This window comes from Dendropsophus ebraccatus, chromosome 5 (genome assembly GCF_027789765.1).
Source record: "Dendropsophus ebraccatus isolate aDenEbr1 chromosome 5, aDenEbr1.pat, whole genome shotgun sequence".
Taxonomy (NCBI): Eukaryota; Metazoa; Chordata; class Amphibia; order Anura; family Hylidae; genus Dendropsophus; species Dendropsophus ebraccatus.
In genome coordinates, this window is record NC_091458.1 from 19,385,335 (window position 1) to 19,505,579 (window position 120,245).

At 44.3% G+C, this 120,245-nt stretch overlaps 2 protein-coding genes and 1 long non-coding RNA gene across 4 annotated transcripts in view; 2 read left to right on the forward strand and 1 right to left on the reverse strand.

The window, feature by feature from the left end:
* CCDC82 (coiled-coil domain containing 82) overlaps positions 1-1,824 on the forward strand; it is a 10,045-nt gene extending 8,221 nt beyond the window's left edge. Inside the window, exon 8 of the mRNA XM_069971972.1 lies at positions 1,517-1,824. Within this exon, the coding sequence (XP_069828073.1) occupies positions 1,517-1,594 (78 nt within the window). The 3' untranslated portion in view covers positions 1,595-1,824. The remainder of the gene's footprint in view (positions 1-1,516) is intronic.
* A 6,024-nt stretch (positions 1,825-7,848) lies between these two features.
* Positions 7,849-117,071, forward strand: MAML2 (mastermind like transcriptional coactivator 2). The gene is made up of 6 exons (XM_069969617.1): positions 7,849-8,152; positions 9,794-10,345; positions 71,515-72,855; positions 107,867-108,028; positions 109,984-110,095; positions 113,580-117,071. Exons 2-6 carry the CDS (start codon positions 9,923-9,925, stop codon positions 114,458-114,460), a joined length of 2,919 nt encoding a protein of 972 aa, XP_069825718.1. The 5' UTR covers positions 7,849-8,152; positions 9,794-9,922; the 3' UTR covers positions 114,461-117,071.
* LOC138792329 (uncharacterized) lies at positions 29,053-54,460 on the reverse strand. 2 transcript variants are annotated; one of them, XR_011363121.1, is made up of 3 exons: positions 54,386-54,460; positions 33,087-33,212; positions 29,053-29,259 (listed from the first exon to the last, which is right to left on the reverse strand). It is a non-coding gene; the product is annotated as an uncharacterized lncRNA (long non-coding RNA). The 2 variants fall into 2 exon arrangements; XR_011363120.1 differs by lacking the exon at positions 54,386-54,460 and adding an exon at positions 34,792-34,834.
* Positions 117,072-120,245: the final 3,174 nt, after the last annotated feature.

The following is a 120,245-nucleotide window of genomic DNA, read 5'->3' on the forward strand; positions in this document are numbered from 1 at the left end:
CTAACCTGCTGATAGTTCCCCTTTAAAGTAATAGTCCGACACTGGGGGAATCATCTAACCTGCTGATAGTTCCCTTTCAAATCGTGCCTAATGTTTTAAAATATTTTTAAGAACCTGCACGGTTAAATTAACCCTTGCCAACAAGGTGATGTTAGTGCACTGAACTGAACAGACTGGCAAAACAGTGCAGTTATAGCTGGTGTGTGGGGGAGAAGGGGTTACTGATGCACTGGCTTTGCTAGATGCTATGTGAGCAGAAATGAAAGAAGCAGCAGCTCAGCTAGGAAAGGGTTACACTAAACACTAAATTGTTGCTACTGGGTTGCCAAATTAGACAGCTTGGACATACAGCAGTAGGTACCCTGGTATTTACACAAGGGGCAGCTGCCCAGAGCCGTTTCGGTGATGAGATGGAAGTTTTGATTTACCTTTGAGGAACGTCATGGATGCTCTTTAGCAACACACTTGCTCACTTAGCAGGTACATAGCCAAGACTCTCTCAGTTTCTCTGTCTCTCTGCTAATAGAGACAGATTTCCCCTGACAATGGGCAGTTGCCAGCAGATTACCGGAAAGGGACACCCCTTTTTCTTGAGTTTTGGTTAATGAGTCAACTTACGAATATTTTGGGAATCACTTGAAGGAAGTTGTATGACAGTGACCATTTCAGTATATTTCAATGTTTTATTTCTTTTATTTTGAACAATTTATATAGGGTGAATACTGTTTGCCCCATATATACCGTATTTTCCAGCGTATAAGACGACTCTTTAACCCCATAAAAACCTTCTTAGAAGTCGGGGGTCGTCTTATACGCCGGGTATGGTCGCCCCATACGGTGGGGGAGCTCAAAAATGGCCGCATCCCCAACGGATGGGGCGACCACTATAAAAAAAAAAAAAAAAAAAACAGTTAACTCACCTGGGGCCCGTTCCCGACTTCCGCGCGTCTACCTGTCTCGATCCCCGCGCAGGCAGTGTGATGTACACTGACTACGCCTGGGATCCCCGAAGCTCTCCCGAGCAGCCGAGCGTCTCATCGGGAAAGCTCAGAGGCGCACGGCTGCTCGGGAGAGCTTCGGGGATCCCCAGCGCAGGTAGTGTACGTCACACTGCCTGCGCCTGGAACAGGACAGGAGACGTGCGAAGGCCAGGAACAGGCCCCAGGTAAGTTAACTGTTTGGGTTTTTTTAATTTAGCTGCAGTTAACCCCTGCCTGACCGCAGCAGGGCTGCAGTCAGGCAGGGGTTAACATTTTCCTGGTGTATAAGGCGAACCCCTGACAATCTTCTTAAAAGTCAGGGGTGGTCCTATACGCCCAGTCGCTTATACACCGGAAAATATGGTAATTACAGTAACCTCTTTTCCCTTCTCTGGCCAATCACTGCAGCGCACATACTCCTCTCTGCTATACCATGACATTTATATAGGGAATAGACAAATATCATGAAAGCTGCTCTGAAAATCACGTTCTGAGCCGTTCTTTACAATTTTTTATACGTATTTTTTTTCCCCTAGGAAATTGCCTTTCTTGAAGGTTACTTGAATGAAGCCGATTACTTCCAGGAGGAGAAGACGGATTCGCTGTACGGTTAAATCCTGTAAATACGCGTCTCCTACAGCTGGAATGTATATAGATTGGGGATGTATTTTGTATAGGATTCTGTACATTTCAATCAGCCTTCGACTTCACGAAAAGAAAGGTTTTAATGAAAGGCTTCCTCCCTGATCAGCACATTCATGTCCAGCACACCCGGCGCGTCCTGAGCGCTCAATGTTTTACTTCTTAACTACATTTTAAAGGGACCAGAGTGCAAGATTAGAGAAAAAAAAATCAGCTTTTTCTTTTTCCATAAACAGCGCCACCCTTGTCTGTGGCCATGTTTGGAACTGCAACTTATTCCTATTGAAGTGAATAGGACTGAGCTGTAATACAAGGTATAAGCTATAGATGAAGATTAGCGCTGTTTCTAGGGGGGGCAGAAACAGACACTTTTTTTCCCATCTTGGACTCCAAAGTTTTATGCTTTGTGTGGGTGTGTTCACACAACGGAATCCGCGTAGAGAAGTTCTGGCAGATTCAGTCGCTTGTACCCGCTCGCAGTGGAGCGCTTCTCCACCCTTGCCATAGACAACATAGACATGTCAATGCTCTCGGCGGACGTCTGAATTCGCCCGCCCATAGAATGGTGTCAATGGGACGGGCAGAGAGCAGGTACGAGAGACGGAATCTGGCACTTCTCTGCGCGGTTTCTGTAGTGTGATCCCACCCTTTTTACGTAGCAGAATTTCTGCAATCAACAATATTGATGACATATTCTTAAAGGGGTATGCCACTCAAACATAATTTTAATATGTTGCTGCCCATGGTGAGACTAACAATTCCTTCCATACTTGTTATCATCTATTCAGTCTTCTTCCCCCAGTTCTGAGCTGTTCCTTTCTGCTGAAGACACAAAAATCTCTGTGTGAGCTTTTCTCTCTGTCTCCCCCTCCTCCCCCCTCCCTTCTGAGACGGCTGATGTAAACAAGTCCCTGGCAGGCTTTATCTGCAACATTGTAGCTTCTTTGTGATACTGGGAGGATTAATCTCAGTTAATCAGCTACTTGACCTTAGAATAACCCTCCTAGCATTACAAAGAAGCAATGTTGCAGATAAGGCCTGCCAAGGACTTGTTTACATCAGCCGTCTCAGAAGGGAGGGGGGAGGAGGGAGAGACAGAGAGATAAGCTCATACACAGATTTTTGTGTTTTCAGCAGCTTCACTCATCACCCCAGCCGCTCTTATAGCAACACTTCTCTGGTGTCTGCACCTCTCCAGCAATGACATTATCACATGCAACAACTGCAGCCAATCTTACAGCTGCAAGCTTTGCCATAGGAGCGCCAGTTTTTTTTTTTAAAGTTTTACAGTTTATTATAAAATTTGCCCCAAACGCAGCATGATTGTTTTTTGGGGGATTATGCAAAACCTACCCGTAGGCCGAGGTCACCCATATTTCTGTATCTCAATCAGTGTTTGTTGCCAAATCCAGGAGGGAAACCGACACAGAAAAAAATATATATAATGGAAAGATTTGCACATTTTTCTGTGTTTTTTGCACTCGCTCCTGGATACGGATGACAATAGGGACCAACTACTATCCGGCATAGCAGGCGGGATCCCGGCCTGAGACCTCAGTGTTTCATCTGTTATATTCCTATTATGCTTTAAAAATAAAACCATAAAGCTTCCAATGTAAAGTCTGGTGCAGTGTTTTTATTGTATGTATGTATGTGTGTGTATATATATATATATGAGTACATAGAATTTAGTTCTATATGCTTTTTATGTTAGGGACCCACTTAATTCTATGTCCTATGGGTATTAACTCTTTAACCCCTTAGACCCCAGTTTGCATCCAGTAGCAGTCTTCGGCACCAAGCACCCCAAGCGATCGCTTCGGCACACAGGCAGTCGATATACTACTGGGGGAACATACAGGGGGTCTATATACTACTGGTGAGACACACAGGGGGTCTATATATAACTGGGGGAGCACACGGGTCTGTATACTACTGGGAGAGCACACAGGGGTCTATATACTACTGCTGGGGCACACAGGGGGTCTATATACTACTGGGGGAACATACAGGAGGTCTATACTACTGGTGAGGCACACAGGGGGTCTATATACTACTGGGGGCAGCACACAGGGGGTCTATATATAACTGGGGGAGCACATAGGGGTCTGTATACTAGGGGCAGCACACAAGGGGTCTATATACTGCTGTAGGAGCACACAGGAGTCTATATACTACTGGAGGACTACACAGGGGTCTATATCCAAGTGGGGGAGCACACAGGAGGTCTATATCCAAGTGGGGGAGCACACAGGGGGGCTAAATACTAGTGGGGGAGCACACAGGGGGTATATACAACTGGGGGCAGCGCACAGTGGTTAGTACGACTGGGGGCAGCACACAGGGGGTCTATATACAACTGGGGCAGCACTCAGGAGGTCTATATACTTCTGGGGGAGCACACGGGGGCTGTATATAACTGGGGGAGCACACAGGGGTCTACACTACTGGGGGAAGCACACAAGGGGTATATACTACTGGGGCGGGACACAAGGGGTATATACTATTGGGGGCAGCACACAAAGGGTATTTACTACTGGCGGTAGCGCACAAGGGGTATATACTATTGGGGGCAGCACACAGCGGTCTACTGTTGTGGAGTGCATGTAGAGGGGGGGGGGGCCCCAGACATAACTTTGCTTGGGGCCCCAGAAATGCCAAGACCGCCCCTGTTTGCATCCTACTCCATGGTCCAGACTCTTACTTGGTGCCTTCTCATAGGACACTCACTTGGTTTACATCAGGTCCATACAGGCTACGGATACAAAAGCAAATAAGCCAACATGGTATAGATGATGTAAACATAACCTTAAAGGGATTGTTCACCAAAATTCTTTTTCTTTCAAATCAGTTGGTGTTGGAAAGTGCCAGAGATTTGTAATTTACCTCTATTAAAAAAAAATCTCAAGGTTTCCAGTACTTATCAGCTGATGTATGTCCTGCAGGAAGTGGTTTATTCTTTCCAGTGTGACACAGTGCTCTCTGCTGCCTCCTCTGTCCATGTCAGGATTGGGATTTGCTACTGCTCTGGGCAGTTCCTGCCCAGGGGCGGTCTTGGCATTTCTGGGGCCCCAAGCGAAGTTATGTCTGGGGCCCCCCCCTCGAAATGCGTTCCAAAACAATAGACCGCTGTGTGTGCGCTACCGCCAGTAATATATACTCCTTGTGTGCTGCCCCAATAGTATATACCCCTTGTGTCCTGTCCCCAGTAGTATATACCCCTTGTTTGCTTCCCCCAGTAGTATATAGACCCCGTGTGTTCCCCCAGTTATATATAGCCCCCCTGTGTGCTCCCCCAAAAGTATATAGACCTCCTGTGTGCTGCCCCAGTTGTATATAGACCCCCTGTGTGCTGCCCCCAGTTGTATATACCCCCTGTGTGCTCCCCCACTTGGATATAGACCTCCTGTGTGCTCCCCCACTTGGATATAGACCCCTGTGTGCTCCTCCAGTAGTATATAAACCCCCTGTGTGGTTCCCCCAGTAGTATATAGACCCCCTGTGTGCTCCACCAGTATTATATAGACCCCTTGTGGGCTGCCCCAGTAGTATACAGACCCCTGTGTGCTCCCCCAGTTATATATAGACCACCTGTGTGCCTCACAAGTAGTATATAGACCCCCTGTATGTTCCCCCAGTAGTATATAGACCCCCCTGTGTGCCCCACCAGTAGTATACAGACCCCTGTGTGCTCCCCCAGTAGTATATAGCCCCCCTGTGTGCTCCCCCACTTGGATATAGACCTCCTGTGTGCTCTCCAAGTTGTATATAGACCCCATTCTGCTGCCCCAAGTAGTATATAGACCCACTGTGTGCTGCCCCAGTAGTATATAGACCCATCTGTGAAGCCCCAGTAGTCTATAGCCCCCCTGTGTGCTCCCCCCATTTATATAGACCCCCGATGTGCGCTCCCCCAGTTAAACAGACCCCTGTGCGCTCCCCCTCCCATATAGTATATAACACAATAAAACAAACACTTATACTCACCTGGGTCCGGGCGTCTCCTCTTCTCTTCACTCTTGTGGCCGCAGGAAGGGTTTTCCCTGCAATCACAAGAGGCCGCACTCCCCTTGTCCTGGTGCCGATGCTCCAGTGATGTCACTGGAGCGCCAGCACCACAAGGATAAAGCTGCCACTTGTGACCGCAGGGAAAACCCTTCCTGCGGCCACAAGAGTGACTGACAGGAAGGGAGCCAATGTCTCCCGCCCTGTCAGTGCTGCTGCATGTAACTATGAGCGCTCATTACGAGTGCTCATAGTTACAGTTCAGATGGCAGCAGCGAGCGGGGCAGCGGCCCTGTCCAGCGGTCTTGAGCACAAGAGCGGGGCGTGGGGGCCCCCCTGGATGTTGGGGGCCCCAAGCGATCGCTTGGGATGCTTGGTGCCAAAGACCGCCACTGTTCCTGCCATGGACAGAGGTGGCAGCAGAGAGCACTGTGTCAGACTCGAAAAAAAAATACACCACTTCCTGCAGGACATACAGCAGCTGATAAGTACTGAAGGAATGTTGATTATTTTTTTTTAATAGAAGTAAATTACAAATCTCTGGAACTTTCAGATACCAGGTGATCTGAAAAAAAAACCTTGAACAACTTAACGTGGCTACCATTACATTATAACATTGTTATCCAGCTTTCCTACACTCCTGAACGGTATACATGCAGTGGCAGTTCAGGAGTACTAAGAAGAATGACAACCCAAATAAAAGGCGCATAGTTGTGTTTTGTGTTGGGGTGGGTGGGGTCCCCCAATAGGTACATAGATGCTCCCAATAGGTAGGTAGGTCAACCCAGTTAGGTAAGTGGTCCCTGTGGATAGACAAGTCTCAAAGTAGGTTGGTAGTTTCCTCTGTTAGGTAGGTGTCCCAGAAGGTAGACAGGTCCTCTCTCACCAACAGGCTCAGGCCTTCTCCTAAAGGTCGTACAGTCTCTTGTAGGCCACACGGTTAAAACAGCCTGCAAGTGATGCAGCAATGGAGGAAGGCACCTGATGGATCACGTTACATGATGGCCGGGTACAAGTGCATCACTTACCTGGGGCACCAGGATGCACTATGGGAAGAAGACAAGATGGTGGGGGCAGTGTGATGGGCAATGTTCTGCTGGAGACCTTGTGTCCTGGCATCATGTGGATGTTACTGTGACACCGACCACCTACCTGACCATTGTACACACCAAGTCCCCCCCTTCATGGAAGCGGATTATACCCCAGGGGTCACACTGCGGACATTGTACAGGACAAAGAGATCAAGGTGACGATTCCCCAGATCTCAATCCATCTGATCATCCATGGGCAGGTGGTTTTAACCCTTTCCTGATCCAAGACATGCCATTACATTACAGGTCAGTTGCTACCTCAAGTGATAGGGATCTCAATTTTGCTGATCATCATTTGGTGAGCAGAAGTGGTACAGATCACTGGTAATACCATTCACCACGTACAACTTCATACGCACATAAAGAAAAGGTTATCATGGTCAGAACATGGTGCATGGCTGCATCCATCTTCTCCACCCACCAGGAGTCAAAGGCCGACCATTCGGGTTTGTGCAAACCCGAACTCACAATAACTTCACTTATTAGTGGAAACCTTTATTTATTTTAATTTAATTTAATTTAATTTACATTTATTTATTTTTTTATTTTTTTTGAGGCATGACACCACCTAACACTTTTACGGTAATAATACATGAAAAAATACTTAGACAGTCCTGCAGTTCCCTACACAAACGTTGGTGGCAGCAGGGGCCTGTGTCTGCGCCTCTTACTGCTTACAATCCCCCTTCCCAATACCCCCTATGTCTTCCCAATACCCCCTAAGTTATATTACAGAGTAATCAAAGTTTTTTAAAGCTAAGTATTAGCAAAAAAAAAAAAGGAACTTTTTAAACCAGAAAATCCCAAGCAAGGCCCTAAGTTGCATACAAAGCTCAGAAAATACCCGTACGACATAAAGCAAAAAAAAAAAAAAAAAAAAAAACATACAAATGCTGCAAAAGGCTTGAAAATCTTATTTCACTTATAAAACAAGCATAGTTTTCAACCTCAAAATACAGACTGCATTCTCACAAATATCCACCAGAGGTCTCTCTTACACATTTCTGATTTCATCGCAAGTTTCCCAGCAGCTGCAATGACGCAATTCATCCACTAGATGTCGCCCTAGAGAATGTGTGAACATACCAGGCTTTCCCAGTCTCACACACACAATGAAAGTCTCTGTACTGGGGAAAGTGCAGGCTACAGTGTAGTGTGAACAGTCTGGGCTGCCAACAAGCAATAAGAAAAGTTACAAAATTACAAGTTACATCCCCAGGTCCATGCTTGTGCCTACAGGAGGTCACTGTGCACCTACAGCAGTGCTGGGATCACTTCACTTGGGACTTGGAGAAACTTAGAGAAGAGAACAAGCTGAAGAACAAGATTGTGAGTGAAGTCTCCAAGAGCCTGGGAAAATCTCCTGCCCAGTTCATCCCAGTTACTGAAGAATGTATTTCTCCCATCGGAGGGAGCAGGCTGGAGTTTCATAAGGTAAGGCTGGTTACAGATGTAGCAGAGCTGAGTGAGTTCACTGTTTCTTTACATTGCATTATAAGATCCTGCAGCAGGTTGAGCTGCAGTCCCATGTAAAATCATATACACCACATTGCGATATATCATTGTTGTGACTGTGCCGAATTGCAAACTCAGCTCTACGTCTTTAGATCAGCTCAGCTCTGCTACATTGGTTACTTTCAATTGCAGAAACTTTTTGAACAGTTCTTAGTTTAGCTCCTGGGTTATTGTAGAACTATAACTCTCAGCATGGACTGAGGATGTTGCAGGTTTCAGTAGCAATAGAATGAGACATTTTCATTCTATCCGATTCTGGGAAAGCTGAGTGATAACTAATAAAGCCTCAATCACAGCTCCGACCAGGGGCCACTCAGCTTTTCCAGACCTCTGAATGGTAAACTTTTCATTCAGAGGTCTGAGAAGGCTGGGTGATAACTGATAAAGCCTGTGTTCCAGCTCCGACCATGGTTGGCACTCAGCTTTTCCAGACCCCCGAATGGTACATTTGTAGCTCAGAGCTCTGGGAAAGCTGGGTGATATCCCTGGTTGGATGTTTCCATTGAAAATGATATAATATTTTCACTTTTTCTTAAATGTGATGTTATTTAGATTTATCCGCACCTGGGAAAGCCTGGTGACAACCAATGTGGCCGCCATTACAGCTCCTACTTGGGTTGTCACTTAGCTTTCTCTCTCTCCTGAATGTATGCACACCTGCCTCTGTCACACCGCAGGCGTGTTATTTAGGAAAAGAATGCAGAGTGACGGAAAACATTCAGATCACATAGTTACTGAGTCCTGAATTATACATTTGCATTGTTAAAGGGGTATTCCACTTAAACATAACTCTTTATATGTTGCTGACCATGGTAAGACTAATAATTCCTTTCATACTTGTAATTATATTTTCAGTCTTCTTCCCCCATGTGATCTGTAGCAATAACCAATAGTAAATCACTTCATTCTTACCCCAGAAGAAAGTAACTCTTGTCCACTAGGTGTTCCCCTTCTCTGCAATCTGCCATCCACTGTCTTGTCAGGGGAAATCTGTCTTTAGTAACGGCTAGATCAGGACAAGTTACAGGAAGTGGGGGCGGAGTTTAGAGGAGTTTAGAGGAGTTTAGAATGTGTAAAAAAAAGAGCTGTGTATCAGTAAGCGGAGCCATCCTTATGCTAAAGGGGATACACACTGTCCCTCAAAGGTAAATCAAGGCTAGTGAGAGCGCCAAGATCACATTAGCACCATATTGAATTTTTTTTTACTGGATTTAGTAGTGCTATTAGTGTTGAGTGGATATGCCGAACTGTTTGGGTTCCGCGATGTTCTCTGAACCCAAACACTCGGCATCTGACTCCCACTGCCTGGAGAGGTTGGGTGGCGCCCCAGGGCTGCAATAAAACATGGATACAACCTTTGGCCTATGGCTGTATCCAATTTTTTCAGGACTTCCTAGGGCTGCATCCAACTTCTTCAGCCACCAGGAGTCAAATGCAGAGCGTTCAAGTCTGGAGAACGTTGCCAAACCCGAACAGTTCGGCAGGTGCGCTGAACACTATGCGCTACACGTGGGGGTTGTATGCTCTCTTGTGATACATTGTATATGTTTTCCCTTCTAGAACCGGATCACTTCGGGACTCAATCGATTCCACCGTTTCCGAGAACATCGCCATCCTCCATTTATGTTGCAGTAAGGATAAAATAATCTCCATCTGTTACTGAGTGAAGGAAACCGTGCCTCCAGAATTATGGGGGAAACAGCCCCCCCTCAAGCCCCGGCGGGGAGTCTTGCCATTGGAGTATCTAACATGGGTCTGCTCGGAGGTGGGACAGTGGCTCCCAGGCTGCACAGCGCCATAGTTGAGCGGTTACGGGCTCGGATAGCGGTTTGTCGTCAGCATCACTTGAACTGCGAGGGGCGCTACGAGCGCAGCCGGGCGGAGAGTTCTGATAGAGAGCGGGAGAACACCCTGCAGCTGCTGACCCTCGTCCAGCACGGCCAGGGGTCTAGGAAAAGCAGTAAGCATAGCAAGAACTCGTGTGCTGCCCCCCCTGACTACCGCCACCATCAGCCGCAGCAGCCGCCACTCCACAACGACCAGGGCAGTGACATCAATGGAGGCCAGCAAGCGTCCAATGGACTGGGCCAGAGAAACTCGGCTCTTATTGCAGTAAGTAACCCCCATCTTATCCACGTTACATATCCATGTCACAGAATGAGGCCAGCGCCCCCCTGTGCTGCTTCATGGCATCTCACCCTCTAAGCATTGTGTTCCTGGCAGCGCCCTGCATAGGGAGGGTCCTACCACCCTGTCAGCCATTTAGTTTGGAATACATTAATTTAGTTTAAAAAAATATTAAAATTTTAGCAAATCTGAAATTTTTTGGATTATTTTTGAGCAAATTACTCAAAATGGCAGCCACCATAAGGATTAGAGGTTAGGGTTAGGGCCCGTTCACACTGAGCAATTCTCTCAGAATTTCAAGCGGAGCCCGGGCCCATGGATACAGTCCAATCACAGATATTTGTTTCCGGATCAATATGGTTGAATTGGCCACCGAATTGGTTGAGCGGGGGAGATTTATGGTGCTGTCTTATAGTAAGATTCTCCTTGTTGCCCATAGCAACCAATCACAGCTGAGCTTTCAAGTCTCACGTTGCTCTGCGAAAATGAAAGTTGAGCTGTGATTGGTTGCTATGGGCAACAGGGCGAATCTCACAATAAGACAGCGCCAAAAATCTCCCCCATTCAACCATATTGGACCTTAAAATAATTTCTTAAAGGGGGTTATCCAGAAAAACATGGCCTCTTTCTTCCGTCTCCAGTAGGCTCCATTCATTTTAATGGAACTGAGTTAAAAAACCGCATCCAAACTGGAGAAAAAGAGCCGTGCTGTCTCTGGAAGAGAGCGGCCATGTTTTTTCTAACTGTGGATAATCCCTTTAAATTCAGCTTATTTCTAGTATGGAGTAAGGTCTCCTCTCCATAGTAGTTACATGGGCTTCCAATAAGATATTTATGGCCTTGTGTACATTGACTCAAAAAATGGACTCCGAGGGTCCTAGGATTGCATTGAGTGCCGTCTTGGGTGCTTTTATGGTGCGGCAGATGAACAGGGTTCGGCCATTGGAGCAACAGGTGTACCAATGGATATAGTGCTGAGGGGCCCCATACTTGAATCTGGGAAATAAATTCATCATGCCGTAACAGTGAGCTTATTTCTAAGACTGGCGTACCCTCCGCCATCTTGTACCTTTTCTCCTACATACTCAGTATTGCACCATGCTCCCCACTTTTCCAGGCACTGCCATCTTGCTTCATCTGATAGATCTTAAAGGGGTTGTCCAGGCTTAGAAACATGACCTCCAAAAACAGCGCCACTTTTGTCCTCAGTTTGAATGTGGATTATGCAGCTCATTTCCATTGAAGTGAACGGCGTTAAATTGAAATACCACATACAACCTGAGGACAGGGGTGGTGCTTTCCCCCCCCCCCATCGGTAACGATGTCCATGCAGCCCTTGTTAAACAATTATTGGGCCGTGTAATAGGCCCAGTAAGTGAGCACCGATCTAGCAGATCGGCGCTCGCTTACAGTTATTATCGGGCCCCCATCGGCCCGTGTAATAGGACCCTTAGACACAGTACACTATATACCTAGTAAAACCTAGCTCCTCTATGCACACTTATAATGAATTCCTTTAGCTTTGGGGCCCTATAGGAGTGACTAAGCCTGCCACTCCTAATGTTATGCCCCCTGATTACCAGTAATCATCAGCTACCTATAGGTGGCAGTCAAGAGACAGTTTTCCTCTATGTGGAGGAGAGCTAATTTGCATATTTTTTCCCATGGAGCATTGCCTGTAAGATATACATAGCTGGATCTCCTCAATCAGAACCAGAAAGAGGATTAAAAACAGCACATAGTAATGCAACCTAAAAAAAAACAATGTATATGTGTATGCCTTGAAGTGCAGATAGGGGGCATGTGTCTCATGTTTGGCTAGTCCTATATACAGTAGGATACCGCCATAATTGCTATAGGAGGCTTTGGCCGGAGCGTATAACTCAATATCTGCTTTCCAAGAATCTGTCTATTTGCCATTATAGGGTTGTATATTATATTCCATCTAATTATTCCTGGTAATTCCTAAAAGTACCCCATTAGTCACTCGTCGTAGCAGTAGGTAGAGGTATTACAAAGAAACTATGTGGCGGTATTATGTGAGCTCATTAAAACATCCTTTAATGGGATTGTTTTTTCCTTTCAAACCAACTGGTGCCAGAAAGTGCCAGAGATTTGGAATTTACTTATATAAAAAAAAAAATAAAAGTCTTCCAATACTTATCATCTGCTGTACGTCATGCAGGAAGTGCTATTCTTTCCAGTTTGGAGAGCAGGAGAGGTTTTCTATGGGGTTTTGCTATTGCTCTGGACAGTTCTCGACATGGACAGAGGTGGCAGCAGAGAGCACTGTGTCAGAATGGAAAATGAACCACTTCCTGCAAGACGTACAGCAACTGATAAGTACTGGAAGACAGGAGATTTTTTTTTTTTTTTTTATCAAAAGTAATTTACAGATCTCTGGAACTTTCTGGCACCAGTTGATTTAAAAGAAAAACATTTTTGGCGAACAACCCCTTTAAGAAGTAGTATCTGGATGTTGCCTATTATGTGGAAACTATATGGCGGTATTATGTGGTCCCTTTAAGGGTATAGTATTTGAATATTACATATTATATGAGAACCAGGGGCGGGCTGGGCAGGGGGGCAGGGTGGCATATGCCCCCCGGGCCGGTCCCTCCACTACACCTAAGGGCCGCGGCGTCCGGATGTTGCTAGGGCCGCTCTGCCACTTTAATTCTTTCCTCAGTAAGTGCGGCCGCTGCACTCACTCTCTAGCAGTCAGCAGCGGTGACAGAACGCAGCGCTGACTCTGCCTCACACTTCACTTTGCTCATTGGTGGAGCAGGCAGCCTGTTCCATCACTGAGCAAAGAGAAGTGCACAGCCCATGGAGGAGGACGCCTGCCGGGAGAAGAGCCGCCCACCGCCCGACTGGTATCTGGGGAGGAAGCCTGGGTTGTGGGGAGCGGGTCTGGGGGGGTTACTGTATAGTACTGGGGTCTATAAGACACCAATACAATACAGTAGCCTAGGGCTGGCTGGAGCAGGGGACACTCACCTCCCTGTCTGGGCAGCCAGTGTCTCCTCCGTGATTCTGCAGTGTGATTAGCACTGCCTGCTCCTCTCTGCTCTGGTCAGACCTAACCAGAAGAGGCCAGAGCAGCAGAGAAGCACGGACCAGCTTGTGAAGTAAGTATATGGGGGGGGGGGGGGGCATTGTGCATTGTGCTTTGTCCTATCTACAACATTTGACTCTCCAGTTATTGCATAACTACAGCTCCCATTATATCCTGGTGGCAGGACATGATAGGGGTTGTAGTTTGGCAACAGCTGAGGAGTCACTGGTTAGGAAGCAATAATTTAGGTAGAGTTTAGGTAGTGTTCTCCAACCTGTGACTGCTCAGTTAGTGAAACACTACAACTCCCATCATGCCCTTCTAGCAGGAGATAATGGGGATGGTAGTTTAGGAACAGCAGGAGGGTCACATGTTGGAGAACACCACACAAAATAAACTGTACCCCTAAATCATTGCTTCCTAACAGTGGCTCCTCAGTTGTTACAAAACTACAACCCCTATCATGCCCTGCTGGCAGGATATAATGGGGGTTGTAGTTTAATAACTGCAGAAGGGTCAGATGTTGGAGAAATCACACTAAATAAACTGTACCCATAAATCATTGCTTCCTATCCAGGCGCTCCTCAAGTGTTACCAAACTACAACTATTATCATGTCCTGCTTGCATAATGGAAGTTGTAGTTTACAAACATCTGAGGAGCCACTGGTTGGGAAACAATGATTTAGGGGGCTCAGTGGTACGTTCAATGGCGGATTATAATGTGGGCGGTTTGGGCGGCCGCCCGGGGCCCAAGGCTCCGGGGGGGCCCGCGCCGCCCACATTAAGATCTTGCATAGCAGCGCCAGCAGCACATCACTTTCGGGGCCCAATGGGCCCCCGAGTGATGTTCTGCTGTGGCGTGCTGTCGTCGGAGTCCGCCGCGGCACCGCCCCCTCTCTCCTTGCCGTCTTTGCGGTGCCCGTACTTCTCTCCTGGCGGCGTGATGACGTCACATCCTGCGCGCCGCCAAGCAGAGAAGTTCGGGCACCGCGGGGCTGCACTGTGAGCTTCCGGCCTGCTCTCTCTGCCGGAAGCTCACCCTGGCTCCCTGCCGCCCGAATATACCCCCTGCCACCCGGCTGTACCCCTTGCCCCTTAGCTGCTCTCCATGCCGCCCCATCTTCTCCCCCTGCTGCTACCCCCATCATCTTCTCCCCCTGCTGCTACCCCCATCATCTTCTCCCCCTGCTGATACCCCCATCATCTTCTCCCCCTGCTGATACCCCCATCATCTTCTCCCCCTGCTGCTACCCCATCATCTTCTCTCCCTGCTGATACCCCCATCATCTTCTTCCCCTGCTGCCACCCCCATCATCTTCTCCCCTGCTGCCACCCCCATCATCTTCTCCCCCTTCTGCTACCCCCATCATCTTCTCCTCCTGCTGATACCCCCATCATCTTCTCCCCCTTCTGCTACCCCCATCATCTTCTCCCCCTGCTGATACCCCCATCATCTTCTCCCCCTGCTGATACCCCCATCATCTTCTCCCCCTGCTGCTACCCCATCATCTTCTCCCCCTGCTGATACCCCCATCATCTTCTCCCTCTGCTGCTACCCCCATCATCTTCTCCCCCTGCTGCCACCCCCATCATCTTCTCCCTCTGCTGCTACCCCCATCATCTTCTCCCCCTGCTGCCACCCCCATCATCTTCTCCCCCTGCTGCTACCCCCATCATCTTCTCCCCCTGCTGATACCCCCATTATCTCCCCCTGTTGCCACCCCCATCATCTTCTCCCCCTGCTGCTACCCCCATCATCTCCCCCTGCTGCCACCCCCATCATCTTCTCCCCCTGCTGCTACCCCCATCATCTTCTCCCCCTGCTGATACCCCCATCATCTTCTCCCCCTGCTGCTACCCCCATCATCTTCTCCCCTGCTGCCACCCACATCATCTTCTCCCCCTGCTGATACCCCCATCATCTTCTCCCCCTGCTGCTACCCCCATCATCTCCCCCTGCTGCCACCCCCATCATCTTCTCCCCCTGCTGCTACCCCCATCATCTTCTCCCCCTGCTGCCACCCCCATCATCTTCTCCCCCTGCTGCTACCCCCATCATCTTCTCCCCCTGCTGCCACCCCCATCATCTTCTCCCCTGCTGCCACCCCCATCATCTTCTCCCCCTGCTGCTACCCCCATCATCTTCTCCCCCTGCTGCTACCCCCATCATCTTCTCCCCCTGCTGCTACCCCCATCATCTTCTCCCCCTGCTGCTACCCCCATCATCTTCTCCCCCTGCTGCTAACCCCATCATCTTCTCCCCCTGCTGCCACCCCCATCATCTTCTCCCCCTGCTGCCACCCCCATCATCTTCTCCCCCTGCTGCCACCCCCATCATCTTCTACTCCTGCTGCTACCCCCATCATCTTCTCCCCCTGCTGCCACCCCCATCATCTTCTCCCCCTGCTGCCACCCCCATCATCTTCTCCCCCTGCTGCTACCCTTCATCATCTGCTGCCACCCCCATCATCTTCTCCCCCTGCTGCTACCCCCATCATCTTCTCCCCCTGCTGCTACCCCCATCATCTTTTCCCCCTGCTGCTACCCTTCATCATCTTCTCCTCCCGCTGCTACCCTTCATCATCTTCTCCTCCCGCTGCCACCCCCATCATCTTTTCCCCCTGCTGCTACCCCCATCATCTTCTCCCCCTGCTGCTACCCCCATCATGTTCACCCCCTGCTGCTTCCCTGCCTTCCCAGCTTCCCCCCCCCCTCCCCGGCCTCATTTGCCCCAGCTTCTCCCCCTGTCGCCCCAGCTGCCTCCCTTCCCCAGTCACCCCCAGCTCCCCGCCTGCAGTTGAGTTGGGGCCGGAGAAGTCTTCATGATGCTGCGCCAAATAGAGAGGAAAGGAAAAAGTGAGCGACGGCAATCGGAGAAGACGTCACCTGTGAGTCATTAGTAACTGCACTGTAATCACTTATAGGCTGGGCTCACACACAGTATATTTCAGTCAGTATTGTGGTCCTCATAGCAACCAAAACCAGGAGTGGATAGAAAACACAGAAAGGCTCTGTTCACACAATGTTGTAATTGAGTGGATGGCCGCCATTTAATGGCAAATATTTGCTGTTATTTTAAAACAATGGCTGTTATATTGAAATAACGGACGTTATTTACTGTTATATGACGGCCATCCACTCAATTACAACATTGTGTCAACAGATCCTTTCTGTGTTTTCCATCCACTCCTGGTTTTGGTTGCTATGAGGACCTGACATGAGGACCAAATACTGCCTGAAATATACATAGTGTGAACCCAGCCCTATAGTGTGCAGAGCCTGTGTACCATTGGGGTCTAAATGGGTCAGTGTTTTGTTTGCGGTAGTGTACTGACACAGCCCCGGGGTCACTACAGTACACTAGCGAAAACTTTTAAACTAGAACCCAACTACAACTGCAGGCACTACAACTCCCAGCATATTATGAGGGCTGCAGACTGTCAGTACATGCTGGGAGTTGTAGTGCATGTAGCTGTTGTAGTTTGGTCCTAGGTGCATCATACACTGGATTCTTTGTGGCATATAAGAATACATAGATCTGTGGGGGCTCAGTGCAGGGAAGTGACCCCAGAACATCACTAATAGGGGATAGAACAAAAACACCCCCCCTATCCCCTATTAGTGATGTTCTGGGGTCACTTCTATATACTGATCCCCCTCAGACCTATGTATTCTTATATACCCCACACAGCCTGCTGGGGTGGCTGGGGGGGGGGGGCCCAGGTTGGGTGGACAGCCCGGGGCCCAGGGTACATTTAATCCGCCACTGGGTACGTTACATTAGAGAGGACAGTGGTATAGTGCATTAGAGGGGACAGTGGTACAGTACATAGAGGACAGTGGTATAGTGCATTAGAGGGGACAGTGGTATAGTACATTAGAGAGGACAGTGGTACAGTACATTAGAGGACAGTGGTACAGTACATTAGAGGACAGTGGTACAGTACATTAGAGGGGACAGTGGTACAGTACATTAGAGGGGACAGTGGTACAGTACATTAGAGGGAACAGTGGTACAGTACATTAGAGGGGTCAGTGGTACAGTACATTAGAGAGGACAGTGGTACAGTACATTAGAGAGGACAGTGGTACAGTGCATTAGAGGGGACAGTGGTTCAGTACATTAGAGAAGACAGTGGTACAGAACATTACAGGGACAGTGGTACAGTACATTAGAGGGAACAGTGGTACAGTACATAGAGGACAGTGGTATAGTGCATTAGAGGGGACAGTGGTACAGTACATTAGAGAGGACAGTGGTATAGTACATTAGAGGGAACAGTGGTACAGTACATAGAGGACAGTGGTACAGTACATTAGAGGGGACAGTGGTACAGTACATTAGAGGGGTCAGTGGTACAGTACATTAGAGAGGACAGTGGTACAGTACATTAGAGAGGACAGTGGTACAGTGCATTAGAGGGGACAGTGGTTCAGTACATTAGAGAGGACAGTGGTACAGAACATTACAGGGACAGTGGTACAGTACATTAGAGGGAACAGTGGTACAGTACATAGAGGACAGTGGTATAGTGCATTAGAGGGGACAGTGGTACAGTACATTAGAGAGGACAGTGGTACAGTGCATTAGAGGGGACGGTGGTTCAGTACATTAGAGAGGACAGTGGTACAGAACATTACAGGGACAGTGGTACAGTACATTAGAGGGAACAGTGGTACAGTACATTAGAGAGGACAGTGGTACAGTACATTAGAGGGAACAGTGGTACAGTACATAGAGGACAGTGGTATAGTACATTAGAGAGGACAGTGGTACAGTACATTAGAGAGGACAGTGGTACAGTGCATTAGAGGGAACAGTGGTACAGTACATTAGAGAGGACAGTGGTACAGTACATTAGAGAGGACAGTGGTACAGTGCATTAGAGGGGACAGTGGTACAGTACATTAGAGGACAGTGGTATAGTGCATTAAAGGGGACAGTGGTACAGTACATTAGAGAGGAGAGTGGTACAGTACATTAGGGGGTGATTGGGACAGTACATTAAAGAGGACAGTGGCACAGTACATTAGAGGGGACAGTGGTACAGTACATTAGGACCGACATTGGTACAGTACATTAGAGGACAGTGGTACAGTACATTAGAGGGGGCAGTGGTACAGTACATTAGAGGGGACATTGGTACAGTACATAAGAGGGGACAGTGGTACAGTACATTAGAGGACAGTGGCACAGTACATTAGAGAGGACAGCGGTACAGTACATTAGAGGGGACAGTGGCACAGTACATTAGAGAGGACAGTGGTACAGTACATTAGAGGACAGGGGTACAGTACATTAGAGAGGACAGTGGTACAGTACATTAGAGGACAGTGGTACAGTACATTAGAGGACAGTGGTACAGTACATTAGAGAGGACAGTAGTACAGTACATTAGAGGACCGTGGTACAGTGCATTATAGGGGACAGTGGTATAGTGCATTAGAGAGGACAGTGGTACAGTACATTAGAGGCGACAGTAGTACAATACATTAGGGGGGTCAGTGGTACAGTACATTAGAGAGGACAGTGGTACAGTACATTAGAGGATAGTTGGGGGGGGCAGTGGTACAGTACATTAGAGGTGACAGTGGTACAGTACATTAGGGGGGGTCAGTGGTACAGTACATTAGAGAGGACAGCGGTACAGTACATTAGAGGACAGTGTTGTGGGGGGCAGTGGTACTATTTATTATAGACAGTTCATAAGAGGCACAGTTTATCTAGGGGACAGTAGTACAGTTCATTAGGACAAATGGGTGCTATTCACTTAGCACAAGGAGAGGGTGGGGCTAACTGCAGATGGGGACACAAAGGGGGGCCTAACTAAAGATGAGGGCAAAGACAGGGGGCACAATTACAGATGGGGAACAAATAGGGGGTCTCATTACAGATACAGGCATGAAGAAGGGACCTAACTTTAAAAAGAGGCACAGAAAAGGGAAGTGACTACAGATTGGTCTTTAAAGAAGTTCCTGTTACTGTTTAGGGGCACTATGATGGAGAGTTTGTATAAAAGTGGGTAAAGGTGCTGTAAAAGTAAGGTGCTGAAGATGTTTGTCTGGCAGATACTGCTGAGATGATTTGTGGTTGGAAGAATTATTCATGATCAAAAAGAAAAGGAAACCTGACCGACTCAGAAAACGTCATCTGTGAGTCACTGGATGTGTTTGCACTGTACTTATATGGTATACAGAGCTTGTGTACAGCTGGTATCTACCACTATTTGGTCACCGTATGGGGTAATATTGGCCCCTGTGTGGTGGAGTGTAGTACCAGTATAGTAGTAATGCTCGTGGTGTGACGGTATTAGGTAACCTTTTATAATGTAGTTACTATGTGATTGTAGTATGTGGTCATGGTATGGCGGTATTATTTGCCCCTTGTATACTGATATTATTGGTTATATAAGTATACAGCATTTGGTCAGTAATAGTATGATGTCCATGTCCATACAAGGTATAATCCAAGCCAGAGCAGATTAAACTCTGGCCTTACATAAAAATCCTGGGGCGGCAGAGGTTGGAGGAACATAAAAAAGAATATACTTACCCGTCCCTGTGCCCCTGCAGTACAGGTTCACCACCTCTCTCACAGCTACTGTTATCCTGCTCCTCCCATTCCTGGATTGTCAAATCCGGCAGGAAGTACCCGTTCGCCCCAGTGTGTGACGTTGCAGGACCAGGAGCTGCAGGAACCGGTCTGTGAGCAGTGACGCTGCACTGCAGAGGCATTGGGACAAGTATGGATTCTTTATTATGTTCCCCTCACCCCCGGCCGGCTTGGGATGTTTAGGTTCGGCCCTGGCGAATATCCGCTACTCATGGGCCACTGCTGTGTACTTGCCCCCCAGGCTAAAGTTTGCCAGCCAGCCCCTGACTATATGCCAGTATCATGTAGGCTGTATATGTTCTTAGGTGACAATAGTATATGGGGACATCAAATATCTGGTGCCCCCATTTCTTGGGGCCCACTAAATTCATCAACTCCAGAAACAAACTGAAACCACTCAGCATTACTTGGCAGTGTGAAAACTATGTTATGTGAAAACTATATGACGATATTATATGGGCTTTATTATTTGGATACTCTGTATTACATGGGGGCTGTATGAGGGGTATGTAGGCAATACTTACTAGGCAATATGAAACTATATGGCGGTACTTCCTTGGCATTATGTGGCGGTATTATGTTGGATAAAAATAAAAGAAACATAAAGAATGCCATGTGATGGTGTCTTATTTTGCTTGTCAACCATGGCCTGATGAGGGTTATCCAAAGATTAAAAGTTATCCCCTAGTCACATGATAAGGGATTATTGGCGGATCATGGGGGTCCGACTGATGGGACCCCCCACCAATCACCAGAATAGAGGTTGATTGTTCCGGAGTGAATGGAGAGGCAACAAGCATGCCCAGCCACCACTCCCTTCATTCTCCATGGAATGTCCATACATTGCCAAGTGCAATGTCCCATAGACAGCAAATGACCGAGCATGTGCACTGCTTTACTCGAGGGATATTTTTCCTCCTTCATGATCGCTTGGGGTCCCAGCAGTCGACCTACCACCAACCTTTTTAGTTTTCCCCTATCTTAACCTTTAATCTTGGTGTCCATCAAGTTTTCACATTTCATACAGGCCATTCTTGCTACATCTGGATGAATCACTATGATACAGAATGCAGCATCAATGTTAACAAAGCTAATTCGTAGTCGTAGTCAGATTTCTCCTCCTTCAACTTTTTTTTGGCAGCTTCTACCAAATGCAGGTGGTGACAGTGAACACAGGAGAAAGCTTCTCCCTGTGGAAGCTGCAATAGCACACACACCCTGAGGACAGGTGTGGCGCTGTTTCTGAAGAAAAGAAGCCATGTTTTTCCCATCTTTTAGTCAGGGCTTAAATTTCTCTTTTAATTCGTCTGTTTTGCTTTTTCTGGTAAACATTACGTGTTGGGGACAATATTTCGAGTGTTTCTCTGTGATTCATTTAATGATGTAAAAATGGATTAATGCAAAGTGATGCAGCGATGACTGATTCTCGGCATCAGTTTCCCTATGAGCTCACAGGGGACGGAGCTGTCGCGTCCATGATAGACATATTGCCGACACAGTCGCGCTTGTGAGCAGAAAGCTGATCTCCAGAAATGTATTCATGTATCGTGACTCATCATTTGCAAGGAATTTTAGGAGTTGTTTTTTTTTTCACAGCGCTTAGAGTGCAGCTCAGCTTTGTAAGCAAAGTCCTTCAAGTGTTTCTAAGGAAGCAAATGAATACGGTTTAAAGTGGTGTCTGGTTTAGAAAGTTGATTATTAAATACTTTGTTAAGGATTCTGAGAAAATATACGGTGGGGAGGGGTATCATCTGTTTGAAAGAGTGGGGAGCTGCTACAAAGAGTGCCTCTGTCTATGGAGAAACCAACATGTCAATGCAATACATGACAGTTCATTGATTTTTAAAGGACAATGTGTAATACCTAATTTCTCCTGTGGTAGCGCTGTTAGGGAATAGAATACTTAGCATTCCTTAACCCTCTAAACACAAAGGCATTTACTTAAACAGACATCATTGTGTGTAATATGTATGTGCATGTACCCTTATATATATATATATATACTGTATATATACATTTCTGTATATGAATGTAGACATTATCATGTTCATGTGTTTTAAGTCAAGATTATCATCAGATTCCTCATAAGCAACAGTTGACTTCTTAGACCAGGGCTGCTTTTGTGATATAACTACTTCCTTGCTGTAACCCCTTTATGACGTCAAAAATGCATCACATTCTCTCCATTTTAGGATGTGACCAGAGCTCGATTGTTTGCTAGTAGTATGCACGTTCCTTTCCCTTACTTCTCTGGCCATTCACAAGACAGCACCTACTTTGTGCTGCTATGTCATGGGATAGTAATGGAAACAGTGCCCAGGACTAAGCAGGTTGGCAATGGGCTTGGGGTTAATTTATAGTACACTACTATAGATGAAATGTAGGGGAGAAGAGGTTATTGATGCTCTGACTAAATTAGCATAAGGGAAACAAACAACAGCAATCAGAGTAAAGATGGGGCTTATGCTATGAAGCAGCCCTGGTCTAAGCATTGAACTGCTTATAAAGGAGATGATGACAAGCTAAATGGAGAAGGGGTTACAGAAAAGAAGTATTTATATCACAAATGCAGATCTGGTCTAAGCAGCAAACTGCCTCTGGGGATAATGAGGACAAGCTAAATGGAGAAGGGGTTACAGCAAGGAAGTAGTTACATCACAAACGCAGCCCTAGTCTAAGCAGTGAGCTGCTTATAAAGGAGATGATGACAAGCTAAATGGAGAAGGGGTCACAGCAAGGAAGTAGTTACATCACAAACGCAGCCCTAGTCTAAGCAGTGAGCTGCTTATAAAGGAGATGATGACAAGCTAAATGGAGAAGGGGTTACAGCAAGGAAGTAGTTACATCACAAACGCAGCCCTAGTCTAAGCAGTGAGCTGCTTATAAAGGAGATGATGACAAGCTAAATGGAGAAGGGGTTACAGCAAGGAAGTAGTTACACCACAAACGCAGCCCTAGTCTCAGTAGTGAACTTCTTATAAGGAAGAAAATGACAAGCTGAATGGGGAGGAGCCTACAGCAAGGAAGGGGTTATATCACAAAAGCAGCCCTGGTCTAAGCAGTGAACTACATAGGCTATGAAACGAAGGGATGTTGTTTGAATTGACGATGGCCTTCTTACACTCGTGCTTGGTAGCAAATTAGTTCAAAGGGTTTTCTATCACTTGCTTAGTGAATGAGGTCTAAAGTATTACCATGCTTTCTGAATATAGCCATGCATAGCGCCACCTATGTGCAAGTGCAGGTACTGCATCCTAATGCTATTAACCTGCATAGGGCTGAAATGCAGTTCTCTCTGCATGACCCAGACCGCAGCGGCACTAAGCTAAATACATACTAGGGAGGGGTGGGGTACTTCGTAGTGCTGTGGTCGGACCCCCACTGATCAGTTATGGAGACTGGTCATACCCCCTTAAGTTAAATTTCATTACTGAGATGCTTGCCGGAGTCTGTGTAAACAATAAGAAATGGGAACCAGTTATAGGATAATACCTGATACTAAATCATATTGGGAGCTTAGCTGCCTTTCTAAAGCTGTCAATATAGGATTATTGAGTCATTCTAGTGTCGGTATTATATTGTTATCAGAAATGTTTGCTTTAGGATTAGTGACACTGCTCAGCACAGAATGTTTCTTCTTCTCAATTCTTTTTAGTTATTAATAATTCCAGCACCCCCGCCTGGGCAATAAACCAATAGGAACCTAAGGAAAGGCTTTGGGCATGACCAGGGGCCACAACAAGGCATTTTAGTGCCCTAGGCACTTGAGGGAAATAGCGCCCCCCCCCCCCCCCCCCCAATCTGTTGGACCAACACCTATCTAACGCCTTATCCCCACCAAAAGTGCTCTAAATAGTAATAATGCCTCCCCTGGTAGGAAAGTGCCTTGTTTAGGTATTTCCCCCCAGTGGATAGATGGTGGATTTCCCCCCAGTGTCCCCACCAATAGATAGTTACCCCTTCAGTATGTAGATAGGTGCCCCCTGTAGGTATATGTCAACCAGTAGGTAGGTAGGGGCTACCTCCCCCAGTATGCAGTTTCTCCCCTGTAAGTTGAAGCCAGATTTCCATCACTAGGTAGCTGCCTCAGTAGGTATTTGCCCTAGTAGGTACTTATCCCTATAGCTGGATAAGTGCCCCCCAGTAGGTGGATAAATGCCCCGAGCATGTAGAAAAAGCAACCTTAAGCCCACAAAAAGAACTACTTGCATACTTACCTCCTCTCCGTTCCCTCTCCTGCTGCTGACTTGTGAAGTCATCTCAGGTGTGTCCTCACTCAGTCAGCCTTCACCTTCTAGCACCAGGGGTCCTAGGCAAGTTCCCAGGATTCCTTGTGCTAGCAATTACAGGCAATTCGGAAATGGAAATGCTTAAAGGGGTTGTTCACCAAAAATCTTAAGTCTTCCAGTACTTATCAGCTGCCGTATGTTCTGCAGAAAGTGGTAATCTTTCCAGTCTCGAGAGCAGGAAAGGTTTTCTATGGGGATTTGCATACTGCTCTGGACAGTTCCTGACATGGACAGAGGTGGCAGCAGACAGCACTGTGTCAGACTAAAAGGAATACACCACCTCCTTCAGCAGCTGATAAGTATTGGAAGCCTGGAGATTTTTGTAAAAGAAGTAAATTCTGGCACCAGTTGATTTGAAAGAAAAACATTTTTGGTGAAAAACCCTTTAATTTTTTTTTTTTTAAATCATTTATTGGCCCCATTTGAGATTAAAGTGACTGTACCATCAGGCCCAGGCTGAAGCACTGAAGGCGGGCCGACCCACCCTTAGTGGGAGGAAACCCTAGCCCCTCTATGATAGGGTTCCATTGATTTTAATGGAGCCAGGTCATGGAGGGGCTGGGGTTTCTTCCCACTGGGTGGGTCGGCCCGCCTTCAGTGCTTCAGCCTGGGCCTGGTGGTACAGTCATTTTAAGGAGAGGATGATGATTGTGTTTTCCAATTAAGGGGGAGGGGTCTGTCTATATTAACTGATCAACTCATTTGAATGGGGACCATGTAATACCACAGTCCTCCAGTAGTGGCCGCTGCATGACTATCATAACCGATCGCTGGAGATTGCAGCTACCGATCCTTCAATAATTAAGTATATATAATATTTAAGTATATGCGTCCAGGATCTATAGCCTGTCACCCTCTGCTTAATATTAGGCATGATGGACGCTCTCTCCTTGTCTACAGGGTGGAGGTTTTATCCTGCCAGGAGCCAAGTGTGACTCACCACCACCGCTATATTTCACCTAAACTTGAGAACTGCTTAATAGTATTCATTTTGTTTAAATAGTGTTGGACCTTAATGGTGGAGAAAAGTCCTTCGCACATGGTCCAGGAGGCCTCTCCTATTTACACAACACCTCTTCCTACAATTAGCCGAGGTGTGAGGCGTCCCACCCATATCATATTATAGCACCTCTCCATTAGGCCATGGGGTAACATATATCCGAACGCCATAAAATGAAGCATGGTTTTTATTAATAAATGACCTACCTGCCAAATATTCATAGGAGTCACGTCTTCTCCTGTAGGAAGTGATAAGGCAATAATAAAGCCTAATAATCCTTTAAAATACCAGTATAGAAAGTTTCACCTGATGAAGAAAAAGATATTTGCAATGGCATATCCACTTTATAGGTCGTCACAGGTGGTTCCCAACCCTGGGATCTGCATCTTTCACAAGATAGAGATCCCACCAGCTCCCTCTTGTGGCTGCTGGAGGTAGTCGACATTAGTGTTAAAGGGGTACTCCAGCAATTTTTTTTTTCTTTAAAATCAACTGGTGACAGAAAGTCATATAGATTTTGTACTTTAAAATCTCCAGTCTTTCAGTACTTATCAGTTGCTGTATGTCCTGCAGGAAGTGGTATATTCTTCCTCGCTGCTGCCACCTCTGTCCATGTCAGGAACTGCCAGGGTAAGTAGAAAATCCCTATAAAAAAAAAAACAACTCTTCTGCTCTGGACAGTTCCTGACATGGACAGAGGTGGCAGCAGAGAGCACTGTGTCAGACTGGAAAGAATACACCGCTTCCTGCAGGACATACAGCAGCTGATAGGTACTGGATATTTTTAAATAGAAGTGAATTAAAAATCTGTATAACTTTCTGACACCAGTTGATTTGAAAGAAGAAAACGTTTAGCAGGAGTTCCCCTTTAATCGGAGCTGTGTAAACTGATTAGTCCTAGGTTACATAAGCTCATAGTGTTAGGCTGTTTACATAGCTAAGAGTTATATAAACTGTATAAAAAGCCTATTGATGGTTTTTAGCTTCCTGACCTCCTCTTATGGCCAGAGGAGGCCGGGGGTCTTGATCCAAAGAGTTAGAACTAGACAAACTGGTGACAGGACTAGACAAACCTTTTAATACACACTCATAAGATTGATAGTGGACTTGTGACTTTCCCATTCAGCAGTAGTAGAAGACTCACAAACAATACACATCTCACACAGTCGCCACCATCTACAGGAATGAGTCGTGGATAAGGATCATCGAACAGGAGTTTTATCCAGTATTGCACATATCAACGTGTTTCGACCTCTAAATGACTTCTTCATCAGGGAACTGTACTTTAAAACTCACCATCACTAATGCAATGAATGTAATTCACAGAGACTCCTATAGGAACCTGAGAAGCTGTAACAAAGCGGCTTCTATCACATAACCAGAAAAGTCTGCGCCATAGGAGGAGCAGCCGAAATATGGAAGTAACCGAAAACTCCATCTATACCTGAATTGTTCACCTCTTCCCCTGGCTACCTTGTGGTTATTGTAGCAATAGAATTGTGTGGGAAAATGCATTTCCTAAACGGCATGCCTGGGATTCCTGAAACGTGTTGTTACATCTGCATTCCATTTCATTTCATTGCCGGCTGCTTAACCCACGCAGTGCCAGGGTGCCCGCACATCCTGCCGCGCTCAGCCATGGGGCAGACTCTATGATTAGAGGCAGAGACTAGGAGGATCCGCCATACTCGGATGGAAACCGTAACGGGATCATTAATGCTAGCGGATCCCTCCATAGACACTAAGATAAGTCAGAGGGTCACTACTCATACATCATCAGAAGTGCTGTATTCAGCCCAAGGCTGTCCAGGCATGATGGGAATTGTAGTTTTGCAACAGCTGGAGGGCCGAAGGTTCCACATCTCTGTGTTATATTAACCCCCTAACGACCAAGGGCATACATTTACTCCCCCGCAGGCTGTGCCCTAACGCAGGAGGGCGTAAGTGTACGCCCTGCCAGGAGGGGGGGTGGCGCGTTATGATGCGAGCTCAGGAGCTGAGCTCGCTTCATAGAGGTTGAGGACCGAATGCTATCAGCAGCTGGGCCCTCACCCTCAATGGCGGGGTGCCGCGATCGCACGGCAGCCCACCATTAACCTCTTAAAAAACACAATCGCCACCGTTTAAGTGTAAGTGGCACGAGCGTCTCCTGTCACTTACCGATCGGAACCCCTTCAGCGTGTCTGTGGGGGTCCGGATCGCACTGCCTGACTGCCGGAGGTATACTCCTTAAGGCCAGGTTCACACTATGTAAAAAACACGGCTGTATTTCATAACAACGGACGTGTTTGAGCAATTTTACATAGTGTGAACATAGCCTAATTCTGTGAAGTCTGATCTTCTGTCTTCTGAGTCTGCCACAGGCGGGCTCTATGAGAAGATTGCCAATAACACTGATGGCATAGCAGTGATCAGTGTATGTAAAAGTGTAAAAAAAAAATAAAAAAATAGTTTTTAAAAATGTCCCAAAGCCCCTCCCCCAATAAAAGTGAAAATCACCCCCCCCTTACCATTTTATACATAAAACACATAAAAGTAATAAAGTTAATTAACATATAATATACCGTAGTTCGTGTAATCGTCTGATCTATTAAAATAAAACAATATTGTTACCGCACGGTGAACGGCGTGAACAAAAAGCGGTAAAAAAACGCAGAGATTGCTTTTTTTAAATTACATTTTATATATAAAAAAAAAATTACTAAAAAGCGATCAATACGTCTGATCTAGAAAAAATCCGATCTAAACAAATATGGTACTAATAAAAACTAGAGATCCAGATGCAAAAATGACGCCCTATACAGCCCTGTACATGAAAAAAATAAAAGCGCTATAGGAGTTACGATGGGGCCATTTTAAAAACACCTATTTGCAAAAAAAAAAAGTTTTACTGTAATAACAATAATAAAACTTTAGAGAAGCTATATAAACTGCATATCGCTGTGTTCAGACTGACCTATAGAATAAAGATAAAATGCCAGTTTTACTGTTAAGTGCATTACGTACACATGGACTCCCCCAAACTTTGCGTAATCGCATTATTTCTCCCAAATTCACCCCATAAATTATATTTTAGGGTTCCGTCATTACTTTTATGGTAGATTTAAAGGCGCCATTACAAAGTACACCTGCTCCTGAAAAAAAAAAGAGTTATGGTTCTTAGAAGGCGAGGAGGAGAAAACGAAAACGCAAAAATGTAAATTGTCGCGGTCCTTAAGGTCATTTTGTGCTTTGTCCTTAAGGGGTTAAAGGGATTGATCATCAAAACAATCATGTGCTGTGTTCTTTCCAGTCTGACACAGTGCTCTCTGCTGCCACCTCTGTCCATGTCAGGAACTGTCCAGAGCAGCAGCAAATCCCCATAGAAAACCTCTCCGGCTCTGGACAGTTCCTGACATGGACAGAGGTGGCAGCAGAGAGCACTGGAAAGAATACACCACTTCCTCCAAGACATACAGCAGATGATAAGTACTGGAAGACTGGAAATTTTTAAATAGAAGTAATTTACAAATCTGTGTAACTTTTTGAAACCAGTTGATTTAAAAAAATAAACAAATAAATAAAAATACATATATATATATATATATATATATATATAAAGTACTCCTTTAAAACATGCAGCAAATGACTACCCTTTGTGGATGACTTCACAAATCACCTATTCTATCAACAGATCATTTTTTTAAAAAAATCTTGGGAAATCCCCTCTAATTGGATATGGTGTCCTCAGTTGACTGAACCCCTTTAAGTAAAAATAATAATGTAAAAACTTTCCAAACTCCCCATACCCGTGGATCTATTGGATCAGAGCTCCTTTGCCGTGCACACATTGATGACTTATGGGACATCTCCGTCCATTATAGCTTTATGCGATAGCCTTGAGGTCTCTCGTTTTTTTTAATCTCGGATTATTCGGAGCCATTTACCGCTTAGTATACCTAAAAAAAAAAAAGAAAGAATAAAGCTCATTATGGCCGCCCGCCTTTCATCTCCCTTAAGTAAATGGTAATGCGATCTAACTTTTCTTCTTCTTTCCCTCTGGCTGGCAGAGAATAGCTGCAATAATATCTATAGCTGTCCTTAGGAGCCGAATGGATTGGAACAATTGTTGTCTGTGCTGATGAGTTCAATGTTGTCATGGAGAAGCCCAAGACGTGAGGGGAGTTTATGTTTTGTTTGGCCGGGGCCCAAGCGGCGGAGGAGAGCGAGCTCGGCAGAACTGGCCGCCTCTTAGTAATGCAGGAGGCGAGAGGGAAAAGTTTTTGTTTCCTTATAAACTTACCCTATGGTTATACTGTGGGGTCATGTATATGGGGATTACTTATATGGGAATTTACCAAAGACTACACCGAGGTCTTTCCAAAGAAATCAAGGTTTCCTCATCCCGTCTACCATACCGGTAGATGGATGTCGGACTCGGCTACCGGCTCGTATGTTGGACTATACTGTGTGAGCAGGACTAGGTAGGATGTAATGGTTGAGCGGTTCCATTCGCTGACAACAAAGGAGGCAGTATAGTAGTAGAAGGCCGCTCCTGTTCGTATTCCACATCAAAGATGGAGACCCCTCGCATAGAGGTATCACATAGAGTCGTATCTCTGTCATATACTATACAGTGCACAAGGAGGCCATCTATTACAAGAAGCTAGGCCCGTGCAAACCTGCCCTTTACCTCTAATGCACAAGCTACCTGCAAGGGTCAGAGATCTATGGCCTCACTTCATCATAGCCTATCCTTTTTCTGGGGTCTTTCTGGGTCACCAAGGAGCCATAAAAGTGTCACTGTCGTTTTTTTTGTTTTTTTTTTGCAGAAATCAATAGTCCAGGCGATTTTATGAAACTTTGTTATTGAGTTTTATAGACAAATATGCCATTATCTGCATTCAAAAAGACTTTCCCCCAGGTCCCCCCGCCCTCTCTCATTCACTGCTTATTATTAGGAAATCTTATCAGACGAGCCCTGTGTAACCTATGGAGAGGGGAGGGGGGAGGAGGGAGATTAGTCGGCAGCAGAGAGCAGAGAACAAAGGATTACACAGCGGGACCGGTGTGAAAGCCTGTATTCAGAAGTCAGAGAGGTCAGTGCTGGCAGAGCAGATAGCCTGGTGATGTAGCTGTAAATTTACTGATTTTTCATGATAAAAATGTATTTTTTGTCTAATAAACCCAATTAAAAAGTTTCTTAAAATCTCCTGTACTATTGATTTCTGCAAAAAAAAAAGAAAAAGAAAAAAAAGAATTAAACTACAGTGACACTTTAAGGTTGGTTCACCCTAAACCTGAAGCTGCAAGAAGGTGAGGAAAGTACCCAGCATGCAATGCCTATTGGATTCCTAACATCATTGTAAATGACTTAATTTACCAAAAATGACTCCAAAAAACCTGCTCTAAAGCCTTGGCCACTTCATGCCTTCCACTGCGGGTTGTTAGGGGAAATCTGTCTTTAGCAACAGCTGGATAGAAGAGGGGGGGGGGAGTTAGAGAGTATAGGGTGGTGCTTAACATGTGCTCTGTGCTGGAGAAAGGAGAGAGAAAGACAGTGAACCTGCATCTGTCCATGCAAGGTAAATCAGGGCTTCCCTCTCATGGCAGCAGCAGGGCTTAGTGTAACCCTTTCCGTGCTTTGCTGCTGCTGTTTATCCTCCCCCTTCCCCCCCCCCCTCCCATACACACACACACACATTTTATTTGTTGTGCTACATAAATCAACCCTATCACCCTGTTCAGTGCTGTGTATGGTGTATTCTTTCCAGTCTGACACGGTGCTCTCTGCTGCCACCTCTATCCATGTCAGGAACTGTCCAGAGCAGCAGTAAATCCCCATAGAAAACCTCTCCTGCTCTGGACAGTTCCTGACATGGACAGAGGTGGCAGCAGAGAGCACCGTGTCAGACTGGAAAGAATACACCACTTCCTCCAGGACATACAGCAGATAAGTGCTGGAAGACTTAAGATTTATAAATTGAAGTAATTTACAAACCTGTATAACTTTCTGACACCAGTTGCTTTAAAACTGTTCTCCATCTATGAAAGTATGTCCCAAGGAGACCCTATCAGGACCTCAAATTCCACCTTGGCCAATGGCCTCCGACCCAAAACCGAGGTGTAAGGAAATTCATCAGAATACAGTAGCGGTACAGATACAACCCTCCCATTATACGGCTGTTTACCCACAGTGTGCCGCACATTTTATGAACTTTCCAGTACACCAGTTGCATATAAAGTCTTTATGGGTTTTGCTGCAGGAGCTCTTGGCCTATAGAACAGGCTCTTAGCCGCCACCATGCCAACATAATCACAGCTTGGCAAGACACAGACATATGTTTGATCTGATGTGTCGCGTCTGCTATACTTTTATAATGTATAATGTTAAGTCCATGCCAGAAACTCAGAAAAGCTGCCGTCTACTCCTGGACGCTACTGTATGGGCTAAGCTGGTTAAGAGGTTAATGTAAAGTCCCAGTCCTAGACTCTGGAGACAAAAGTAAATATTCTAGATATTTCTGGAACACGTCCATCTGGTCCGATCCCACAGAAGAGCTACCATAGCGCAAACTGCTGAAAAAGGCCCCACTGGCTGTGATAGAAAGGAGTCAGGAAGGAGGACATGTATGGGGCCCCGCAGACTGGTCATGTGACCCACGTCCACCCATGAAAGTGTCTACAGTGGTCATCAGACCTGGTGTATGGAGCAATGGAGGAAGAGGTCTGGTGTGATGGGTCATGTTACATCTGTGGTATCCCACCACAGGTGTTGCTATTAGTTACACCCTTTGCAAAAGCCTGTATTTTTTGAATGTAAGTGGTGATGTAGTAGTGTTAAAGTTTCACCACAAGATGTCGCTGTTGTAAGTATATGTACTTAGTTGTTGCACAGCTGCAGTATTGAAAGGGTTATCTTTTATCTGTATGTCATGTGGATGCGTAGACCAATGAGAGTACTTTCTTATACATTTCTATCTTTACTTCTCACATATGCACTCTTCACAGCACACCTTACAGGGGTCTAAATGAAACCCCTGAAGATGACAGCATATGGCAGTACTGTTGATAGGGGTACTCCGGCGAAAATATTTTTCTCTCAAATCCACTGGTTTCAGATGGTTATAAAGATTTGTAATTTACTTCTACTTAAAATTCTCAAGTCTTCCAGTACTCATCAGCTGCTGTATGCCCTGCAGGAAATGTTGTTTTCTCTTCAATCTGACTCAGTGCTCTCTGCTGCCACCTCTGTCCATGTCAGGAACTGTACAGATCAGTAACAAATCACACTAGAAAACCTTTCCTGCTCTGGACAGTTCCTGACATGGACAGAGGTGGCAGCAGAGAGCCCTGTGTCAGACTGGAAAGAATACACCACTTCCTGCAGGACATATAGCAGCTGATAAGTACTGGAAGACTGGAGATTTTTAAGTAGAAGTAAATTACAAATCTGTATAACCGAAACCAATTCTCTTAAAAGAAAAGTTTTTTTGCCGGAGTACCCCTGTAAGCTGGGAGAAACATAGCAGCAGCCTGTCCTCTTCTTCCTCCTATCTCAAAATGCGACATAAAACAATAAACAGTCCAAAAAAATGTATGTAGTAAAGTAAATCAGCCAGACGCTGCGAGTATCCTGGGGACATGTGACACGAGATGTGAGATGAAGGAAACTTTATTACTATGCGGTTATATCCAGTGTTGTGGGAAACTGTCTGCACTGTAACACTCCACAACCCACTTCAGTAAAAAAAAAAAAAATCACCATTTTATTAGCGTTACCAACCTCTCTAAGGACAAAAGAGGCTCCCGGGGTGATCTGAATCCGGACGGGGCCCTCCATTGTCTTCAGTGGGACATTATGGCTGGAGGCGAGGTCATGTCCTGGGTGCCAGAGGATCGTTCCTATAGCCTGCGGGTATAAAACCAACAATGGCGCTCTCTGAGACTCTCATAGTTCCAGAAATGTAGCAGTCACCGCCGCCTTCTAAAAATATGGCAACAAAAATAATCCCTGTATACTTCTGTGGCATCGGCTTCTGATGCGGAGGAGGTCATGGTGGCGTGGGCGCTAGTACCGCCAAGGAGGCCTCGTTTCCCTACTGATGTTTTTTTTTTTCCCCACCGGAACTGATATACTCTGCCAATAAAGGGATAAAATATACTCCCCCAAAAAATCTAAAATAAAAAATACCCAAAACATTATAAATTTTTTTTTTATTTTTTTTTTTATTTTAAAGGGGGTTATATAAATAAAATAATCCTAACTATATTGGTTTGGGCCTGACTACTGGGACCCCCACTAATCACAAAAACAGAGGTCCCTTGTTTACCAGTTGAATGGAGGAGCAGTGCACATTTATTTTGTGACAATAGCCAAGTGCAGCACTTACAAGCCCCATAAAGAGGGATGTGCGTTGACACTTTATAACCTTAAAGGGGTACTCCGGTGAACTTATTTTCGTTTATTGAAATTTATAAAGATTTGTTATTTACGTATGTTTAAAAAATCTCCAGTCTTCCAGTACTTATCAGCTGCTGTACGTCCTGCATGAAGTGGCGTATTCTTTCCAGTCTGACACAGCGCTCTCTGCTGCCACCTCTGTCCATGTCAGGAACTGTCCAGAGCAGTAACAAATCCTCATAGAAAATCTCTACTGCTCTGGACAGACAGAGGGGGCGCAGAGAGCACTGTGTCAGATTTTTGTAGGTCTAGTGGCCGGCTTAGATTCCAAGTGTCTGGCGTAAGTTATAGTAAGTTTGATGGACACTAGTAGCCACACCCTCTTTTTTACCAAGCCCCACCCACTTGGGATCAGACCAAAGTCACTAATTTGCAACTTAGAGGCTACATAAAGTTGTCCCCCCCCCCCCCATTGTGCCCTCCCTAAAGCCCTACTGCCCTAAAGAGGCATTTACGCCTCCATACACATTAGAGAAAAGGCAGTGGATCTGGTTACCACAGGTACAGGGTAGCATACTCTGCTGATCCTACACTATAGAGCTGATCTGGTGCACTTATTACCGCCCCATCCCCCCCAACCATAGGTTTTTTAGAGGGACTTAGGGGCCGTGATTCCACATGTTTGAACCCAGGGTTATACATCTCTGCGGTGAACTCCAAGTTTACATATAGAGGAAAAAGTCACATTCCATTCACACTCCGAGCTCCTTCCACTTCCTTCCGATAGCTTATTTTAGAGCCCAGTGAGTTTTTCTCACGTCCTGAGGAGAAGGATGTTTTCTCTGTAGCTGATAAGTACAGAAAGTCTTTCATATTAGGTGTAGGAGCAGGAGGGTAGCTATATGGGGTCCATCAGAAGGCCCAAGACCCCTCTACTACATAAAGGGACAACAGTACTGAGGTTCCTTAACATATCAGATAGAAGTGTATATTGGCTTCCCAACAGATAATGTCAGGGGGGTGAAGGATCAGGCATGGTGGACTTCAAGTGTCTGATCCTTTTATTTTTGGAGCGATAAGCACTAACCAGAGGAGTCTGGCCGCGGCCTATTCCTTCATGCGTATGTGTAGACATGTGGGGAGACATACTTAAACTGTATTAAAGGGTATAGTCCATATAGGTATAGGGAGAGATTTATGAAACATGGTGTAGAGTGAAACTGGCTCAGTTGCCCCTAGCAACCAATCAGATTCCACCTCTCATTCCTCACAGACTCTTTGGAAAATGAAAGGTGGAATCTGATTGGTTGCTAGGGGCAACTGAGCCAATTTCACTTTACACCATGTTCCATAAATCTCCCACATAGGGTCACTGTTTTCCCATGAAATTGACCAGAGTGTTTGATATATACAGTAGGAACCCCCCTTGTGGATTAGCCGCATTGTTCTTCCTGCCACATGTGAATACAGTATATAATATCTCATAGCTGTGGAATGTCGGTGGATTTGGTGCAGAACCCACCTCTAATGCCCCCTTCATATGACCGCGGCCATATATACGGTCAGGAAACCTGATCACGAAGCCTTCAGGAGGCTTCAGAAAACCATCAGTGTTTCCTAATCGTAAAAATGTTGAAAAAAAAAAAATACTCACCTGCTGCATGGCTCCTGGCCAGCTTCTCCCTATGTCTTTTGGCACGAGTGGGGAGAAGAGAGCGACCTCTTGTGGCCAAAGGCATATTGCTGCTTTCAGCCAGAAGAGTAATTGACAGGGCCTAGAGCCAATTACATCCGGCCCTGTCAAACACAGCGTCAGCACCTGATGGCACTTGTCCTGATGCTAGCACTGGAAAATGCTGCCACGCAGTGCATCGGGAATTCCAGACATTTTCCAGTTGCGCATCCAGAGCTGTGAGGATATCTGGATGTCCCCATAGGGTTCTATGGGGCATCTGTACCCAAATTCTAAATAATTCTAAGACATGTCCTATAATTTCTGGACCTGTTTTCCAGCATGGACACCATTCAGGGAAAGTCCTAAAGGGTATCTGTACCCAATAGAACCCTGTGGATCCGGTAATCTATCTGGATATTCTAATAAGACGTCATGGATTTTTCCTGAATTGTAAAGGGGGGCTTAATCTTGACAGAATCCTGAAAGTGTGAACATAGCTTTACCGTATTGACCTTGTCAGGATTAGCGGGGTGTAATGTCATTATTACAGGGCTTCTTTTACCAATAATTACACAGTCCTAATAGGATTTTCCCCATTAATGTTACACCCGGCTGTTAGTATCTTCCTACATTTTTAGGCTATGTTCACACAGCATTTGTGACCAGCCGTTCCGTGACTGAATCTTTCCGGCCACGGAGCTCTGATGCGGGCGCATCAGCGCGCGCCTGATTTAGAGCTTCCCACAGCACACAGTGAAGCGAGCGGCCGGAGCCGCTTGCTTCACTGTGTGAACTGACAGGGTTTTCTGCGGCCGGAATTCACTAAATTCCGGTCACAAAAAACTGACATGTCAGTTTTTTCCGGCGCCGCATGGGATCCCGGCCGGAGCGCATACGATGTGTGTACGCTCTGGCCGGGATCCCATTGAAAATAAGGCTATGTTCCACCCCTCAAAACTATGGCCGTAGTTCTGCGTCGAGAACTACGGCCGTAATTTTACGTAGTGTGAACATAGCCTTAAGAAGTACAATAGAGGAGCATCAAAAGCAAAGTTTACTGTATAGACTGGGACAGAATTTTTGGAAATCCCTATAGCAGATTCAATGTATTTTTCCTTTTTTTTTTTTTTAAGAGTCTTCAGTAGAAAACTGAAACAAAAATCCTGACGGAATCCTGAACGTATGAACATGGCTTCACTGTATAGACTGGGCCAGAATGTTGGAATTGCCTCTAGTAAATCCACTGTGGTTTTTTTAAGAAAAGATGATTCAACATTTTAATGTTATTAGCACAACCAAAGGTCTGTAGGGTAACAGTATCTCTATGAAATTGTCCGCTGTGTTTGGGATTATGAGCTGAGTGTAGACTGTGAGAGAATCCGGAGCTTTGTAAATTCTGGGAAAGAAAAAGTCCTTGACCTGGAACAGTTTCTTTCCTTCTCACACGCATCGCCATCTCCGAATTTTTGGGGTAGTCTGAGTAAATCTTCAGGACACAGGAGTTTCTTATTTGCAGCACTTGCTACAAATCGGAGAGACTTTATTACTGCGCCAATTATACGCGTCCAAGACGTCCTCCGTCTCCACTAGATCATTACAGAAAGCACAAAAACACCCTTGAAATGCGGCTAAATATAGTCCCCGCCGAGCACACCGAAAAACATTTCATTTGCATAAAAACATTTAAGTAAACAGGAGGTGTTGATTTGGCGTAACCACCGAGCACGTAGACCTAAAGGTGTCCATAGGCCGGGCCTTGTGTCATTCCAATTAATAAGAGCAGCCAGGATTTACTGCGAGGAGTTACTTTCACGGATAAATATAGCCTGAGTGTTAAATTTAGCCTATTGCTGATTTATGGGCCCCATACATTTCTATGCCCCATGAACACGTCAGAATATTATGCTGGGCTTAAAACGACAGAATCTAAATTAATTTCATTTACTTATTTTATTATTATTATTATTATTATTATTAGTTATTATTATTATCAATATTATTATTATTTTTTTATGTATTTATTTATGTTATTATCTATGAAGATAAAATATTGCAGTTCTAATATTGCCCACTAGGGTTCACACAATAGGCTGGCAATTCATGTTATGTGTAAGTTCTAGGCTAGGTTCACACCTGCTAGAATCAACAATCTACTGAATATGTAAAAAATAATCTTAGAGTATATAATATCTCATTTATTTGTAATGTCACCAGATTCTTTCAGGATTTAGGTGCAGAATCTGCATGTAAATCCTGACAGGATCCTAAATGTGTAAACATGGCTTTAACATATAGACTGGGTCAGATGCTGAAATTAGCTATAATATTTTTCTACTGTGTATTTTCCAAAAAATATTCAACAGAAATTAAGATTTTTGCTTCGGATGTGCCAGCAGATGAGCTAGCCACATTGTCATTTAAGCATAGCTTTACTGTATAGACTGGGACAGAATGTTGGAATTCCCTTGAGCAGATTCAATGTGTATTTTTTTTTAAGGGTACGTTCACACATACCGGATCCGCAGTGGATTTCTCGCTGTGAATTCGCAGCGAGACCCGCTGCTGATCCCTGCCCAGTAAACTCTATGGGCAGACAAACTCGCAGCAGGATGCACATCCTGCTGTGAGTTTGTCCGCAGCCCGCCCCGTTAACTCCTCACCGCCGGAGCCTATACTCCTCCTGGTCCACGATCCGGCTTGCTTTGGGGGTTCTCGGCACGTCCCGATCGGCCAATCGGTGCACTGCCCTGCAGCAGCGCACTGATTGGCTGAACGGGACATAAAGACACTGGGAGCCCTGAAGCAAGCCGGACATACTCACAGCGGACATACTCACAGCGGGATGTGCATCCTGCTGCAAGTTTGTCTGCTCATAGGGTTTACTGGGCAGGGATTGGCAGCGGATCTCGCTGCGAATACACAGCGAGAAATCCGCTGCTGATCTGGTAAGTGTGAACGTACCCTAAGAGTCTTCAGTAGAAAGCTGAAGCAAAAATACTGCCAGAATCCTGAACATATGAACATGGCTTCACTGTTTAGACTGAGCCAGAATGTTGGAATTGCCTCTAGTAAATCCTTTGTGTATTTGTTGAAGAGTCTCCAGCAGAAAAATGAAACAGAAATTCATAGAAATTCACATTCATAGCTTTTTCCACTATGTGTGGAGTATTTAATTTACTATCTGACCCTTGTTGGTAGATATGGCAAATGAATATCGTATCTGTTTAGGTGTCACTTCACATCTAAATCTTCAGAAAAATTATGAATATATAAATATGGCTTTACTGTGTAGACTGGGCCAGAATGTTAAAATTGCCAATAGCAGTTACACTGTATTTTTCAATGAATCTTCAGTAAAAAATCCTAAGCAGATATCTAGATTTCTGCTCGGATGCCAGACCTAAATGCTGAAAGAATCCTGACTGTATTAACATGGCTTTACTGTGTAGACTGGGCCAGATTGTTTGAATTTCCTATAGCAAATCCACTGTGTATGTTTTAAATAATGAACAGAACTGCAGGAGTGCCACCATATCTGCTCATGGAACAGAGACATTATCATGTGTAGCACAGCCACTGCATGTGAATATAATCAGACATCATAACAGCCAGAGGATAGATAATTGGCTGTGCTTGATGCCAGCCAGGGCCTACCTCATGTTAAGAAGTTTTTCCTGTTTTTAATATACCATTTGCATGTAGAAGGGAGCATATTCCATCAGGATTTAGAAGTGGAATCAGACAAGTGAATATGGCTTTACTGTATAGACTGGGTAAGAATGAAATCAGTTTCATCTCATTATAAGATATAATAGAGGAAATAAAATAGATTTGTCCAGAGAATACCTTTTAGGGTAAAACCAAAAAAGTTTACTCACCTGCCCTGATCCCCCACCCCTTCCGTTCCAGCAGAGCCTGGTCCTGCAGTGTAGAGCTTCTTGTTCTTAAAACCAATAGTGGCTGAGGCGGATCACTACTACAGCCAATGGTGGCGACTTTTATGTGTAGAGATAACATCCAAGAAGTGTTGCACAGTGGGACAGAGCTTTATAGGGATGGCGGCAGGGGATCAGGGTAGGTGAGTATACATTTTTTTTTGTTTGTTTTAAACCCAACTAGGGCCATTTCATGGTAAAAAGACAACCTCATTAATTTGATGATACCCACACTATGGCTGAAACTACAATTCCCAGCATGCCTCCAGCTGCAGAGCCACAGGGTTGGATGGATGAGTCACTCAATCGGTGGAAACTGAAGCTAGCTCAGTTTATAGGATTTTGAGTAAAAATGGTAAAAAGTAAAAGTCTGATTCATATAAGATGAAACTAGTAAATAAGAACAAAGCTGAACAAACCTGTAAAACGCAGCTACGTGGTCAGAGCAGCTGTGTCCTCTGTACTGGACAATAAAATAATGACATCACTCTCTCTCAGGGACGGATCCTGGGAGAGGTGACAGCCACCGGGCATTAGGGAAAAAATGGTGGATTCCAGTATTTTTAACTTTTTTATAGGGGGGCTATAAAATCCCTGGAAATGCATGAGTAAACTGCGGGGTTAGGGAATCGGGGGAAAATACAAATCTATATTCCACATGTTTCCCCTATGATAACTAATATTGAAGCATAAACAATAGCAAACTGAACATATGAACAATCCGACAGAATAGTGAGTGCAGCTCTGGAGTATAATACAAGATGTAACTCAGGATCAGTAATGTATGTACACAGTGACCCTACCAGCAGAATAGTGAATATAGCTCTGGGGTACAATACAGGATATAACTCAGGATCAGTAATGTAATGTATGTACACAGTGACCCCACCAGCAGAATAGTGAATGCAGCTCTGGGGTACAATACAGGATATAACTCAGGATCAGTAATGTAATGTATGTACACAGTGACCCCACCAGCAGAATAGTGAATGCAGGTCTGGAGTATAATACAAGCTGTAACTCAGGATCAGTAACATACTGTACACAGTGACCCCACCAGCAGAATAGTGAGTGCAACTCTGCAGTATAATACAGGATGTAACTCAAGATCAGTACAGGATAAGTAATGTAATGTATGTACACAGTGACCCTACCAGCAGAATAGTGAGTGCAGCTCTGGAGTATAATACAGGATGTAACTCAGGATCAGTACAGGATAAGTAATGTAATATATGTACAAAGCTACTCAAATTTATTACATAGTATATATCTACACTTAAAAATTAAAAGCAACTCCAATAACACTTGGTCTATCTAGTCAAGTAACAATAGGGAGCAGAATTTTAACTTGGCCCATATGCTTTAGTAGATACTTGGCAATATAGGAGGTCAACATTGCTACACATGGGCCATATGGACGGCATATGCTGCTACTTGTACAATGATATAATCCGTCTATATTGTGTTATCCCATCATAGACACAAGTACTTCATTACCATTGTATATATGGATCCTATACGGACAGAAAACATTATAGATAGTGATGACATAAGTGTAGGCTATATAAGATTGGGTGTCTTTACTGACAGGAACCAGGAAGCTCAGGATGAACAGATAGCCTTCCTATTGACCTTTTTTTTTGCATTGTATACATATGTTTCCAGGTAGTTTGTGTTGTATCCAAGGATAAAGATGACACACTGATATGTTATAGAGGAAAGCACAGGAGGTGGCCTGAAATAACAGAGAGTCCTGACTGTTCTTCATACACAGTGTAATTGGTTAATACTTTCCCAAACCCGGTTGTGACGGGGAGCAGCAGATGTTGGGAGACGGGCAGGAAGTGGCTATGACAAATAAAAAGGATATAAGCTTGAAATCATGAGCTTTACTTCCTGCCAGGAATTCTCACAACTCGGCAGAAAACAAATGGAGTTCAGCTACTACTACAACTCTGCTACTCCATCCCAAGGTCAGAGGGTGTTCTATGACACAGCGACTGGGATGGGGAGAAGACTGGGGAGGAGAGACATGAATAGGGACTAAACATAGGAGGACACGTATGAAAAGGCGTAAATGTCCTTTTTAGTCGCAGATGGGGCAGATCATTGTAAAAATATTCGCAAATGGTATTTTAGCGAATATTTTTTTCACATCTGTGCCACCTTCACCAGTGGGGCGGAGAGGGGGCATTACAGGGAGTGCGGCAGCACGCAGAGGGGGTGCGGCCTTTGCGTGCGCCGCATTTATCATTTTTCCGGTGGAAAAATGATACTGAAACCTACGCCCGCTCTGAGCTGGCGAAGGTTTCAAAATTTTCGCATGGACGGGCTTTGCACGATCGGGATTTATGTAGAGGAAATGCGCCTCTACATAAATCCCCTGAGCTTCGGAGCGTAAAAAACACCAGACTTCATAATGCTACGTTTACACGGAGCGATAATTCGCCCAATCATACGATTAACGATTTCGAAGTAACGATTTTTTTTTATAACGATCAGCGTTACAGAAAATTTGTTTTGCGATCGTTTTGCGATCGCTTAAGCCTATCTCGCACATAGGTAAAATCAGTGAACGACTGTTTACACGGAACGATCTTTGATTTTTGCGAACGATCAACAACTATTTATTAACATGTTCAAAGATCAAAATGAACGATTTTTAGCTAATCGCTTGATCGTTTGCTGAGTTTACACGGAACAATTATCGCTCAATGCGATCGTTATCGCGAAAATTCGCCCGATAATCGTTCCATGTAATTAATGTCCCCCATAGTGCACATTGGGGGAGATTTATCAAACTGGTGTAAAGTAGAACTGGCTCAGTTGCCCCTAGCAACCAATCAGATTCCACTTTCCATTTCTCACAGCTTTTTCGGAAAATGAAAGGTGGAATCAGATTGGTTGCTAGGGGCAACTAAGACAATTCTACTCTACACCAGTTTGATAAATCTCCCCACCTTACAGACTTAGGGCAGGTTCAGTAGTGGATTATAATAGGGGCGTTTCGGGCGGCAGCCCGGGGCCCTGAGCGCCTGGGGGGCCCATGACCACCCAAAAAGACTTATTCTTTCAGTGGTGTACTGTCTCCTGGCTACACTTCCGCCATGATTTGCAAAAAATCACAGTTTTTTTATGGCAATTTTGCACAAATCAGGACATCATGACATTATCTGTTCTGTACTGTGAACGCAAGGCTAGTGCTGCCATAGTTACAGTGGGGGGGGGGGGGGCAGGCTTGGTGAACAGCCCGGGGCCTATGGTAAAGTTAATCCGCCCCTGGGCAGGTTCACACTACGGAATTCTCGCGGACAATGTCCGCGGAATTCCGTCAGCTGTCCGCCCGCATGGGCACGCGCTTTTCCGATGGCTCCATAGACACCATTCTATGGGCCGGCGTATTCCGCGATCCGCTAAAAGAAGTGACATGACACTTCTTTCAGCGTATAGCGGAATACGCCGCCCCATAGAATGGTGTCTATGGGGCCGGCGGAAAGGCGCCCAGATGTGCGGGCGGACAGCTGACGGAATTCTGCGGACATTGTCCGCGAGAACTCCGTAGTGTGAACCCGCCTTTATTTAGGGATATTTATCAAACATGAGGTAAAGTGAAACTGGCTCAGTCGCCCCTAGCAACCAATCAGATTCCACTTTTTATTCCTCACAGACTCTTTGGAAAATGAAAGGTGGAATCTGATTGGTTGCTAGGGGCAACTGAGCCAGTTTCACTTTACACCATGTTTGATAAATCTCCCCCATTGGGCTAAATTAGGGGCCCTCCAGCTGTTGCAAAACTACAACTCCCATCATGCCCACTAGACTCTTAAGGCCAGAATAAGCAGGGATTTCAACAAAATACAATTATTTTCCCCCTTGATTAAACCAGGGCCGTCTTAACAAAACGATGGGCCCCTGGGCACAGCTGTGGACTGGGCCCCCCCACCCAAGATCAAGTCCCCGCATCCCCCCTAACCTTGTGCTGTGCAGCCCCATGTGGGGAAAAAGAAATAGAATACCCCCTGCATACCCCCATATAGAATACCCCCCTGCATCCCCCATATAGAATAGCCCCCCCTGCATTCCCCCATATAGAATAGCCCCCCTGTGCACCCCCCATATAGAATAGCCCCCCTGCATCCCCCATATAGAATAGCCCCCCTGTGCACCCCCCATATAGAATAGCCCCCCTGCATCCCCCATATAGAATAGCCCCCCCTGCATCCCCCATATAGAATAGCCCCCCTGTGCATCCCCCCATATAGAATACCCCCCTGCATCCCCCATATAGAATAGCCCCCTTGCACCCCCATATAGAATAATCTCCACTGTGCAATCCCCCATATAGAATAGCCCCCCTGTGCATCCCCCCATATAGAATACCCCCCTGCATCCCCCATATAGAATAGCCCCCTTGCACCCCCATATAGAATAATCTCCACTGTGCAATCCCCCATATAGAATAGCCCCCCTGTGCATCCCCCCATATAGAATACCCCCCCCTGTGCAACCCCCCCATATAGAATACCTCCCTGCATCCCCCATATAGAATAGCCCCCCCTGCATCCCCCATATAGAATAGCCCCCCTGTGCATCCCCCCATATAGAATAGCCCCCTTGCACCCCCATATAGAATAATCTCCACTGTGCAATCCCCCATATAGAATAGCCCCCCTGTGCATTCCCCCATATAGAATAGCCCCCGTGTATCCCCCCATATAGAATGCCCCCCTGTATATCTCCCCTTATAGAATAGCCCCCCCTATGCATCCCCCTATGTAGAATAGTCCCCCCTGTGCATCCCCCCTTATAGAATAGCCCCCCTGTGCATCCTCCCACAAAGAATATCGACCCCTTGCATTCTCCCATCTAAAATAGCCCCCCTGTGCATCCCCCTTATAAAATAGCCCCCCGTGCATCCCCCCATATAGAATACGCCCCTATAGAATAGCCCCACCATGCACCCCCCTATGTAGAATAGCCCCCTGTAAATCTCCCCTTATAGAATAGCCCCCCCCGTGCATCCACCCACAAAGAATAGCCCCCCCCCCCCTGCATCCTCCCATCTAAAATAGCCCCACTGTGCATCTCAACCCCCCCCCCCCCTCCCCCCCCCCGTGTGGCCACATGTGAGGGGGTTTAAAAAAAAATAAAAAAATACAACTCACCTCTCCTCGGCCCGGATCTTCAGTCTGCAGCAGCCTCTCCCTGCTGCTGCAGCACGGCGCTCCTCTCTCCGCTCTCAGGTCCTCAGCGGCGCGTCAGGGAAGTGACGTCACCGCTGGGGACCTGATGTAGGTGCCTGCAGACGTGCCTGCACGCGGCACGTCTGCGGCTCCTGGGCGATCGCTGAGGCCCGGAAAAGACTGAGGGAATAGCGCGGCGGCCGGCCGCGCTATTCTCTCAGTCTCAACTACTACAGAGGGTTGGCCGCGGGTCGCGGCCCACTCAATGGTGGGGAGGTCTTTCTGCAGGGTAGGCGACTGCCACTGGGGCCCCCCATGAGTCATAGGCCCCCGGGCAGCCGCCTACCCTGCCCAATGGGAAAGACGGCCCTGGATTAAACTATATATCAATCTGTTCAGCTTTTATCGCTCTATAACAAGATGCCAATAGATTAAACCGCATTTTTATGCTGACAGGTTCCCTTTAAGGGTATACACTTAAAAGATTGATAACAAGAATTTCTATGGCTGTCTTATTTATTTTCATAGTGGGGAATAGGGTGGCAAAACAACATTTAGATTAGGGATAGGAAACCCTTGGCTATCCAGCTGTTGCAAAACTACAATCCCCATCATGCCTGTATGTCCTGCAGGAAGTAGTGTATTCTCTCTGCTGCCACCTCAGTTCATGCCAGGAACTGTTCAGACCAGGAGAGGTTTTCAGTGGGGATTTACTGTTCTTGACATGGACAGAGGTGGCAGCAGAGAGCATTGTGTCAGTCTGGAAAGAATACACCACTTCCTGCAGGACATACAGCAGCTGATAAGTACTGGAAAACTGGAGATTTTTTTAATAGAAGTAATTTACAGATCTGTAAACCATAGAAAAAATAGAAATGGCCTATGGTGTATCCATGTTCTCCAGCCTTAGTACTGCATCCAACCTCTTCATCCACTGGTAATCAAATGCTGCATGCTTAGGTTCGCTCATCTCTAATAGTAAACCAATGGTAGAATCAATACCAATAATAATGGTTGTGGTGGTCATATAAAAATATTAATAAGTAGTAATAATAATAGATATTATTACTATAGAAGTAATAATAAAACCATAATAATAGTAACGGTACAATCATATAAAAATAGAAGTAATAATTATAGGAGAAAGTATACCAACAGTATTGGTTTGTATAAGGCCTTGGATCTAGGAGAACGTCCATCTCCATCTCTCCTGTGCGGGGAGAGGATGGCCAGCTCTTGTGGTTACCACACACTGGCACCACGAATCAGCTGGAGAGACGAAGTAATAGCCATAGAATACAGGCGGCATTAAGCTTTCCTACCTAGCGTTCCTGGTTCCCGTCTCCCCCACCTCGGCAGCCGCTCGCAGACACATTTTTCACATATTTGAGAATGTTTTTAGTGTTGCAGCCTGTGTGGCACTAGACGTCGCGGTTCCTAATAGCCTAATAATATAGAATACAAAGCACAGATGAGGCCTTTACATGGAGCCAGTGTGTCCGCTGTATGTATAGAGGATCTGTGTGAGCTGGAGACATTGGGGAGCAGCACACCAGAAGTCTTCATATAGGAAATCCAAAGGTTCGGTATGATGGAGCCTGGCACCACACACTCATAGAGAATGAGTGAAGCGCTAGTAGCATATACTCTACCCATTTTGCAGGTTATAAAAAGAAAATGTATTGCCTAGTTTTTTTTTTTCTGTTTCTATTTTCTCATTGTAAATTTTATTTTATTCTATTTTTTATACGATATTACGGGCCTAGCCAGCATTTAGGGATTTGCTTTACTGTAGGATATGGAAGTAGTTTACCCCTCTTTTTTCACTCCAAACACACTTAGTGTTCATGTGTATAGGAGATTGGGAGAGATAGCTGTGTACAACTACTATTACAGTAGTACTGCTATTCCAGCACAGCACAGCACTTCATGGTCTCGACACAATGGAGTGCCTGCTTAGCCAATCAATGGCAGCAATGGTGACCCATCTCAGCCTCTAATTGGTTGAGCAGGCTCTTCCTTGTGTCAAGTCCAAGACCAGGAGGGGCTATGCAACAGAACTGGTCTTCAGTGGCAATGGCGGGGGATCAGGGCAGGTGAGTACACATTTTTTAATGTTTTTACCCCCTTGACAACTCCACAAGGTACAGTAACCATACACTTACGGGTATCTCTCTCAATGACAGATACACATTAGTATTGAGGTAAGCAGGAGATCAGGGAAGGTGAGTACTCATTTTATATTGTTTTTACCCCATGTACAACCCCTCAAGGTACAGTAGCCATACACTTACGTGTATCTCTCCCATGAATGTTGAGCTAAGCCAAAACAATGTTCATGTGTTTAGAGATGGGGTAGGCCGCTGCCAGACTCCTCTGCACCAACATCATCTGTTGAGGGAAAACAAGGGACCCCCATATACATTAGATGGTTTTCTGGTCCCCCCCAAAATCAGCCGAGACTTCTTCAGAAGAAGTAACGCACGGGCTGACTGTGTACCATACGTAGGTTCTTTACCAGGGCAACATGAGGATAGTCCCAGCTCTCTGCATACTCCCCGCAGCTGGACATAAGAAAGCCTCTGATACTCTTCCAGCTCCGGTCTTGATTTATTTTCATAAATCCAGGTTGTTGGCCCTCATATCCTCACCATTATCAGCACATGTTACCTAAAAAAAGCCCCTCACTATTAAACATGACTAATGAGTTTAGTTTCTCTTTGAATTGCTCTTAAGTTGTGGTAGAAAGTTTTTAAAACAGCGACAAGATTGCTGATGTGGCAGAAGTTAGCCGAGCATTCCCACATTCCCCTGGTTCCTTTTCCTTTTTTGTACCAAAAGTGGACACCCCCCACCCCCACCCCACACAGACACACACACTCCTTCCCCCGTACCGTTTTACTTATGTGAGATGACTAATGAGAAACATTAAACCTAAGACTTGGTACCCCTTGGAGTAGTGACAAGTCGTCTTTCTCAAGGGATGAGCAAATATCAGCGTGTTCCCAGGAAGATTAACTAGGAAAAGCGAGAAGGGGTATAACTTTTTTGGTATATGTTACTTTGAGAGCTATAATATACATTGAATAAGCCTCACTATAATCCTTGACTATAATGATTAAAAAGTACTGAAACCTTCAGAGATCAGCTTTAAAGAAAACGGGAAGTGTTCAGTTTCCCTGCAGCACCACCACAGGCGACATGAGGCATTACATGTACTGGTCCTCCAAATAAGCGGCACTACATGTACTGGTCCTCCAAATAAGCGGCATTACATGTATTGTTGCTCCAAATAAGGAGCACTTTTGCCATGTTGTAGAGATGTGAAATGTTTTAATCAGTTGGGATCTGGTTGTCAAGGCAAAAAATTAGTTGTGAGAAGTGTCTGCCAAACGTGTAGAGAAGTGACTGCTCAAGATATGAATACCACAACTAATTAAAACTTTTTACATGTCTCTGTGACATTTTAAAATTAACAGGTACACTTTAACCTAGAATTGTTATGGGAAATAGCGCCACTCCTGGCCATATGAAATAGCGGATAGCCACAGGCAGGGTCAGTTCAAAAGCAACACAAAAACATGAATTTTGGCACCAGAAGATTTCGGTACAAAACTTGGATACAAGTACAAAAATTGATCCACTGCATGTGCCATCAAGAATGGCATTTAGTAAACAAAAGTCTGTTTGGAAAAAGTTCCTAATTCATAGCCACATAGGCACTTCTTTGCCTCGAGACCAGGAAATAGATGTGCCGCAGTGGTACATTTAATGGCATTGTATAGGAGTAGGGTAAAGCTGCCATTGGCCAAAAGTCATGTCCACCATCCATTTGGCACCAGATGTAGGCAATAACTTGATCAGTAGAGTATCATGCGATTAGATGGATTGTGATCATAGAGTATCATCGGATTAGTTGGATTTTAATTGTAGAGTATCATGCAATTAGTTGGATTGTGATCATAGAGTATTATGCGATTAGTTGGATCGTGATCGTAGAGTATCGTGACTAGTTGGATCGAGATCATAGAGTATTATGTGACTAGTTGGATCAAGATCGTAGAGTATCATGTGACTAGTTGGCTCAAGATCGTAGAGTATCATGTGACTAGTTGGATCAAGATCGTAGAGTATCATGTGACTAGTTGGATCGAGATCGTAGAGTATCATGTGATTGGTTGGATTTGTAGCAGGCATCCATTAAAGGCAGCACTTTTCCAACTAGTGATCCCACTCTTGTGGCGAAAACAGGAAGACCACTTCCCTTTGTCTCTTACAATATTTCCTGTGGAGGAAACCTGTTTTTTTCCCTAATACTTTAAAATAGTAAAAGAGCCATTTAATTGATGACCATAAAACCCAAAGACAGGGGCACCAGACAGGCAATGAACAGATGAAATTATTACTGTTAATGTTTAACGAACTTGACGAAATGTTCGCCACTTGACTTGAGTCCTGGAAAACATGCCTACCGCTATAGGCCATAGGCTGTGTCTGTGTTTTACTGGCAGCCCTAGGGTGGCATGCAACTTTTCCAGCCATTGGGAGTCAAATGCAGAGCGTTTGGGTTCAGAGAACAAGGCAGACGAACAACATATGTGGACAAAGAGGGGTGCTAATATAGTGTAGCATAAACAATAACAGTGGGAAAATTACTTGAAAGATGACCAAACTAACCTGGTGGTGTTGTGCAAATCATAGGCACAACACTAGTAGGCGTTTTTGTTAGATCAGTTTGATGCCTGGCCTCTGGTTCTCTGCTCCCGGCACCCGTCCTGATGCCAAAGCATGAAAATGCAGTTTGGAATTGACCATTGGACCATATATATACAGCCACGGCGCAGGACTCACAAAATAACTCCAAGACCTCACGGGTGTCCATCTTGGGCTTTTTTTATTCACACTAGGCTTAAAAATGAGCGACGCGTTTCAGTGTTGGACTGACACCTTTATCAAGCTTCTCCTCACTGCTAAACGCCAAGTCCAGACTTGGAGGTCCTTGGAGTTATTTTGTGAGTCCTGCGCCGTGGCTGTATATATGGTCCAATGGTCAATTCCAAACTGGGTTCAGAGAACGTTGCCAAACCCAAGCAGTTTGGCAAGTTCGGTTAAAACTGCCTGTGACTACACCACATAATGTCCATCCCACGCCACTATATTAGTAAGTGGCACCATCTTGACCTCAAAAGGAAGGTTGCATCTTTCCTAAGCATCATAGCTTCTATAGGTCTGTGTGTGTGTGGGGGGGGGGGGGGGGGGGGTAGGAATACTGATAGGTAACTCTACTGTGAAAATCCTAGACCAGTAACCTTATTGCACCTGCTGTAGGAGTATAATGGTGGCTAGGGGGTGGAAGGAAATTATGAAAATGTCAACTAGACCCAAACAGGTAAGAGCATCCATTGCTCTGTCCTCCATGAGCACAGAAGGTGGGCAGATGCATAAGAGAACCTGGTGGATGTTGTCAGTGGTCAACCATGCCCAAAAGTAGACAGGACCATAGTGAGGACTCTAAAAAGTAGAGAACTCAAAAGCCTTTGGAGGCATATAGTTGTAGACCCTTGATGGTGGTCAAGGCCAGACTTTAGATGGAGGTCAAGCAGACTCTAGATGGTGGTCAGGGCCAGACTCTAGATGGTGGTCAAGCCCAGACTCTAGATGGTGATCAAGGCCAGACTCTAGATGGTGATCAAGGCCAGACTCTAGATGGTGATCAAGGCCAGACTCTAGATGGTGGTCAAGCCCAGACTCTAGATGGTGGTCAAGCCCAGACTCTAGATGGTGGTCAAGCCTAGACTCTAGATGGTGGTCAAGCCCAGACTCTTGATGTTTCTCTAGCCCAGACTTCATATTGCTTTCTGAAATCTATGCCTGTTTTGTCACAGATTTATTTTGGGGGCTTTAGGTGGTTTGGTTTTGGAGGACACTTTAACTGCACAGTCCTTGTATTTGTCAAGATATAGCCCAGTTATTTGCCAATTCCCATGGAGGAAACTGAGGGGCTCCTAAGTCTTAACAATTACCTTAATATTATTCTTATAAAGGCGCAGCAAGTCAGGGACTAAGCACAAAGCCTTTGTGACTGTTATAATAAGTTCCTTCTATTAGGCCTTGAGCATAATCTTCGTTCCCAGCCTCGCAGCTTCTCCCCTTGCAGTAACATATAAGACACTGTGCGAATGTGTGAAACCAAACACCAGATTGGGATCGGGCATCTAATACTAAGTACACACAGCCATGGTTTTTACATGTTTAACATGATTGCAGTTTCCCATAGAAGCAGCTGGAGGAACCTTTCCTAGACGTTCCTTAAAGGGGTTATCCCAAGTGTAAAACCTCTCAACTATCCTCACCACAAACAGAATAAGTAGCTGATTATGGGGGTCTGACCACTGGGATCTCAACTAGAGATGAGCATGCTCGAGTCCGATTGTTCTGCATTTGATTATCGGTGGCTGAAGAAGTAGGATGCAGCTCTAGAAAGTCCTTAAAACATGGATACAACCATAAGCCATAGACTGTATCCATGGTTTTCTGGACTCCCTGGGGGATATTAATCAAACATGGTGTAAAGTAGAGTTGTCTTAGTTTCCCCTAGCAACCAATCAGATTCCACCTTTCATTTTTCAAAGAGTCTGTGAGGAATGAAAGGTGGAATCTGACTGGTTGCTAGGGGCAACTGAGCCAGTTTCACTTTACACCATGTGTGATAAATCTCTTCCCCAATGTTTTATGGCTTTATCCGTGTTTTCGAGGACTTCCTAGGGCTGCATCCAACTTCTTCAGCCACATGCTGCACACTCATACTGGAGTATGCTCCAGCTGCGCTCATCTCTAAGCCCCATTGATCACAAGAATGAGGGTCAGCTATTCCTTCAACAACAAAATAAATAATCCCTTTAACCCTTTAAGGAGGCCGTACTTTTCTTTCCATCACACAGTATGAAGATCCACTCTTTTCTTCGTACTATTCTGGCATATTGCAGCAAGAGGTTAAGACGAGGACGTCAGAACCGTGACCATCTCATTGAGACTCCCTGGGCCCACATGATGTCTTCTTCCACCGCTTTGAGGTGACAGCTCCACTTAAAGTTGATTTCTGGTAGCTTGTCCTTGGCTAATCTACTACCATATAATATGATCAATGGCCGCAGCAGACACTGACATTTAATGCTACTTTCTCAGCTTGGGGATTACAACAGATGCAAGTTAAAATAAACACATCTACCTCCCCCCCCCTCCCTCCGCCAGATCTGTGCGTTTCGAGCCTCAATGCCTGGCACTAAATCTTCCTGGTACATTTATAATGTATACACAGCCAGAGATTCCCACACTTCTTTTTTCCTTTTTTTTTACATTTTTTGTTATTGAAACCAGCTGAGTCAATTCATAGGAAGTTTTAAGAGGACAGACCAAATTCATCCTCACCCCACACATTTCCTGGGAACTCCGCATGCACTATATCCTAGACCCAAACCGCTATCAATCATCCTGTCTAGTCCTAGCCATTTATTGCTTATTGGTTGATGACATCCAACATGGCCGCCATGTCAGCTTCCATATTGGAAGCCTTTTTTTTTTTTTTTTTTTTTCTTATCCAGGCTTAGAGAAACATGGTGGCTTTCTTCCAGAAACAGCACCAATCCTGTCCTCAGGTTGGTTGTGAGTTTTGCAGCTCAGTTCAATTAAGTAAATGGATCTGAATTATAATACTGCACACAACCTGAGGACAGGCGTGACGCTGTTTTCCCAAGAAAGTAGCTGTGGTTTTTTTTTCAATTTGCGATATGCCCCTTACTATCCCCATTAGGGATGGTCCGAACCCTCCGAGGTTCGGGTTCGTATGAATCCGAACGCTCGGCATCAGATTCCTGCTGTCTGCCCGCTCCGCGGAGCGGGCGGATTGGCTGGAAAACTGGGATACAGCCTATGGATATGGCTGTATCCCAGTTTTCCAGGCGGTCCTCCCTCTGGATCCGCCTGCTCCACGGAGCGGGCAGACAGCGGGAATCATTACAAGAGAGTTCGGGTTTGTACCATCCCTAATCCCCATATAAGGGATACTGCCACAAAGATGAAGTGGTGGGCAGTAAGTTTAGTTTCCTAGCAGCGCCACCACTGGGGAAATGAGGTGTTACACAGCAACCATTCACCTCAATGGGTTGTGTGTGTGATATAGGACAGGTCAGATCTTCCAGAGGAAGAGACACTCTTTTTAAGTATTATAGTAGTTATATTCTTGTATATAGGGAGCAGTATTATAGTAGTTATATTCTTGTATATAGGGGGCAGTATTATAGTAGTTATATTCCTGTATATAGGGGCAGTATTATAGTAGTTATATTCTTGTATATAGGGGGTAGTATTATAGTAGTTATATCCCTGTATATAGGAGCAGTATTATTGTAGTTATATCCCTGTATATAGGGGCAGTATTATAGTAGTTATATTCTTGTATATAGGGGGCAGTATTATAGTAGTTATATTCTTGTATATAGGTAGCAGTATTATAGTAGTTATATTCCTGTATATAGGGGCAGTATTATAGTAGTTATATTCTTGTATATAGGGGGCAGTATTATAGTAGTTATATCCCTGTATATAGGAGCAGTATTATTGTAGTTATATCCCTGTATATAGGGGGCAGTATTATAGGCAGTATTATATAGCAGTATTCCTGTATATAGGAGGCAGTATTATAGTAGTTATATTCCTGTATATAGGGGGCAGTATTATAGTAGTTATATTCCTGTATATAGGGGGCAGTATTATAGTAGTTATATTCTTTTATATAGGGGGTAGTATTATAGTAGTTATATTCTTGTATATAGGAGGCAGTATTATAGTAGTTATATTCTTGTATATAGGAGCAGTATTATAGTAGTTATATTCTTGTATATAGGAGCAGTATTATAGTAGTTATATTCTTGTATATAGGAGCAGTATTATAGTAGTTATATTCTTGTATATAGGGGCAGTATTATAGTAGTTATATTCTTGTATATAGGAAGCATTATTATAGTAGTTATATTCTTGTATATAGGGAGCAGTATTATAGTAGTTATATTCCTGTATATAGGAGCAGTATTATAGTAGTTATATTCCTGTATATAGGAGCAGTATTATAGTAGTTATATTCTTGTATGTAGGAGCAGTATTATAGTAGTTATATCCTTGTATATAGGGGCAGTATTATAATAGTTATATTCTTGTATATAGGAGCAGTATTATAGTAGTTATATTCTTGTATATAGGGGCAGTATTATAGTAGTTATATTCTTGTATATAGGAAGCATTATTATAGTAGTTATATTCTTGTATGTAGGAGCAGTATTATAGTAGTTATATCCTTGTATATAGGGGCAGTATTATAATAGTTATATTCTTGTATATAGGAGCAGTATTATAGTAGTTATATTCCTGTATATAGGGGGCAGTATTATAGTAGTTATATTCTTGTATATAGGAGCAGTATTATTGTAGTTATATTCTTGTATATATATGGGCAGTATTATAGTAGTTATATTCTTGTATATAGGAGTAGTATTATAGTAGTTATATTCTTGTATATAGGGAGCAGTATTATAGTAGTTATATTCCTGTATATAGGAGCAGTATTATAGTAGTTATATTCTTGTGTATAGGAGCAGTATTATAGTAGTTATTTTCTTATACACAGCGGACAGTGTTATAGTAGTTACATTTTCTTATAATGAGAAGTATTGTTCAATTAGATTTGTATGGCAGATGATAGACCATAAAGGTCTATGGTGGAAAACTTTTATAGTTTTATGATTTCATATTCTGAAATATGCATACATTTGCTGCTATACAGCTGTTACAGTATATAGAATTCTGTTAGGTTAGTTATATGAAAAGACCACTTACTTATGTCCATCTGTCCAGATATCTTGTTAGTTTGTGAACATTTCTGTGCTCATTTATACCTTTGACTTTCTCTTCTTAATGTTTTCTTCTATGTAAATCTTGCCAATTGCTTGGGTGGAAAAAAAAACTCTTGCCAGAATCCGCGCAGCTAACATTAGCTACAAGGTGTTAAATCAGAAGTGCAAATAAGGTTGAATTTGCAGTTTGTTTTTCTCTAACCTTGTTAACCAGTTTTAAGGTCTTGTTCAGAGTTAGCAGAGGGGTTTAGGGGCGCTGCTAAGAAAACATCACTGTTACATAGAAAACAGCTGTGAAACACATATATAAAATGAAAACATTTTATTTCCTTCCCCCTGTGACAACTAATCAACTTATTGTTCTCTACTGCCCCCTCTGTCCATGTCAGGAACTGTCCAGAGCAGGAGAGGTTTTTTATGGGGATTTGCTGCTGCTTTGGACAGTATGGGACATTGACAGAGGTGTCAGCAGAGAGCACTGTGTCAGACTGGAAAGAATACATCACTTCCTGCAGAACATACAGCAGCTGATAAGTACTGGAAAACTGGAGATTTTTAAATAGAAGTAATTTACAAATCTGTATAACCTTCTGCCACCAGTTGATTTTTCTTTTCTCCACAGTACCCCTTTAAGTCAATGAACTGCCTTTTGTCTATGACACTGAGTTGCCTGATCATTGACCTCAGATATGGCTGTTTCCTTAAAATCATATACTTCTTTGTGGTTGTTTAGCTGCTTGTAGTTTTAGATCCAATGACTGTACTTGAGAGCCCAACACTGGCCTCCAGCAGAAAGAGTAAGACCACTGATCTGCTCTATAAGCAGTGGTATGGCTGATATATATATATATATATATATATATATATATATATATGTCAAATTTATATACATTGGGGAAAATAAGTATTTGATACGCTACTGATTTTGCAAGCTTTTCCACCTACACAGAATGGAGAAGGGTATAATTTTTAATGTAGGCACACATCACCTGTCAGAGACAATTATAATATTTAGTGATAATTATTTAGCATTTTATTGCATAAAGTAAGCAAGAACAGCAAGAACTCAGCAAGAACTCTGGCTCTATAAGTAGCTTCTCCTACTGTGCCATCATTACCTAGATCCATTGCACCTGTTTGATCTCATTACCTATATAAAAAACACCTGTCCACACACTCCAACCTCTCCACCATGGCCAAGACCATATGTGGTGTCCCACCACAGGTGTTGCTAGTTTATACACCCCTCGCAAAAGCCTGTACTCTAGATAAAGTGGTAACGAAGTTATGTCTAAGTTTTGTCACTAGTTGTCATTATTATTTGTATATGCACTTGTATATTGCACAGCTGCAGTGAACATGGGGATATTGTTTGTTGGTAATCTGCGCACCAATAGGAGCTCTTTTCTTTTCTCCACCTATCTCTATTCTCCTTTTCTTCTCTGCACTTTTTTCTCCACCACTTACAGGAGGTATTACATACCCTGTAGGAAGTTGTCACATGGGGAGAGGAAGAGCACACCTACACTTAGTCAGTCCAGTGTAGTCAAGTCTGGAGTGTGGTACTGGACAGACATATGGGAAGCAAGGAGACTCTTTTCTTCTCCAAAGCAACACTTACTTTTATTATGCAGTGCTAAACCACTAAGTAGAGGAGAAGCCAGAGATTACCCCAACCCACGCCGTGAACATCTCTAACAGTGCAGGACAGTATCCTGAAACAAGAGGAACTGATCCGAATAGAGCAAAGTTGCTACAAGCCTACATACTCTATCTTGCAGCGCTGGTAAAACCAGGTCATTTGGCCACCTTGCTCAACTAACAAGGTCTGGGGCTTGTGTCACCCTAGAAGGACGGGCCACCCAACACTGTAGGGCTACAGGTGGTGCAGCGACAGCAAAGGTCGAAGCACGGGTACAAGTACTCTTCTACTTTCAAGTATTCTTCAGTATTCTACTTCTTCTTTTTCTAAACTTCGGGAAGAGACCCCTTCTACCCTGGGTTGGGACTCTCAGCACAAACTCCTCTCTACTACACTGAACTCTCAGCACAAACTCCTCCCTAGTGCTCTAAACTCACTCTACTTCTCAGCACACAACCAAGTCAGCACAGCTCCTCTGCACCAAAAGCTCCTAACGCAGATTGTGTCTAGACAAGTCAGACGTCTATTATCTGTTACTGTGTTGAGTATTCCTGAAGTAAAGAAAATTTTACTTATGGTAACAGGATGCATTGATTATTGTTCCGGCACCTACACTGTCGTTACACCATCCTTGGGTCATCTCCCTTTTCTGTGGGTGGTGGTACTGATAGTCCGGGTGGGTTGCAACTGCACTCCGGACCACCGTGATAAGGACCCAAGGAATCCCCTCAAAGCCCGGCAGGTCACCGACCACAGGGGGAAGGGTATAGCTAGCCTTCCTAAAATAAAAGCAGGTGTGCCCCCATACCTGTGTGCCCAACCGGCACTGGCGTTGCGACAACCTACTACCCAGCTGAGCTATACTCTGACCAACCACCACAGTAGTGGCCTCACACAGTAACATCTGGCAAGTGACCAGTCAACCATAGCGCACCACACATAGAGCTGTCTAAGGACACCAGTGACAACTATGCCGTCATGGATTAACATGGCCAGGCTTGTTTAAAGGTCGCCAATGACCATTTCAGTGATCCAGAGGAGACATGGGAGGTCATGTGGCCATGAGACCAAAATAGAACTTTTTGATATCAACTCTACACAAAGTACAACCTCAAGAACATGGTCCCAACCATGAAGCATGGGGGTGGAAACATCATACTTTTGGGGGGGGGGGCTCTCCGTAAAGTGGACAGGACGACTGTCTTACAACAGAAAGAGTAGTGACTGTGGGTGGGTCTTCCAGCATGACAATGACCCGAAACACACAGCCAGGAAAACTAAGCATCGTAAGAAGCATTACCGGGCCCTTGAGCGGCCTGACCAGTCTCCACACCTGAACCCAATAGAAAATCTTTGGAGTAGCTGAAACTAAATGTTTTCCAATGACAGTCCCGAAACCTGAAAGATGTGGAGATGTGTATAGAGAAGGGGGACACAAACCCTGCGGCAGTGTCTGCAAACCTGGTCAAGAACTACAGGAAATGTACGACCTCTGGAATTGCAAACAAAGGTTTCTGCACCAAATATTAAAGGAGTTATCCAGCGCTACAAAAACATGGCCACTTTCTTCCAAAGACAGCACCACTCTTGTCTCCAGCTCAGGTGTAGTTTGTAATTAAACTTAATTCCCTTTAATGGAACTAAGTTACAAAACCTGCACCCAAACTGGAGACAAGAGGGGTGCTGTCTCTGGAAGGAAGTGGCCATGTTTTTTCTAACGCTGGATAACCCTTTTAAGTTTTGTTTTTCTATTGTATCAAATACTTATTTTATGAAATAAAATACTAAATAATTATTTAAATTGTACCTTTCACGATATGCTGCTTCCAGAGCAGCAGTGAGATCCACTGCTAATCCATGGATATGCAGACTCTATGAGAATCCAGTGGGTGGGTCCCACGCATAACCATCTCATTGGGTCTTCATACCTATAGAGATTTGAACTTCTGGAATAGCAGTGGATCTTGGCGCTGATCTAGAAGTGCTCATCGTGACAGGTACACTTTAAAAATGTGATTTTTTGGGGGGGAATTTTTTTTTTATAGATTCTGTCTCTCCCAGATGAGGTTACCTACAATAAAAATTACACTCCTCTCCATTCTTGATAGGTGGGAATACTTGCAAAATTGGCAGCATATCAAATATTCCTTTTCCCCACTGTACGTCTTTAGGACTTTAGGTCAAGTAGCAGAAATAGTAATATGACATGACCACCAGACTTGAATCGTATGTAATGTAAGTGCAATCTCCTTCCCTTCCGGAGAAAGGCGTGCATTGTATACCATGCTGTCAATATACTGTATTTAATCCTATGTGAAAAAAACAAAAACTCTATAGAGGTTCAACAAGGCTAAACCACAAAGTACAGAGTCATTGTTGATGGAAGAGATTAGCAGATCGTGAGAGAACGGGAGGAGTGTAAGGTTCTGTTTATGTGAAAGAATATAACAAAGGCGCAATTCCACCGAGCGATGTCAGCGCCGCCAGGAGCCCAATACTGAGCTGCCATAATAATCCTTACCACATTAAGACCATTTTTTACTGGAACAAAAGAAAATTCACCTGTAGGCAGACGTTCCTCTCTTTGTCCTCTCGAGGTTTAGGATTATAGTCAGGTCCTTCTCATGGTAGAGGGGGGATATCAGGAGATTCCATAGAAATAAGCTGAGTTTATGCCTATTAATATAGGACCCATCCCCAGTGTATGGCACTTCATTGTACACCAAAATATGGACCACACTCGAGGGTTTATAAACCCTGGGGTCCCCATATAAAGACCTTAGACCAGACCCCCCAATTAACAGACCCTAGACCGCCTGTATACAGACTAGACTAACTGTATACAGACCCCAGACTAGACCACCTGTATACAGACTAGACCAACTGTATACAGACCCTAGACTAGACCGCCTGTATGCAGACCCCAGACTAGACCGCCTGTATGCAGACCCCAGACTAGACCACCTGTATGCAGACTAGACCACCTGTATATAGACCACAGACTAGACTGCCTGCATGCAGACTAGACCGCCTGTATGCAGACCCCAGACTAGACCGCCTGTATGCAGACTAGACCGCCTGTATGCAGACCACAGACTAGACTGCCTGTATGCAGACCCCAGACTAGACCGCCTGTATGCTGACTCCAGACTAGACCGCCTGTATGCTGACCCCAGACTAGACCACCTGTATGCAGACTAGACCACCTTTATATAGACCGCAGACTAGACCGCCTGTATGCAGACTAGACCCCTTGTATGCGGACCCCAGACTAGACTGCCTGTATGCAGACTAGACCGCCTGTATGCAGACCCCAGACTAGACCCTCTGTATGCAGACCCCAGACTAGACCGCCTGTATGCAGACCCCAGACTAGACCGCCTGTATGCAGTCCCCAGACTAGACCCCTGTATGCAGACTCCAGACTAGACCACCTATACACCAATCATAGACCAGACAACTCTTGTAAACACTCCATGTATATATTCTCTAGAAATAAATACAAACCAGAAAGAAGACTCCCCCTGTAAAAAGACTGTAAAGACTCCAGATCTGAATCCTGATCTATAAAGATGCCAGACCTGACTCCCTATCTATAAAGACTCCAGACCTGACTCCCTATCTAAAAAGACTCCAGACCTGAATCTCTATATATAAAGACTCCAGACCTGACTCCCTATCTATAAAGACTCCAGACCCGACTCCCTATCTATAAAGACTCCAGACCTGACTCCCTATCTATAAAGACTCCAGACCTGACTCCCTATCTATAAAGACTCCAGACCCGACTCCCTATCTATAAAGACTCCAGACCTGACTCCCTATCTATAAAGACTCCAGACCTGACTCCCTATCTAAAAAGACTCCAGACCTGAATCTCTATATATAAAGACTCCAGACCTGACTCCCTATCTATTGAGACTCCAGACCTGACTCCCTATCTATTGAGACTCCAGACCTGACTCCCTATCTATAAAGACTCCAGACCTGACTCCCTATCTATAAAGACTCCAGACCTGACTCCCTATCTATTGAGACTCCAGACCTGACTCCCTATCTATAAAGACTCCAGACCTGACTCCCTATCTATTGAGACTCCAGACCTGACCCCCTATCTATAAAGACTCCAGACCTGACTCCTTATCTATAAAGACTCCAGACCTGACTCCCTATCTATAAAGACTCCAGACCTGACTGCCTATCTAATAAAACTCCAGACCTGACCCCCTATCTATAAAGATTCCAGACCTGACCCCCTTTCTATAAAGACTCCAGACCTGACCCCCGATCTATAAAGACTCCAGACCTGACTCCCTAACTATAAAGACTCCAGACCTGACTGCCTATCTAATAAGACTCCAGACCTGACCCCCTATCTATAAAGATTCCAGACCTGACCCCCTTTCTATAAAGACTCCAGACCTGACCCCCTATCTATAAAGATTCCAGACCTGACCCCCTTTCTATAAAGACTCCAGACCTGACCCCCGATCTATAAAGACTCCAGACCTGACCCCCGATCTATAAAGATTCCAGACCTGACCCCCTATCTATAAAGACTCCAGACCTGACCCCCTATCTATAAAGACTCCAGACCTGACCCCCAATCTATAAAGACTCCAGACCTGACCCACTATCTATTGAGACTCCAGACCCCCTTTCTATAAAGACTCCAGACCTGACCCCCTATCTATAAAGACTCCAGACCTGACTCCCTAGCTATAAAGACTCCAGACCTGACTCCCTATCTATTGAGACTCCAGACCAGACTCCTTATCTATAAAGACTCCAGACCTGACCCCCTATCTATAAAGACTCCAGACCTGACCCTGTATCTATAAAGACTCCAGACCTGACTCCCTAGCTATAAAGATTCCAGACCTGACCCCCTTTCTATAAAGACTCCAGACCTGACCCCGATCTATAAAGACTCCAGACCTGACCCCCTTTCTATGAAGACTCCAGACCTGACCCCCTATCTATAAAGACTCCAGACCTGACCCCCTTTCTATAAAGACTCCAGACCTGACCCCGATCTATAAAGACTCCAGACCTGACCCCCTATCTATTAAAAAAAAACAGCCCAGCCTTTATTACAGACACCAAACTAACCTCTCACTGTGTCCTCTTGATTCCCGACCTAACCTCAGACCCCCAATCTATATAAGCCTCATACAATCCCTATAGATCCCCTCCCCATATATTCAAACCACAAACACCTGTTTATACAGTCTCCAAAGCATAAAGACAGTTTTTGGGGTTGTCTTCTGTTGGGCCCGTTATTGTGTTGGAGCTTGGGCCCACCAGAGGATCCTCAAGCTCTTAGGTGGGTCATCCAAACAGAAGCCAGGCTCTAGATAGTTGCTTGCTGATGACTACTTCATGAAAATAGTTTTTAGTCAGGTATATTTGCCTTTCTACAACCTGAAAAAGCTTGGCTTACACTCTCTGGGAACTGTATTTATTTCATATTGAGGTCGGGCCATGATTTGGCCTGACCTGTGATAAAGGGCGAGGTAGGATACATAAAGTAAAAAGTCAGGAAGGAAGCATATGTCATGGAATAAGGAGTCGGGGTTCTATTCTATGGACTAACGTAGCGAATGCTCTGGAGGGATTATAAAGGAAAAGAATAGATGTCAGGTCAGGATAAAGGATGCAGGGCCAGGAGTAGGCAGAAGAGGCGGTAGCCTAGGGCCGCTCAAGTGGAGAGAAGCACAATTGGATAATTTAACTCATTTATACACTTTACATGGAATAACAAACAAAAGTATATTAACATAAGGGAAAATAAGTTGTATATAAAAGCATTTTTATTAATATGTAAATGAGGCTCAGGTGCCCAGGGGGTGTTCCCCAGCATGGTAAAAGCCAAGAGTTAGCCAGCCCATGTTCTCTTATTTATGGCCTCCATGCCAGCTGTTAATATAAATGGGAGTACACATATGTAAGCAGCTGCAGAGGCAATGAAGAAGAGGCAGGCTAACTCTTGGCTCTTGCTATGCTGGTAACACCCCCTAGGCACTTGAGCCTCATTTACATATTAACAAAAAAAAAGCTTCTATCTCAGTACTGGAAAGGACTATGGAAGTAAAATAGATAAGCCTGGAATCCTGATGAGACATCCTATCTAGATATTGGCTTATTGGCACCCCTGCTTTCCTGCTAACAGGTCCACTTTAAGTTTGCAAGAGTTGAAGGACACAACACAACATTGAAAAACCTGAAAATCCAAACTATATGTCCTGGATAACCATAATTTGACAGTGGGAGATAAAACCAACAATACAGGCCTGGGAGGCCCCCTTTATGCTAAGCCCAGTTTGTCTGAAATGCGTTGGCGATTTTTTAAAATGACGTTTGATCTCTATCTTTGAGGATCTTGAGTCTAAGAAATTTTTGGACATTTTGGATCCCAATATTTTTTGTTATTAGAAGCTGATTTAGATTTTGGCTACAATGTAAGCAACATAGGCTATGCCACTTTACACGAAGCCCTGTCCAATTTCTAAAAAGTGGCGTAAAACTCACAAATGTGCAAAAAAAAACTCTTACTTTTTCCCATACCATACGACCATAGGGTTCAGAACTACGGCCCTCTAGCTGATGCAAAACGGCAATTACCATTATGCCTGGACATGATGGTAATTGTAACTTTGCAACAGCTGAAGGGGCCCTGAGTTTGACACCCCTGGTTTAGTAGGTATCACTATAATATGCCATGGTGGAGCCAACATTGCCCACTCCTTTTTCATGTCTTGTTGGAGGGTATAAGGGTCTCCATGTCACTTTCCAACTCAAGCGACAAAAAGGCAGAAATGGGATCGGATCAACCCATTAAAATGTTCTAAGCAAATAATATAAAAAGTCTTTTATACCTGAGCCTCATGTAGTTTTGCTTTGCAGATGACCCCCACGGAGAGCCTATTATTCCGCCCTCCCTCTCGGTGAACTTTGAAACTTGTCTATAAAAATTTTTCCTTGAATAGCGATTAACACCCGTGTGTATCTGGCGCAGCGAGCCGATTCCTGCTATTATTTTATTGCACAGTGAAACCTCTTCAATTACTGCTCCAAAAACCACTTCCTCAATCATTCATTGATGTGAATAAAACAGATCTGGCAGGCGGAGGCCCCGTATAGGCCTCATGCGCAACCTCCTTCTCGGCCCAAGACAGTCAATAAAACCTGTGGACGTGCAGCACGGGGAGATGAGGCAAGACTGGCGCAGAGTGCATCTGTCTGCCATAAGCCAGACCTACCTGAGCTTAGAACTGGGAACAATATAGACCACCGAGCAACCAAAAACATCTCTAGTGTTAGGTTTGGCTAAAAAGTAAAATTTTTTTAAACTTTTTTTTTCCATTTATTTTCTCCATCTATTTAAAGGCCAGATTTACTTTTCAACCAATTTCCCAGATAATTGAAATATTTTGCTTAACTGGTCCCTGTCGCTTCTAGGAGTTCATCGGCCAATGTGATTCCTAATGTTTTTGTAAGTCAGTTCATTAACACTTTAATGACTAGTAATGAGTCAACTTGCCAAAAGTTCGGGTTCGGCAGCGTTTGTCCGAACCCAAATGCTTGGCATTTGACTGAAAGTTAGGGCCCTATTCCACCGGACGATTATCGTTAAGATTATCGTTAAATCGTTCGAATCTAAACGATAATCGTTCGGTTGAAATGCAGTTAACGATTAACGACCGAACGAGAAATCGTTGATCGCTTTATAAGACCTGGACCTATTTTTATCGTTGCTCGTTCGCAAAACGTTCGCAAATCGTTTGCATTGAATAAGACGTCGTTCGGTCATTCGCAGTAGATACGAACGCAATAGCGAAGACATAGGGAAGAAAAAACGATCGCAAATACGATCATAAGTAACGATTATCGTTCCATGGAAATGAGTGAACGTTTTCAGGTCTTTCGCAATAGCGGTCGTTTGAGATCGTTTATCGTTAGCGATTATGCGAACGATAATCGTCCAGTGGAATAGGGCCCTTAGATACCGCCCTAGGAAGTCCTGAAAAAGTTGGATACAGCCATAGGCCATAGGCTGTATCCATGTTTTCCTGGCAGTCCTAGGTCGGCATCCAACTACTGCAGCCGCCGAGAGTCAAATGTCAATCGTTCGGGTTCAGATGAACGTTGCCGAACCTGAACTTAATGCACGTTGGCTCATCACTTTTACTGACCACACATACGTGTGTTTACGGTGGTCACTAAGGGGCTAGGCCGTCATTTTTTCACAGATTGGGCAGCTGGGCTCCCGCACTATCTGCCAGGACAGGAGAAACCTCTTATCCCAGCAGTTTAACCCCTTACATGCTGCAGTCAAATCTGAACCACGTCTCCATACTCTATTATCAGTCTGGCAACATGATCACTGGGTAACAATAGGTTTACATGGCAGCCAGGGGGCTTCTGAAGGCCCCCAGTCCTGTCACGTATGTGACTCTATACAGCCATAGTGATTAATGGGGCGCCCACACTACACAGTGAAAGGGCATGGAAGCAGTTAGGTCTTTTCACTGTATATTGGGGGAAAATAGTGTTGAGCAAACTTGAGGAAACTTCCTTGAACCTGAACACTTAGGGGGAGATTTATCATACATGGTGTACAGTGAAACTCGCTCAGTTGCCCCTAGCAACCAATCAGATTCCACCTTTCATTCCTCACAGACTCTTTGGAAAATGAAAGGTGGAATCTGATTGGTTGCTAGGGGCAACTGAGCCAGTTTCACTTTACACCATGTTTGATCAATCTCCCCCTTAGAATTTGATTCCCGGTGTCTGGAGAAGTTGGATGCCACCCTAGGGAGCTCTGGAAAACATGGATACAGCTTCTGGCCTATGGCGGTATCCATGTTTTCCTGGCACCCCTAGGATGGCATCCAACTTGCGGAATCAAATGCTGAGAGTTTGGGTTTTGAGAAGTCACAATCAATGGGGACAATGGGCACTAAACAGCTGATCGCTTGGAAGATCCCAATTTTTGAGAAGCCACCGCTCCATTCTAAGCTTAGACTGGTGTCCCCATTCTCAAGATTGTGGGGGGTCTGACTGATAGGGCTATAGATGGGGCATTACTTTTTCAGATTGGAATATCCCTTTAAAGGGAACCTGTCATCACGTTCATGCTGCCCGAACAATTGGGGCAGTCTCAGCTGGCTTCTCTCTTCCTCACCAGTCTTTATTATTATTTCTTTCCTGGTTGAGGTATAGGGGTGGGCATCAATCAATCAAGGCTGGAGGGGCAGGCAGAGGACACCAGGGACCACCTAATGACTTACATTACTGTGATATCAGCAAATTGTAGGCAGTCCCAATCGTACTAAAGTGCATATACCAAGCATTGTCTCCTTATTTGCACATTGGCGGCTATTATGCCCGATGCCAACAAGGTTAGCGCGGTCTTCCAGTATTGCGCTATTAAGTAATCGTCCGTTTCCACGCATTAAGTGACTTTTATAAGAGGTCTGCTCCATCTGTAAACAGTCCCACATTATTCTCCGATAGAAGAAAACAGACAAGAATTCCGAAGCGATGAGGCTTCGACTAAAATAGAAGTAACCTTTAAAAACAATTATTGGGGCCATTAAAACAATACAATAGTAAGCAGGACCTAAAAGCGAGCATTGTTTCTCTGTACAAACTATCACATGCACGCAGCCCGGTGGGGTGTATGTTTCCAGAGCTGGGCCCATGACCAGGTCCTCGGTGTTTGCCAACAAGTCTCTATTCGAGAAAGAATAAAAGTGCTGACACGTGCATTTATTTTGTCCTGGAGAGCGCTATGGTAGAACGCAATATCCCCAATTACAAAAACACATGGGACCACTCTGGGCTGCACTATGAGAGCAGGAAACAATGCCACCTTATTACATGCTGACCTATGGCGCATAGAGAGTCATGTTAGATCTGCAAAATCTGAGCTGAGTATGACTACTGCCATGCATTGTCTACCATAGGAAATGTTCTTGGTAAAGGGGTACTCCGACTATTTTCTTTTCTTTCCACTCAACTGGTGTCAGAAAGTTATACAGATTTGTAATTTACTTCTATTTAAAAAATCTCCAGTCTTCCAGTACTGATCAGCTGTTGTATGTCCTGCAGGAAGTGGTGTATTCTTTCCAGTCTGACACAGTGCTCTCTGCTGCCACCTCTGTTCATGTCAGGAACAGTCTAGAGCAGTAACAAATCCTTATAGTAAACCTCTCCTGCTCTGGACAGTTCCTGACATAGACAGAGGTGGCAGCAGAGAGCAGTGTGTCAGATGAGAAAAAATACACCATGTAAGGAACTGTCCAGAGCAGCAGCAATTTCCCATAGAAAACTTCTCCTGCTCTTCAGAATACCCCACTTCCTGCAGGATATACAGCAGGTGATAAGTACTGGAAGGTTTGAGATTTTTTAATAGAAGTAAATTATAAGTCTCTGCCACTTTCTGGCACCAGTTGAATAAAAAACCTCTCCTGCTCTGGACAGTTCCTGACATGGACAGAAGTGGCAGCACTGTGTCAGACTGGAAAGAATACACCACATCCTGCAGGACATACAGCAGCTGATAAATACTAGAAGACTGGAGATTTTTAAATAGAAGTAAATTACAAATCTATATAATCTTCTAAAACCAGTTGATTTGAAAGAAAAAAATATAGCAGAGTACCCCTTTTGTTTTGGTACAGGATTATAAGAACGGAGCTGCAGTAACCCAGAACGGCCACTACACGGTGTACAGCGCTGTCTGCTTCCTGCTCCATTTACATTAGTAGCAAGTTAAACATCCTGAAAAGTTGTAAATGACTTTGGTTCTTTAAAATTGATAGCCTATAATGATAACTTTTATTTATTTAGCGCCAACTACTGTCACCACAATGTAAATTCACTTATCAGTATATTTTGTACGGTGGGAGGAAACCCTCACAAACATGGGGAGAACATTGATGGGATTTGAAGCCAGGATCTGTTTAAAGATGCCCTGGTCCTTTGGCTAATGCCATGTCCCCTTCTTTGTGTGCCAGCCACAGCTCCATACTTTTATTAGTGGCTGAGTCTGGTATTACAACTCATAGCTGCTTAGTCCCAGTCACACCAGTCACAGCCAATACTAAAAATACAGAGCTGTGCCTGGCAAACAAGGAACGGGACTGGGAAAAGTGTCCAACCCCCACTGTGATAAAACCAATGGTCAGAAATTTTAAAGGGAATCTGTTATCTGCAATTCATGTTCCAAACTGATGACACTGTTAGATGTGCCGTACATTTTATAGTGGCTGAGCTGCAGTACCAGGAACAGCCACTGCCAAATGTATGGAGCTGTGACGGATAAACATTGCAGTAGTTGCCCCCTGGTTCCTGTACTCCAGTGATCGGTGGAGGTGCTGGGATTAGGTCCTGTCCTAAGGATAGGCCACCAGTGTTAGAGTCCTAGAAAAATCTTTAAGGTAATTTTCTAATTGGAGCCCATGTTCATTATTGCAACATCCAGATGAAGGAGAAGAGAACAGAAGCTGTTAATCATGGACCTGATTTAATGATTCCTCCCGGTGCCAAAACTGCAATGTGCTTATAGTCACCCCACCCCACCAGATGTCCAGTAAAATATACGACTGGCGCCGAGCCATCAGACGCCAAGAACCGGACTGACATGCAGCTAAACGCGTTCTCTGGTGGTTAGACCGGGAAAGGTGGTGAGCAGTGAGATTAGGAAAGGCAATGCCAACATATGGATCATTTATCTAGGAATATGGTAAGATGCCAAGATGCCAACATACTCATTACCATAACATATGTCGGGTGTAGAGGCTCTTCATGAATGTAAGATGCTGCAGATCTCCATATTTTGCATTCTTAAAGGGGTACTCCAGCGAAAATCTTTTTCTTTCGAATCAACTGGTGTCAGAAAGTTATATAGATTTGTAATTTACTTCTATTTAAAAATCTCAAGTCTTCCGGTACTTATCAACTGCTTTATGTCCTGCAGGAAGTGGTGTATTCTTTCCAGTCCGACACAGCGCTCTCTGCTGCCACCTCTGTCCATGTCAGGAACTGTCCAAAGAGGGAGAGTTATTTTACGGGGATTTGCTACTTCTCTGAATATTTCCTGACATGGACAGAGGTGGCACTGTGTCAGACTGGAAAGAATACACCACTTCCTGCAGGACATACAGCAGCTGATAAATACTGGAAGACCTGAGATTTTTAAATAGAAGTAAATTACAAATCTATATAACGTTCTGACACCAGTAAATTTGAAATAAAAATATTTTCGCTGGAGTTCCCCTTTAATAGCTAAAGCCTCGGATTTACTGCTGTATATGTAGGCGGGTATGCCAGGAAAAAGTTCATTGCAGACCTTAGGAAAGCTCTACTGATAGATACTGGTGCTCTGTTCCATGTATACTGAATTAATTCATGTTTAAAGGGAACATTTGCTGTTTTCCAGCACCTTAAAGGGAGTATTCAGCAGTTGTGATCCCTCACGTTGCTATATAAAGCAGTGTAAACATATGTGGAATGATAGACATGCAGGTTACATGATCCAAAAATGTGACTTATAATCTGCCTGGCACTGCTAATACAAGTGCCCAGGAGGCGGCCCAGAGCAGTGAGCACATCCATGACCCCTCCCCTTTACTCTAAGTCACAGCTCTGGCCAATCAGGAGATTGCAAAGCTGTCACTCATAGCAAAGAGGAGGGGCTAAGTAAGAGCTCCATACATTGCACACAAAGGGACCGCCTCCTGGACACTTAACCTATTACTTCTCATGCAACCTAAAGGACCATCACCACTGGTATGTTTACACTGCCCTTCCCATCCCCTATATATCTGTATGAGCAGTTTTGAGGGGCACCCTTCCGGTCACCAGTTTTGCTTGGTAAAACCCCTTTAAATTTATTGAGGATGAACTGTAATACCGGACACAACCTACAAACAAGGAAGGCGCTGTTCCTCGAAAGAAAACTTTCTTTTTGTTTTTGTAACTACTATCTATTACTATCACTTATTTCTCTTTTCCATCACTCTACAATGTAGAAACTAAGATCCCACACTTACAAGTACATTGCCTAAACCAATTTCTCCAATTCCCTCCCCATGATGACGGCATCCATGAGCATTTTCCATCTCCCGGAGCTGATATTGTGTTACCATTGTGTTAGCTTTCATAGCGCTTTAAGCTGCCAGAACTTGCACTGATCATATTAAGAGACGGCTGCTGTTTTCCTGTATGAAGCTCAATAGACATAGAAACATATAGAGGTTTATAAGTAAGAGTTCCCCCTTGAAGCTTATCGATGCTGCTTTATCATCCATACAGTGCAGTGAGTTTCTTGCTATTCCTTACATTTAGTATAAGAGCATGAACTAGCAATATAAAGCATTATGCTGTAGGCTAGCTGGGAGTAGTAGTGTTCTGCCTTGTGGTCCCATGTGACCAGCAATGAATGAGCCCTGGACACTAAGATTCTGTAAAACAACTTTAAAGAGGTACTGTTTTTTTACGTTTTCTATGTTTTATGTTATACATATGGCCACTAGGTGTCACCCTTCGTGTTAAACTGAGCTTCATGCTCTCTCTGTGGCGATATTTGTTTTTTTGTCTGTAAAAAAAAAGAGACCAAACACAGGAAGGCCCAGTCCTTTGCGCGATCACAGAAATGACTTGGTATCAATCGACAGCCATTCCTGAGTGGGCATGGACAAATGACCAAATATCGTCACAGAGGGAGCATGGACCACAGTTTGGCTGTATATGTAACATTGATTTAAACATAGAAAAATTAAAAAAAAGAGAGTATATTGCCAAACTGCTTAATTTCTTTAAAAAGAAGTGTGACATGCCCGCTTTAAGTGGTGAGCTCTACTCTGGCTGTAAGCCTATAAGGAGTAGGCAGGAGAGTCCAGGTTCAGCTTTTTACCCCTCTTGACTTGCCAATTTGCCCTGTCTGGATATCTCAGCATGGACTGAAAGCGGTCTTAGGTGAAACCTCCTAGACTCTTCATAATGCCATGTCTACTGTGTATATGACCCAGATCTGTCTTAGTACTAAAATCTACTACCCTAGTCTAGCCCTAAAGTTGGCAGATGCTTCCTCACACTTCTCTGGCTAGGGCCATAGTGAGTAGAAAGTCCCAGCCACCCCACACACACTTCAGATTAAAGTGACTCTGTACCCACAATCTGACCCCCCCAAACCACTTGTACCTTCGGATAGCTGCTTTTAATCCAAGATCTGTCCTGGGGTCCGTTTGGCAAGTGATGCAGTTATTGTCCTAAAAACAACTTTTAAACTGGCAGCCCTGTGGCCAACGGCTGGGGCTTAGAGTATCTGTGCCCTAACTTTGCACCACCCCTCCGTCCCTCCTCCCCACCCTCTTCATCATTAGGAATGCCACTGGAACATTTTCTCCTGTCTGAACACTGGTGCCTTAACGATCCAGCCCATGTGCTGTGCTGACACAGCTGATGAATAGGAGACAATCTGCCTGGAGCATTCCTAATGATAAGGAGGGTGGGGAGGAGGGACAGAGAGATTGTGCCAGCCTAATGCATACACAGTCTAGGCCACGTCCGTTGAGCTCCGGGCTGCCAGTTTAAAAGTTGTTTTTTAGGACAATAACTGCATCACCTGCCGAACGGACCCCAGGACAGATCTTGGATTAAAAGCAGCTATCTGAAGGTACAAGTGGTTTGGGGGAGGGGTCAGATTGTGGGTACAGAGTCGCTTTAAAGATGTCTGTGGAAAGGGCATGTGACCAAACTCCTTACCCCTGTGGGTTCACACTACGTATATTTCAGTCAGTATTGTGGTCCTCATATTGCAACCAAAACCAGGAGTGGATTAAAAACACAGAAAGGATCTGTTCACACAATGGTGAAATTGAGTGGATGGCCGCCATATAACAGTAAATAACGGCCATTATTTCAATATAACAGCCGTTGTTTTAAAATAACAGCAAATATTTACCATTAAATGGCGGCCATCCACTCAATTTCTACATTGTGTGAACAGAGCCTTTCTGTGTTTTCAATCCACTCCTGGTTTTGGTTGCAATATGAGGACCACAATACTGACTGAAATATACGTAGTGTGAACCCAGCCTTAACATGTGAGCACTGGGTGTGGCTCATACAAATTAGTTTTAACCCTTACACATTCATAATACTTTAATATATGCAATACTAAAAGTGATTAGCAGTGTGACAAGCAAAATAACAGCATATACAACTGAACTTATGTAACCTTGATCCAGTTTAGAAACACTATGTAAGAGATTTCTCAGCCACACGACAACTATAGGCTTTTCTAGCCTGGACACGGGTATCCGGGCACTGCACAGGAATTCTGTATGCATATAATAATACATAAAAATACCTCCAAATTACAAACAATGATTTGTTTAGAATTAAAAACGAAGAATTTCTTCAATCCTAAATGTTTTTGTCTCGTTCTTGTATTTTAGCTCCAAGGATCTTTGAAGAGAAGATTGGTGAATGTGTCCCCAACAAACAATAAGAAATCGAACGGAGTGTCAGATAACGCTTTCCTCGACTTCAAGAAAATTAAAAGCAACGAGTGTGTACCGATGGGGCAGAACATGTATCATGCAGTGGATGGCGCGAGTCAGTCGATCAATGGAGCCATGCCAATGGATCAAGCAATGCATAGGAAGAATGGCAGCTTGGCAAGTAATGATATGTTTAATACAACCCTTAAGGATATCAAAAAGGAACCCGGGGAAAACGTGTCATGCAGCAAACATCTTTCACACGACAACATGTTTAGATATGGAGAGGACAACGGGGATCAACTTATGGACCCGGAGCTCCAAGAACTGTTCAATGAGTTCACTTATATCTCGGTGCCGCCGATGAGTGATATTGAATTGCAAAATATGATCAATATAACCATTAAGCAAGATGAACCTTTTAACATAGATATCGGTCAACAAAACCAAAGAAGCACCTCCTCGTCTTTACCCATGGACAAGGTCGTCATTAAAAGTGAATATTCCCCATGTTTAAATCCTGCCAGGGTTGGTTCACCACAGATGAGACCATCTTCTACAGGGCCAACTTTTTCCATGTCTAGTTCACCATTGACGTCTTCGTCAAGCGCCACAGTTGCCCAGAATCAGGCCCAATCCCAGGTGTCTAGTTGCGTGAACCGTATGAATAATTGGCAAGAACTATCTCACGCCCAACAGCTAAAACAAATGGCAGCCAATAGACAACATAACCTAATTCAGCAACACCAGCCTAACACGTCTTCCAGCTGGTCGAATGTTCCTTCTATGGGACAGTCATCGAGACAGTACGGGCTAGAGAAAGTTCCGAGTCCCTTTCGACAGCAACAGCTAAGTCCTCATGGTACTTCTGTGAGCACTCCACCTGGAAGTGGAAGCCAACAAAAGGCGATGGGTAACTACCTCTACAAAAGTAGCTCACCGAATAACCCTGCTGAGATGTTGAAGCCTCAGGATACCAATAAGAACTCCATGAATTCTACTCTTCTACCTGCAGACCACCATCTTGGCATGTCTAAGCCTTTATTTCATTATAGCCCTGACCAACCAAACCAACAAGTGTCTTCAGTGTTGGGTTCTCAAGCCAAACCTGGTGTGCAATTCACACCACAACAACCTCAAAGTTCTACAACGTCCCAACATGAGTCGGCACAACAGGTTAATACAGTGTCCAACCAGTCACTACCAAGATCATCAAATTTCCAGCAGAAGATGATGCCAAAAATACCAAATCAGCCAATGTCAGGACTTCAGTATCAGTCTGTGCATCAACAACAGGTAACACGACCTCCTCTGTTGAATGATATGTTATTGTTCTGAAAAAAACTATATTGAGCATGATAAACATATATATAATAATACACTTAACCCTACGCATGATGGCAAATATGGGGTCCTTGGAGACAGGATGGCCCCATTGTTCTTGCATCTGTGAATAGGCGGAATTACATAGTTATAATTTTGTATAAAGAATTCACCTAAGAGTTGTAAAACTTTATAAGTATTATAAGATATACACATATACTCACCTACTGCTGATCCCTCACTAGTCGCCGATCTTCAGAGCTTCCTGTTCTCCCTCCCAGCATACAATAAATGTTTGCTAAGCCAACCGGTGACACGCCTCAACCAATGATTGGAAAGACTGCATTTCCAATGTGCTGAGGCAAAAGCAGGAAGCGCTGAGCAGTGAGGATTGGCATTGCTGGAACGGCACTAGTGAGGAATCAGTGGAAGGTGAGTACAGTTTTTTTTAGATTTTTTTTTTTATCCCATCCTGAGCACTAAAGATATAAATTAGTCTCCAAACAATCCCTTTGAGGGGTAAATGCCCCTGTGGTCTAGGGTAGTGAACCCTTATCTGTACCGTCTCAAGTTATTTCTTTAGAATTGGTCTATAGGGGCACTTTACAATATGAGGGGCTCTGGGGCCTCCTCAATTAATAGGCATCACACTAGACATGAACTATGAACGTGCACCAACAGGTTAACCCATTTTGCTCTTAGTAAGGGGCCCATTCCACCCCTGATTGCATGTGTACATTGCCCCACATGTATTATATACACAGGTGGAAGGCTGTTCTATATATTCCTCACATCTATGGCCAGTGTTTTGGTGTGTCGGCCAAGCGTGGAACCTCAGTGTGACTATATTTAGCCATAAATAAACATTTCACCGATCTGAGAGATATCATTGACACAGCACCAGCAATCTGTATCATTGTATATTCTTGTCCGGCCTCATCAGATGGGTATCCCAGAATGCTCCGCCAAGGCCGCCCCCACAATCGTTGAAGTTAAAAAAAAAAATCCTTAATTATTCCCTTAGTATATATTTTTCCATATCATGGTATCAGTCATGTCGGAGGGCTGGAAAAGCTGGGTTGCAGGCAGGTCACGGTCATATGCATTTACATTGGCAGTGGTATGTGGGAAAGCTCGCACAGAGCTCGCCTGTCTTTTATTTTGCTTGAGATTTAACTTTTCTGAGAGCAACATTCAACAGATCCATATAAAAAATGAGAGTGCAAGAACACACACATCTGTGGAAACCTTATTAATGCCGCATAGTAATGCCCCAGGCTCTCCGTCATTACGAGTCAGACGCATTTATTCCAGCCTGACTAGTCATCCATATTTAAATGTATAGTTCAGGATGTTCAGGGTGTCAAATATCCAAGATCTAACATGCTATTAGCATAGCCATGATGGGTACATGTGGTGGAGGCGGCTTGATGGTGAAGAAACTATACAAACTTTGTATTCAAGTGAATTTCCACAAAATTCTTTACTGATTTAATTCTTTATATATTTTTTAGTGTTTTTTTTAGAGCTTAAAGGGGTTATGCAATCTGTAAAACCTGATGGCGTATCACATCCTTGTGTGAGCACTGTGACTCCTTCAGCTGGTGATGGGGGAGGGGGGGGGTTCAAGAATCAGACCCCCCCCCCCACTTATCTAATATTGATGTCCTGTCCGCAGATTGAGAGGATAAGTCATCAATTTTTACAGGCTTTATACACTTTTTCAAACATCACTATTAATATTGTAGCACCAGTTTTCTCTTCTGAATGTTTTTTATCACCAGTTTTCAGTTTTCAAGACTCTCCAGTTGTCCCTTAGCTAGTGAGTGGATACTAGCTGCTATGCTGTCTTCCATACACTGTACACAGACAGAAGAGGGATCCCACTCCCCTATATTTCCATAGAACACCCTTAGAAGCAGCAGTTGCATAGAGGACATTATAGAGCACACATCTATAGCACACCCTCAGAAGCAGCAGCAGCATGGAGAACATTATAGAACACACTTCTATAGTACTCCTTGAGAAGCAGCACTGGCACACATCTATAGCCCACCCTCAGATGCAGAAGCAGCATGGAGGACATTATAGAACACACTTATATAGTACTCCTTAAGAAGCAGCACTGGCATGGAGAACATTATAGAGCACACATCTATAGCACACTCTCAGAGGCAGCAGCAGCATGGAGGACATTATAGAGCACACATCTATAGCACACCCTCATAAGCAGCAGCATAAAAAGCGTTATATAGCACATATCTATAGCACACCTTCAGAAGCAGCAGAAGCATGGAAAACAGCATAGAGCAGTGTTGAGCAGTTTTATGGTGAAGCAGTAACTAAAAGCAGCAGTGTCTGTGTTGATCTGTGCCTCTTTCTCACCACAGCTGCTTTCTCTTACCCCAGTTTTCACTAGAGATGGCAGAAAAATGTATCGTTTTAACTCTATATCTACTGTATGAAGCCATGTATCAGGGAAAGAACGTCTTAGTCCACTATAAATCTGTCACCTTATATAAAGCAACATACTACAGAGACAGATGTTGTGCTGTTTGGCTAACAGGAGCAATGAAAGAATAAGCCAGTCTCAGAAAGTAGGTATTCCTACCCCCCCCCCCCCCCCCCCCCCCCGACTCCCCCTGCTACTCTCACTAGTGACTGTGAGGAGGGTGGAGGGAGGTACATGGCCACAGAAGCATGGTACTGCTATATGAGTCCTGTTCACTGTTGAAGACAATCTATGGGGGCTTTCTGAAGGGGAAGTACATCCTTATTGGTTGGCACCGGTATTTTCTGCCCTCCTGGGTATTAGTATTGCATCGGGCATCGTACCCTGCCGGGCCTACCCCTGGCTGTTCTTTTTGTAGCACCATAGAGTCCCCTATAAACTTGTACTTTTCACTTATCCTGCCTCTGATTCCTCAGGGCACAGCGGTTTCTCATTCTGTTGACGCCATAGTATCTGGGCAGGCACTTTAATATATTCTAGTAAAGTTCACTGAAGGTGAACGCTCATTTTAAGACCTCCTCTGCCTGGTAGCTACATAACACCATTAACACCTCACTGCATTAAAATGAATACGCCACTCCATACAATAAGCCATTCAGTGTCAGTGCCAAGGACTGTGTTGTACGAGCACTGACTGGAGAGAATGGATTTCCAGAGAGTATTTTTGTACGAATGTCTTAAGAACTGCAGGTGTTCAGGAACTAAGGAGGTCAAAGGCTTTCTAGTGTTTTTATAAGTTTTTTCACCTTAATTTAAAGCAGGAGCCCTGAAAATATAGAATAACCACAAGGTTCTCAAGGGATAAATATGGAAGACAGGCCGGTGATCGGACTCTCACTGTCCGTTATATCGATCAGATCGGTGGGAGTATAATTCTCACCACACCCAATGAATCATGTGGTCAGATTGGTGTGGCTTCAACTCCCACCATCACCAATCATAGCAGTGAGTTTGTTGTGGTCCAACTCAGCACCCCCACCAGTCATATTGGTCAGATTAGTAAGGGTCCAACTCTCACACACACCCCCAACACCACAAATCATATTGTCCAGATTGGTGGGTTTCCAATTCTCCAGACCTCCCCCCAATTATATGGGTCAGATTGGCAGGGGTCCAACTCTCACGCACCCCACCACCACCAATCATATTCTCCAGATTGGTGGGTTTCCCATTCTCCCCACCTCCCCACCAATTATATTGGTCAGATTGGTGGGGGTCTAACTCTCACGCACACCACCACTAATCATATTGTACAGATTGGTGGGTTTCCAATTCTCACCAGCCCCACCAGTCATATTGGTGAGATTGATGAGGGTCCAACTCTTACACACACCCCTCTCACCACCACCACCACTAGTCATATTAGTCAGATTGGTGGGGGTCCAACTCTAACACACCCTACCACCACCACCACCACCAATCGTATTGTCCAGATTGGTGGGTTTCCAGTTATCATCAAGATTGGTAGGGGGATGGTCTTTACCATTTCCACCAATCATATGAATAAAGAGGCTGTGGCATTTCAGTGAGCCCCCTACATTCTTTACCAGGCATAGAACCCTATTTTTGCTTGCCAGTGTGTCTGGGACCCAAGCAAAATCTGTAACAAAGTCCGCTCCCCCCCCCCAGGATGGTGCATTTGGATCCCCTAAAGTTTCATCCCTGCTGTTTGCCAATCACAGCTCAATACTTCTCATAGTGGCTGTGCCTGGTATTGCAGGGACTGAACGGAACTACAGTTCCATATAGGAGGACATCAGAGTTATAAATGCCAGGCATCCCACTGATCTGATATTAATGGCTTGATCTAAGTAGAGGACAATGGTTCTAGTCCTGGAGCACCCCTTTAATATGGACCCCTGCATCAGGTCTATATAGATAGGTACACCCCCAGTCCATAATAATTAGAACATGTGACCCATCCAACATGGTGGACATTATTCCCAATTAAGCTATACTGAGATGGAATTGTTAACAATTCTTTAACCCCTGAGGCAGATCACATAGCAAAAGACTAAAAGATTCAACCCAGCACTGGAGATAGTTCTGGAACTAGCCGGCAAAAATTTATAGAATTCAGATTCTGAGGTTTTGGCTCAATTTCGTAAGCTGCCTGGAAACCCTGGGAACATAAAGTCATATTTTCACTTTTCAACTATCAACAAGATTTATTTCTGGCCTCGTATTTGTAAATCAAGGATATTAAGTTATATTCACCTAATTCGTCCTCTCAGTTATAGCCGTCATTCCAGTTCCTCTCTTGCCGTGAGCATAACCTCACTTTAATTCAAGGTTCACAAAGTTCCCTCCTTCTGGGACCCCCAGCACTAATGTGTGTGGGAATTCACATTACTGCTGTAAATTCAATTTCCTGCAATGCCCCCACAGGGGACATTAGGTATTACACTGTGTTTTCTGTAATGCAAGGACAGACTGGGTCCTCCACATTGAGAGACTCTCTTTGTAGCTGGTTCATAGTAAATTATGTTGTTGGCTGAATAGTGTGAGTAGAGGTTTTGGGCGATAGGTCATCAAAATAAATTGTTAGGGGCCCACAACCTATCAGCTCTTTGAAGTTTCCCCCTTTTGGAACCCCAGCTCCAAGGCGTGTGGGAACTCTGCTGTTAGTTAAATTTCCTGCAGTGCCCCCACCGGGCACATTAGGTATTACACTGTTTTCTGAGAGCGTCACAACTTTACCAGCACTCCTATTATAGTGCCATACTATAGTGGTGGCGCTGCAAGATACTACAGCATTTCCCTGTTTACTTATTAACATTAGGCTAGTGTGAACCCAGCCTTAAAGAATTACTGCCGTTCAAAAAAAAATAAAAAATATTTGACAAAATATATATGTCCAAAATTTTGACCGGTCAGGGTCTCGGTGTTAAGACCCCTTCACGACCTATATGTCTATACTTATGGCCAGAAGAATGGTGGCGCTAAGCCCTTTACTCCCTGGCTGGCCTGATTGCAATGTGTTGGATCACATGACGCAGGAGTGAAGCGCAAAGTCATGCACTTCTCCCAGCCATATCTAGAGATTAATAAGGGTCTTAGGGTGCGTTTACACAGAAAGATTTATCTGACAGATTTTGGAAGCCAAAGCCAGGAATGGATTTGAAAAGAGGATAGACCCCAGTCTATCATTTATGACCTGATCCCTGTTAATAGTCTGTTCCTGGTTTTGGCTTCAAAGATCTGTCAGATAAATCTGTCTGTGTAAACGCACCAATAGTGCTCTATATATACAAGTTTTCTGTGCAGGAATGGAAGATTTATGCTAATTTTACACGAGGCAAATATTGGCCCGATCGTACGATTAACGATTTCGAAGTAACAATTTTTTTTTTTTATAACGATCAGCTTTTAGATGGAACAATATATCGTACAGAAAATTCGTTTTGCAATCGTTTTGCGATCGCTTAAGCCTATCTCACACATAGGTAAAATCAGTGAACGACTGTTTACACGGAACGATCGGCGAATTTTTTGCGAACTACGATTTAAGAACATGTTAAAAGATCAAAATGAACGATTTATCGTTCGCCGCATTTACACGTACGATTATCGTTCGAATTTGATTGTTATCGCGAAAATTCGCCCGATAATCGTTCCGTGTAAACGTAGCATTAGAGAAAGATTTGCTGTTACCCATTGCAACCAGCTTTTCTTTTCCCATAGCAGTATAAGAAATAAAAAACTGAGTTTTGATTGGCTGCCAGGGACAACAAGGACAGGTTTAGTGATAAGGCCTATTTAAACTTTATGTTGCCCATAGCAACCAATCACAGCACAGCTTTTATTTTTCCATAGCAGTATAACAAATGAAAGTTGACTTCTGATTGGCTGCCAGGAACAACAAGGACGGATTTACTAATGAGGCCCATTTAAACTGTCTGTTGCCCATAGCAACCAATCACAGCACAGCGTTCAGCGTAGTGATTGGTTGCTATGGTGGGCTTAGCGGGAGGGGCGTGGCTAGAATTTATGGGCCTGGACAACCATCTAATATGTATCACATTTATTTTTTTCCCACCGGAATACCCCTTTAACATATTGTTAAAGGGGTATTCCGGTGAGAAAAAAATAAATTATATTAGATCTATTCACTGACAGCAAGCAGATGAATTTAAACACTGAAAAGCTGCAAAACATTGATCTAACTACATTGACATTAAACTTGACGTCCCATATTAAACGGTGTGCACTGTATTTCCACGTGTCACGGTCGTGCCCATAACGTATAATTATGACTTGGCTTATTGGGTGACATCAGCAGGGTAGCAGCTGTTTATACAGTGCTGTATTAGGGTGTACGCAGCGCGGCGGTCCGGTGACACGGGGATACTTGTTGACAAGTAAGCTGACATTATGGTGATTAATCTGCCTGTTTGTCAGCCAGTCCATTTCCGCTTTATTCCTGAAGAGGAAAGAGATTATTGCAGCGGCTGGAGGTAATGGTTACTCATTTCCTGCCATTTAAAGGGAAAAGAACCTTCCCGTGGGTGTTTATCAAGGTATAACGGATTGAAACACAATCAAACGGTTAACAGTGATATTGTACTTATTTGTGTTGCTTATATAGCTCCAACATGCCGCGTAGCGCGGTACACAGATCGTTCTAACTCGCATAATCAATAATACAAATGCTTAAAGGGATTTTCAAGATAACTCTAACCTGTTTACAGGAGTGTCTGGCAGCTAGGACCCCCACAGTTTATAACACTGTTCACTTATCCCCTTCAGCCTTTCCCACCCCCCACCCTAAAAAAAACGTGGGAGCCTCCAGCCCTGCAGCTATTGCAAAACTACAATTCCCATCATGCCTGGACAGCCAAAGCTTTCGCTTTGGCTGTCCAGGCATGATGGGAATTGTAGTTTTGCCCAATAGCCTTACAATATAAAATCTCAATCCCAAAAGCACTGGGGCCAATATTTTTCTTAGTATATATTGGTTGCAATATGGCACCTACAGAATTTTATTTAACTTACTGTACACGTAGAATTTAGGCCAATACAGGTTGCCACATGATAGCATCTACAGAATATACAGTCTTCATGGTTTTTACATGGGGGTTTCCCAGCTACATCTTACGACAATTGTCAATAGGGGTAAAAAAAAACAACATACAAACACCAGTAACAGGATATGCTGCGGCTTGACAAAAAGTTGCATGTCCTAGATACCATGCTGCTCAAGCCATTGTGATTTTGTAAAAATCGCTTTCTTAGACTACGTTCACACCTTTATCAGTGGCGCCATTTGGAATTCTCTATTCAGAAATAAATTTCAATACCTGAAAACAATTCTGCTAAATGACACGAGTGGAAAATCCAGTTAAAGTCAATATAGTCTATTGGGTTCCATTTATGTCCTTTGTGTGTGGTGCACCTCTTTTTCCCAGTACCAAATCTGCTATGGAGCCCCTGAGCGGAGCATCCAGCAAGATGTGAACCTAGTCCTCTGATTTCAACAATCTACGCCTAGTTCAATAATACAAGCTAACATAAGAAACTTTGTAATATATCTTATCAGATAATTTTTTTTTTTACTCCTGTTACCCCCTTCTTTATTAACTATTCTCTACTGTCAAAATCATCTTAGCAACAATTTTTGTTTACTGGTTATGACCTGTAGGAGTTCATTAATACAAGTCTATGGACTGGGGGGGGGGGGGGGGGGGAGAGTTCACACATGCTGCAAAGAGAGAGAGAGAGAGAGAGAGAGAGAGAGAGAGAGATGAAAGATAACTGGCCAAGCAGGCATCTGCAAAGAAATACAATATACAAGATAATTAATAGTCAAATATAGTGCTGCTCCTCATGCAGAGATCAATAGTACAAGCGAATGTAAGAAACTTTGTAATATATCTTATCAGACGAAAATGTTTCTGTGTCCTTTTATCAAGCGTCTTCTCTTTCCCCCTGCTAAACTGTCATCCACTCTGAAAAATAAGCTTAGCAATGACTTTTGCTTACTGGCTACGACTTGGAGCAGCTCAGGCGTCGTATTACAAGCAATACAAGTTCATGGAGGAGAGAGGAGGGAGAAGAGAGAGAGAAAGACAACTTAAAGGGTTTATCTGCTTATGTAAAATAGATGTTTAATAATTCCCCTCCTGGAGACTCACATCCCGTTCAATAGTTGCTATACCCTAAACAGTCTCCTTTCCTGAGTTCTGACTGTGCTCCTTTCTGCTCAAGACAGTCTGTAGCATTCCTCTCTGTCCCGCCATCTGAACTCCCTCTTCCCCCCTCCCTTTGGGAACCCTCACATGACCAGCCTGCCTGGCCGGCTGTCTCTTTACTCTGTGTGCATCAACTGAAAAAAAAAAAAAAAAAAAAAAGATAATCTTGGTTTTGCTTAAGCCAAGCTTTTTGATTTTTAGAGAAGTCTAGCAGCGGGTTACCCCACTTCCCCCCTTAAAAATGCATGCATGCTCGACCAAGCTCAGCGTACATGTGCATGAAAGGATTGCGTGACAGCTATCTAATAAGTATGGTCAGATTTAAACTAGCAGACTCAAATGTTACCACAAATTGACAGGAGACAATGAATGTTACCTCATTATTGAAGTTAAAGTGTCCCTGTTGTTAAAATTTTTTTTGCAGAAATCTATAGTACAGGCGATTTTAAGAAACGTTGTAATTGGGTTTATGAGCCGAAAAATGCATTTTTATCATGAAAAAGCAGTTTGAAGCTCTCCCCCCTGTCTTCATGGTTTTCTGAGGAGAGGAGAGGGGTGGAGGGAGATGAGGCACCAAAACAGGACAACAAAGAGTTAATTTACAGCTACATCACCGGGCTATCTCCTCTGAGGTCATCACTGACCTCTCTGACCTCTGAATACTGGCTTTTACACAGCTCCCCTGTGTAATTCTTTGTTCTCTGCTCTCTGCTGGTGACTAATCACCCTTCTCCCCACTCCATAGGTTACACAGGGCCCGACTGATGTAAAAGAGTCGAGATTTCCTGATAATGAGCAGTAAATGAGAGAGAGGAGGGGGGGGGGGGGCTGGGGAAAGTCTTTTTGAATGCAGATAATAGCATATTTACCTAATAACCCCAATTACAAAGTTTTTTAAAATCGCCTGTACTATTGATTTCTGCAAGTGGACCCACTTCAGGGGCTAATTGATGGTCAAATAATCCAATGTCAGTTTGAAAAACAACTCAAAAAGGTATTCCACGCATACAAATGTGTTAGAAGTGGACATGGGGGGCTTTTATATTAATAATGCATACTCACCTGCCCCTGTATCTGCCATCTCAGTGACTTTTAGTCCCTACTGCTCACCTATAATGTTTTGTTAGCCAATCAGTGAACACATTGGTGGCCCGTATTAGCCAGTGATTGGCTAAGCTGGCATTTCCTGCAGGAATGAGATGTCTGAGCGACGTTGAGCAGAAGTCTTTGGAACAGCAGCTGCAGGGGAATAGGGGCAGGTGAGTATGCACTGTTTTCGTTCTACAACAGATTTTATGCCTGAAATACCCTAATAATCTCTGCTGAGAAGACTGTTGCATCTTCAGATCCTTTTCTCTGCTTCTTGTAAGTTGTTACCCATTCCTTCATGCCGAGGAACGTTCTAGGTAAATGTTAACATCTTCTTTTGAACCGTTCCCATAAAACAATGTGTTTTGCACATGTTGTCCTTCCCAGAGCCCTAGTACAGCGTGGATATTGTTTCCAATACTGACTGGGGCTGGTTCACGCATGGGGCTTGGTATCGTCAGATGTTTTTCTTTAAGCACTTGTTGAACTCTCGGCCACTGCAGGAAGCAATTATTTGGAGATGAGAGTTATGGCTTACATGTGGCTGCAAGGCTTTCTATACCCTGGGTGAAAGGGAAAGATGTTGCTCGCAGTATTCACTAACAAACTGGTGATAGTCGGGTTAGACTGAGTTCCCGCCTACATTATACTGTTGCACATAGGATCTATATTACGTCCTGTATAAGATCCGCAAAACCCAACCCCTGTGGTTCTGCTGAACCAAACTTAGGGCCCTATTCCACCAGACGATTATCGTTTGCATAATCGTTAACGATTAACAATCTCAAACGACCGCTATTGCGAAAGACCTGAAAACGTTCACTCATTTCCATGGAACGATAATCGTTACTTATGATCGTAATTGCGATAGTTTTTTCTTCGCTATTTATTCGCTATTGCGTTCGTATCTATTGCGAACGAGGGAACGATGTCTTATTCAATGCGAATGATTTGCTACCGTTTTGCGAACGATAAAAATAGGTCCAGGTCTTATAAAGCGATCAGCGATTTCTCATTCGGACGTTAATCGTTAACTGCATTTTAACTGAACGATTATCGTTTAGATTTGAACAATTTAACGATAATCTGAACGATAACGGTGGAATAGGGCCCTAAGAGATCACCATAGGGTTCTACTGACGTTCTCATCTAATTGAGAAGCCATAAGTCTACGGGTGGTTGGTGCCAACTATTAATGCGGCTTTTATGGTGTACTATAATAATACCGCCATACTGTGTCCATATAAATTTTGTATGACACCGCCTAATAAATAACCCTGTCCTGTACTGTCGAGGGGCAGAACCCCCAAAGTAGCAGTGTACAAATAGATGACTTTTCCTTAGAGGTCGGTAGAAAATCCCGAGTCAGGTTTCACGGCTCTTTAAGGGGTCAAACATTCACACGGCAGTATATTTTCAAGGATGAAATTCATGATCAGCATTTTTTTTCTCCGCAATCTGCAAACTATCATCTGTACTACAGATACGCAAAAATATGTAGTGGATTGCAGATCCGCAAAAATTTAGGATGTGTGAAATTATTGGGTTACAAAGAACTTACGCGGATGTGCGGCTCTAACTTACAAGGTTGCTCCAGTAGGTGGCACTAAAGAGCATGTTTTTTTTTTTTTTCTTTTGAAAAAAAAAAAGAAAGCTAATTTGCATAATTTATTCCCAGGGTCCATTGCATTGCCGGTAAGACTTCTTAGCAATATCAGGTTTTACCTTGACTGAAGGACAGTGATAAATTCCTCCCACTGTGTTAAAAAAAATGACAACTTAAAAAAAAAAAAATCACCAAAAGTGAACAAAAATCACCACAAACAGGAAAAGCATTGTTTGTAGCACCTATATTTCACAATTGTTTTTTAGCAAAAACTCGGCCACAACCTTTTTGGAGGAAAAGGGGGGGGGGGAGTGTAACTTTTTATAAAAATTAGAAAAAAAAAATTCTGAACCAGACAATCAATTTAAAGGGAATGTATCTCCTACTAATTTAAACAAATACTGATACATATATATATTTTTTTTAATCTGTGGCTTTTGATAAATCTGGATAGGATAGGATAAATCTGGCCGATGGGAGAATGTTGTGGGCATGCTCTGTGACCTGTATAAAGCTAAATACATAAGGAATATCATCACCTGCCGTGAATGACAGATCCTCTCTTACCTATATATGGGTGTCAACTTCTATTTTAATCCTGCTAAAAAGTTTCCTATATAAAACAAGTGTCCCATTATTATTATTAGGCTTAGTGGCCAGACTGAAAACTGATAGTGGCCAGGCTGAAATGATCTTTTTTATTTTTTCAGTTTTTTTAAATAAATTGTGATTTGTAAAATTAAAAGCCACCAACAACAATTCTTTAAAAAATATGTATAACATAAAAACTTGATATAAAGAATTAATCGTTTCACATTCGGTAAGAAACCGGCCGTTCCGGTCACGGAACGGCCGGTCTCAGAAAAGATCATCCCGACCGCTACTGCAGTACCGTCTGGATGATCTTTAGTGCCACTGAATTCTGAGAACTATGTAAGTACTGCAGAAAACAAGGGCCGTGATTTCTGTGGAACTTACGTAGTGTGAACATAGCCTTATAATGGATGTCATCTTGATATAATCGGGCTGAGAACATGTAACCATAGCGCAGTTTTCTCTTACCATTCGTGAGAGTGTACTATTACTTTTCCCAGCTCCCGCTCCATGTTCTCTATGCAGCGTTCTACGTTTTTTTTTTATAAGGTCGGGATTATTTCCAGGTGGAAATTGTGAATAAAAACTGTGGAGGGAAAGAAGAGGAGGCGCAGTGAGAGCGCGGTGCTGAAGGAGGCATTGTTACTTTATTGTACCGCCCTGAGCTCATCACCTTAGGTCACCTTTCACCCGGGCTGAGACTTCAGAAGTATTTCCTGCCTTATATGCAGAAAAAGGTTTCGCTCTTTTCGGGCATCCTGAACAGTTCCTGCCCATATGAATGTGAAACGTGCTTGTCATTATAGCTGCGTTCCAGGCTATTTCCATCCCTTGGCTTTTCACCTTATGCGAGTACAATCCGTGTTCACCTATTCTGTAGGTATATTAATATATATTTTATTTTTGTTATTATGTGTTGGTTCCCTCAATGTAGAAATAAGCAAAAATATTACACATATAAGAATGGTACTAATAGAGCAAAGTCCCCGCAAAGTATACCTAGAAAGAAAAAAGGAAATCAGATGGAGTTTCTGCTCTCTTCATGTTGCCAAAAAACAAACAAACAAGTTTTTCCAATACTTATCAGCTGCTGTATGTCCTGCAGGAATTGGTGTATTCTTTCAACTCTGACACAGTGCTCTCTGCTGCCACCTCTGTCCATGTCAGGAACTGTCCAGAGCAATAGTAAAACCCCATATAAAGATCTCCTGTGCTCCAGACTGGAAAGAATACACCACTTCCTGCAGGACATACAGCAACTGATAAGAGAGTTTTTTAATAGAAGTAAATTAAAAATCTCTGACACTTTCTGGCACCTGTCAATTTAAAACTGCTAAACTACCCCTTTAGGGTGCGTTCACACGTAACGGATCCGCAGCAGAATCCGCTGCGGATCCCTACCCTGTACACTATGGGCAGACAAACTCGTTGGGAGTATGTCCGCAGCCCGCGCCGTTAACCCCCTCGCCGCTGGAAAAAAAGGAAAAATTGGGAGCACATCTATGACTCTGTTCACACTGCAGGTTGCGCTGCTGGAGCGTATACTTCATCTGCTTCCAGCTCTGGCTTGCTTTGGGGCTTCATGTCCTGCTCAGCTAATCAGTGCGCTGTGGCTTGGCAGTGTACTGATTGGCTGAGCGGGAAGTGCCGGGAGCCCCGAAGCAAGCCGGAGCGGGGAGAAGGTGATGTATACGCTCTGGCGGCGGGGGGGGGTTAACAGGGCGAGCTGCAGACATACTCCCAACGGGATGTCCATCCCACTGCGAGTTTGTCTGCCCATAGTGTACAGGGTAGCGATCCTCAGCGGATCTCGCTGCGAATTTGCAGCGAGAAATCCGCTGCGGATGCGTTACGTGTGAACGCACCCGTAAGGTCCTTTTACATTTATTGATCTGTTGATCGCAGGCAGCTGCAAATGAGGGCTCTATAATCGGCACAATAATCAAGCAGCCAGGCTGCACGAACGATTTTTGTATCGTTCCTGCAGCCCAGGAAACTGACAGCACAGATATGTATATAGGATATACTATACATATGGGATATGTATCTGTGCTATCAGCTTGCAAATCACAAGCAGCAGTGTATACTTACATCCATGCTGCTTGTGAGTCGGCATCCAGGTCTCCAACTTTCCCCCTGCCAGCTGTATCTTCAGCCCCCGCCTCCGCCGTCTGTCAGTGATACTGGAGGAGCCTGAAGTTACAGCAGTGACTAGAGAACTGGAAAGCCGGATGCTGAATTACAAGCAGCGTGGATGGTAAGTATGTACTGCTGTGTGATCTGGAAACTGACAGCACAGATACAGTATATGTATATGCAGTTTTCTTAATTGTTATCGGCCTCACATAACCCTATTTATACAGGAAGATGTGCAATAAACAATGATCATTTTGAAGCAAGGAGACCCGATCAGTCGAGGATCAATAATTTTCCAGCTGCTCAGGTGATCGCTGTCACTTTTACAAGGGCTGATTATCGGCTGCAGGAGCATTTCTAGCAACCCCCCAGGCCAATAATCAGCCAGTGTAAAAGGCCCTTTAGAGACAGAAGCAGAGGGGTGGTGGTGTGTGTGTGTGTGTGTGTGGGGGGGGGGGTTATGCACAGCAGATATCAGAGTGTGGAGAGTTGGGAGAGCATACATGGAGGGCAGCTCACAGAGGCGGAGAATGAGTAAAGGGATAGATATTACAAACATGCAAGAGTATATAATTTTAGTAATGACCATGATATATAGGCAGGTAGATGCTGCATCATGACCCCTTCCAGCCTCTGATCACCTCCCCCTCCCCCAAAAACACACAATATGATCTCTGGGTGTCATTTAGTTGTCAAGGCATCTTTGGCTGCAATGTTAGTGCTACTATAACACTCTGCTCTAGGCAGGTTGTAATAGGAGATTGGCAATGTGATGGCAATAAGTGAGCAAAAAGTTCTATCTGTCCCAAAGTGATACCTATAAAATCAATGGATCACTGCACAAAATGATGAGCCCGATGAGCCCGTACACTGTAAAGTTCAAAAACTTGTACTTTTTTCAATTTACAATTACATGTGTGTTTTTGTTGATAAATACTGCTCGTAATCATAACCACTTTAAAAAAAAGCGACAGTTCTTTTTTTTTCCCTAACACCCCGGGACCCTGACTGTATAGGATAATCAATATAATTTTTTTAAGACACGTTTAACCAACATTATGATTTATCAGGCAACATATAGGATTGCCGCAATGTGACTGCAATGTTTTCATTCCATAAAATCCAGCTGTTTTGGATTGTGATCCCGGTTACCACATTCACATTTTTGTTGTGTTAGTTTGTTTATATAATTAGCGCCTAATTGATTCAGTGGACACTTTGTCTGCATTTACTTTCTGGGTTTTGTCATGTGATCAGCATTACCAGGCTTCATCATGTGATCAGCATTACCAGGCTTCATCATGTGATCAGCATTACCAGGCTTCATCATGTGATCAGCATTACCAGGCTTCATTATGTGATCAGCATTACCAGGCTTCATCATGGTGGTCAGCATTACCAGGCTTCATCATGTGATCAGCATTACCAGGCTTCATCATGTCATCAGCATTACCAGGCTACATCATGGTGGTCAGTATTACCAGGCTTCATCATGTCATCAGCATTACCAGGCTACATCATGGTGGTCAGTATTACCAGGCTTCATCATGTGATCAGCAGTAGCAGGTTCCATTATGTGATCAGCATTACCAGGCTTCATCATGTGATCAGCAGTAGCAGGATTCTCATATAATCAGCATTTCAGAAGCCATAATCAGAAGCCTGCTACTGATGATCACCTGATAAAGCCCGGTATTGCTGATCACCTGATGAAGCCTGATAATGCTGATCACATGATGAAGCCTGGTAAAGCTGATCACATGATGAAGCCTGGTAATGCTGATCACATGATGAAGCCTGGTAATGCTGATCACATGATGAAGCCTGGTAATGCTGATCACATGATGAAGCCTGGTAATGCTGATCACATGATGAAGCCTGGTAATGCTGATCACATGATGAAGCCTGGTAATGCTGACCACATGGCAAAAACCCAGGCAGTCAATATAAGCAAAATTCCAGAGCTCACATAATCAATTAGGCTTTAATTATGTAAACAAAGCAACGCAGTAAAAACATAAATGTGTGAACACAGCCTCATTCTGTATCCAAGACTCCTGCTTCTTCCCTCCAGCCTCCCGGCACATATCTTATAGCCATAAACCACATACACATTTTATATTATTCCCTCTCTGCTGTAGGTTAAAGGTCTGATTGAATGCAAATCCACATAGACGCAACCCCCAAATGCTGAGACAGCTTCTCCCCCCGCAGGCAGCGAGATAAAACATTGGAATTAACATGCAACCCCTTGTCTGTCTCTGTCATACACTGCGGGTTTTTAGGGGGTAATGCAATGCATTGCTGCATCAGGGGAAGTGAGCGCAGGAGCGGAGAATGTTGCCATGTTGTTGGAGGGTGTTTGGGAAGTCAGAGCTTACTTTCATGGGAATGAAACGCGTTGCCAAGCCAAGATGCCTTCGTTTTCCCTGGAGGCTACTTCTCAGCTGGAAAGAAGGGGGAGGATTACTGTGAGAAGTCCAAGCAGGCAGCTCTAAAGCTCTGGCTGTCTCAGTGCCTGTCAGCAGTAGTAGGAAGCGCACAGTACTATGGGGCTTACTCCTACTCTACGCCATGTGGTATTCATTTATTAAAGCTTTGTTATACAAGGTTCAGCCTTAAAAGCTCCCTGCGTATGCTTAATGGCGAAATACGTAAAAGTATCGAGAAGGAAGATTACATTAGCTTCAGCGGAAACAACGCGTACCGTCGCTTTAAGAACTGAAAAGTCGTTCCCCCGGGTCATACTATACGGTAATAAAACACGATCTGGATTTGTGAAAAGAAAACTAGTTTTTTGGCTCATGGCTGTACATGGGGTGTAGTGTATATAGAGAGTGGCGGAAGGGGGCGCATCATAGGGCCGCAACGGGCCGCAACATCCTGGGAACTAACGGAGCTCCCATGTGGCCGGGTGTCAAGTCTAATCAGAGTGTAGAGAGTCAAGGGGTTAAAGTAACAAGAAAAAATGATTCCCCTTAGGATTGAGCTAAGATTGTCAGCTAGTCGTGGGATGAAGGGGACGCAGATTTACATAGGACTGCAGGTAAATCGGAAAGTTATACAGATTTGTAATTTACTTCTATTTAAAAATCTCCAGTCTTCCAGTACTTATCAGCTACTGTATGTCCTGCAGGAAGTGGTCTTTTTGTTCCAGTCTGACACAGTGCTCTCTGCCGCCACCTCTGTCCATGCCAGGAACTGACCAGAGCAGGAGAGGATTTCTATGGGGATTTGCTATCTGTCTGGACAGTTCCTGATTTGGACAGAGGTGGCAGCAGAGAGCACTGTGTCAGACTGGAGAGAATACACCACTTCCTTCAGGAAATACAGCAGCTGATAAGTATTGGAAGACTGGAGATTTTAAAATAGAATTAAATTACAAATCCATATAACTTTCTGAAACCAGTTGATTTGAAAGAAAACATTTTCCCCCGGAGAACAAAAACACCACTTCCTGCAGGGCATACAGCAGCTGATAAGTAATGGAGGATTTTAAATTTTTAAATAGAAGTAATGTACACATCTATATAACTTTCTGTTCACCAGTTGATGTGTATATTTTTTCCTCCAGAGTTCCCCTTTAAGGCGACCCCCTGAGTTAGCATTAGTGTAATGATTTCATACTTTTTATAGGTTTGCAGGGCAAATGAGCCGCAAAGAGTGGATGAAATCAGATCCTCCTCTCACGGCCATAAGTTGTGGGAGCGCTCGTAGTGTGTGTGGCCGGAGCGTGAACACAGTGAAAGGGAAATGGGGGGAATTAAATGAGGTGATGATACGGAGAAGACCACAGGGAAGATGAGGTGGTGGCAACGCCAGGAGCCAAGGAGGGATTAGGAATAATCTCATAGGATCATCTCAGTAACCGCTGGCACATCAGGAACGCTGGATGTAAGGTTGTATACCATACAATGAGACCTGCAACACAGCAGCTGCCCTCCTGAGGTCTGTACAGGCCGACCTACCACCTACCGTCTGCAGAAGGCGATAGTGCAATGCTTCTAGGATTCATTGTCAATGGTACCTTCCCTAAAGGGCCTACGCTCCTGGCAGAACCCTGTATATGGTGCCTGTACAGCAATGTGAAGATGTGGGACTCCTCACTACAAAGCCATACAGTCTCCTTGTTCATTTATACCGACATATTGTACCTGAGAAGTAATGGGTTAAAATAAAAGACTGGAGTAGCCATGTAATCTTCACCCACCGTATATAAGCACCATAGGAGTCCATATAGTAAAACAATGGTTCATGGATAACTTACCACCCTACGTAAGGAGAGACTGATGGAGCCTGTGTGGCATGCACCTCTTACACTTAACACTTTTATATCTTACTACATTGCCCACCCGTCAGGGCTGTATTAACAGCTACCGCTGCCCTAGGCACTACACCTGAAGACGCCCCATCTTGGGGAGCGTGGTTTCGGCCACATGCATTTCTCTACATGTAGAAACATTGTCTGAATTGAATTTCTCATGGCTTTTAACTGCTTAAAACATAAATTTCCACATTGAATCAATGATTAGAGCCTTCTGCATATTGTCTGAAGGAATTCTCACCACAGGATTGGTAGATTGGTAGGTAATAGCTCCAGGCTTCACAGCCATACCAGACCTGAACAACACCGCTACACCAGACCTGACCAGACCTCCCCTCCCCCCCCCAAAAAAAAGACATCAGATTTACTGGCAAGTCTAAACGGGGGGTGGGAGACTAAAAAATTTAAAACATAAAAAAAGTTGTTTCTTTCCCCCAGCTCCCTGGTGCTGCCCTAGGCAACGGACCACGGGTGCCTAGTGGCAAATACGGCCCTGCCACCCATAGCTTTCCATCTTTGCAATATCAATTTATTATGGATTCGGCACAGTTTTGCAGTTATCTAGGCACATTCACCCCCACTGAGCACATAGCATCATAAAAACCGAATCCACTCTGACACCGCTCCCTGCTCCTGACACCCACCCTCTTTTTCGGCATCACGTGTCCTCCGTCTCTTCAATGGGCTGGGTTAGCGCTTCTAACCCTGCCCACTGAAGTGAAGGAGGACACTGTGACAGCAGCCAGGTCACCCGCACTGTGTCCACCCCCCACACCCTGTGCTCACCCTGCACTGTGTTCCCCCCGGAGCTCACCTGCGGCACCCCCCTGCACTGTGCCCCCCCCCCCCGCGCACTTTCCCGTAGTGTGCTGCAGCCCCTTCAAACCCCCGCCGCTCAGGCCTGCACTCACCCCGACACTGTGCTCTCCGACCCCCCCCCCCCACTCTGTGGCACTCTCCTGCACTGTGCTTCCCCCGCATGACAGCCCCCCCCCCCGAAGCTCACCCGTAGCACCCCCCGCACTGTGCTGCACCCCCACCCGGCGCTCACCCATCCCTACCCCCCGCACTCACACGCGCATTGTGCTGCATTCCGCCACCCCCCGCCGGCGCTCACCGTGGCATCCCCCCCACTGTGATGCACCAACTGTCACCCCTCCCCCCACACACACGATGGGCCCAGCACTCACCCCACACTGGTAGTAAAATAGTAGAGTGGAGTTAGTGAAGTAGAACTCAACTCTGCTATCTCACAAACTCAACTCTGCTATTTCACTACCTCAACTCTGCTACCTATCTACCTCACCTCTCCAACGTCACTACCTCAACCTTACTATATTTTGTGAATATCAGCTCTGCTACATCATGTACCAATCAGGCATAAGCATTGCATGATGGCAGATGTAGTTTTCTGGCCGGTGCCATGTTGGATATAGTTGGGCTTTTTAAAAAAACGTGTAACTATGGAATGGAAGCAGCTAGAAAGACAGGAGACTGCTCAAAATACTCAGGGGGACTTGGTGAATAAGACCAGCTAGGTTTGGGAGCATTTTATTTTTTTAGCTCCTGGGGGGAATCCCCCTTTAATATCTATTATCTGTTTATCTATCTCCTATCTATCCATCTCCTATCGATATCATCTATCTATCTATCTCCTGTCTATCTATCTATCTCCGATATCTCTCTCTGATCTATCTATCTCCTATTTATATCATCTATCTATCTCCTGTCTATCTCCTATCTATCTATCTATCTATCTACCTATCTATCTCCCTGTTGTCAGAATCTCGCTGCGGTCCCTGACCCCCATACCATGCACACTATGGCGGTGTAGGTGCTGACAGGCGGCATTCCTGATCCCCGTCCCCCCTGACTCTGCAGTACGTTACAGTAAACCTCGGCATTTATAAGCCAATTTATGAGCGTTACTTTTCCACTCATTTTCATGGAATTGGATCAGCGCTTTTATTGAACAAATTCTGCCGGCTAATATCCTCATTAAATCCTGGTAACTCGGCCCGTACAGGAAATGTAGCTGCTGCGGCACTTCAGCTTGGGGAAGGATTTATTTCTTATTTGGATTTAAAGTCACGTGTGTGAATTGGCGGGTCACAGTGAGGAGGATATAGATGTGTGTGTGGATGAGATACAGAATACAGAATACAAGATTATAGAGGACCCGTCAGCTCTCCAGATACCAGTTACCTAATACTTTCATCTTCCATCACATTGTGGGGCTCCATTTCTTACTATATAGTGAGGTTCCTCTGTTATTCCTCATGGAAAAGTGTGAAAAAAAAAGACAAGTGGGTGTTACCTTTCCCTTTCTTAGTGGAGTCATCCTGTCCAATAATGGCTGACTTGGGAGATTCTGGATGAAACAAGGGAATGGTCACATCCACTTTCACAATAGAAAAGATTGGACATGGACAGAGGTGGCAGCAGAGAGCACTGTGTCAGACTGGAGAGAATAGACCACTTCCTGCAGGACATACAGCAGCTGATAAGTACTGGAAGACATGAGAATTCTTTCCCCCATTAACTTCTCAAATATTTGTACAGATTTTTATCTCCACTTTCTTTTCATTTCACATCCAGACAAAAAAAAAAAGTTAGCTGGCGGCTAAGTCATGTGACCTAACAGCTTGGCTCTATCAGTGTGTCTGTCATGTAATCCCCCACAATGCACCGCTTCCTGGTGATGTAACTCCAGAGCACTGCAGAATAAGTCAAGCAAAGTACTGGCACGCTCTCTCCACTTTTTATGTAGATTTGTGTTGTGAAACGTTGAAGTTTCGTTCAGAAGTTGAAATTTTCCTTTTTATAATAAAAACGGCCTGCAGCGAAACTCGATCCAAATTTCAAAATTGTATTTATTTTTATTGAACGCATGAAAAACAAACAAAGCAGAAGTGATGTTATTGGCGCGGCCGCCATCACATTAACCGCCTCTTAAAAACAACTTTTTTTTATTCTTTTTTTTATCCTAAGTCTTGGCAGATAGACAGCTTGGAATAGGGGGGGGGGGGGGAGTTACCAGGACGCAGCAACCGTCCTGGCGCAGTTCTACATGACGTGAAACGCTCCCTCGGCTCCACTTATCCTCTCGTGTTGCTGAAAACGAAGACATGGAAATAGATTTAGATGCATTGGGGGAGATTTATCAAACATGGTGTAAAGTGAAACTTCCTCAGTTGCCCCTAGCAACCAATCAGATTCCACCACTCATTTTCCAAAGAGTCTGTGAGGAATGAAAGGTGGAATCTGATTGGTTGCTAGGGGCAAATGAGCTAGTTTCACTGTACACCATGTTTGATAAATCTCTCCCCAATGTTTCTATATCCCCTGTTAGGGCTTTCTAAGATAGTCCTCTGTGTTCAGGACCCCCATCTCTCAGCCAGAGTGAAGATTGATTACAAAGAGTGTCTCTTGTCATGGAGGACCTGTCCTGTCCTGTATTACTCAGACAACAAAGTGATGTCAATGTGCACCATGTAATACTTCTTCTCTCCTGTGGAGGTGCTACAGGGATATTGAACACTTACTGCCAGGTTTCCCCAGTTTGCAGCTTATTGCTGGGAGTCCCATCAGAGGGATAACAGCTTATTGTCAGTGGACAAGTACACAAAGTCATTCTCCTCTAGAAGAATTAGAGTAGTACCACCTGTTTGAGGTTGCTTGCCTATATGTCCATGGTCTAAGGATTTCAAAAGTTCTCACTTGTTCTGCTCCCTGGCGCTGTCTTCTGTCTTCTGCACATTTTAGAAGTATACGTTTCGAGACGTACCCATCATCAAGTGGCAGAAAGACCACCCCAATAGCTTCTATTACACATGGTCCCCTCTTATCCCAGAAGGTATACTGTACTTCCAAGGTGTACAAAGGCAACACCATGAACAATTCCTTTAAAGTAACTAGGGATTATCATCCAAACCAAAATCTCATTCAGAAGGAAGAGGACTAGTGTTTAGACAATGTGAACAAACCCTTTAAACACTGATAACTTGACAGTGGGAATCTGGACCCCAAGGATGCTTGTGGATCAGTGGAATGAAGGAGCTGAGCCCACTCTATACATATTAGGTGCCACCAATCCTGACTGGCATCAGCGATTAGGCTAGTGCCAGTCATTTATAGATTTGCAATCAATAGTGAGTGTTTTTTTTTTTAGAGGTGCCATCCCTGTCATGGAAGCCAGAAGCTTTCTGAAGGCCTCCATGGCTGCCATAAAGGATTTGCACTAGTAGAGCACTAATTCCACAGCTCAATGTATGTTCCCACTACGGAATATCCACGGAGACTTCAAGCAGATTCCACAACTTGGCTTCTGCTTCAAGTTCCGCCCATCCCATAGACTCAATGATATTTGCGGCGAATTCCGCCATCTGCCCAAAGAATCATTGAGTCTATGGGACGGGCGGAACTTCAAAAAGAGACCACACGGTGGAATCCATGTATTCTGTAGTGGGAACATACCCTAAGGGCCCTTTTACACGGAAAGATTATCTGACAGATTATCTGCCAAAGATTTGAAGCCAAAACCAGGAATGGATTTGAAAAGAGGAGAAATCTCAGGCTTTCATGTATGACCTGATCTCTGTTTATAGTCCATTCCTGGTTTTGGCTTCAAATCTTTGGCAGATAATCTTTCCGTGTAAAAGGGCCCTAATGCAGTAGTATTTCATTGAGCTGTGTAAGCAATGGAGTGATTGCTTACACAAGTCACACCCATAATACAAAATTAAATCACAGCTGGAAAAAAAGAAAGAATAAAAAGTGATTTAAAAAATTCCAATTTTTACCATAAAAGAAAAAAAAAAGATTAGCCCACAAAATTGTGCAATTGCATTTTATTTTTGCTTTTCGTTTTCAGTTTTGCTCCACTAATATTTTTTTTATCAAATGTCGCAATATCTTACGTGGAAAAGTAAAGGATGCGAATAAAAAGTACAACGTGTGCTGCAAAGAAAATAATCCCTTCTATGAAACAAGAAGATGTTTGGGGTCTTAGAAGCTGAGGAGACATTTTTAACCAATATAAATAAAGATTACAATGTTAATAAACAAAAAAACGTTACGGTATATGCGGTACATCAGTCTTACATAGCATTACAACCACTGACAGGAGAAGTGAATAACAACGAGAACCAGATGACAACTGTTGGGATATGCAGTGTGAGGCAGATATTGACTAGTTAGGATGCTATTAAAGGGTTAACCCCCCTTCCCCCTATGGGGATTTGCTACTGCAGAACAGCCAATCTTGTGCAATGTTTCTGGTACGTTGTGGTTAGTATCCACCAAAAGTTCTCCAAAGGATGGGCAACTGGTGAGCAACCAACACTTTTCTATTACTTAGTTCTCTTCAGATGGGTAACAATGCCAATTGCCAATCTGAAGAGAACTAAGTAATAGAAAAGTTACTGCTGGCTATGTTGGAAAGATGCGAGAACACGCATGGCATCAGAGCTGCATGCCCTACATAATATACAATAGTATAGTAGGTTTTAATGTTATGGCTGATTAATGTATTTTCTGAAAGTACATTCAGAATATGCCACCCAGCACTTTATAGTCATTGGCGTCTTCATGCAATCTTGTTACAAAGCGTAACATTTTGTAAAAGAAAATTGGATAAACATTCAGTATATATTTTTTTGTGGTTACAAATGTGACCCAAGCTGAGTCTGAGATGCATGAAACCTAATAAAATAAAGTTCAACATGTGCAGAGTTCATGCCTTTCAGTTCTGTCTAGCTACACGCACATAGAAATGAATAAACCAAGTCACAAATGGGCTCTGTTCACACATGGGATTTCCATCAGTCTTTTTGTCTACCAATACCAGGAGTGAGACTGACAGGGCAAAATTATAATGGAAAGATTTGCACAATTTCTGTATTTTGGTTTTCGTTGAAAAAAGACTGACGGAAGAACTGTGTGAACATAGCCATACCCTGATAAGGTGCTGGGGAGATTACCTGTGCCAGTGCTCACCCTTTTCTTTAATACAGTTATATAACTTTATTAAAATGTAAAAAAAATTAAATAATCCCTGGAATGCTGGACCGGTCATACCAACTGGTATACTGGGAGCCAAGTATGGACCCTATGGGTGACATTTATGAAGGCTGTAGGTTGGGCATATGCCAGCAAGAAGGCGTACGCCTGCTCTATCCCTTGTGCACCCAATGTGCGGGCAGGGGATATGGGGGGGGGGGGGGGGGGTAGGGGGCGGCAAGACCTGCTTCTAATTTACCACGATTTATACATTATGGTTTACCAGGATTTACGTAAATCATGTAAAAAATCTATACCTGCTCAGGAGCAGGTGTAGATTTCTGTGCCCGCCATATGGCAGGCACAGGTCAGGCCATATTTAGAGGCGTGCACCTCAAAGGGAATCTGGCGGGGGAATTGGGGGTGGGGCCTAATTTAAGACCGGAGTGTGAGTATGCCAGTGTTCATAAATGTCCCCCTATGTGTCTGATAAATGCCCATTCGGGGAAAGGAAGATGCACATGGCATCCATACAGCTTGGCTGCCACTCCATTCATGCTCATCCCTGGCATAGTTCTGCAGTAAGGAGTAATAGGGGACTAGGATCTGTTCTAGGGTTCTAGGGCTACTAGCAGTGGGGTCCTCAGACATCCCATCTCTAGATAGATGATGAATGTAGATGATGTATGTGCAGGAATACTTTTAAACCTAGAAAGTATTGGCCAATAGTGTTAAACGGACGGATGAGTTTTTGAAAATGTTCTAAAAAACTGACCATTTTGCATTTGATTCCTGGTGACTGGAGAAGTTGGATGCCGCCCTAGGGAGTCCTGGAAAACATGGATACAGCCACAAGGCCGCATTCAACTTTTGCAGATTCAGAACAGTTTGGTAAGTTCACTCAACACTGCTAACCTCTCCAGTTTCTATGCCCTCTGTTTGAGGCACATGTGCAGCCTGTGCTAAGCAGGCATCCCCAGCTGCTCTGGATCACTTGCAGTCCATGATAGCTTTTTGTTGTATCTGTGTGGTGAGCCCCGGTGTGGAGGTACGGTCGTTCACTTGCCAGATGGTTAAGCGTGACGCCAGTCCTATGGTGGTTGGCCGAGACATAGCCTTGCCCGGTGGTATGTTGTCGTGACCAGTGTCAGTGCCAGTTAGGCACACAGGCACATGTAAGGTGTTCTATGAGTGGGTGAGGAGTGCGTATGTAAAAGTAAAGAGAGAGATGATAGGTGAGAAGAAGAAGAAAGAACTCTCATTGGTCTACAGACCCATGTGGTACATAAACAAACAATAACCCTTTGAGTACTACAGCAGTGCAATAACTGAGCATACATACCTGCAATAACGACATCTTGTGGCAAAACTCTGGTACTACTACATTACCACTTACCCTTAAAAGCACAGGCTTTTAAGAAGTGTGCAACCAATAGCAACACCCGTGGTGGGACACCACATCTACATGACATAGCTCAAAGCCCTGCTCGTCTGGGATCCCTTCTCTGCTGGGCCTGGCATTTATACCCCATATCTACCATATCCAATAATTTCCCTGGCATCCAACTTCTCCAGCTCAAATGTTCAGCGCTCAGTATGTATCTCTGCTCGCGTCTTATCCAACCGCTGGAAATTAAAGACTCTGCATTCCCTTGGATTACAAATAAACAATCTTTGGGGCTCATGTCTACATGCCCCCACTCTTATCACCAGCAACCCCTTACCTTTCCCTCTCCCCCTTCTTTTTCCCCCCCTTTTCCTCTCTCTTCTCCTCCTCTCTCTCTTCCTTATTCTTTTGCCTTTCTTTTTCTTCATTCTTTTCTTTCTGCTTTTCCTCGATTGGTGGGACTCTACCTGTTGATGGGCCGTGTCCGTTGTTTATTTGCTCTGTGTTAAGTGTTTATTGTGGACAGGTGGAAAAGTGGAGTCGGGGTCCACCCCTACTTTCTTGAAGAACCACCTGATGCCTGAACTTGATACCTGTCTTACTAAATGCTTAGTTTTATGTATGCACTGATATCATCCGAAGGGGGGGACCTCTTTGTCGGAAAAATGGTTTAAATAAAAAAAAAATGCTGGGCACTCGGGTTTGGAAAAAGTACACTCAACACAATTGGCCAACTGTAGATCCCCTATGTCCATCTTCTCCTCCAGAACGAGATGTGGACCGATGCCACCAGAAGTGCAGTAATTCCATGAAGTATAAGGAAATATCCCCCTGACAGATGTGAAATTGCTAAAAGATAACAAAAAGGGCTCGCTTGTACTTTGAAGGACAGCCAGTGAGTTAGCGAACAAGTCCAAGGCCTTTCCTCACCAACATTCCAAGACCTCCTCACATTCCTATGGAGTCTTTGATCTCATCTTTAAATCATCATAAAGTCTAACGGAAGATGCTCCGATGATTAAAATAAATCCTCGCTACCTTCTTAAAGCAGTTGTTATGTCAGAACTTGGATGAGTCATTTGGTAAATGAGCTGAACCGTTCCTTTCATTTACGTGAGTGATAAGGTTCGAGTAACGCCGGAGGATATTGTACCAGAGTTTTTGTAAGAGGAAGCAGCCTAATGACTTACACTTTATTAGTCACCTTATCGCCTAAAATAGTGATCTGTAGAATAAACAATGAAGGTGGCTTTCTTGGAAAGGGTCAGAGTAGAGGAGGAACTGAAAGATGTTCTCTCTAGACAAGGTGATGGCACCATAATACATCCTTCCAATTTCATCATGTCATTGGAGACCCTACAAAATGACACTGGTGTGGATCTGAGAAGTGGATGACCCCAGTCTGAAGAGTCTACATTAGAGTTGAACAAACTTTGAGCATGCTCAGGTTTGTCCGAACCCTAACATGCAGCATTTGATTACCGGTGGTTGAAGAAGTTGGGTGCAGCCCTAGGGAGTCCTGAAAAACATGGATACAACCTATGGCCTATGACTGTATCTATGTTTTCCAGCCAGCCCTAGGGCTGCATCCAACTTCAGCAGCCGCCACTAGTCAAATGCCACACGCTCGGGTTCAGACAGATCCAAGCGTGACAAAGTTCACTCATCTCTGGTCTACGTGTCTTGAATAAGCACCTGAACACCTTAAAGAGTACCAGTCATCGGAAACATCTTTACAATGTCACATGGACATCTCAGTGGGAGTCTCATCAGAAGAACGAGCAGGGAGCAGCCCATTTCACTCCACTGTCTAGGTATAAGTCTATACCACGCTGTCAATCATCTTCATCCGGTCAGCCCCATAGACTTATACTGGAGCTGCCCAGACCGAGAACACTGCTCTTACTCCTGATCTGTGATGGTCTTAGCAGTGACCTTTCTCCATCAAAATGATCCTTGTGACATGTAAAAAAAAAATTCTATGAGGGTTACTCTTTAAAGGGGCCCTCTTATGGACATCACAGAGGGGATTGACTTTCTCGGGCCTGCTGTTTAGGAGCCAGAAAGAAACACAAGCGCCTGGTGTGGTGGACTTGAATTGTCCATATATTGCACAGATACTCCAAACCCCATACAACAATGCATACAGACCCTGCATAGTGGCACACAGTGTCCTTGAAAGACTGTATTGTGGAGCCATAGGCACCTCACATGCCACAATTATTATAGAGGAGAGTACCTGTACGTAATATGCCATGCACTAGAGAAACCACCATTTTAATATGGTTTTCACAGAATTAGTCAGAAAAAGAACTTCCTTGTGCCCCAATGTGACAAGGAAGCAGCTGTATTTCCCAGGAGTGCCTTGCAGTCTGGTCCTTAGTAACTCCATGGTTACCAGAGATCACTTCTCCTGTCTCCCTCCACTGTCCTACATAGAAAGTCGTCCCTCACACACAAACGTTTGTGTCGGAAACTGCAGGGCTATGAAAGCCCTGTAGTTCCTGATCCCCTACTCCAGGCCACTGCCGTACCTGCTCTCCCCGCTGGTTCTCTTCTACAGACGGCGGAGCCCATGTGCAGGGGCCTGGCGCTGCTGTTGCTTTGGCCCCTGGGGGTGCCTCACCACTCCACGGACCTGTACTCTGTCTTTCCGGCCGCCATGCACCTCCCACCTCCTAGGGCATGCGCGCAGGCTGTCACGAATTTGAAGGGACAGTACATCCCTAATTAGTTCATGTGCTACAGAACCTCCCTATAAATCCTAGCCTGTCCTGATCCCAGTGTTGGAGTCTCTGCATGCTTCCTGTAGTGTGTGGCTGTAGGGGTAGCAACCGGGGGGTCGCCTGCCGCAGCAAATCCATCCTGCCTTGTGGTGGGCACTGGTGGAGACTCTGCTCCCTGGTGTGGCTTACATCATCGCTATCGGTGATACAGCAGATCCACCACTAGTTGTGCCATATACCTTAGTAGCTTCTACCGTGTGCAGCAATTTTCTACAATCACATAAAACTAGTCATCCAGATTCCCAGTTTATATCCGTGCAGCGTTCACATATTTCCTATATATGTTTCCTCTCCGGCGATCTGTCCATACTTTTCTGCATTTACATTTGAATAAATCTCGTTTCCCCCTAGAACAATATGAAGCTGTATATATCTCCCGGACCTTCCAGTCAGTGATGTTTGGCAGCGTTACAGAGAAGCTTACTTATAATAATTTCCAAACATCTTTGCCATAACCACAGCTTGACGGCATTAAGCATAAAACTCATCTAATCCTATGAATGTATGTGCCATACGGGGCGCTGCCAAGGATAGCACGGCCTCGCTCTACGGCTATGGAATTACAGACCCCACACTTCTTTATACCTGACAAGTTTCAGCGAAAACTTTTTTTTAGGATTTTATTTTTTTTGTTATTTTTTTGGGGGGGTAGTGTACACTATTTTAGCATTATAGTTCAGGGGGGAGATTTATCAAAAATGGTGTGAAGTGAAACTGGCTCAGTTGCCCCTAGCAACCAATCAGATTCCGCCTTTCATTTTCCAAAGAGTCTGTGAAGAATGAAAGGTGGAATCTGATTGGTTGCTAGGGGCAACTGAGCCAGTTTCACTTTACACCATGTTTGATAAATCTCCCCCCAGGTCTCTTTCTATCCGACCCCTCCAACCTATCTGTGCACCTTTAGATGTTTACAGGCAAGATTTGCCTACACTGGGCACCATAGAAGCCACCTTGGCTATATGTGAGGTATCCATAATTAAAGGGGTTATCCAGCGCTACAAAAACATGACCACTTTTCCCCCTACTGTTGTCTCCAGATTGGGTAGGGTTTTCAAACTCAGTTCTATTGAAGAAAATGGAGCTGTAAACCACACCCAATCTGGAGACAAGAGAGGGGGAAGAGTGGCCATGTTTTTGTAGCGTTGGATAACCCCTTTAAGAGTAAAAATGAGAATAACTAAGTCTAGGTGCCTGTCTATGTCTGCCGCTATGGGTCATGACAGCTTTTTGCCCCTATAGAGATAGCAGTCATGGTGGGTAGTGCGGTTTTTATCCCAGATGTTGGCGTTGGTAGAGGGGGGGGGGGGGGGGGATGATTTGCTGCCCGCCCGCCATAGAAGGATAAGGGATCCAGCATGCAGACTGACATAATTTGTTACATGTGAAGCAAAGTCTAATTATGTGTCAGACCTGAATGGAAGCCAAGTGACTGCACACATCCATCTCCCAGAACATAAGGTGGACGCTTTATGGTTTGCAAACACAGGAAAATCTGATTGTAAAAACCTGTATAGGATAGCCGCTTAGTGGGTCTGTATAGAACATACTACTGGATAGTTAACAGGACCCTCCTGTAGAAGCTCAACATCCCAACACCTCCTTAGCTGCCTCCATTACAACAAGTCCCCATCCCCAAGAGCAGCATGCGTGTCACAGGTCTAAAGGGGTAGTTCATTTTTCCTTTCAAATCAAGGGGTGTCAGAAAGTTATACAGATTTGTAATTTACTTCTATTTAAAGTCTTCCAGTACTTATCAGCTGCTGTATGTCCTGTAGGAAGTAATGTATTTTTTCCATTCTGACACAGTGCTCTCTGCTGCCACCTCTGTCCATGTCAGGAACTGTCCAGAGCAATAGCAAATCGCCATAGACGTTCACATATGGGCTTTGAGGAAATGTACATTATATTATAATATATTATTTTTCTCTCTTTACCTTGTATATTATCTTTACTGACAAACCAGTATACTTTACACCAATTTTCTCAGGAGGTGCTACACCTAATGTCATTCTACCATGCTGAATGTATGTTACCACAATTTTATATCTATATAATATACCGAATGTTATTCCTGTTGTTTCTAAACGTTAACTATACTGTTGGCACTAAAGTCAGTGCTTATAGATTTTCTCTTTTGTAATTTGTTCTTAAAAAAACTAATAAAAACATTGAACCAGAAAACCTCTCCTGCTCTGGACTGAGGTGGCAGCAGAGAGCACTGTGTCAGACTGGAAAGAATAAACCACTTCCTGCAGGACATACAGCACACATTTAATGTAAAGTCCAGCCTCCTGAGGGGAGGAGCACAGAGGATTCGTTGGCAACAGAATTATGACTGATAGCAGATATGTTGACGCCATGTTGGATTTTTTGGGGTTGTTTTTGGGTACCATTGTTGAAAAGTTGTTTATGCTGACAGACACTTTTACATTACATCAATGAGCAGTACACAACATATGAACAGAACCGTATAGTAAATGCACAGGATATGGCTGCTTTATGGCAGCTGTAGTAAATGGGACGACAACCACATTGAAGTATCAGTCTACTTCCCAAGCTCAGGATGTGGCAAGAGGAGCTATGTATCACTCTGCCAGACGTTAGAAAATAGTGGCCTAAATTTACTAAAACTGAAAATCCTGCCTATCTAGTCTCCAGCAGCACTGCAAACCATTAAAGGGGTATTCCCCCCAAAATTATTTTTGCATTAATATGTTGCCTACCCGTAGCTTTCCATCTTTCCAATATCAATGTATTAAGGATTCTGCACAGTTTTGCTGGTATCCAGCTGCATTCACCTCCACGGATTGCAGAGAATCATCAGACCTCAGTCCAACCCGACACGCTCCCTGCTCCTGGCCCCCACCCTCGGAGTCGGCACCACGTGTCCTCAGTCCCAGCACAGTGAAGTGACTGAGAACACTGATGGGGTGGCTGCTGTTAGAGAGGGAGACCTGTTTTTTTTTTTTTTTTTTTAGTTTCCCTAATCCCGTTCAGACTTCAGTAAATCTGGTGTCTTTTCCAGGGGAGTGGGGGGTATGGTGGTATTGGTCAGGTCTGGTATCGCCAATAGGTGCGTGTAGATGGGGCGTCTCCAGGTTTAGTGCCTAGGGCAGCAGCAGCTATTAATACGGCCCTGCCCCTGTGTCCAGAGCCTCCTGGCGCACCGTCCAGCACTCACCGGCAGCACACAGCCCCACAACCAACCGCCCCCCCATCACCCGTGGTATCCTTCACTCACACGCGGCATAGCCTCCACACTCACCCGCGCCACCCCCCACCCCCCGCGGCAAGCTCCGCCCCGCGATCACCCGTGGCAAGCTCCGCCCCCCACGAGCGCCTGCGACAAGCTCCGCCCCTCACAATCACCCGCTGCAAGCTCCGCCCCCCTATCACCAGCGACACCCGACCCCGCGATCACCGCCCAACCCCTCCACCGCACGATCACCAAGTGGCACCCCCCCTTGGTGATCAGCCATGGGGCACCACCTTCACCCGCGGCACTCACCATCTCAGCTCTGCTACTCGGTCTGTGCCATCTCAGCTCTGCTACACCTTCCCCCCCAACTCAGCTCTGCTACACCGTCACCCCCCAACTCAGCTCTGCTACACAGTCACCCCCCAACTCAGCTCTGCTACACAGTCACCCCCCAACTCAGCTCTGCTACACCGTCACCCCCCAACTCAGCTCTGCTACACAGTCACCGCCAACTCAGCTCTGCTACACTGTCATCCCCAACTCAGCTCTGCTACACCGTCACTTCCAACTCAGTTTTGCTACACCGACACCGCCATCTCAGCTCTGCTACACTGTCATCATCTCCTTCATTGTCTCAGCTCTGCTACTTCACCATCATCAGGCAGAAGCATTGCATGATGGGAAATGTAGTTTCCTATCTTAGATATAGATCGGCTTTTAGAAAAACTTCTAACTTCTAACTCAAGAACGGCAGCAGCTAGAAAGATGGGAGACGTCTCAAAATACTCAGAGGGACTTGGTGAGTAAGGCCTGCTAGGTTTGGGAGCATTACATTTTTTTAGCTCTTGGGGGAATACCCCTTTAAGCCTTACATGGTCAGGAAACCATAAGGAGTGTCTTCAGGATTTCCTGAGCTCCCATAGACTTCTATGGGGGCATCTGTCCAGGAAATCCTGATGAAAATAGGACAGATTATACAATTTCCTGACTTATTTTCCTAAATGAACACCCTTCAAGAAAAATCCTGATAGGTGTCAGTGTTCAATGCAAATCCTGACAGGTAAAACGGAAAGAGTGTGAAGGGGCCTCACTCCTTAAAATGGCTTCCCATAATATCTCACTTTACGGCAAAGTTGTAAAGACAAATTAACAAAATCAGAGATGTGTCAGGCTATCGTGTACCGTGATGTGAGCCCTGTAATATTTCTGAATTTTGCATTTTTGAAAAGGTTACAATAAAATTCAAAAAATATTTAAATTAGATTTTTGAAAAACAACAACTTACTGATCTGCACACCTGACAACAGGAAATTCCATGTTATGTCAGGATCGCTGTGGCTCACTGCGTATATGAACTCACCAGTCAGGGAAATATATCACATAGCACCATTATCCATAGCGGTCACCTCACTTACAGAAACTACAGAGGTCGTGAATCAGTCAGCGCTCCTGAAACCTATGAGAGGAGTTCCTTCAGGTGTCAGGACTTAGGGCCCTATTCCACAGGACAATTATCGCTCGCATAATCGTTAACAATTAACATTCTCAAATGAACGCTATTGCGAAAGACCAGAAAACGTTCACTAATTTCCATGGAACGGTAATCACTACTTATGATCGTATTTGCGATAGTTTTTCCTTCGCTATTGCGTTCGTATCTACTGCGAACGACCGAATGACGTCTTATTCAATGCGAACGATTTGTGAACGTTTTGCGAACGAGCAACGATAAAAATAGGTCCAGGTCTTATAAAGCGATCAACTTTTTCGTTCAGTCGGTAATTGTTAACTGCATTGCAACCGAACGATTATCGTTTAGATACGAACGATTTAACGATAATCTGAACGATAATCGTCCGGTGGAATAGGGCCCTAAGAGTCCTCAAATCCATTGCTGAATTATAACATGATTTACAACGTAGTTATATTATTATTTTTATATATAACAAAATGGAGAAAATAACACCTTATAGTAAAGAGACAGGGAGGAGGGAGATGCAGCTGCAGCCTCTGTGTGTGTCTCAATGCAAAGACATAGCTTGATATTCATGTGTTAGATTCTGGAAAAATTGTTAATGTTTTTTTCCCCCCCTAAATTTCTATCTTACTATCTATAGTTTCAAATAATAGTTTTCCTTCTGGCCACTAAACCTAAAAATAAGTAGATGTTTCTTGTTCTGTTGAGAAAACCTCACAGCAGTCTTCTACTTACCTTTACAAACAGTAATAGGTAACACCAGTATATAGATAAGGTGGGATCTGGTCATTCACAATAGTTGATGGTCATAGCTTCCCCTCACTGCATAATGATATCTGAACAGGTCACAGAGCATGCCCTGAACACTCTCCCATGGAAGTCAATAAGTCAGCTCCAGACTTATATCTGCTGTAAATCATCTCTCTTGAGATTGCCCTCATAATAATGTACGACAATTAAATAGAATATTACACTCTGTAAATAGAAACATATTTAAAAAAAAAAAGAACATGTTTTAGAATCTGTCTCTAAACAGTAAAAAAAAAATAGGTGACACATTCCCTTTAAAGAGGCAGTTAACAAAAAATTATTATTGGCCCCCCTGGTAGGTGCTGGCACGTATACTCACCTCAGGCAATCGGTGTCTCGCTGCGCAGCTTAGTTCCGGTCCCGGTTCACGTCAGCCTCTGCTTTGACTCCTCTTCTGTGTCCTGTGATTGAACGTCGGAACTCACGTGCTTCCATAGAGAATAATAATTTTTTGTGAACTACTTCTTTAAGTAAAAAAAAAAAAGGCTCGGGGTTCATATATGGGCTGATGGGAGGCAGACAACAAATATCAATCTCAGTGATCAGTGCTTGTTTTCTGAGAAAGAACACAACTAGTTTCTTTGAAAAACAGTGCCACCCCTGTCCTCAGGTTGTGTGCGGTATTACAATTCAGCTCAGTTCAGTTCACTGAACTGCAAACCCAAATCCAAACTGAGGACATGAGTGGTGCTGTTTCTGGAAGAAATCGTCCATGTTTTTTTAAGCCTGCACAACCCCTTTAGTTCTTTTATAGCTGTTGCCACCATCACTTACACATCTCTAGTATATTTATTTGCTTATTCGGTTATTGATTTACCATTACAGTCCCTGCATGCACCTTTGCTGAAGTTGTGATTCCTTCCATTTTCCCAGGACCCGCCGTGTAATGCCACCAGTCTCGGCACCAGCCCGACCACTGCTTCCCGCTCAAGCCCAAATGGCTACAACACCCAGCAAGCCATACTGAACCAGCAGATGATGGAGAAGACCGGCATCATGCAGAGACAGATGCAGCAACAGATGTTACCGGGAACGGTAATGAGCCCATCCCAATCATAAAGCATCATATATCATAACAAAGAATGTGGACCTCACCAGACCTTTTCCCTTTCATTAGAATGTACACGTGTAATACCACATTACACCTGTAGTGGCCGCTGCAGGGAAACTCTAATGGTACTTTTACACGGAGCGATAATTCGCCCGATCGCACGATCAACGATTTTGAATGAACTTTTTTTGTTTTTTTTATAATGATCAGCGTTTAGACGGAACGATACATCGTACGGAAAATTCGCTATGCGATCGTTTTGCAACCGTTTAAGCCTATCTCACACATAGGTGAAATCGCTGAAAGACTGTTTACACTGAACGATCTGCGAATTTTTTGCGAACGATCAACGATGATTTGAGAACATGTTGAAAGATCAAATTGAACGATTTTTTGCTCGTCGTTTGATCGTTCGCTGCGTTTACACGTACGATTATCGTTCGAATTCGACCGTTATCGTGCAAAAACGAACGAGCCATCGTTCCGTGTAAAAGGACCATTAGACACTGATTGTTGTTGATTGGATCACCTACAACAATCAACTGATCGCCAGATTGTCGTCATCATTAAAAGGGCTTGTCTTGATGGCTTCCCACCCAACTTTATCTATTTAAAATACATGCCCCCTTTGCCTTTTGGGACTCCTAGTATTCTAGTGAAAGAACCTTTTAAAAGTGATTTTACTATCATAATTATTCATAACTAGCACATGCTATTGCTTTCTGATCTCATATGCAAACTAGCTGTCCTCCAGAAGGAAGAGTGTTTGCTCTCTGGTTCCACCTATTGGAAGTTGTGTCCCTTCCAACACCCTGATAAGGCGCAAGATTATCAAAACAGCTGTTGACCGATGGAAGACACTTCCTTATGGAGGAGATTATGACATGTCTGATAATACCCAGTCATGTTAAAAGACTGTTAAAGGGGTTATCCAGTGAAAATTGTTTTATTCCAAATCAACTGATTTTAGAAAGTTATATAGATTTGTAATTTACTTCTATTTAAAATTCTCAAGTCTTCCCATACTTATCAGCTGCTGCATGTCCTGAAGGAAATGTTTTCTTTTCAGTCTAACACAGTGCTCTCTGCTGCCACCTCTGTCCATGTCAGGAACTGTCCAGAGCAGGAGAGATTTTCTATGGGGACTTGCTTCTGCTCTAGACAGTTCCTGACATGGACAGAGGTGGCAGCAGAGGGCACTGTGTCAGACTGAAAAGAAAACACCACTTCCTGCAGGACATACAGCGTCTGATAAGTACTGGAAAACTTGAGATTTTTAAATAGAAGTAAATTACAAATCTATATAAGTTGATTTCAAAGAAATTTTTTTCCGCTGAATAACCCCTTTAGGGTGCGTTCACACCTACAGGATCTGCAGCAGATCTGCAGCAGATTTGATGCTGTGTTCAGTTATTTAAATTAAATCTGCTGCGGAAAATCAGCTGCAGATCCTGTAGGTGTGAACGCACCATTAAGGGGATTAAGCATTTACTTCTATCTCCAATAGGTGGCACCAGAGAGCAAGTTCTCTTCCTTCTGGAGGAGGCTACTTTGCATATTTTTTCCCAGCAGAGCATTGCATGGTCTACAAGACTCCACATACCAGTTTAGCGCTCTGAATGTCTAGGTACAATACTGACTTCTTTATTTCCTCGTCTTTAAACCTTCTTTTTGTTAGTTTATATGTACGTCTATGTGGTCTCAGATTTTCGGTGCAGACCCCGTATCAGATCTGGGAGAATTTTCTGCACAATGGAAATGGAAAATGTTTACGAAACTTCATCTCCACATAGCAGGGGGAAAATGTGTGCAGAATTCCAGGCATGCATGTCCTACAGATGTCCATTCCAGGAGCTCACTTCTTCCATACTTGTATGATACACAATGTAGGATTCACATGCTCGATACTTACCGAATTGTATTTTTTTTGCTGTTAAAGGAGAAGTGTAACAACCAGGATCAGCTGAACAGGCATCTGACACGACCTCCGCCCGACTATAAGGATCAAAGGAGAGGCACGGTGGGCATTCAGCAGGCAAATCAGTTTACCAGTAAGTATGACCCATGTAGGCAAAGGCGCCAAACTGACTTTCATCAGGTTACAGCGGCCATTGTGACTGAAAGTTTTAATTATGGAGGAATAAGTCAGAGATTGCTTGCAAGTGCAAATTCCCATCCATCCCATAGGGAAACAGCCAATCTCAAATAAAGAGCTGACATGTTTGTGACATATGGGAAGGTTTGGTAGGTAAGGTTAGTGATATAGGAGGTTTGGTAGGTAAGGATAGTGACATAGGAGAAGGTTTGGTAGGTAAGGTTAGTGATATAGGAGAAGGTTTGGTAGGTAAGGATAGTGACATAGGAGAAGGTTTGGTAGGTAAGGATAGTGACATAGGAGAAGGGTTGGTAGGTAAGGATAGTGATATAGGAGAAGGGTTGGTAGGTAAGGATAGTGACATAGGAGAAGGGTTGGTAGGTAAGGATAGTGGGATAGTGACATAGGAGAAGGTTCGGTAGGTAGGGATAGTGACATAAGAGAAGGGTTGGTAGGTAAGGATAGTGACACAGGAGAAGGTTTGGTAGGTAAGGATAGTGACATAGGGGAAGGTTTGGTAGGTAAGGATTGTGGGATAGTGACACAGGAGCAGGTTTGGTAGGTAAGGATAGTGATATAGGAGAAGGGTTGGTAGGTAAGGATAGTGACATAGGAGAAGGTTTGGTAGGTAAGGATAGTGACATAGGAGAAGGTTTGGTAGGTAAGGATAGTGACATAGGAGAAGGTTTGGTAGGTAAGGATAGTGACATAGTAGAAGGTTTGGTAGGTAAGGATAGTGACATAGGAGAAGGTTTTGTAGGTAAGGATAGTGATATAGGAGAAGGTTTGGTAGGTAAGGATAGTGACATAGAAGGTTTGGTAGGTAAGGATAGTTACATATGAGAAGGTTTGGTAGGTAAGGATAGTGATATAGGAGAAGGTTTGGTAGGTAAGGATAGTGACATAGAAGGTTTGGTAGGTAAGGATAGTTACATAGGAGAAGGTTTGGTAGGTAAGGATAGTGACATAGGAGAAGGTTTGGTAGGTAAGGATAGTGACATAGGAGAAGGTTTGGTAGGTAAGGATAGTGATATAGGAGAAGGGTTGGTAGGTAAGGATAGTGACATAGGAGAAGGTTTGGTAGGTAAGGATAGTGACATAGGAGGAGGTTTGGTAGGTAAGGATAGTGACATAGGGAAAGGTTTGGTAGGTAAGGATAGTGACAGGAGGGGTTGGTAGGTAAGGTTAGTGATATAGGAGAAGGTTTGGTAGGTAAGTATAGTGACACAGGAGAAGGTTTGGTAGGTAAGGCTAGTGACATAGGAGAAGGTTTGGTAGGTAAGGATAGTGACATAGGGGAAGGTTTGGTAGGTAAGGATAGTGACATAGGAGAAGGTTTGGTAGGTAAGGATAGTGACACAGGAGAAGGTTTGGTAGGTAAGGATAGTGACATAGGAGAAGGTTTGGTAGGTAAGGATAGTGACATAGGGGAAGGTTTGGTAGGTAAGGATTGTGGGATAGTGACACAGGAGCAGGTTTGGTAGGTAAGGGTAGTGATATAGGAGAAGGTTTGGTAGGTAAGGTTAAGTTTTTTTTACTTACTGTTTTTATTTCCTATTTAGATGCCTTAAATGTTTGTTGTTGAGAACGAGTAATGTCCCTTACTATAGCTTTTATACATAGACATACGACCCTCACAAACAAGTGCAATTTTTTTTTTTCCAGCTCTCACAGTGACATTTTTATTGGCCGGCTGCACATAACGTTAATTTATTGCCGTCTCGGACAGCCTTACTGAACTTGTTAAATCAGCTCTTGTCCCTGCTGCCAAAACAGAAGAGAGGAATCCTTGTAGAAATACGTTAGTAAATACAAAAAAAGCAAAAAATTCAGAATAAAATTAGCAATTCATCCGATTCCCCCCTGACAGCTGGTCTTTCATTTGAATAGCAGCAAGAAATATGGCGGCAATAATATACATCATGGTCTACGGTATGGAGAGAATGGTTCATTTGCAAGAGGAGAAAAAAAAAAGAGGAGGAGGAATGCTTGCTGGGAAATAAAGGTTATGAGCTCATGTAGATGGGAGATTACACAGGCAAAACAGCTCTGACCCTAGAGGCCTGTGGTATCAGCAGCTGATCCTGTGCGGTGTGAGGTGCGGCCTCCATGGATGGGACTTGTATCTCCAGCACATGCCCCGGATGATCGATCAGATTGGGGAAGACCAAGTCACCACCTTGATCTCTTTGTCCTGTACAATGCCTGCAGTGTAGCCCCCTGGGCATTATCCGCCGCCATTAGGGGTCCTGCTGCCATGAAGGGGGGGACTTGGTGTGTAAAATGGCTAGGTAGGTGGCCGGGTATCACAGTAACATCCACATGATGCCAGGACACAATAGGATTTATGAAGACCTTATATAAGGCCCCACCCCCTTTTCCCCGGCAGGATTCACTAAGAGGCGCACACCTGAGCCTGCACACTAAATCCTGCTTCCAGCAGGTGTAGATTTTGATCCTGATTTACGCACTTTAGCAGGCGTAAATCATGATAAATGAGGCGTGGGAGGAGGCCACGCCTCCTCCCTGCCTTGTCACGCCCACCAACCCCCGCCAGCCCACCCATCGGGCGAGCGGGGCGTATGCCAGGGAGAAGGGGCAAATCTGCACCTTCTCCCTGGCGTACTCCTTGGACCATTCATAAATGTCCCCCAAGGTCTCCAGCAGAACATTGCCCATCACACTGCCCCCGCCATCTTGTCTTCTTCCCAAAGTGCATCCTGGTGCCATCTCCACTCCAGGTAAGTGACACACATGTATCAGGCCATCCACATGATGGAGAACGTGATCCATCAGATACCTTCCTCCATTTATCCACACTCTAGTTCTGATGTCCATTGTGGACAATGCCTTCTGACCTCTACATAGCAAGCTGTGATGTCCTGTGTGATCTGACATTTATCTGTCATAGCCAACAGTATTTTTGTCAGCGATTTGCTCTACAGAAGCTTCTCACCCCCACACACAATGAGCCCTGGACCCCCATGACCTTGTCCTGGTTGTCCTTACCTGGAGGACTACTTACTAGGACCTCCCAGCAAGTCCGGCTGTACTGGAGGCGTTCCAACCCGTTTACCATCACAATTTGTAATTCTTGCTGATTCTGCCGCTCGCCCCCACGCGCTTCTGCTTGTCTCTCTACCCATCCCAGTGACTCCATTCTATGCTGAGGCGGATTCCGCCATCCGCCCAAAGAGTGCATATACCCTTACACTTGCTCATTGTTCCTACTCCCAAACCATAAACCTATAGACCTGACTATTCCCTTGATGTTTAATGTATCCCACTCGTTTACAGGTGTCATTGGCCCAAGACTGTATCATTTCACCTATGAGTGGTTATAATGTTATCGTGATTGATGTAGATATATATTTATATATATGTATATATTTTGTATGTGTTTTCATTGTTTTTAATCATCCCCTTTTTTTCTTTGGCAGGCGGCTTACCAACCATAGGTGTTAACCCGGACCCTACTCTACCAAATTCACCTTCAACAAATATGACTCCCCAGAATCCAACCCATTCTTCAACAAGCCATGGATCTAGGATGCTGCCTCTTCAGGGAAGTCCAAGCATGTATGGGAATGTATCATGTCCCCAGCCATCCATGTATAATGGTATGAGCCAGACCAGCCCAAATCAGATGGGAACAAACCAGAATGGTAATGTTGTGTCACGCCAACCAGCGGTCACCTCTGGGACAAACATGTCACCTTTTGCTACTCAATCTGGAAATAATGGTCCACCGTTTAGACCCAATGGACCAAACACAGCAGGACAAAGACCTCAGAATGTCATCAATAACTCACCTCCAGCCCAGAAATGGGTTTCAGAAGTAAAAAGGCAGGATATGGTAGGTTACGCCAACCAATATCCTAACCAATCGGTGCAAGGTATGATTGGTCATCAGCAATTCCCTCAACGTGCTCTGCCCATGCCCAACCAAGTCAACCCAGGGGTACAAATGACTCCTTTAAATACGATGGCACCATCAAACAGTGGGCAAACCATTGAAACCCTACGAGGCTTTAACCATGGGCAGTCACCGTTGAGGTCACAGATGTTACCAAGCGTCAGCCCGTCTGGCGGAGGGTTGACCGTGACTCCCAACACGTTTAATTCCAACAATCGGGCATTTTCCCGGAGTGACTCTACCAACGACTTGGGTTCATTCGATTTTCTATCTCAGAACGGTGGACTGGGTTCATCTCCGAATGGTGATTCTGACTTCATTGACGCCTTACTGAAAACAGGCCACATCAATGACGACTGGATGAAAGATATCAACCTGGATGAGATTTTTAAGGGACATTCCTGAAATCCAGAATATAATTCTGTTGCCCATACATTTTGCTCATACTGCCTTGTATTCTCACAAACAGGTAAAGTCACCAGATTTTAAGGGTACATCCCTCTTTTGGGAACACCCGATGAAGTGAAGGAGGGGTCAGACTCCATTTTGGTGACCCCTTTAAGTATCCAGAACATACTTACCCAGCCTGCACCCCTCTTGTCCAAAGAGGTCATGGGACGAGGATACTACATTGTGCATATACAGTAGCACAGTTTGTAGAGATAGTACTCCCCTGTATATAGTTTTGCAGTAATATGTAAATTTTTTGTAATTTTTTACTTTTTACACCTCGTCTCTGCTTGTTCCATTACCGGCTAATAATCTATAATGAAATTCAAAAGGATATGGTAGGAAATTTTTATAGAGAGATAAGCAAACCCTATAATGGCCCAATCCAAATCTCAACCAATGGCGGTCAAGTTCCGATCGTTTTCAATAAATTGGCTCTTGCAAAGTGAAACTACTTTTTCTAGACAAGACTAGATTGACCGCTGCTGGTTAAGATTTAGACTCTGCGTTATGTACTGTGAGATCACTCATCTCTAGTAGTAAGTGGGATACATAGAAGGGTCCCTATGGCACAAAATCAACATAGACCCCTCGTTGTAGTGTCAGGTTTTGCTGCCCTAAAGACACAAGGGCGTTTTCTTCTCCACCTTCTTCCCATCACTCCTTGCTTCCTAACAATGCAGATTCTCGCACCACCCAGCATGGAGGACAGAACCAAGGGCTTCATAGAAGCCTCAAGGTCTGCTCTATGGTATAACACCCTTGTAATTTTTTTTGGGGGTGTGTGCATATTAGAGGCCCCTACCAATAGTTACCTAAATGTGTGTAGCCATTTATTAGTTTCTATAGAAATTATTGCACAGAGTGAAGGAACTAGGAGGAACAGAAAATGTTGGCCAAGATGGGGTGATCCACCACCATGGCTGCTATTCGGTTCTCATTTCCTTCATGCTGCAAAGAGCTAATATAGTGGGGATTGTAGCATGGGGTAGGAGATGGGCCTGGTTGTAACTCTCGATATGAGCCCCACTCCCATCTATAGGTTATACATGCTTGCCAACAGTCCTGAATTTGTTGGGACAATCTTGCAAACTACATCCTGTCTATAAGTAATTCTGGTGTTTTTGACGGACAATCATGGTTGATACTGGAGGTGGGGCTTTATTATTAATGGCCTGTCCTTAGAATAGGCCATCAGTATCTGATCAGTGAAGGTCCGACTCCTGGTACTCATGACGATCAGCAGTTTGTCTGGAGAAGGAATCAGACACCTCAGTACATTGTTGTGGCTGGGTACTACAGCTCAGTGAATAGGAACTGTGCTGCAGTACCCAACATGGCCACTATACCATGTATGGAGCCGTCAGTTTCCTGTTCTGATCTTTTTTGATTTCTGCAGCTTTGAAGAACTGATGATCATCGTGGGGCCTGGGAGTTGCCCCCTCCCACACTTATGGCCTATCCTGATGACAACCCCAGAAAATTAATTTAAATATCCCAATTTTGGCTTGTTAATTGTTGTCACACCTGCAGTTCTTCATCTTCCCTACACAATATGTAACTTCTCCCATACATTACAGAGGCCATTCTTCAATCATTCATTGTTTACTGCAGTGTATAAGTTTACCCTTGAAGCTGGTACTGCTGGAGTACTTGGTACATTTAAGAGTTTTTGGTCTTCAACGTGCGCTAGATTTATTTTGTACTATCTGACTGCCCATTGTGTTTTAGGGATTTATGAAGTGCCACCAGATCATAAGACCACACTACAGTATTGCCGTGCCCAAACCAATAATGGAAAACAAAAAATTGACAGTCAAATATGTAGCTGGTCAAAGAATTCTGAGTTGCTTTGTTCCCTCCGTTAGTCCGCCTGGAAATATATGAATTATTAAAGAGGTTAGCTGGGTTACAAAAACAATATTCTAAACAATCCCCCTTCCCAATTCCACCTAATGTCTAATATACATGTATAACGTGTATAACATGTATTCCCTGTTATTTTTTCTCATACTTACCCACTCTGGACATCAAAAATCATCTTCTGGGTGTCCTCTCCGACAACATCTTGCTCCCTCTTTCCCCTCCCTTTCTAAATGCAGTACACGTGATCTACTCTCTGGGAGACAGCTTAGCTGTCTATTGACTTGGTAACCCTCCCCCCAGGAGCTCCGGTTCATTCTTGCACTGCCCACAAACCACCCCTCCCCTCTGGTAAACAGATGCCCACTCTGGCTTCCTCCCATTCTTCGGTCGCGGCTACATCTCTGCTCTTATTCATCATGGGATCAGTTCTGCTACATCATGTGTGCATCAGCTCTGCTACATCATGTGGGTACCCAAACAAAGCAATCAGAGAGAAGCACTGCTTGCTGGGAAATGCAGTTTCCCTGCCAGTGCCATCTTAGATATAGATCGACTTTTAGAAAAACTCAGGAACGGCAGCAGCTAGAAAGTAGGGAGACGGCTCACAATAATGAGGGGGACTTGGTGAGTAAGACCAGCTAGGTCTGGGAGCATTTTGTTTTTTTTTTAGCTCTTAGGTGGAATACCCCTTTAAAGGGAACCAATCACGCTAAAATTGGCCATAAAGCTAAGGAAACATGCTGGCACATCACCCAGCACGCTTCCCAAACATCCCCCTGTAGCCTGCGTCCCCTGTACATATAGACCGCAAAGTTAGTTTAACAATCTCCCGCGCTGTATGTTAATTACCAGCTAAGTAGTCACGGTGGGCGTGTGGCTGGTCTATTAGTCACGGTTCTGGGCGGGTTCCGGTGCTGTAATCCCGCCCCTCTGGGCCTGTTGGAAAGCGCCGCATGCTGACGTCACCCGGGGGGCCGGCATTGACCGTCTGCGACACCGACGTCCTTACTATGCTGCGCATGCGCAGTGCAGCCAGTAAAGACGCTGCTGTACTGCGCCTGCGCCGCGAGGTGCAGCAGTGGCTTCTTCCACCGTACTGCGCATGCGCAGCATAGTAAAGGCGTCGGCGTTGCAGACATGCAATGCCAGCCCCCCGGGTGACGTCAGCATACGGCGCTTTCCAACACGCCCAGAGGGGCGTGATTACAGCACTGGAACCCGTCCAGAACCGTGACTAATAGACCAGCCACACGCCCACCGTGACTACTTAGCTGGTAATTTACATACAGCGTGGCAGATTGTTAAACTAACTTTGCGGTCTATATGTACAGGGGACGCAGGCTACAGGGGATGTTTGGGAAGCGTGCTGAATGATGTACCAGCATGTTTCCTTAGCTTTATGGCCAATTTTAGCGTGATTGGTTTTACTGCTTTACTGCTCCCCTTGTCCATAGGGTGCGTCCTTACACTGTCCAATCACGTGCAGGGTTTATAAAGACACGCCTCATTGACAATGGACAAGTAACATCCACCTGTCATACATTTCTAGGAGGAATAACAGAGGAGAATACAACTCTGACTGGTCCTCTATCCTTGTTACCCCATCAGTGTTCTCCTTCTATAAAGTAACACAAAGATGGAGACGGCAGCGTTATAATTAAAAATAGAACAATCGACAAACCAATAATTACTTATTTTAACCCAAAACCGCAGTCTATGAGCTGTGAAATCCCCACAGCCTGTGCAGCGCTGCTTATTTCCTCTTCCAAGCTTAGATAGATTTACCCTTCACTGCCAAAATAATCTCTTCTCGTACAGTATACAAACTATTCAGCCCAGCTCTGATTTTTACCAGCAGAGCGACGTGTTCATGGTTTGTAATCCAAAGTAATATACACAACAAACAAAACCAAAAACCACATCCTCCAAATGAAGATCTGCTAGTGCAATAATACAAGAGTGTGGATTGTGCTGCCATCTGGTGGTAGGACTGCAGAACTGCACACGAGCCCAATGGTTGCTGATTGTGGGTAACGCACGGACGGTCAAGTGGAATAGTGATGTTTTTCCTCGGAATTATTTCTTAGTAACACTCATTCCAGGATATTCAGAGATATTCATGTAAAAAAAATCCCATCCTGCTAAAATAGTCACAAAGTCAAATAGAGCCATAAGTATAAATGTGAGTCTACATATACTCCCTGTCTGGTAAGAGGGGTGGTAACATGAAGAAAGGTTCCAGTATCCCCATCCCCACGTCCTCTAAGGCTTTACTGGGGCAGAGAGGACAGTAATAGTGGATCACCCAGAGCTTCTATGTATTACATGAATGGCCAGTCATTTAAATGGCTGCTTTATTACATGTGTGTCCAGTCTTAAAGGGGTGCACTGGAGAAAAAACATAAACTGGCATCAAAAAGTTATACAGATTTGTAAATTACTTCTATTTAAAAATCTCAAGTCTTCCAGTACTTATCAGCTGCTGTATGTCCTGCAGGAAGTGGTGTATTTTTTCCAGTCTGACACAGTGCTCTCTGCTGCCACCTCTGTCCATGTCAGGAACTGTCCAGAACAGGATTGGATCTTTTTTAAGGGGATTTGTTACTGTTCAGGAGCACTGTGTCAGGGTGGGTTCAGACTACGGAATTCTCGCGGATAAACTCCACAGAATTCCGTCGCCTGTACGCGCTCACGGTCGCGCGCCTTTCCACCGGCTCCATAGAATTGTCACATCAATTATTTCGGCGTAATGCGTAATCAGCCGGCCCATAGAATGGTGTCTATGGAGCCAGCGGAAAGGCATGCGGCTGTGCGCGTACAGATGACGGAATTCCGTGGAATTTATCCGCGAGAATTCTGTAGTCTGAACCCACCCTCAGACTGTAAAGAATACACCACTTCCTGCAGGACATACAGCAGCTGATAAGTACTGGAAGGCTGAAGAGTTTTAAATAAAAGTAATTTACAAATCTATATAACATTTCTATTTGACACAAGTTGATTTAAAGTGTCACTGTGGTTTCATTTTTTTTTGCAGAAATCAATAGTCCAGGCGATTTTAAGAAACGTTGTAGTTGAGTTTTTTAGGCAAATATGCCATTATCTGCATTCAAAACGACTTTCCCCAGGTGCCCCCCCTCCCTATCTCTCATCTACTGCTCATTATCAGGAAATCTCAACTCTTTTACATCAGTCGGGCCCTGTGTAACCTATGGAGAGGGGAGGGGGGGAGATTAGTCGGCAGCAGAGAGCAGAGGATTACACAGCCGGACCTGTGTGAAAGCTGGTATTCAGAGGTCAGAGCTGACTTCAGGGGAAATAGCCCGGTGATGTAGCTGTAAATTAACTCTTTGTTGTACTGTTTTGGTACCTTATCTCCCTCCACCCCTCCCCTCTCCATAGAAAACCATGAAGACTATTGATTTCTGCAAAAAAAAACAAAAAAACGACAGTGACACTTTAAGGGGGTACCCTTTAGACATCCTTATCAGTAGGGACCAGATAGGCAACACCTCCTCGGAGTATACCTTTAAATCCCGGCATCCGTATAATACTTTGTAAGTCTGTATTTATGAATTTGGGATACTCCCTCGTCATCTGTTTTTGTCCGTTCTGCCCTTTGACCTTTATTCTTTGTACAGGACTTTGTATTACTATTCCGGCTATCTATAGGGTCACACCGAGTGTCTGTATCCAGCACTGTTCTCATATATCATTGTGTCCACTATATCATTGTCTTCTAATGCTTTTTTTTTTACTTTTTTTTGTATTTGTGTACATACTGTGTTCACTATAAACTATCCGTGTCCGACTTATTTTATATTAACACAAACATAAAACTGAATATATAATAAAATATTACGTTTCAAGTTTG

Bases quoted from the DNA above. Each gene is read 5' to 3' on its own strand.
- MAML2 (XM_069969617.1), top strand. From the start codon at position 9,923: ATGGGGGAAACAGCCCCCCCTCAAGCCCCGGCGGGGAGTCTTGCCATT. The intron at 72,856-107,866 runs GTAACACGACCT...CCATTTTCCCAG, and splicing joins AGTCTGTGCATCAACAACAG to GACCCGCCGTGTAATGCCAC. The intron at 110,096-113,579 runs GTAAGTATGACC...TTTCTTTGGCAG, and splicing joins GCAGGCAAATCAGTTTACCA to GCGGCTTACCAACCATAGGT.